At 37.0% G+C, this 144,179-nt stretch overlaps 4 protein-coding genes across 4 annotated transcripts in view; 2 read left to right on the forward strand and 2 right to left on the reverse strand.

Moving 5' to 3' along the window:
* The first annotated feature begins 5,291 nt into the window (after positions 1-5,291).
* Positions 5,292-96,293, forward strand: LOC121317358 (L-gulonolactone oxidase-like). The gene is made up of 13 exons (XM_041253206.1): positions 5,292-6,335; positions 28,902-28,983; positions 30,856-30,957; positions 32,314-32,439; positions 32,823-32,917; positions 39,248-39,338; positions 41,040-41,225; positions 64,873-64,980; positions 67,756-67,832; positions 92,005-92,154; positions 92,886-93,050; positions 94,301-94,391; positions 94,835-96,293. The coding sequence occupies exons 1-13, from the start codon at positions 6,286-6,288 to the stop codon at positions 94,961-94,963; spliced, it is 1,452 nt and encodes a 483-aa protein (XP_041109140.1). The 5' UTR covers positions 5,292-6,285; the 3' UTR covers positions 94,964-96,293.
* Positions 96,294-111,944: 15,651 nt separating this feature from the next.
* On the reverse strand, positions 111,945-124,224 carry nme6 (NME/NM23 nucleoside diphosphate kinase 6). Its single transcript, XM_041253207.1, has 6 exons — positions 124,110-124,224; positions 123,600-123,699; positions 120,955-121,057; positions 118,361-118,400; positions 113,823-113,983; positions 111,945-112,902 (listed from the first exon to the last, which is right to left on the reverse strand). Exons 2-6 carry the CDS (start codon positions 123,690-123,692, stop codon positions 112,751-112,753), a joined length of 549 nt encoding a protein of 182 aa, XP_041109141.1. The 5' UTR covers positions 123,693-123,699; positions 124,110-124,224; the 3' UTR covers positions 111,945-112,750.
* A 6,176-nt stretch (positions 124,225-130,400) lies between these two features.
* LOC121316573 (epididymal sperm-binding protein 1-like) lies at positions 130,401-136,629 on the reverse strand. Its single transcript, XM_041251614.1, has 7 exons — positions 136,521-136,629; positions 136,099-136,293; positions 135,100-135,264; positions 133,933-134,106; positions 133,165-133,341; positions 132,477-132,641; positions 130,401-131,934 (listed from the first exon to the last, which is right to left on the reverse strand). The coding sequence occupies exons 1-7, from the start codon at positions 136,567-136,569 to the stop codon at positions 131,921-131,923; spliced, it is 939 nt and encodes a 312-aa protein (XP_041107548.1). The 5' UTR covers positions 136,570-136,629; the 3' UTR covers positions 130,401-131,920.
* Positions 136,630-144,176: 7,547 nt separating this feature from the next.
* The window catches only part of gprc6a (G protein-coupled receptor, class C, group 6, member A), an 11,102-nt gene continuing 11,099 nt past the window's right edge, over positions 144,177-144,179 (forward strand). Inside the window, exon 1 of the mRNA XM_041253208.1 lies at positions 144,177-144,179. This exon is cut by the window's right edge and continues 198 nt beyond it. The gene's annotated coding sequence lies outside the window, so the exon portion shown is untranslated.

Here is a 144,179-nt window from a genome sequence, read left to right on the forward strand (position 1 = left end):
CCATAATAGTAGTAGAGTATTTCATGTTAGATTTTGAAATGTCACATTCTTAAATTTACAGAAGTGTCCTTAAAAAAAAAAAAAAAAAAAAAAAAATACGTAGGCGATACTTTTTAAAAAATGTTTTATCTCCTACGTAGGACTTTATATCTCCTGTGTATGGAAGCCCATTCCCGCCACAAAATGAAAAAAAAAAAAAACCTATCTCAGAATTCTGACTTACTATCTCAGAATTCTGACTTACTATCTCAGAATTCTGAGCTAGTGCGTCTTTGTTTTTTTTTGTTTTTTTTTTAAATTTTATTTTGTGGTGGGAATGGGCTTCCATACCTATGCAATAAAAAACAAACAAACAAAAAAAAAAACAGTTTTACATTGGAGTTAAAGTCCTACATACGAGATTTTTATTTTTTTTAAATTGGCACTAGGACGCTTCCGTAGTTCGTTAAGTACCGGTATATGGGAAATCTGCAAAGCGGTATATAATCCAATATGTCAGCGGGTTTCATTTGACTTTATTAAGCAAAATTAGTTAATTTTATAGGGTGATGCAAAACTGCTCATAGTTGTATATAATAGCTTTGACAACTTTTTAAAGTAGGTATTTTTGCTGTCTGAGTCCAAGGTGGGGCTGTAAGTCGAAATGTGTGATACCATTCTACCAAGGCTGATACTGATGCTTTGCACTATGGCTGGGTAATGGAAATAAGTTAGATTGGTATAGATCTAGTAAATCAATCTAATGGGCACTAAAAATCGGGTTGAGGTTGGGTGTGTTTGTGTGAAACATACTGTGTCTTGCAGGTCAGCAGTCAAGGATGAAAAGGCCATGGAGTGCTATATTTTACTTGCTTGGGACAAGGGCATCACCTCAACCAAATTCATTAAAATGATCCCCAGCAGGAGACCCGCATTGATGGCAGTGTAAATTACCGCTAGCCCATATGGAGTTTCTAAATTACCATCATTTTTCAATTACAAGTCAAAATTCAAATTTTGGGGTGAGTGACTTAGATTCATGGTGACTTGATTTCTGGGTTTTATTTCGTAAGTCCAGATCGGAGGGCTTTGCATGACCACAATATAGACAGGGCCTCGGTTACCTTTGTCATCCACAAGATGGAGCCAGCAACAGCACAAAGCTCTATTAACAGCATAGCGCTGCGGCTGAGGATCAGAGTCACCATCACAACTTCCCAGTATCCAAGTGTTGACCGGGTGTAGCTCTATTAATCTTCTGAGGAATCGCGTTCCAAAGTGGTTATGAATACAATTATTAGAAGCAGAACAGTAGACCTGCATTAGGAATTCCCAAGAAGTACACCTAAAGTATTGTCGATATACATCTTGACCTAACTAAGCATCTGCTTCATTTATTGAAAGATGCAATATTATTACACCAGTCCAAAGCTTATCTGACAAAGCTTAGATTGTGACTGTAGGGAATTTACTTGGGGGCAATTATCATTGCCAGCTGCAAGTACCCTCAATTTCCGAATGGAGAATAATGTCACACCTTTATCACCATTTATGGCAGCAGCTGTCCCCAGTTGATAAGTCTGCATTCAAGGACTCTCATGAGATTCATTCTGTTTATCATTTTCTTTTGATGCTGTTGAAAAGCAAGGTTGATGGAGAAGGCAGGGCTGCTGATAAATTCCATATGTATTAACAGATGTTTGCTATCAAAAGGAGGATTACAAGAGATAATGTGTAAGTGATGATTTCTTTTTTATGCATCAGTAAACTGTCTCAGTTATGGTAGAATTCAATCACCATAGCATTGTATTATTCACTTGTAAACTATAAGGCTTCAACACCTTGCTTTCATGATAGCTTTGTCTATGAAAGAGCCCTAGGGCCATGCGAGAGAAAACAAAAAAAACAATCAAAATTTCGTCTTTGGAAACTCTAAATTTCGACTTTGAAACTCGAAATTTCGCCATTTTATATAGGAGTCTGGACACTCCAGAGACAAAACGCTGAACTCCTGTTGACAGCACTGCTGTCTGAAGCCTCAAATTCACTACTGTTGGGTTTTAATGATGTCTGGTATAAATTCATTTCCCCACATATATTATTGAATCATATCTGTTTGAAAAAGCAGCTAAAGTTTCAAGTAAGCATGTTTTACATGGGATTGATTAATAATTAATCTACGTTTCTCTTTAGGCAATATACAGTTTTTAATTAAGGCTATTTTATCAATAAAGAGCATCTTATCCCATTGATCATTTTAATACTGCATAGACAAAAGTCTCTTTGAAAAAAATACATTAAAAAAAATGCATAAAAGCTTGGAGCAGTTTCAAAGTCAAACTTTAGACTTTTTAATGTTGAGTTTTTTTTGTTTTTTTTCCCCCCTCGCACGGCCCTAGAGCTCTTCCATATTTGTATCGTATCACAATGATAATATTTTGAAATACGACTCCACTGTGTTTAGAATGACCCTGCTATCTTGCAGTTGAGTACCAAATTCAGAAAACGAAACATCGAATCATGGGGTTATCATCCTAATGCCCCCATTGCATTGCAGAAATGTACTCTTTAACTATTCACCATTTACAGAATAGAAGTGGTAAGCAGCATTGTACAGCAGTATAATTCAGTATATTGCAATATTTATAAAATGCTGTAGTAAATCATAGTAACTAGTAAATACCGTTGAATACTATAACATCCATGCAGTATTTACAGCTATTTACTACTAAATATGGAATTGGTGAAATGGACCGTGGTAACTTATTTATAAACTATACACAAAAAAGAAATCCCATGAAAACTAACCATTAAAGAAATAATGAAACATATCTGTGAACATGATTATTAAGCTAATTATTAACAGTTGATAAACACAATAAAAAATACAATTAATTAGGTAGTACTAAGCATGGTAAAATTCCATGGAAACGATGTACAATGGGTATATAGCACTACGTAGTATTTCCTCCTCGCTGCTGTATTTTATTCTGTATTGCTTGATAATGTAAGATGAGTACCAACCATTCCAGCCCTTTACTGAAACAGAATTTCTACCCCTGGTTCCAAGAAGCACTGGATTTTACCTTGCAGAATAATAAGACAACTTTGACCCATAGACATTTACCTGAGTGGCGATTTATTTTTTCAAGTAACTATGCATTATTCATGATCAGCCATCAGAACATGTGTAAAATGATAGTACATCAGTGTAGTGTATGTACAATAAAGGTTAAGGGGCTGATTTGATCATATAACCCACTGGGATAAGCCACAGCTGAATTTCATTAAAGCATGTAAAGCTGTATTTTAATCAACCATCCATTTATAGGACATTGTCAGCAATCCAGTATTCCCCCTGTGATGTAAAATTTTCTAATATTGTCCAGGTGGGGTTTATACTGGCAGGAATATGTTGACTAAATCATTCCCTTTGTCTAATTAATAACCAGTGACAAACCTTACCAACTGCCTGTACCCATTAGGCAGCACTCCAGATAAGGTTTTGGGTCACTGAGTAATTTACTGTTTAATTTAAACACAGGGCCATATTCAGAAAAGAGGATTGTAATTTCCAGCCATTTAAAAAAAAAAAAAAATTACTGGGCAGTATTTAAGACACGTTTTAAAAATCTACTGCCTGGTTATTTCGCTGGCCAGTAATGGTTTTAGATGTGACTTTCCATCATGGATTGTTACTGAGAGATTTTATCTAATTAATTGTCAGAGGTATGAAAATGAGCTGTGTCCCCCACTTAAGACTATCACATTACGATTACAAAACATGTATGGATACAGGTTGTCTGAAATATCAAGACATCAGGTTAAAAAAAGTTAAAATAAATTGCACACAGACATATTTACAATGCTCTGTATATTTTAAATGTATAAATCATTGCTCTGAAATAGCATTACTGTATTCTCTGTACACATTACATTATGTACAAATATAAATCTACACATTAAGCATATACTGCTATGGCCAATAGTTTTGCATCACTCTGTAGAATTAACATTTCATAAAGTCGATTTAAACCTGCTGAGTAATGTTACGTTAACATATTGAATTACATTCTGCTTTGTTGTTTTCCCATATAATAATGAAAACCTGACAAATTAAACATGTTTAAATCTAACATGAAATCCTGCACTACTATTGTGGCTTATAGTAGACTTTTGCAATATCATTTTGTAATTTCTTTGGTTACATGATGTTAAAGAAAGATCTAAATTGGTCATATCTTTCTTTTTTTTAAAATTATATCTCAATCCTAAAATTCTATGTGATGCAAACCTTTTAGCCATAGCTGTACAGCACAGTAGCAAAAATTAAATGAATAACCTTTACCACATTATTTTAACTTTTCTCTACAGGCTACTGATAACACAAAACAAATCATGCTGCTGCATTACACATATTGTACAATGCTAAAAAAAAAAAAAAAAGTGTTAAATTGAAACTAAATGGTTTTAGCACATTTTCTTGTATTGTTACCCACTTAACAGTACCTATTAATAAATATTTTTGATTCAAGTCACTGTTTAATATATCTCTCAGAACCTTCAAGACTACACTCCCCGTGATCAATGAATGCTGTACGAAAATGAAGGGTGTAGCTAACTCCAGTCCTTCATGGTCCATTGGCTTCCACGTTATACTCAATCGTACACATCAAATCATATTGCAGCAGCGAGGAAACAATATGCTTCTACAATGTGACTGGATATGTCAATAAACTGAGATCTGGTCATGTGAACACAATCCCTGTCACGCAGTGCATGAGGGTCAACAGTTGCAAAAGAGAGAGAAAATAAAGTATGGCACGAGAGCGAACGCCCTAGACAGCTGTGAAGAATTTCAAAGGATCAAGATTGTGATTTTCTTCCTATGCATCGGGACATTTGCTCAGAAATCGTGACTGTCCCAGCCATATAGGGACTGTTGGCATGTATGTGTGGGTATGTTGGTAGGTTAGGTTGAGGCGGACTAAGATGGCAACCTAGAAATCTTAAGAATCCTGTCACTCCAGTCACAAACACACACTGCAAGCGAGTGTATTCAACTGGAGTTTAAAACAAAAACAATACATTGAAAACCTAAACTTACTGGTCATATGTTTCTGGCAATTTGCACGCAGTATATTCACAACTGACTACTGAGACACCGGAAAACAATGAATTACAAGAAGCTTGATAACGTGCAAACTCAAACTGGGCATCAAGATTGCTAGGCATATTTGTCAGGGGTTATCGTTAACACTGGGAAGTATAACAATTTATGAATACGCTTTTGTTCTCCCCTACAGGTAATTTCGGACTTCGAGATGACCACCAGGACGAATTTCACAGATAGACAAGGAAGGACTAAAAGTCCTAAAAACTAAAACTCTAAAAACTTAAAAAGCAAAGCCTCATCTCTCTGTCCCACTGTAGCATACTCTCTCCCCTTAGTCTCTCCTCTTCTTCAACAGGTATGTATGGAAAATATTATATAAAAATATCACCTGGGCCCTTGTGGGGCCTCGGGATCCAATCCTGTAAACAGTTTGCTGTACGCTCTGTCCTATTTATATCGCTAGTATAGAAATGGCAGTTAACATAATGGCCATGGCCTGCTTGATCTGTTTCAGGTTCTGTTGGAAACAGTCCCAAACACGACAAGATCTTCTGCCGCCTTCGCACCCTCACCAACATTGCGCTGTAGTTCTTATAAAAAAAGAGGACATGAACAGCACTTGTTCCTACTCCAAGCAGCACTCTATCTGGTTCCAAACACACCCCGATTTCAGCCTCCCTGCTCTAGAATTGTCTTCCATCACGGCCACTGGTACTTAACATAGAGTAGGGCCTCGCAGTTTGGGTGTGTGTTGTGCTGCTGGTATTCGATCTCCTGGATCGTGCTGCTTACTCCTCTAGCAGCGATGTCAACAGTGCGGGTGCCTTTGAAACAGAGATAAAAACACATAGGTCATTAATATTGTCACGCCCCTCACAAGTGGCAGTGTGTCAGTATCTGTGTCTTTTGGACTCACTGTGTACGACTGGAGGTCATGCAACCACACTTTTAGATGCAGTCCAACAATAATCCACATTCAATAGTCTCTACATGCAGTATTATACTGTTGACTTATCTCGTACTTAAAATATCCATAATACTTCCCTTTGTATTATACTTAAGCGGTCTTCCTGAAACCCTTTTCGCCAGGCTGTAACTCTCTGCAACTGTTTGTATGTGCTGTTGTCTTCCTGCTCCTGCTCCTGCTCCTGCTCCTGCTCCTGCTCCTGCTCCTGCTCCTGCTCCCCAAAATGGCTGACTTCCATTCTCCAGGCAACACCAGCAACCCAGTCTTCACCTGGTGAGTTTTGGCCCCCCTTTTATAGGGCTGTCAGTGGTTGTAATGGGCGTCTCAATTGAATGCACCTGTGGCTGATTGTGGGTCCTTGGAGCAATGGGGACTAATCCCAGTCCCTTCCTTGTGCTTAAAAGTAAATGACAACTAATACAAACATAGTTATAGTCACCTGTGACATATTCTTTACTCATTAAAGTTAAATACCATACATAATTCATATTGTTTTCAATGCGAAAAAAAAAAAACAGCTTATTTGCAGAACTGCAATTAAGTACATTAATTATAAAGGAACAGATACTATTGGATAAACCAATTTATTGTTTGTCTTCCCAAATGGGAATTGTGTTTCTACATGACCTGATCACCCCATTTCACCAATTTCTATACAGCAGCTCACAAAAGATTACTGTGCAAAAGATTGTATAGTAATACACTATCACTTCTGACCTTAATTTCTTTTAAGTTCTGGGCAGATTACCCAGGAAACTTTTGAGTTAGAAATAAACCAACCGGAAAATTCAATCAGGATTACTTTCCTGTTGTGACAATTAATTTTGTAATTGATTTAAGATAATATAAAAATGACATAATTACGTAGTGTACACATTCGGGTGTTCAGTTTACAAGTAGACTTTCACAAATATTGTTTATGAATGTGTGAAGGTAATGCTCATCTACATGTAACAGGAAGTTTTGTGTTATGCTCTGTGGTTACGGCTTCTGACTGCTGTTGGAGAGATGAGGTTAAAAGTCCTGTATCCACCCATAAAGACAAGCCTGGTTCTTTTGCATGATGCCTATAATCCACCATGCCCTAGCTTACTGGACTCAAAGAATTACCATTTAGCAGACCAATGGTAGACCATGTTGTTTATGAATGCCCTATATATAGAAAGGCGCTTCTCTATTCAGGGATGTCAAGGGATCTTAGTGGGTATAACAAATATCTGACCCCAGTCACTTGTTTATTGCACTTATTCATCTATCAAAGTATCAATACCTGCCATGTATTTGTAGTGTATAGACAGAAGTAATGTGCAATGCAGATGCTTGTCTTTTATCCATTATATTACAAATTAAAATGTTGTATACCTGTAAACTGTTTGAAAACATAAATAACCATTTTTTTTGGAGGTTATTAAAGTTTGTGTAGTCGTGTTGTGTAGATTGAATCGATTTGAATCTGCGTATTTGTTATGAATTTGTTTGTATAAGAATTTGTTTATGAAACACCTTCAAAAGCAGAAAACTTGTAGTTTCAAGAACAGTGTGTGCCGTATCCATGTCTTAAATCATTCAGTAATGGGTACAACAGTATATATCATCTCCATCTTCTTAATAGTTAATTTCTTACCTGTTTAATATCCATTTTAAGTGTATTCTTTGTGTTTATCTTATGCTGATTCAGCTTAGATCACTAGTTGCAATGCCTAGAAATATGCCAGAAATACTCAATAGTATTGACCTAGTCCTTCTTACAATATTATAGTATTTGAAATGTATTATTAGTTGCATTTACCACCCTGCTGCTATATGGTAAATCCAATGTACAGTATATTCCTTAGCCCTTTCAGATACTTTAGTTCGTGAAAAAGGACTATGTAAAAGTAATTGGTATTACAGAGGCCTTGTTTGACGTTAGAGATGAAGGTGTTGGTGGAGGCTGCCAGATACCGTACAAATTTGTCTTGGTAGACAGAAAGTCAATTCTCATCAAAACTAGACTGGATTTAGCTGTTTGAGGCTCATTCAAAATGGGCTTACTGGGCCTTTTTGGTAAAAATGCCTTCAGAGAAAGGCCTAGGTTCTGTCAAGGGGATGAAAAATAACTGCAGATAAGCAGGGGGGGCTTTGGTCCAAGGCTGTTAAATTAGCCGTGAGCTTCAGCATGGGCCCCAGCTGACAGAACAGGAGATAAAACTATAAATATAGGGCCGGGGCATTTTCAAGCAGGGCTGTAAATTGGAGACACTGCTGGCATCTTAACGTCCATCATGGTCTCCTTGGGGAAATCAAATAACCGCTAACCATTGATCTCAGAGCCTTCACACCATTTTTTTTTTTGGCTTTGTTTTATTTATTTCTTCAATATTGTGATATGTGTTATACTGGTACTGTAGCTTCTATTTGACATTGGGTTCAGGGTTTAAAAAATCCTAGAGAGAGGGTAGAGACAATTTTGCAAATCTCCATGTTCATAATATTATGTTAATTCATCTATTTTTCTGAAGCTTGCTGTAAATCTAGCCCCTTTGCTAATTCTAAATGGCAAACCTAAGGCTCATATTAACTTGGAGAGATGCAGAGATGTCAGTTCATGCCTTTATTACTTCTGAGATTCATTATTGTAATGCCTTGTTTATTGGTATTCCAAATTTTAAATAAGCTTCAGCTGGTTCAGAATACTGCTACTAGAATGCTCACTCACACTGTTATTTCAACATATCACTCTGCTACTTAAATCCTTGGACTGACTTCCTGTGAGTTTTAAAGTTGATTTTAAATGTATGCTTAATACCTACAGTACAATGCCCTTCATGGTCTTGGGCCTTCTTATCTTTCCCAAACAATCTCCAAGATCAAAGACTCTTGTCAACTGATGATTTTAAAAAACTGGTTAAAATCAGCCTGGGCAGGAGCTTTTACTTCCTGTGCTCCAATCTCAGGGCAAAATATCAATGAAGCCAGCATAATTGAATTTGGTCTAGAATGAAGACTTATTTGTTTGAGTGTGCTTTTTCAAACATGGAACGGATTATAATCACAATTTTTTTTTGATTGTGATGTTCAAACAGTAAGTTTGTATTATATTGTGACCAAGATCATAAGGACGGAGTCTACCTTTCAGTCATTCATTTTCAACTGTGTATCTCTTACAGGGATCAATTTTAGTCCACAGTCCAATGTCAGAGGTGGCACCTCAATGAAGATTCTTCTCCTCAGACCTGAGGGCTAAATCCTTGGACAAACAGTCAAATAATTCTATACTACATTAAACTATTACATATAACAAAGCTGGATTATTCTTTTCTTGCACTTTTTAATTACATTGGTTAAATAGAATTACCCAAGGTGAGATAAGTTAGAAGATGTCAAAAGAGATGTTCACAAACAGTCAGATCAGAAGAAATCAGGGTAACACATTTTATAATATAAACTGTCCACAAATGCTCTATAATGAAGAGCGTGAAAACCTATTTGGTAATCGTTATAGGAAGTAATGTCAAATTTTGGGTGCTTTATAGCACTGATAACTGCAGTTCATCTTCTGTTTGACAACTTCCTAATGCACCCCACTCCCCAACGTACATGCTAAATAATAAAGCACAAAGTATAATAAAACAGCTTTCACAGCACGTCGGATTGTATTACTCACACACTTGCCAGTAGCTTGGCCCACTAATCCTATATCACCTGTGAACACTTTAACTGCAGAGATTCTTTGAAACATTTTCAAGCTGCTCTACTTGCTAAAGCGCTAACCCCACTCCTGGAGAAGATTTCTCTCTTATTCACAGTAGAGGTTCAGGATTGAGCAAATCGGGGACTACAGCCTTCTATCAAAGTGTGTTAAAGCACAGTTAAGTGAGGTAGGTCACATGGTAAAGCATTGTAAAAAAAAATAAATAAAAAAACATGACTGAAAGAGCATGCAAGCATTACATCATCAAGTTTTGGTCAACTTTGAAGTATAAAAGCAAGACAACCTGACTCCTTTCAATGGCCCTACTGCCACCCAGACAATAGGTGTGACATCATTGCTTAAATGTTTGGGTTGTAAAATATATGAAATATCAACCTCTACTACAGCAATCTTGTAATCCTAATGTATAGGAAATATAAGATCCGTGGAGGTCATTTAAATGGATTGATGGTACTGCATGCATGTTTGCAAAACTGTCCCGAGGTTGTTCAGTCAGATACTGGTGCACTATTCACAAAGCTCTAACTCATGAGTTATTTAAAGAAACTCTGTTTCTATGAATAAAATAACGTTTTGCTGTGGCATCGATAGGGTTAAAACCTCTCTATGAGGGACAATGGAAAGCTATTTGTGGAATGTGGTCAGGCTAAATTGGTTAATTGATTGCCAATTTAACCTGGCCCCATGTATAAAAGCACCTGAATAAGTGTTCAGGGAGGAACACGGTAAAGAACAGCAGCTTGGGTTATTGTAACAAGTGACTAATTTAGAGTGTGGGGTGGTATGTCATTTATAATTTTTGTGTGTAGTTATGTGTTCTTTTGTACAAATTATTATTATCATTTAAGATATTGGTTGGATTTTGCGGTGTGATTTATTTAGATTAATGTACTGTTTTGAATATGTGTGCATATTGTTTATTTTTTGTTTGTTTCACTAATTAGTAATTGAGCACAATCACATACCTTTCCTAGGATCGAGACTATAATTGCCACAGGTGCGTGCCATTCTGCATCAATTGACAGACTGCTATAAAACCAGAACCAAAACTACAGAGAGGAGTTGAGAATGAGAATGTGGACATGGAGAAAGTTGGACATGGTTTTTGGTTTTTAAACTTTAATGGTGCAGCGTACATTTTGTGGACCCAAATACATTGGGATATTTGCATGGCAGGAGACAGACATGTTAAGTAACAACAAGTGTTTTCAGTCTTGCATTAGGCCTTTTACCATCTCAATATGCTCAATTCTACCAACTTTCTCATCCATTAGCTGCAGAAGGCTACTTGCTTAATTTTTAGTTAGTAAGCTACTAAAAGCTGTTGGTAAAATCCTATGGCGACACAAATATATTTATTGTGGATAAACTAAAATATATCCTTTCTTCTCTTACTATACCCAGTTAGTGGGAAAACATACCCCCCTTTTTTTCTAATACACTTGACTTTCTCTGCCCAGTTAATTGGAATACCAATCCCTGCTTTACTTTGCTCAGCCAAATTCAAACAGAATTGTAATGGAAAGTATAACTTTAGTACTCTGTATATTGCTGAAGGCTCACATTTTACATCAGGCATGAAAGATGGCTAAATGAATAGGCCTTTGATCACTTAATTTTTTCTGTCTGGAGCGCCCTACACTGACTGTGGAACCATGACACTCCTGAGGCACGATGACACATCTTGAGATGACTCATACCGCACCGCAGTGAGATAATACTGGTGCAGTATTCCCTGTTGAGGACCAGCACACTCCGTGAATAACAATTGTATTTCACTGCTAAGGAAGGATAACTCCAACTCGCTAATGTGAACGGCCACAACCAGCCTGATTTTTTTTTTTTTTTTATCTGAGAAGGGGCTATTCTGTTTGGGAATTCAACAGTTGTGACATGACCTGGGTTCTGATATACCAGGTCAACTACAGTTTCACGGTCACTTACTCTTTGTTACAACTGTTCCCTGCGCTGGCATTGAATTTTCTGAGAGACTTAAATGACCTGACCACTTAACCTTCAATGCCTGTGAGGGATATTGAGAGCCATATCAGATAAAGATGAGCTTCCCCAGTTCCCCAGATCTCAAAAGAAAATCTAATTGGATAAGGAGTATTGGTTGCTACAGGTGTTACTTTGATAACCCTGTCACCCTCCTGTGCCCATGGGTCTGTGCTTTACATTTGGTGTTATTGGCATCCCACACAATAACTTGCATATGTGTTTTGACTCCAGTTTGGTTAACCAGTTGAGACCTTTTCCAAATAAGCAGCCAGGTTTGGTTCTTAACTTCTGTAGGGTGTCTTGTTTCACTATTTCCAGATCACATTTTGCAAACCTTAACACACTGCAATAATGTCATCTTAAAGACTGATCATGATTCATTGTAAGAATGGGCTGCATTCTCTAAGCTCTAAGGAAAAATTATATAACCCTAAGCTTATAGCTGAACGATTTGGGGGTATTGTGGAATGAGAGCCTTGAAAATGGACTGTCAATAAAGTCAGAGGAAGTAAGGCAGCTTCTAAATGCCATTGTCAGTCAGGACACCTGTGAAAAAATACAAGTGGAACAAATTGAAAATAAAAGCTTGTTAAAATATGAAAGAACAATGGAATATTCTGCTCTTTGGTTGGCGCCAAATAGACATGGACGTGGAGGCTTGTGTGACTGCCTGTAATGTCAGTGTCTTTCCCTTGCTAGAGGGCATGGTGCTAACATTTAATTACCAAATAAAACATCACACATAAAGTAAATCATTTTTATAACTACTGCACATCCTGTCACGTGTTATTGCTTACAGATTCCTAATGACAGCAAACAAACTCTGTTTGCTCACAATGAATTAGTGGAATGTCTGTTTTATTATTTTTCATTGGGATTCCAAACTCTGTTGCCCTGCAATAATAAGACACGGTACAGTTTGGATTAAGAAAGGCTCCCATTAACAGCATTCCACAGGATGACGAATTCCTTTTAAACTAGGGTGGAAGCACAACATAACTGATGTTTAATGTTAGTACATTTTAGTTTTTAAACAACTTTAGGGAATGTGTAATTGATATAAATAGATATAATAACAAGCCATATGTTAAATCAGGGCTATCCAGCAGATGGCTGTTGAGCCACATGTGATCCTTGAGGTCCACAATATGGCTCTTCTGATTTAGAGGTGAAACCTAGATAATCTGTAGTTTTTGGTAGAAGCATCGGAATTCAAAAATATAAAAAATAAAAATGCTACTGTGAGGTGTATACAATTGAAGCAGTGTGTTAATGAGCACATCGATTGAAGCAGTGTGTTAATGAGCACATCGATTGAAGCAGTGTGTTAATGAGCACATCGATTGAAGCAGTGTGTCAATGAGCACATCGATTGAAGAGCAGTGGTTTATGAGCACAACAATTGAAGCAGTGTGTTAATGAGCACAACAATTAAAGAGCAGTGTGTTAGTGAGCACAACTATTGAAACAGTTTGTTATTGAGCACAATGATTGAAACAGTGTTATCTGAATCAGTGAGAAGTCAGCCTTTTTTGTCATTTATGATTTTTAAAATGTATTTATTTTTTAACTTCCTGATCATTGGTGTGGCTCTTTTAGCCTAGAGCAGTGATTTTCAACCTTTTTAAAAACTGTACATCTTCTGTCTGAAGGTTTCAGCTCAAGTACCCCTTTACAATTTTCGCTCTAATGAATGGTACCACAGTTACAATAAAAGGTAGAATTTTTTTTCCCGTTTATTTAATATATTTTATGTCACAACAGTTTTGGACTGACAAACTGCAGGTTTAGGACAGAATAGCAAACAGTAATTCTTAAAACTTGTACAAGTATTTTGATGCACAGAATCAAAATAACACATGTATTCACTTTCTATTCTGAAAAGTTATTATTAATAGGCTGTATACTAAATGATTCAAAGGGACTTTTATCGCTTTGCACTTTCTGTGGCTCTTTTATTTTCTTCCTTCGTTTTTTGAATGCAAGTAAGAATCGTATCACCTTTGACAATACACAGAGACTGAGTAGCTGAACTCATTGCACCCAGCCACTATTGCTGTTACTGAAATGCAACAAACCCCAATAATATCAGAGCGGAATCATGCTTGAGTGAAATCACTCATGCTACAGGTGGATGATCATTTTGAAACTATAGTCAGACTGTAAACTTTGAGCTGCTAAACAAAAATGTAATATGTATGCACAGTGGTTTAGAGAGAATATAAAATACTGTTAAAATGGATTCAAGATCATTATTTTCTTTTACTTTCATTGTTATTCTTGCATTTCTGAGTTTCCCTGCATGACTCTTATAATATCCCCAGGGGTGCACTTTCCACTGTTTGAAAATGTTTGATTTTCATAACATAGATACACAAAGATGATTTATTATCTATCCCTTGGCAGTAATAAGATCTGCTTCAGTTTAGACTCACAATAGAACAGACAAGTGTGTCTTCTTACCTCCCTGGGAAATAAATACATACATAAATAAATAGAACACATTGCCTTTGGCTAAAGTGTAAGTACTACGTCAGAGTTACAATTTCCAAGACAGTTGTCCTGTGCGATAATAAGAATGGACATGGATCGCTGAATAATACATGCCCTTATGAAATGAAATATATTTTATAAAATATTAACCTCAATATATTATCATGTATTTCATAATGTATGTGTTGTAATATATTTCATAATATACAGATTATTGCTGTTTTCATATATTTTAGTTTGGAAAAATATGTTGTGAAATATAAGGTAATATACCTATGAGACAATATATTTTTACATATGTTTATATATGTGCTTTATATACAGAAAAACATTGTTTACATTAAAATTAAAAGTTTAATTTTTGTTGTGCTTAATTGGCTTGAGTAGTTTCATTCTGTGTGAGAGTTTAATGAAAAGCCGAAGGCACATTACATTTTAATGTCAAAAATATCCTTATTGTATAAAGTAAATGCCAACCTTTTATATTACCATTGTATTAAAAAAAAAAATACTGTATTTGTAGTCCTTAAAATATCTATCCACCCCCTCCCTTAAAACACCACAGTATCCTGTTACATAATATACATGTATACTTTAAGAGGTTTTTTTCTTTGGATCAAAGAAACAGGATTTATACTTAGACTACCTGACGATTAACATTATAGGAAACATTGACCTTGAAAGAATTTGAACAACTCTACTTCCTTTATGCGTAAGGTATTTTTTGGATGTAGCGTGACCAAGTAACTGATCTTTTTGTCTCCCTAATGCATAGTGCAATAGTAAGGTTTGTGTTCTAAATTAAGGGCTCTGGCATTTATTAACTGGACTATAAAAGACTTTATGTTGCTCAAGACAGCTTTAAAAAGATAATTAAATGAAAGGTTTTTTTTCTGAAAGCTAAAGAAGTGGAGGTTAGCAAACTTACAAGAATCCCTTTTGAAACTGACTGTTTCAGAGGATCGATATGGGTCATTTGAAATATAAACGATGACTAGACCTCACTGTTAATTACAATGAGAAGCTTTGCATACCCACAGGACAGGATAACTAAAATTGCCAAGAGTGTGCCTATCAGATAGCATTGTGACCCCTAAAGCAAACAGCAGTCATCATTCTTTCAGAAATAGGATATCCACACACCATTGATTTATTTGAATTTGTAAATGAATGATTTATTAAATGCTGCTGCCACATTATTACTATGCATGAATAAATTGGCCGCCAGCCAGATATATCAAATACTGCTTCTAATTAGCATGTTGGACTGAATGTCCCATACAGTAGCTTAGTTCTACAGAGAACACTGCACTGTGGATCTTAATGCAGACAAAGAGATTGACTTCTTGGGCACACAGCACAAAACTGCCAGGCTCATTAGGATAAGCAGTATATAAAATAAAGATTGATTCATATCATGTGATATATGTTACCTGATATATTCCCTTCATTATAAATCTCTTTCTCAAGGGTAAACTGGTCAAAAGACAACCTTACTGACAGCCAAAAGAAAAAAAAAATCATGCATAACACTTTCAAATAAATGATGAAACAGTGTGGTTTGAGTGGGCCCTTTGATTGGCTAGGGACATGCTAGAAGGTGTATGTTAATATCTGGGCGACCACCATAAATCGCCTCTTGACACAAACTTAACACATCACCCCGAATTAAAGTGTGATGAACCGGTAAAATGTAAAAACGATGTGGTTACTGTACCTATACAGATGTCCCATTGATGTGTATGTTTTAACCTTTTATTCCATGCACACCAGTGTTTCCTATTTTTCCAAACTGCTTAAAAGTAAAATAATATTGAAGTTAACATCCCCTTTCAATCAGGCCAAATTAAACATAGCGATGCTAGTGAAATTGACCCAGGACAGTAGTGTTTGTCATCTGGAAGGATGTTGTGTGTCGCTGTGACTCAGACCACCATTTAACATACAATGTTATAATATAACATTTCTATATATCGTGGAGGACTCGCATATTGTATAAAAACATATTTTGATTGAAGTTTTGTATATGGCAGCCAAGATTTGAAAGAGAATGGAACTTCAAAATGATCAATCGCTCATGAATGGCAACGGCTGTAGTGGGACAGTAACCAGAATTTATGTAGATCTAGAAAGTACAGGGAAGGCTACTGCTAGTTATACTAGATTAAGAAATCGCTCTTTAAGAAATGTACTTATTGTTTTAGTATAGCTGTGTATTATTTATTTTTATGTTCAGACATTATTTTTATTTTTCCTGGATGATGTGGATGATGCACAAGAAAGATAAAAAGTAAATAGTAAATGTCATGTTTTCAGAAGCAGCCTGAGTTTCTCCAACAGAGCACTAGCAACGGAAGTGTATTAAGCACACTACTTTCTCCATAGCATTAAGGCACATTCCGACATTGAAAAAATAAAACAAAACAATAAAAACATATTTTAAAAATACATTGTTTTTATTTAAAATGTATACAGTGTTCATTATGTTTAATCTATCTTCTTTTTTGCAGCCTGCAGGACCTTTTGTATTCTTTCTTTCTGTGTCATGTGATCGATAGCTCAGTGTATTTAATAGTTCTGCATTGTTTATTTACTTATCTCTTGAGCGGGAGCACATGTCAAACAAGATGGCTAGCCTCCAGGATAACAGCTACATTCTGTTGTAATTCTAAATCATCGTCCCCCTCATGTAAATTGTCATATTAGACAGTACAGTGTTCAGAGGCCCCAGTGACTTCAGGGAGTTTGTAGTGGGAATCCAACAAATATATAACAAGAATGTCAATCCTGACTCTCAGTTAACACAACAGTGAGCCAATCAGAATAATTTTAAAGAGTCGTTGAAGTAACCAAACCAATTCAAGGCCAGACAAGGGAGAACAAACACCGCATGGACACTTTATTAGGACCTCTACCTCATATAGGTTGTCCACCTTTTCCCTGATCACAGCGTTGGCACGATGTGGTATAGATTCTACAAGGTGCAGGAAGGTGTCTCGAGTGATGTAATCCATTTAGTCATTAATATTTCAGACTTGACAGGCCCCTCTAACTGTCTTTTCCCTTTGTCTCTCACATACTGTTTGCAGCCACAGCTGTCTCTCATGGCAACAACTTTTCCTTCACATTGCAATTGTTAATACCCTCTGATGACTGTACCTGTTATTGTGGTACATGCACTATCATGTGAATGCTGCTAAATCTTTGCCTTTTTCAACATGTGGTAGAATTTTTGCAAAAAAGGATGGTCCAGAGAGAGATTGTGGAATTATATACTTGGATTTCCCAAAGTCCTTTGACAAAGTGCCACACGAAGTAATAATATTCAAGGTAGTAGATGGAAGTGCCGACAGAAGCAGAAGCTGCTAAGGTGATAAACTTCTTATTGGACTTATGCAACAGTGATCAGCTTGTAAAATGTGTAGATGCCAAAAAGATGGGGAGAGTGGTCAACATGGTTTCAGGGATCCAGGAAAACCAAAAGGGTCCCATACCAAACTGGTCTGAAATGGAGCAATTGAAATTGTATGTTAATAAATTAAAAGTATTGCACGTCGGTTAGCAAAAAGTAGGGGTCAAATGCCAAATGGGTGGCGTAGAACTAGATCAGGCCCGCAATGAGAAACACAATGAACAGCCAGTGTGGGGAAGCAAATAAAAGACAAACACAATGGTAGATAGCCAAAGGTTGGTGTTAGAAGATAGCCAAATGTTGGTGTGGGAAGATAGCCGGGCCTTATTGCTGTTAACCACAAATAATGCAAGTATTAACAAAATACTGGCAGTGTTTTTTAGATTGGGAAGACACAACCTTCCATGGTATCTATACATTGTTGCTGTTTCTCCAGTCTTCCCCTGACTCGCCTTCTTGAAACCTTTTATTACCTTCATTTGGATCATTTAAGCAAATGAAACAATTGATTAATTGATTGTCCCACTGTTTCCTCCATTTGATTCTCATTCTCACATTGCTGGAATGGAGGGGACTACGAATTTGCATGCAGGAATAAGGAACTAAGTTACCAGATTCATTTGGTATTAATTTGTTATGATACAGCTTCAGTCTTAAGACCACACCCCACATTTTGTTGGTTTTTTGACTGTCCTTAATAGCAAGGTTTCACTCTTCCTGTGCTGTAACCATCAGTTTGTTCAAATTAGATCTGTCTGGGTTAAATCAAGATTAATAATTCTTTGCAGGAGCCACAACGTAGAGTTGCTGAAAATTGTCAAAGGTGGAAACTTTTAGAGAGATTTTGAAAGACCTTGAGAATTTGTTAGATCTAAACAGGCTTAACGATCACCCCCGAGCAAGACTTTCAAAGTTCATTAATTAAAGAGCAGAAAACAAGTAATTAGATTGCAATGACAGAGCACTATAATAAGCTAAGTGCTGCTGATACTTAAGTCCGGTGTTAACTCTCTGGAAAGCTAACTGCAAATTGAAACTGGGGAGAAATTAATAAAAATGCTAAATATATTTGTGCTGGAACACAATAGCCTCAGTGTTTGGTATTTAGATCCCACTTGCATAAAACCAAAGTGTAAAGCTTCATTATTCACATCCATCACTGCTACCTTGTATTATGCCTCACTGCCTCTAGTTAAAACACACAATTAAGAACAGGGTTTTGCATTAAAGCCTCATAACACTGAAGCCCCAACATCCTCCAAAAGCACAAACATTTCAGCCAAGTTGTGAGAAGGGTGTGAACATTCATTATAGTAAAGTGATAGCAGCTAACAAAATAACTGCATGTATCGGACCTGCTTTGCTCTTCAACTAGCGTATCAAATAGGTCTACAGTAACACATATCAGCCATTACACTGGGTTAAAGACCGCTCTCAGTTGCCATGACTCAGGTGTTGTTACATTTGTACTTTTTTGGTCATGTCACCTCAGTAGTGCCTTCTGGATCAAAACATGTAAGTAAATAGAGGAAGCAGATGGTGGGTTAATGACAGGAAAGAAGCCACTGAAAGGTTGCGGGTACCAGATATCTTCAAAACTGCACATTTGAGACCTATATAATGAACTAGCTGAAGCACCTGGCGTTGCCCGGGGAAATTCAATATTTCAAGCATGACAAATTGTTGAACACTAGCCTTATGGTTTCCTATAAGTTACCGATCTTGGGTGTCGCACAATGCAATCGGACCTCTTTCCCTATATATAACATTGTTTCTTTTTTTGTTTGTTTTAGTTTTTTGCCATTTTTTTAATTTTAAAAAATGTTGTTCTTTTTATTTATTTTTTGGTTTTGTGGGTTTCTTTAATTTGAGATACACTGCCACTGTAGTGATCCAGCAATGGGGTTACTAAATAAAGTACCCCCGTGGTCAAAATCTTGGATCCAAACATAGCCCTCGACCTTCCTCTGGATGAAAGAGGAGGCCATGCAAAATTTGGTTGCACTGGCTCCCTCAGGGTCCGAATGCATAAAGGAACAAACAGACAGACATACTTTCTTCTTTATATATTAAGATGGAAGTGCACAACAGATAAGATTTATGGAATTCTTTTGTCCTTCACTTTGAGTGCTTTGCTACATGATGTGGTTCTGTGCCAAATTTTATATGCAAACAATGGCTACCCTCATTACATCCTGGCATGCACTCGAGGGGGGTAAAATGGTGCAGCAGTAAATTAATTAGGGTATGCAAAGAGGGACAAGACAGAATTAATAAAGGGTACTGTACTGATATAACCTAGTAGTCAAAGTTGTGTTTTTTTTAAATAATTACCGGTGCCACTGTGACTTGCTTCTGGCTGCTTGAGTTTTACATTCTCACTCAAGGATCAAAGCACGGGGTGTAAGGTAGTCAATTTAAACATATGGCAAAGCCCTGTTTAAGCAAAACCCTGATACAATTACAAGGACTCATTGGGGTTAGTTTATGTAACTTTGGATAATTAAGCAAGCACCGTTCAAGTGGGTTTAAAGTAGCTGACAAGTGGGTTTATGGTTTACCTCACAGAAAGACAGACAGTCAGGCAAATATATAGACATTAATCATCACTATAAAACCAGCTGTATCAGTAACACTGTCAATGACATGCTGTTAAGAAGAGGTAATTGGATCTGTCAGTCTCAATTATGCTCATGCTGTTAAACTAGTTAATGAACATGCCACACTGTGGGGCTGACAAGACATTTTATATTTTCATCTGAGTTGAGCTGCAGTCTTGTGACCTGAAACGCAGTACAAGCAGTTTTCTGAAAACTAGAGGTCATATAACTCGTAGTGGTGCTGGTATTCAAAGTAGGCAGGGCTAAAACCTTTTGTGACGTGCCATGCTTTTTAGTTACAGTGGGATAGTGACATATGTCTGCCCTACTTAAAATACATGCAACATCAACATAAATGTATCTTTTGATTTTACCTTTTGTTTTCTCTAAGCAGCACAGAGAAGCCTCACTCTGTACCTTCTGATGCGATGGGTTCTAATGCAATTGTGCAGAACACATTTTCAATTCTGGACAAAACTAAGGTTCAGGCTATTAGATTAGATGTGCCTTTTAAACATACCTCACCAATCAGCAATGTTAATTATAGATCCCCAACTGAATGCTTAGTGTAGTATCTCAACACTCTAACTCAGTTTCTCTTTTTTTTCAAACTAAAATCAGACTACTGTACTACAAATGCAGAAGGATTTGCTTTTACACCAATCACATTAAATAACTGCATTTGTTCTCACCTTTTTTACTTTATTTTAAACTATTGTTCTAAATTCTGCTTCACAGCTTTCAATCCAGTACTTCATCTCTCTTCCAGTGCTTGCACAGTGCTGTTCTCCCCAGCATTTACTGAGACTCGAAACACCAAATTACGTTGGACCAGCAGAGGTGATACACTTCTTGATGTGACTGGTGTAAACATCGATCTTTTCAGTGCATGGCAAGCTGAGATTTGTGCTAACACTTCTAGGCTGCTTAATGAAGGGGAAACTAGCAGTGCACAAGAGATATGATAAATTCCTAAGGAAAATATTGGTGTTTTGTTTCATTGTATTGTAGACAATTGGACTGTTGGGAATAGGGAATTCTAACCTAACCCTGCCAAACCCTGCCTAACACAAACTTAATTAACAAATTTGTATTTATTTATTTCAAAACCAAACATAAAAAACACTCTTTACAGGTGCTGGGCCCCAGCCCTGGCACAGTGCTTTGTAAGGTTCGATTTTTTCTTAAAAATAGTAAGTCAGGGCTCCTGAGTGGCGCATCCGTTAAAGGCACTCCACACGTGCTCTGTAGCCTGGAGGTCACCAATTCAATTCCAGGATATTCCACTGAAGTGAAAAGAAGTGGACAGCTGACAGGACAGGTTTCAGAGGATGCATGTATCCATCTTTGTCTCTCCCAAGTCAGCATGGTGGTGGCAGCAACAAGCCAGGTTGAAATAAACAATTGGGCTGACCAAATTGGGGAGAAAAATAATTGCCAATTCCAAATTTAAAAATAAATAAATAATAAGTAAGTCATCTTCCATTAAGTTTTAATGAAAACAGTTTTATTTCAGGAATCAAAACACAAACCAGAGCAAATCAAATCAAATGTGATGCATCAGTGATGCAATATGTAGGCAAGAGTTTAAACAGCCTTACAGCTAAATATATTTTTATGAATCTATACCGTCATTACTATTCGCTACATGAAATACACTCTGTAGCACTTCAGTGTCTCAACATCCTTATTTTCAGATAATTAGGACTCGACCATCACTCAAAGAATACAACTTCTCATGCCATATAAAAGAGCGCCTTAGAAAGGTTGGATAAAATGATGCTGTCTAATCAATATTTTAATTTGACCTTTAATTTCCAATGCTGTTGTACACTTGTTGTACCATAGTTATTAATTTCATCCTCCTAGACTGTGCACACCTAGGTCAAGGAGTATAGATTGGGTGATTAATCCTTTACCTCAGATGGCAGAGCAAGTTTTAACTGAAGATTAATAAAACACTCCTGATCCAGTTTGTGTAACATCATAACAGGATACTTAAAGTAATTGTAAGAAAATAATTTGAAGACGCGCATGTTGTCACTTTGAAACCGGACACCTGGGGTTACACTAGGTTTGTCCTTCCAAGAAGTCTATTGTTCATTTCACCCCAGCAGTGTCTTCTGGTTCAAAGCAGGTTACTGGTTGAAAGTACAGTCAATTCTTGATACTACAAATTTATGACATGGTCCCGGCCAAATTTAGCAGTCAGTTATTGTAAATTACTTCTTATAATACGAATTTACTTTACACAAATTTCCTGTTATTTTGGAGCGCCCCTCCCAGAGAAGAACAGATCCTATGCCTAAGCCTTTTATACTCTCTAAGAATGTTCACCTACACTCCAGCATTTTGTAGACTTTTCTAGAATTAGGTTCTTGTAAACAATACTTTCATAGCATCAAAGGGCATGAATACTTTTGAATTGGCATTTTTTGAGTTTTGCAATAAAAATTGCTGTAATAAATAATTGTAGACATTTGTTTCTTTTTTTCCTCATCCACAAAAGCAAAACTTTTGCACAAAAGATTTTTCCTAAAAAACTCTTTGTTTTCGAGAATTTTCTAGAAATTATACATTTCCTTTGGGGTGTCTAAACTTTTGACTCAACCTTGGTTAACTCGACTGGTGGATAACTCGACACCTTTGCTTAATACTTTGACAGACAGTCTTGGTCCTGAATTTTGTACATATAAAAATGTGCATCCTGCCTCTTAAAATTTTAATTCAACATCACACTTAACTCTTAACACGACACTTATTACCAGAGTGGTGTAAGAAAGAGGTACATCATCAGAATGTGGTACACGTACTAAAATTTGACCAGCAGAATGTCAGAAAGTGATACGTTGTCACATTAAAAGTGGTATGCTGTCAGATTTTGGTACATGTGCAATCAGTTGCGATCTGATGGGTGTTTTCCTACTTTCAAACAGAGGTACATTTACCATTAATTATACATTATTTTTTTGCAAGCTTACCCCAGAAACAATTTCTCTAAAAAGAAAAAATAACAATTCATGACAAACAAAATAAAATGAGTCCACCGCAAAGGTGCACAAATAAAAAAATAAACAACACCCAATGTATTGCAGGTGATAAATATTCACATACTATTTTCTTAATGGTGGAAAAATATGATAAATTACATTAACAATGATATAAAATACTAGAAAATATGATACATTTAATTTAAAAGGATATAAAAGACCATACTATATTCTTAATGGGGGAAAAATATGATAAATTACATTAACAAAGATTAAAATGGGCACTTTCCTGCTTTCTTAGTGGAAGTTGTTTAGGTGTTGTTTTTTTAGGCATGCGCAAGCAAGCGCAGTGTTTATCGTGCACCTGAAAATAACACAGTGCTTACAAAGGTACCACGGAATGTTCCTGTCAGGACACTGCACTCTGATTGACTATCAGATTTTGTTAATAAAGCAATGAATAATCCTCTCCCTACACTGAAACCATAACTTAATGTCAGTATCTTATATTGCAGTCATTACACATCTAAAGTAGTTCATGTTTGGCAGTGAATAAACTAACAGTGAACAAATTAACTTGCTAAATTGATCAACAACTGGCATTCTTCGGAAATTGATGATTAAGGGTTGCCTATAAAAGTTGCTGAATCATGGCTCTCCAGGACCAGGGTTGGCCACCCCTGGACTAGTGGATAACTCGACACTGTCGTTTCACATGACTGACCTCTGACTGGAAATGGATCATTCATTCATTCATTTGCAACTCCCAGTATCATTTCATAATGAGTGAGAAGCGAAACTTTCAAAACAATGTACAGTGTTTGATTTCTGTGTGAAGCTGTAATTTGTTTATTATTGTTTTTGTCCACCGAGTTAATTTTGTATAATGTACATTTGTTAAGTTTTGCTTGTTTTTAAGCCACCAAATTAATATATATATATATATATATATATATATATATATATATATATATATATATATATATACACATATACACACACACACACACACACACACACACTGTATGTAATATATTATAATAATTAAAAACAGGCTAAAAAGATTTTCAACAGAAGCAAAGAGATTAGTGAATTTTAAAACCTGAAATACCATAATGTATTACTGAACACTTTGTTTTTTAGATAATATACACTGCACGTATCTTATGTAGCTGTTACATGAGAGATAAGTGGTGTATGTATAAATATATAACCAGTAGACAGGTTCAGGGCCACTAGAAGAAAGTGCAGATTAATTTATCACGAGCCACTTAAAGCTGCAAATGATGCACTTGTAACAGGCAGTGTTGCAGATTCTGACCCCTGAGAGGAAATGAGGTTAAAAGCTCTACAACCACGAATGCAAATAAGCCTGGCTGTTTTGCATAGTGGTTAAGACACTTGCAGGTGATGTAAGTGCCCAAAGCAGGATAAGCTGTAAGTAGAGTAGTGTGAAACAGTATGTGTCTGACTAAAAATAAATAAATAAATAAAAAACATTTTATTTGGTATACATGAGTGCTATGTGATTCTTGGTACTAGGTCTCGGTCTAATTTTAAATAACCTGTGTGCTGCTGTGGTGGGAAAGCAGACTGTAAATTAATATTTTGTGGTGCAATTCCTATTAATCTATAATCATGTAAAAGCCCTCAAGTCATCTTTTTGTAAACCTGCCTGTCTAAGGTGTTACACTTTGTTAAAATATTTTGAAAAACAAACTCAAATCAAGCAATATTATCTGCTAACGGGTAACATAATATTATATTTTTATGTAGTGCATTGATAAGGAGGCTTATGACAGGTTGAGTGATTATTATTTTTTGTCTCACAGTGGCCAACAAAATATAATCACCTTGCAGGCTGATAAAGTAATAGAAAATAAATCAGAATATCAATCAGTTGAATAAATAAACAATAGCTCCTGCTCCTTAAAAATGAATCTGTGACTCTGGCTGGTCTATTTACATTTCTTATCATCAGATAAACAACGAAGGCCCAGTTATTTATCCTGCTCTGAATGGAAGAAAGCTTAATCATACTGAGCAGCCTGCTTAGAATGTTTGAGATTTGTGAGGTTGGTTAATGATAATTTATGAACTGCCCAGCCAAGTGGGTAGAGGCAGGGTTATCTGGCTGCTTTGCAGGGAGATCATAGCAGCTGACAAGCTTAATTAATTGTCATTGTTTATTTGCATGTGTTAAATTAAATGTATGAAAACAATATCTTGGCTTTTTGTTTTCTGGAAGATTGGTATTTCTGTTATTTATACTTGATGAGACGCTAGGTATGTTTTGTCTGTCAACTCAAGCTGCAATTTGTTTTTGTTTTAAGCAGCATCTCTCCTCCTTTTAAAAATGACAGTTGATTTTTTGATTATGTCCTCAGTGTAAATTAAACTGGGAACGGCCAAATAAAATATTTTACTTTGGCTGCGGAGAACAGAATGAAACAGAACACCTGTGCATACAGTATCTACTATGCATTGTTAACATGAGGATTGTGTGACATGTAAACTGTATATTGCCATTATTAATATAGGTTCTTGAGACTGCTTTTGTTATAATTACATAACGACCGTCCAAGTGGATCATTCAGATTTTCATTAGTAAATGGCTAACTAGTTATCCATAGTCTATTTGCCTTTCAAATCGCAAACTGCCCACTAGCTATTACTTGGCCTTTCAAGGTAACCAATTGCCTTCTATAGGCAACCACCCCCATTTTGCTTTTTGATTACCAACAGGTTACTGTTTGTTCAAATGGACAGATTTTATGAAAGCAACTGTACCCATACAGAATGCAGTGTTTGAGAAAATAGGAAATCAAAACTAACAAAGCAAAAGTTTTTTTCAAATATGACCAAAAACATTTGGCTTCCCAGAAACTGTTTAATGCAGGGCTGAGCACTGCACCTGCCTTTCTGCTTGTGATGCCCTCAGTATTATACATATGTTATAGATCACAACACTTCAGCTTTTTTTCTCAGTAAGTCTAGTTTCATTTCAGAAGTTTTATTTTAACCAATAGGTTGTCAGAGGGGGTTCTTTATGATTGCTATTTCATACCTCTGAGAGGTGGAGGTTGTTTGTCTTTATTACCTTTCCAGTCTGCACATTCTTTTTTCTGATTGGATGAATATCCTTCAGGGCTAACTTTGAGCAGACTTGGGTGCCAGAATCGCCACAATAAATCTTGAACTGTTCGTATGAAAGCAAATGATGAGAGAAAACAATATTTTATTCTACTAAACTCCCATACGAATAAATGTTCTCAGCAAAAATATTGTAAATTGATTGTATTTTATGAATAGCTTTTTTTTTTCTCTAAAATTTGCTAACAAAAATTGATGAGACACCTATACAACATTACATTTGTTCAGGGAAATTCATTTTGGCAAGCATTGCTTTATGTTTAAATTTTGATTGGTCCAAAGAGTCGGAGCCTTGAAGATAAACTAGTGTTCTCCAAGTTTGGTGCACTTTTGCTTGGGGATAACAAGCAGACCAGAGTCGGAGGACCTCAGCTTGCGGGCAGGGACATAGCGTGTCAACAAGTTGAGGAGGTACTTGGGACCTGTGTGATGAAGGGCATTGTAGGTGAGCAGGATAGTTTTGAAAATAATTATTTTACAGGTAGCCAGTACAGCTGGGCAAGACAGGAGGTGATGTGTTCACAGTTTTTTACATCTGGTAAGGATTCTGGCAGGGGCATTCTGAACAAGCTGCAGTAGGTTTATGGTGCGTGCCGGGAGACCACCATAAAGAGAGTTATTGTAGTCAAGTCGAGAGGAGACAAATGCATGTCAAAATATCTCCCCATCCATGAGGGAAAGGTAGGGACGGACTTTGGGTATGCTTGGAAGAGAGGAGATGTGAGCATCAAAGGACAGGTTGCTGTCAAGAAGTACACCAAGGCTTCGTACTGTGGGGGAAGGCAGCAGCAGACAGTTTCCGAGGTTCAAGGAAGCTATATTGAGATTCTTAAGTTGAGTTTTAGATCCTGCTAGAAGGAGTTCAGATTTGCTAGTGTTCAGCTGAAAAAAATTGGAAGACCTTGATGTCTTGAATGTAAGCTGAGAGCCGGACCATGGCAGAGGGGATTCCAGGGTCGAGTTTGAAGTAGAGCTGGGTGTCGTCAGCATAGGAGTGAAACATGAGGCTGTGTAGGCGGATGATAAGAGATACACAAATTATTAACTCATTAAAAATCACAAAAACAAATATTGTACTCATAAAATAGTATAAAATACTATTTTTCAATTAAAACCTAGGACCATGAAAAATGAAAGAGCTCTTATCACAAAGTAAATCTATCTACCTCTCTCCCCTGCTCACTGCTATAAAAACCTTGACTCTGTCAGAGATTTCATCCACTCTGAATACTGTCATCTCCATGTACAGTACTTAGATAGAACTATTACCTGTTTTATAATTCAATTATATTTAGATCCCTTAATCAGGGGGCATTGGATTAATGTATGGAACCCAATATGGTTATATTTAGAATTCTATAGAGAATATTAAACTCTCACACACCTTCATGTTTACCATGGTACAATGATTATGTATGCTTTGTTATCATTTTACTTTGCTTTATTGCACTTTGCTATGCTTTTACTAAAGGGATGCAATTTACAATCTAGTTTGTAATTTTTGGTACTAAGCGTGTATTGGACTTCTTCCTTTGCGTTTGGCTCAGCTTTTTGTGAACACAGGTACAAATTAAAGTCCATCTCATTAAAATCAGGTTGATGCAACCAGAGTAAAGTGAACAGCTAAGGAATTATTACTTACTTGAAGCCAGCTTGCAAATTGTTTAGTTAATAATTAGGAAGTTGATGAAGTAAAAAAATAAATAAATACAATTCAGTAGCGTGCATATTCTCTTATGTGTTTTATGCAACGTTTACAACCATAAAAATTAAACCATACAAAAGGAAACTCTAAAGCTCTTTACTTTGTTGTTAGCAAAAAAAAACAAACAAACAAACATAGTAATGATGATTTGGAGTAAAGATCTGATAATGTAGCCCTTTTAGTCTTAACACTGTCCCATCACTTGCTGTTGGTAGTGATTGGAGCAACCATAAAAGTTTGGGTTACCGATCACTTAGTAGGACAACAGTAATGTATGACAGCATACAGTTAAACGATGTAAAAAATACACTGTATTAGGACCTGTATACCTGATTGGTACTACCCTAGTGTGGCTTATTTATGAATCATTGCTGCAGTTGTACCTTGATGCCGATGGATACTTTCAAGATGATATTACACCCATCCACCATACTAGAATTGTGTACAAATTGTTTGACTAGTGTAAAGGCTGTGATCAGGGAAAATGGCAGCTCAACTTGATATTAGGCACGAGTCCTAATAAAGTGGCCAGGCAGTTTATATTCGAGGGATCATTACACTATGTCAAGAAACAACTTATTTCACTGCTTTCTGCCATGCTTGGGTAGACAGCCTCACTGACCTTTAATACAGTTTCATTTTAATGATTAGAAAAACCCTAGAACCTGGTCTTCCATTAACTTAGATTCCATGCAGAAAGCAGCAGAGTCATCCTTTTACATCCTTCCAGAAAGTTTCATTACTTTCAGTTCAAGAATACCTTTCCGTCATTTTCTTCTTCTCTCTCTTAGCCTCCTCACACCCAAGTGCTTTGACTGCAGCGCTTTCCTTCAGACGCAAAAGGAGCCCCCAGCTTCAAAACAGCTCAAGATGGTAAGTGATTGATTTATAATGTATACACTTAGTGTGGATGAGCAACCAAATAGTGCTAAAAAAATACCTTTTTTAAAATATTTAAGTATTGTATGCATAGGATAGTATCCTGTGCAATACAAGCAGGTTTAGCATCACAGAAAGACAAAGGCTGCCCTCTTATAATAATTTTGAGGATCAATAAATGTAGTGGCAGTTGGATCTCAAGTTTGTTGATCAAATGAGAATGAGCTGTAACTCTGATAAATTAATCACCCAGCACACAAATTGCCCAGTCTTTCAATTTACAACACTAACTCAATTTGCTGAATAAAGTACCCTAATACTATTTGATTATAGGGCATAGGAGTTTTTTCCATATTATTATCACCAGCAGTATTGTCACTGGACCTGCTGAAGATCTTTCAATTCTTTGCTTGTATTTTCCTATTCAATTCGAAGTATGCAGATGAAGTATGCAGAGTTGAGAGCATTTTAAATCACACTTGGAATTTTTTTTGCTGCCATTGTCATGACTGTGAGAGGTGACTCTCTGTTGCATTCATTGGTGTTGTCGTTTGTCTCAAGAGGGTATACTCGATAGATTCCAACTATCTTAAGTACAGGACAGGTTTATGCTCATTTAACATGGTTTATCTCTTTAAACATATAACAGATAGCCAATTCAAGGGCTAGATTTTTGACCGAATAGGAGGTACAATCAAACATATTGATCTTTAATTCTGTAGCTGAAGAACGTTAGTGGAAGTGCACATCTGCTTTTTAGTTTAAGGTTGTCAATGGAATTTGACCTGCTGACAGGATCTGGGGGCTGCTGCTCTAACAGAGTCTCATGGGGAGTCTCATCCAGCTAAGCTCCTTAACACATGTACAAGTCAATAAGAACCAACAGGACTGAAATTTCATGGGGAACAGCTATTGAATTACTGCATGTGTGTGTTTTACTTTTCTTTGTATATGTACAGTTTTAAATTGAAGTTTGCTTGTTTTTTTTTAAACCTGTTTTTTAATTATATAATACACTTATGCTAGTAGATGAAAGTCAGATACATACACCTTCACTTAAAGTCATCTTTGATTTTTGTTGCTCTCCGTAGCTGCTTGTTCTGGCAAGCCTGTCTCTTTCATGCAATGGTTAAGATCTGCTGACTGGAATGAGCAGGGTGCATTCTTGCTTAGTTTCTCTGTGCATTGGGTTGCCTCACCCTGTCGATCCCACTGGAATTCTTCACAAGAACCTTAACCACTGTATTGCATGGGCATATATACACAAACATTTTTTTTTTTGGGGTGGGGGGACGGGGGTGGGGGGGGGGGGGGGGGGGGGGGGGGGGGATTTGGTGTTCACAAAAGGTTTAAATGATTAAAGAATCATTTATTTCATGACATTTCATACAAAAACTCTTCAACTGTATAGAAAGTAAAGTAAACACTGTACTGTATACAGTGTGTGTATATCATGTGATGTAGTAAGGTATGTAGTAGAATGGCAGCTCACTACCCACATTCAACAATTCACACATGCTCTCCACATGGCTGTCACTCTCCAATGAATGTCTTTTCCAGGTTTATATAGCCGTTCAATTGATCAGTGGCTTACATCTTTTTTCTATTGGTAGCCATTTTGGCTTTAGACCATTACCCATTATATCAGAGCCAAGATGGCAACAGGCCTCCCCAGTACTCAGGGGTCATAATGTTTCTGCATTCCTATAATGAACATACACCCAATCAGAAAAAAAAAAAAATATATATATATATATATATATATATATATATATATATATATATATATATATATATATATATATATATATAGATCCGTTGGTAACTGCACTATAACAGATGTGATTAACATTTTTACTCTTTCAGGTACAGGGAATGGAAGGCTACCATTTCCAAAACTGGGCTCTAACATACAGCTCCAACCCGGAGCTTTACTTCCAACCCACCTCCATAGAAGAGGTCAGGCAGGTAGGTCTGAGTGTTATTAGAGCAAAATGGGAAACTAATGATTTTGGTCTCTCTCAGCTCCTTTTACAGTTTTGGAGATGCAGGATGTCTTTCACCAGTCAGAAGTCTTTCACAGTTGATTAGTTGTCCAGTGCAGAGCAACATACTGTAGTCAAGTGCCTCAGGAGCAAGGCAAATAAAACAAATAGATCTGTTATACAACTTCAAACTCTGGATCACTGGGGATTCCAAAAGGCTTGTCACAAACAAGCAACCGCACAATCATAAAGCAAGAGTTTCAGAACTGTACTAGCCTTGTCTCACCTACCAGGGTTTATAAACTGTTCTGGGATAGAATGGAGGACAAAGAAGATACAGAGAAGAAGGTGTGACATGACCACAATTCTTCAGTCCTGCTGTGATTTGTATAGTTTTTGCAATACGAACAATAGTCAGTCATGCAACATTGATCTGAATGCATCCTGTCAATATCATCCAAAGGCATGGATGATAATGTCTGGTGGCCGCCTCATTTAAAAAACCCTGATTTTACCAATGTTCCACATATGCAATTTGGCATTGAGGCAAATGGCATTTATATGTATTTCTGTAGACATGTTGAGCACTGGTGATGACTCCCTGCAGATTGTGAGACACACTTGCACTCATTCCATCAAAACATTTCCAATGGTGATACATTGGGTCATCTATGCTTTGATTCATCTGCTAATGTGACGTTATTATAATCCATGTTTAACAATCATTTATCTTCGCTATGCTGGCAGAAGTAATTGTATTCACTCATTTATCCATGTGACAGATGCCTTGTCCCATGTTTCCAACTATTGAAGGCTTGAATGCTGATAATAGCTGTCTGTCATCAGTAATAATAGAATTTGTAATATTCCTATTTGTTGAGCATTTTCAATGGAAATGAGCAGAATGACGAATGTGGGAATGCTTATAAAAACCCTGAGATATGCACAAAATACAAAATGATAGATAGACTATATACTCAGACAGTAGTAATATAAGTGCAAAATAACACAAGAACAATTAAACACATTGATTCAGTTCCTCATAGATCACTAATTCCAGAACCAGACAGCCCTTGAAAAATACCAATGTCCCACACATCCACCACGCTCCCATTCCCTTCGTCATGTATCTGTCTCTGCCCAATGGCTTCGGAGCTAAGTTTGAAATGATGACTGCTGATGAAACTGTTGATCCCTTTAGGATTCAAATATGATCACACCATACAGCCTGGTTAAAACAGTACATGTATTCCTATATTCAAGTATAGGACAGTATAAGGATGCAGCAAGCTAAAGTTACTCATCATTGATCTCTTTACTGTTTTTTTTCTGTTTGCAGATCCTGGAACTAGCCAGGCAGCGCAGTAAAAAGGTGAAGGTGGTGGGGGGTGGTCACTCCCCCTCAGACATTGCCTGTACAGAGGACTTCATGATTCGGATGGACAAGATGAATAAGGTTCTCGAGGTAGGAATGTAGTGAAACAAATCTATGAGCTCTGGAAAAAAAAAAAAAAAACAGTGACCTTATAAAGTAGAATTAATTCAGATTTTTACAGATAAATTTTTACTGCAGTACAGTTTTCTATCTTGCTTCTGAGATGCCTTTTCCTTTGTTTTCAAAATCTTTAAAGAAATGTTTGAGAATTTCTGGAGCTATGTTATCCTTAGTGGGACTACCATAATGTACTAGCTGAGCACACCTAGTTCTATCTAAAAGCTTTAGTTGACAAATTTTCCAAAAATCGTCCAGAGAAATCACAAAAAGAAAATAGCTGGTTAGCTGGACAAGTCTTTATGATCATCTCAAAAGCACACTGCTGTTTATGAAAATAATGAACTTGTTTTCAGGTGGACAAAGAGAAGAGGCAGGCTACAGTGGAAGCTGGGATTTTTCTGTGTGACCTGAATGAGGAATTGGCCAGACATGGTTTGGCTATGTCAAAGTAAGCAATGGATATTGGAAGTTGTTCCAAGAACATTTTTCACAGAATGTAATATGTTAATAAAAAAGCATGTTATACAAGGGTGAAATTCTGTTGGTACTCACCAGTACTCAAGCAGCACAGTTCGTGCTGCTTGCATTCTGTTTCCTCATACTGCTTCTCTGTCTCTTAGCTGCTATTGGCCACCATTAAAGTCAGTATAATCACTGTATGTTGATTGGCCAAGCTTTCATTTTGACTAGATTTCATCTTGGTATGCGTCACAAATCTCTGCCCATTTCGCTTTGTGTCAGTGCTGACTGGTTGATCAACGAGAGAAGACTTGAGCAGTGAGATATGAAAACAGCGGCATGGAGTAATTATAATTTTCTTAAAAGGTATATAAGGACCTTTTTATTTTATTATGTTACATGTTCCCATGTGTTGCTACAACCATTTAAGTAAGGTGGGTATATTCTTTGAATTATTATTTATTTATTTTTTACATCTTGACCCCTTTTTTTCACTTTTAAATTGTAGTGTTCTCTGGCTGTTTCTATTATAGCTCGAAGATGGCCTCTCATGTATTTCTGAGAACTACATTTCCCATCATCCTCCTGCTCACTGGTAAATCCATCCCAGTTACATATTTGAGCAGGAGCATGATGGGGAATGTAGTTTGAGTGGTCCATGTGAAGCCATCTTGGAAGCAGTGGAATGCAATTTAAAAGTTTTAAAAAGTGGTCAAAATGTAAAAAAAAATAAAATTAAATTAAAACAACACACACTCACCTTACTTAAACAGTTGTAACAACACATGGGAACATTTAACATAATAAAATAAAAAGGTCCTTATATACCCTTTAAGTTTGGAGAAAGTTTGGAGAGTTTCATACATGGTTACATGACTGGAATGTAATGAAGAAGGTTGTTCAGCTCCAGTACGTAGGTTTCGCCAGAAAAGCTCAATGCAAGTTCAGAACCCAGAGCTACCCGAATGCTTATGTGAACACCATAGTAAAGGAAAGCAATTAAAATGATATTTGGAGATGTGATTGTGAAAAAAAAGTATATTATTATTATTATTATTATTATTATTTAATATAATTATTTCACTGCCTGAATATTTCAATGGAAGTTATATCATATATATATATATATATATATATATATATATATATATATATTATATTATATCAGACTTGTAGGACTCGAGTATGTGTCTTAACATCCTGAGCTCAGACACTTAATATGTTTTATTACCACTTAATTACCATTTACATGGAAAAAACTGTTGTCCTTTAGCACCTATACGGTGGAATCTTTTAACCCACTTGCAACGTTACACTGTACGCATTTTAAACAGTACACTGTTACCAATGTCACCGACTACGAGCTGATTCTGATATTATAGTGTGTGTGTGTGTGGTATATATATATATATATATATATATATATATATATATATATATATATATATATATATATATATATATATATACATACACACACACACACAGTATATATTAGGGCTGTCATTCCATTACAATTTTTGATTGTTTCATTGATGGTCATTATTTGATTAATCCGTAATTGATTGCTGGCCTCCTTATGCTTGTACTAGATTATCAGGCCCAAAGGCTGGGGCCACAATATAACACCTCTTTGTGGCCTACAACTGGCTTATAAAATGCTACTTCTAGAAAACAAAATATTTTTTGTCACAGAACAGTTGCAATAAGCCTTTCATAAGAAATTATAGTTATCTGCTCATCTTCAGTTCTTTCCTGAAATAGTTTTGTAAACTGACTTGTTATTTTGGGCGTGTGGACGAGGGCTCTTCCCCTTACTTCCTTCCTAGCATTAACATCTGCTAATCCTCTTTACACCCCAACCCCCCGTTCTCTCCTCTAGATTCCCCTTGGGGGAAGTATCAGTTGCTTCTGCCAAGGCGGCTTGCCGTGAGCCAAGGGGAATCTCCTCACTCTTCTCTGTTACAAGCGCTTATCTTGCATTATCACTTCCCGAGGTCTCTTCCTCAAGCAGCCCTCAATCATGTCCAGTGAATTCAATGGGGGAAAAAATAATCTTCAGCTAAAATTGATACAGATTTCCCAATGGAACTAATGTTAATGTCCAGCCAAGTTCTAAGTACAGTACAATGATACAGAAAAGAACGGCCAATGAAAATCAAATGAATCTTTTCTATTAAAAGCTGCCTATATCTTGAGTTCTGTTTTGATGAAACCCGTTTGTTTTAAGATGCTGCTATATATGCTGGGGGTGTAGACGATGGTTACTTAATTGTTCCTGGTACTGATACATGTGCTGGTAGGGACTACAGTATGCTCCTGGAATAGGGTAGCTAAGGAAATACAATAGAATAGGTGGAATTGTTTCTAAAAATATCTTGGTTTAGTGTTTTATCCATTATACAGTTACTGTAGACATTGACCTTTATTTCACCCAGTGTCTGTTCAGAACATTCTGTTCCATGCAAGTTTTAAAACAATCCTACTGCTCTTCATTAATCAAATTAAAAAATGAAATTAAAACACAAGCACACAACAGTGATTCAGTTCAAATCGTTCTATAAAATATGGAGCACTTCATGTTTGCAAACAACAATCTATCTCAGGATTAATCTTTTCAATTAACCTTGTGGGAATGCTGGCTGTGTTTCTCTGGAATGATTTTGTTGACTTTCAGGAGATTAGTTACAGTGGTTTGTAGTTAGCATCTTCTTAACAACGTGTGGGAAACTGAAAGCCGGTTTTAAGGATACTGTGTTTGGATCAGACAATGGACTGTATGTCATATTTTATCTTCCTTCTTGAATTTTAAACTACTTATCAGCAGCAACTAAAACAATATAATAATAATAATAATAATAATAATAAATAATAATAATAATATATGTCTATAATAATATAATAATTATTTTATACAGATATGTCATATATGTATTATTATTATTATTATTATTATACAACAGAGAACAAGAAAATGATATACAAAAATGAGAATGCAATATTTGAATGGTAGAATAGATATCTGAATTGGCCAAAGTGTCACTGAAAGTTTTTACTCAGTAAAACTAATTAAATTCTGCATGATGAATGATTGTGCACTATGGTCAGAGAATACCATTTTTACCTGGGCAGGAGCAAAACTACTGGTATTTAAACCTCTGCAAAACTCTCTGGAAATCTTTCTTTGAAATTCATCCTTTTTTATGTTCCATTAGAATCCATCACTCAGTACTGAAATACCTCCAGTGTTTTATAGATGTGGTCAGGAAATTTATAGAAATCATTCAATACTCTGCAAAGTTCCTCCTTCAGAGTGTCCTTCAATAAAAAAGAGCATGTCTGTAAATTCTCAGGTCTTTATGACTTTTTTGCCGCAGCATACAATCTGTTGGTTCCTGGCGACGGCAACGGTTCAGACTGGTGTTTTAGATCTGAAGGATGTAAAGCGCCGATCTCTATTTAAAGCAATACTCCAATTAAAAAATAATCAGGACAGAAAGTAAAATAGTCTTCCTTTTTTAAAATGGAACACATTAAACAATGTGCCTTTATTTCCACAATAAACTGCAGAGGAAAGACCTTCTGATTGGGAGTTGAGCCTTTCTGGTTTTGATTCTTAGTCAAGTCATTATATTACCATTTGTAGCTCTGTCTCCATTTCCAGTGAAAACAGTTGATTGTTAATATGCCTAGGTTATTCTTAACAGTTTTAATTCATTATTGACACTTGTTTTAATTTAAGGTATTATAAAACATTTGTAACTTGAATTTGGTGCTAGAGGAAGGAAATGGGTTATAGCAATAGAGTTTGGGAGCTGCTGGTATAACTACTACAGTGCTATATTTGCCTATTTTAAAGTGGCACAGAAATATTGTTTTTACCTTATGCCTTTAAACCCACTCCAAAATCAATATTTAATTTTACCGTCCCATGTGATCAATCCTCTCTGCTTAAATGGGATACAACTCTGGGGGACGGTTCTTCCCAATGCTATTCATTATGTTTAATTGGGACGTCACTTATTTTAATCAGGATACAATATTTTCAAATGTTGAATGGAGATTTTCAGAGCAAGACAGGTTAACGTAGCACAGTGCAGTGAGTATATGATTATGCTTTGACTTGCATAAATTGCATAAAACAGGAGTCTTGTGGTGCCTCGCCTTTCATTTTGTGTATTAATAAAAAACTGTGATTCATTTTGTTTAGAAATAAAAAATAAAAAAAATGGACTTGTATTTTAAAGTATGTATTTAACATTTAACATTTAATCATAATGGGATGTGATTTAATTATTTTCCTTATGTATAAACAAAAAAGTGTGGCTAAGGTCGTCTCAAATGCTTCTCGTTTGAGACAGCCATAATTCAGAATATTTTTACTTCTCTCGAGGCATCCCAATAAAGTGGTGCCAACTGTAATAACTGTGTAATGGTGTCTACTGTGAAAAAATGGAAAATGGCCAAGTGAACATCTTGTTTTGTGATTACATGGTAACACTGTTGCAGCTGCTATTTCCAAGTACACACTTATTCCATCTATAGTTACTATGTAGGATCATGAAGCATTCCAAGTTTTAACATGATTAATTATGGTTATTACAGTGCTTTACCATGTTCACATGTTCTTTACCATGTTTTCACTGTGTGTTTACTCAGTCGATTGCTTTCTAACTCGAAAGCTTTGTATAGTGTATATAGTGTAGAGAACAGCCAGAGCTGAACCATCTTCAAGATCCTTCCTCTTTTTCAGCTAAGGAAGTCGGTTGTTGCCTTTTTAATAGAAGGCAATCTTCTGATCTTCGGATTTGACAAATGTCAAAATACTGTATGTAATCAACAGACTTACATGGGCCATTAAAATGAAGGCTGACTCATTAACTTTTCTTTACATTGGCATCTCTATATTCCATTATTTCTCAATGGGGGGGGCAGCCAATCCTCACTTCTCTTGAAAAACAAGGGGCTTTGGTTTGCCTTTTGTGATTTAGCTGTCAGAAGATACCATGGGTTCTTTCTTTACATTCCCAAGGATTTTGTTTCTGATTACTTCAGGGAAGAATAAATGTTCCCCTATCACTTTGGGTTCACTGCTCATGTCAGCTTAAACATTCTATAACACCGTGTTTTTTGTTCCTGGGTAGTAAGTGTTATTTCCTAATTGCTTATGCCTCAAAAGTATAGAAAATGGCTATTATTCCCCACAAACTTTGCTTTTGTGACCAGGACAGTGATATTTCAAAATATCACTATTTCCAATGGGAAAACGGGCAAATGTGTGTCTTTTCGTTAATATAAAGTCAGAAAAAAACAACATATGAATCCAAATTAACATGTATTTATACTAAAGTAATACAAAAATGACTACAAAAGATTTAGAAGTGAGTAGTTTTTCGAGATTTACGATTATACTGTAAATTTAAGATAAGCCATTTTCTATACTTTTGAGGCATAAGCAATTAGGAAATAACACTTACTACCCAGGAACAAAAATTGTGTTACGTAGTGTAATCAGTCTTCTCCAATATAGAGCAGCAGTTAGACAAACATACCAAAAAATACCAGGGACTACCAAAAGATCTGGGAGTGACAAGCTAAGACTTCAAACAGGGACATACGGAGTAAGATGGTCACTCAAAACAGAAGGGCCGAGGTTACAAATAGCCTTATAAACTGAAAGCAAAAACTTTAAAACCAATACAAACTTAACCGGGAGCCAATACAGAAACCTATGAACTGGAATAATCTGATAACTAGCTTTCCTGAAATTCACTATTCCAGCTGCAGAGTTCTCTATCAAGCTAATACTGAGGCATTTGATAGAACAGCAAACAATGAGTCACAGTGGAAGATAGGTTGAGCGAACTAGTTGAGGGAACTAACTTACTTTAGCCTAGAGCAAAGAAGAATTAGGGGGGACTTTATTAAAGTTTCAAAGCTTAAAAGGATTTGACAAAGCACAGAAACCAGATCCACAGTACACAGTTGTAAATGAAGTGGAGACAGACTTCACAGCAGAGGGTAGGAGACTTTACCTTATACAGAAAGTGGTGAGAGTATGGAATGGGTTATCTAGTCATGGTGTAGATGCTGAATAACTAGGATCCTTTAACGATCCGATTTGACAAGGTTTTGAGATCTGCCAGCTTCTATGAGCACACAAGTGGCATTCTCTCATTCCTTAATTTTCTTATGTTCTTATGTTAAGTTATGAGAGACCAATAAGCAGGATCTCAGTTTTAGCTGTATTAGATTTGCGGTAGCTCAGCAGAATCAGTAATGCAATTTTCTAACTTTGCTCCTCTCTCTGATTTTCCAGTTTAGGTGCAGTAGCAGAGGTGGCTGCTGCTGGGGTTATTGGGACTGGCACTCACAACACAGGGATAGAACATGGAATTCTGCCCACACAGGTTTGTGTGACTATCCTAGGACCTCAGGGCCTACCCCTCTGCAAAGCAGCAGCTGGCAATATATCTACTTATCTTGTACATCTGTATATAAGACAAGCTGTGCATTTCACAAACTCTTTCTGACAACTGTATTTTACATGGTTAACTCTGGATTCCTCCCAGATGTACTGAATATACAAAGTCCTGGTTTTATCTAACCAGGCTTCATGCCAAGGAAAACAGAACAGGTGCCTACTCAGCAGAGAATTCACCAATACGTTCCATTATTTTAGGACAGGTGGTGGTGCGTAAACTCTGTGCTGGGTTTGCTAGATAGAAGCCAATGGGAATTTATAGTCTTGCAAATTGCAGAGATAAACAGCATCCATCTTGTATCAAGTAATTGATTTAAGCATGTGACTAGGCACACTAGTTGATAAACATGTGCAAACATGAGGGTACCATCTGGGCAAAGGAAATTAACCTTAATAACTTCTGCAGAAAATGATACATTTAGGTTTGTTGAGCATCCTTAACGCCACCCTTAGGAACTGCCACAACAAGACATCCTGAATATAAAGCAGTTTACATCAGCATAGATTAGAATAATTTTTAGATTCTGTTTAAAACTTGTGGTTGCCTTCAAAACTGCTCTTCAGTTCCTGGTTGGACAAAAACAGCATATACTGTATGGTCCTTGCAATACGCCATACAGCCGTATCAAGAACCACAAAATAGTTAAAGTACAGTATAATCCCTTAGAAAAGTTCATGGTATTTTTCCAGTTTTACTAGGCTTTTCCCATGGCTATACTATGCATTACCATAGTTTACCCTGGTTTGCCATGTTTATCAATATGTTTTACCATACCTTGCTATTATATACAATGCTTACCTGTGCCTTTACTATTCTTTATTACACTACTATGCTTTTATTATAAGTAAAGTTAAGAAAATAAGAAAGTTACAAACAAGAGGATGTCATTAGGCCCATCTTGCTCATTTGGTTGTTAGTAGCTTATTGATCCCAGAATCTCATCAAGCAGCTTCTTGAAGGATCCCGGGGTGTCAGCTTCAACAACATTATTGGAGAGTTGGTTCCAGATTCCCATGATTCTCTGTGTAATAAAGTGCCTCCTATTTTCTGTTCTGAATGCCCCTTTATCTAATCTCCATTGGTGACCCCTGGTCCTTGTTTCTTTTTTCACACTGAAAAAGTCCCTTGAGTCGACATTGTCAATGCCTTTTAGAATTTTGAATGCTTGAATCAGATCACTGCGTAGTCTTCTTTGTTCAAGACTGAATAGATTCAATTCTTTTAGTCTGTCTGCATATGACATGCCTTTTAAACCCGGAATAATTTTGGTCACTCTTCTTTGTATTCTTTCTAGAGCAGCAATATCCTTTTTGTAGAAAGGTGACTAGAACTGAACACAATATTCTAGATGAGGTCTTACTAATGCATTGTAAAGTTTCAACATTACTTCCCTTGATTTAAATTCAACAGTTTTCACTATATATCCAAGCATCTTGTTAGCCTTTTTTACAGCTTCCCCACATTGTTTAGATGAAGACATTTCTGAGTCAACAAACTCCTAGGTCTTTTTTATAGATTTAACAAGTTTGCTTACTATACCAGAATCCTGACTGCAATACAGTATACCCACTCTGTACAATAATAACTCAACAACTGCAGATCAAAGCTCTTGTGTCTGTTCACCAGGTGGTGGCTCTGACTCTGATGACAGCAGGTGGAGAGATCCTGAAGTGCTCCGACTCTCTGAATGAGGAGATCTTTCAAGCAGCCAGACTCCACCTGGGCTCCCTCGGAGTCATCCTGAGCCTCACTATCCAGTGCGTGCCAGCCTTCCGACTGCACGAGCTGCAGTTCCCATCCACACTCACAGAGGTAATCTTCTGTCAGTCAATGCAATGCATGACATGATTTAGACTGCTCAGAGGCGAAGGCATTGATATACCGGAAGCAATTTATTTGCATGCATTCTTTTTTATCCCTTTTTTGTAGCTGGTATTTTGAGATGTGTAGATAAAAGCCGAGTTCATGGATTTGTTTTTTTGGTGTTTTTTTTTTATTTTTATTTATGTACTTATGGAGAACCAGTGAGCCCCCCTGTGGTTGGTGAGAGTGTTGTTTGTAGCCAGCCTCATTATGAAGTGAACTCAGCTCTCAATGTGAAGTATTCTGTTTATATAACTAATGCAAGATATGGAATTAAAGTAAACTATGGCAGTCTGTAGCAGTACCATCTTCCTGTATAGGGACACTTATGTTTTATTTGTTCTAAATGCAATGTTTGCTGGTTTTGCGAGGGCATTGGAAACAAAGTTTTCAATTAGATCAATCAGCTACTAGCAACCAGAAGAGCACTGATAAGCTCACCTTGGTCTATCTTCTAATAAGGTCCTGTATTTCCATAAAGAAGTCAGTTTAATGTATGACATGGCGTAGACTTGACTTGTACTATTTATAATATTAACATTAGGCATGGTCTGACCTATTTCATTGTTTTTCTATACTATTGCACAGGTGATGGCATTGATAAGCCACTAACTATATATGTGCATCCATTTTTGTTTTGTAACTGGTATTTTGAGATTAAAGCTGGGTTTATGATTTTGTTTTGATATTTTTAAAAATAATTTAAAGCCTTTAAGTCTTTCAATGAGATATTAGAGCTGTTTGCATGTATCTAGCCAGTGGCTTTTCTTTGTTGAAGTTTTAATGCATAGATTCATTACGCAGGTAGTTGCAAGTAGAAAGTGAAGGGCTGGTGCCAAGGTAAGCATGGCAATAACTCCTGCAGTGTAAATAGAAACCTAAGGGCTTGTGCCAAGGCAAGCTTGGCTCTAAGTCCTGCAATGTTCCACACCCACCGTTGGAGATTGCTTCTGAGCCCACCTTTTCCTATGCCTTCATGCTATGCAGGTCTATGTCTCAGAACTTAAACAATAAGCAGCTTCAAATTACTTTTTATTCATTTGTCACTTTTCCTTTTTTTTTTCTTTTTTTTGTAATTAGAGTGGTGTGATCTGTTAATCCAGTATCCAGATCCAAAGCAAGTCCATATAAAGACAGTTACAGAAAAATGGAAAATTACTCAATACTGGAGCAACAACCCCCCCCCCCCCCCCCAAAAAAAAAAAAAAAAAAAAAAAACCATTCATTCAGAATATTTTCTATTAGATCAGAGCTTCTCAAACCCTGTCCTCAGGACACCCAGTGTCTTCTGGTTTTCATTCCAATTGAGCTCTCAATTACTTAATGGAACTAATACATAAACAAAATACATATTCTTAGCGTTTAAAAATAAATCTGCAACTTTAAAAGCTGAGGACATTTAAAAAGGTCTAATTAAGTAAGTTATTAGTTCAAATAAGGGGTCAGTTAAGTAATTGAGAACTCAGTTGGAAGGAAACCCAGAAGACACTGGGGGTCCCCAGGACTGGGTTTGAGAAGCCCTGTATTAGATGAACAAATATATACAATCTCATGTGAAGCTGTTTGCTCTTTAAAGAATAGCTTGGTCTGAAATACCACAGTTATCCATCGCAAATGTTTGAGTTAGAATTACCTTTTTATATCATACCATACCAATTTAATTTATACAGCGTTTTGAATTTAGATTTTAAAATACAGACAGACTCAACATTCTGGATACAATTTGAAGGAGCTCAAAAAATAAAAGCCCTTGCACGATAGGTTTTTAATTGAGTTTGTGGAATTATAAATGTTGGTATTACGATTTATACCGTAAGTTACTCCAGGCATAATACATTGTGAATATTTTATACATAATCTGTGAAGTATTATGATCCGGATGGCTGCAGGGGTGGCGTCAGACCGGGGAAATTAAACCACAACAAGGAATGGCGGGGCAAAACCGAGACACTACGGCACTCAGTGATTTTATTAAACAACAAAACAAAAGATTTAAACAAAACAAAAGTAACAAACTGAAGGGCACGTGGGCCAAAACAAATAGATATACAAATAATAACTATAGCAAGTATCGTGCTGGGTTTTGAGCCATCACACCATGCAATTTATTGTTTTCTTTGTAATTATTATTTTACCTCCTTTCTCTAGGACTTGTTCTCCACTCCTTGAACTGTGCAGCCAAACTGCAGGTGTTTTTATTATGGCTGAGGGGTTAACTAGCTATTAATTATGTTATTACCCCTCGGACCATAGTCTGCATGAGTTTAATAAGGATGCATGACTGTCAGCTAATTAAATACTCAGTAGCTGATCAGTCACGCGTCTTCACGATGTATTCTAAAACAAATAAGAGTGGATGGCACCTGGCTCATCCTGCCAAGCAATACATAATACAGGCTTTATAAACACATAAATCATAATACAATAAATTATAATAAAATAGCACACAAATATACATAGGGGCAAGGCTTCCCATCACAAGTATATATCAGTTGTTAATAGGGTATTCACCACTGTGCAATGATTCCCTTTTCCAAAACAGCAGTCAGTCTTTTTATTACCCTGTAGATATGTACTAGATAGCACTTAGCATATTGGTAGACATATAAACACATCAATAGAAAGATAAATAAGGTGTAATTTGAATGGAATGTGTTTCAGTTTTATTATAATCCAATAGTCAGAAATTATCTCTAGATCTTGTACCTTTAATATTCTGCCGACAGCATCATTCGTCCCATGGGAAGACCAAGGTCACAGATAGGCACGTTTGCGGCACGTAGCTCAAACTCAGTGACTGTGATCAGGAATGTATCACTCTGTTGAAATCATGCTCCTGTTGGCCGACTATGTTCTGACTGAGATGGAAACCACCCCCATGTCACAACTTATGTTCTTCATCAAACAGTACATAAATAGATCCTTTATAAGCTTTTAAAAGGTGGACTCAGACCCTGGAAGGCAGAAAGAAAGGGATGGGGCAGTTTCACCAAGCCAAGTGAAGCAGGACACATTTTGATTATTTTGACAGTTTGCACAGTAGTGATTTGGCATCTCAGTTTATTTAATTGGATGGTAAGGCCAGAGCTTGACAGGAACCGCAAACCATACGGTTCAAAGACGAACATCTTACCATTCAATTAACGAGCATGCTTTTGGTTCCTGCAGCGTGACTCTTTATGAAAGTTAACTTTAATTTGACTTTCTCACCAGTGCCAGTTTCTAGATTGTAGCAAAGATACAAAATGTAATGATAGCTGCACATTCTCATCTATAAAGTTATATTAAAGTTGTTCTTTCAAGTGCAATTTAACGTGCCGCTATGAAAAGCGTTTTTGGAAACAAGCCTGTAGGCTTATAGTGTTGCACATAGTGTCTCACTAGTCAACAGGTCTTGCTCCAGCATGCAACTGATTTTGCAGGAAGCTGCAGACAGATGACCTCTGAAACTCTTAAAGTGGGGAACTGTGTGGTATCCTTTAGATGGTCTGTATTTGTCAGCAGGGTTCAGGTGCAGGCTCTATTAGGCCAAAGAAGACACAGTCATGTGCAGTTCCAGGAAGATAAACATATTGGCTTCATAATGATTTCCAAGTACATGTTACTTGGTTCCCAAAAAAGACTGACTGCACTCACAAGTAGGGGGTGCTGTCTCCCTAGTCCCTATTAGGTCTGCTTACATAATGTACAACCTCTCTAACTCTCAACTGGTTCTGGTCCAAACCCTTAGCTGGGGCAGGTTTAAAGATTGTATGCTTCTAAAAGGTACAGTGCAAACATATGGAAAATAAATCTACACAGGACACTGAAAATTCGTTGTCATATCAAACATCACCTAGCAAGGTATTTAAACTAGAAACTGGGGAGGATAGAGAGTCTAAAGAGCCACGTAATATTCAGGTTAAGTATCCTGCCATTCCCGCTACCCACTGAGTAAACACAGAGGTGTGTGCTACAGTAACCTTCGTCAAATTCCTATTACCCCTGCTCAGTCACATGCTCTGGAGTGAACCAATTCACGCCTAGGTTTACTTAATGTCAGGTCTAATAAGGCTTCGTTAATTAGTGATTTTATTCAGGATTACAGGATTAATATTCTCTCTTTAATTGAAATTTGGCTTGAACCGTTTCCCGGATTGAGACTTCTCCACCTAACTATTCCTTTTTTCCAGAAAGATCGCACTGTGGACTTGCTACTGTTTTCTGTAGTGAACTTAGAATCAAACAAGAAACTGCTGAAGGCTATTCATCTTTTGAAGTTTTAACCTTGACATTAAAAACAGTCCATCACCTGTTCATATTGTAATTATTTATCAACCACATAAGTCAAACCCACTATTTCTGACTGAATTTGGGGATCTGCTGTCTATATTGACAGTCAAATATGATAGGATTCTTTTATTCTGCGATTTTAATGTTCATGTTGACATTGATTCTGATTCTAACCCCTTTTTTGAGGCTACTGGATTTCTTAGATTATATCGTGCATGTCAAAGGTCCTATGTATAATTGTGGTCATACTTTAGATCCAGTAATTTCTCATGGTTTAGCTGTTAAGAACGTCATAACCCTATATCTTACTATTTCTGATCATCTTGCCATTCTTTTTGAGGTGAATCTGGTAGTATCTACAAAGGGGATTGTGGATCGTACATTTAAAACCTGGGTAATTAATTCATTAAGTGCTGTTAAGATTTCTGATGTCTTGAGCTCATTACCACTCTGAGTCCTTTTCATTAGATGAGTTGGTTAATACCTACACAACCACCACCTTGACTGGTATCTTAGATATTGTAGCGCCAATCAAAACTCGTAGAGTTAGAGTTAAAACAGCTCACCGTGTTTTAACAATACAACTCTTAAGATTAAACATGAGGGTCTAGAACTAGAACAAAGACGGCTGGAATCTAAACTGCACATTCATTACATCGCACGGAAGGGCCAGCTGGTTAATTATAGGAAGGCTCTGGCATTGGCTAGAACATCATATTATTCTAATGTAATTAAAACAAATAAAAATAATTCTAGATTTCTTTTTGCTACCCTAGATAGATTCATTAACCCTTCATCTAATAGTCCTACCCTTGACATTGGCTCCTCTCACAGCTGCAATGAGTTCTTACATTTCTTTAAAAATAAAATACTAGACATCAGAAATGAGATTCCAGAAACCTTCTATTAAGGAGGACTCCAGCACAATTTTACTAATTACACCAATTAAAGCTACTATGGGGGCATTTTCTTTGATTACCTTGCAGGAACTGACAGAGCTAGTTCTACATGAAAGTTACTACATGCTCTCTTGATCCTATTCCTACAAAACTATTAAAATATGTTATTGGTGTTAATACCCACATTTTAAAAGTTATAAATGGTTCCCTTTCCTCCGGTATAGTTCCCTCAGCTCTTAAGGTCGCTGTGGTAAAGCCTGTGCTTAAGAAACACAATTTGGACCCTAAAGTCCTCAATAACAATAAGCCTATATCTCCAACCTACTATTTTTAGATAAGGTTCTAGAGAGAGTTGTTGCAATTCAATTACAAAAATTTCTAACTCTTAATGGTATGTTTGAGAAGTTTCAATCTGATTTTCGTGCTGCACACAGCGACAAGAAGCCCTTGTCAGAGTTGTGAATGATCTGCTGATAAGCTCTGACTCTGGCTTTCCATCAGTAATAATTCTTCTAGATCAAAGTGCTGTCTTTGATACTGTAGACAATTCCATCTGACTGAATCGTCTTGAAAACACAGTGGGACTGTCTAGCCTTGTCCTACCCTGGTGAAAATCTTATCTTTCTGATAGGTTTCAGTTTGTCTCTACTGGGGAGGTAAAATCGGCATCATTGGAAGTTGTCTGTGGTGTTCCACAGGGCTCCATACTAGGTCCATTGTTGTTTTCATTATATATGCTACCGTTAGGTGACATTATCAGCAGACACAACGTGAACTTCTCATGTCTATGCTGATGATACCCAGCTGTATTTGTCCCTAAAGCCAGGAATGTCTTCTGCCTGGGTGTTGTTAGCTACTTGCCTTAAAAGTATCAAGCATTTGATGTCACAGAATTGTCTAATGTTGAATTCAGATAAAAGAGAGGTTATGCTAGTGGGATCACAGAACCAACTAAAAGGAAATGTGGGATTACATGAGCTCTGAGCTCACAGGATGCAGGGCTGCAGGTTATTCCTAGGGTCAGCAAAAGCAATACAGGAGGTAGGGCTTTTTCTTGTAGAGATCCTAAATTATGGAATGCTCTGCCTTTGTTTGTCAGGGAAGCTGGTGACATTACAGTTTTCAAGTCAAGACAAAAACTGCACTTTTATAAAATGGATTTCTTATCTTAGTGGGTTTTAATGTAACTGTAACTAATTATGTATTACCATATGTGTATACTGTTATTTAAATATGTTACTTCAATGGTGTAATTGTGGCAGTTGTATGTGTGACCTGTTATACAAATATATTGTGGTTTGTTCTTTTTTTTCTGCTATGTACTGTATAGTGCTTTGTGCTTTTTTTTTTTTTTTTTTTTTTAATAAAAAGCACTATATGAATGCAATCAATCAATAAATAAATATGATATACTGGGTGGCATCTTTAAGCTGTTGGTATAGCTGTTTCTTTCATAAGTGACAGTACAGGCTTTTTCTCCCAGTAAAATGTACACAATAGTTTTGTTGCTTACTGTTCTTTCCCCCATACTAATAGCAAACATTCCATTCATCATAGTTTATCATGGTTTTCGACATGCTGTACCATACCTTGTTGTCCTTTACCATATCTCTGTGCTTTACTGCTCTATCCTTTGCTTTAACCATCACAGTAATGGAGTGATTACATTACCTACTTAGGTAAAATATAGAACCAGCACCTTTACTCAAAGTGTGCTGTACAGTAAAGTGGAGACATGCAGGTCTGCAGTGAAGCAAATGGAGCTGGTGTTCTTTAATTGCACAATGAAACTGATTCACTATCTCGCTATCTGCTTAGTTAGCTCAGATTTCCATTGGTTGATTTAATGAGAAATTACACCTTCCATTTGGCACAGCACAATCACAAGTGATTCTGATCAGGCCATTTATCCCATTCAAAACTAATCAAACAGATTTTAGCATATGCTTATCCTTAAGTTCAGTGGAGTCATATAACCGTGTCCGCGGTGTTAAAAGCAGCATTATACAGCTGCACCAGGTTATTAATCTCCCTCAATACAAGTGCGATTCAGTTGTTCTGGGTGCATTCTTATGTTCACTTTCAGCAGAAATGGAGCAGTGAATTTAGTTAGGAGTCAGTGAAAGAGGGTGCCTCTATTTTCTTATTCACTGAAGTATCACTTTTACAAAAGGGCATTTAAATGCCATTCCAGTTTAAAAAGCTGTTTCAGGCTCATCAAGACCTTGTACAGCATTCTAGGTCAAGACAAGATGTTGCATAAAGTAGGCCTTTGGTATACATGTGTAATGTTGTCTGCATTTCATTTTACAGATTTGTCCATGCAATATTTATTATTAATCCAGTTATCTTTTGATAGCTTGTGATTTTGTATGCTACCCAGGTTTTTAGTAAACCATTGATGACCATGATTGTCTCAAGGACTGGTTGTCATCAGAGCAATCAAGTACCAAAGGTTGACTTGCACTCCAGCGTAATGCTGATACATTTATTCATAAGGACATGGATATCTAGCGTGTCCATAATGTAACAAATTTGTAAGATGGCGGAGACTAGAAAACGATTGCTGTAACCCTGCAACTGTCGCTGGTAAACACAGACAAAGTTAAATTACGTTTTCAACTTCTTTAAAAAGTACCGTTCTACTGTATACACTCGCGTCAAAGATATTTCATAAATTATCTTTGCTGACATCTAATGCATTCCAACTACTAACCGACTCTCATGCAATGTCTACAATGTCCCGCCTGTGTTGTGATAGTCATCGCTGATTGGTCTATTATGGTTTGCATTCCAAAGCGTAAAAAGGTGCAGTTTACTGCATACACTGCTCATAAGATTCACAAAAACTAGCAAGATTTACCCTTGCACCTGTAGGTAAACAGCACCCCTAGCTCCCAAGCCCTAGGTGACCATGTTAATTGTTCATGGTTATACTGTGATTTAAACATTGTTTGTTTGTTTTTCTTAAGCTTTCTTAAGACTTGATCAAGAAAGTTTTGCAACACATTTTGATATGGTATGAAAATGTAGGCGTTAAATGGAGGTAGATTTACTGGCTGAGTGTCATGCTTTTTGATGAGATTGCTGATTCTACTCATAGATGTGCGATTACGCAGTACAGGAGGTAGAGTACATATATCCCTAGGTCTGAAGGACATCTTTACTTTTAGATTGCATTAAGATGTTTGTGCAGTAAAACTACTGTGAACCCCTTGATATCAGCGATTTGAGCAAACTTTAAGAACATCAAAATATATTAGTAATATTGTACAACTGCTTTATTGCATAGTATATATGCAATTAACAGCCATTTAGGTGATTGGTTTTCCACTTCCCCTTTTTAAGCTGTGTTAAAAAAAAAAAATCGAACTGTTAAATTACATAAGTAATACCGATTCATAAAAGCACTGTGAAAAGCAGGTCACCTGAAAGCCAACAGCCCTCCCACTTTACAGCAGCATTAATAAATGGTTTAATAGCTTTTGCTATTAGGATGGCCAGGTTCAATTTGAACTAGGGTTGTTTTAAGTTTTAATACAACTAAAGATGATGGTTATCAAAGCAGCCTGGTCATTAATCTATGGAGAGTTAATGATCATAGACTGCCAGGTCATTACTACATGCCACTTATCATTCAGTCAGATTTTTTAAGTAAAGTACAGTACACTTCCTTAGAGACACTTGATTTAGTGCAGCGTCAGAGATGAAATTTAACTCGCCATTTCTTAATGTATCTCCTCAGGGAATGTTATCTTGTTGGGGTCATTGATTCACCCCGCTTCCACCCACCAGGTTAATTACAGCTGTCTCTGAGATCACTGAGGTCTGGTGAGCCTTGATCTATGCAGATACATCCAGTTATGGTAGAGCTTTGGTCCAGAGATACACCAGGTATTAAGTCAATAGGCTTCCAGTAATTGAATCAGGATTGTAAGGAAATTAACCGCTTTCACCATAAAGTCCATTTCCCAATGTGTATTTAGATAGATACCCATGAGATACGATAGTTTTAGCCAAGTTTGCAAGCAGCAGGACGATTCTGAATTGTATGTACTCCATGTATAACGTGCATGATGATTTCCATTACATGAGAGTAGATGTTAAAACTTCATGCTGATTTCAACTCGGCTCTCGCCAAGATAAGCACCAACTAAGACATAGCTTTACAGTAAACTAATGTGATCCATCTGCATCTCCATCCATTTGTGTTTCTTTCCATCTGATGATGTTGATATCCTTCTGCCTGGTGTTGATGGCTGAAGTGTAATGCTGGGTCCAGGGATCAGCCTATTTTGCCTCCCCAGTGCATCAGCACACACAGCGGCTGGGATGCTGTCTCTGGGGATCAACCATAGTGCGGTCTCCCCAGCGTATCAGCATGACAACTGTCTGGACTGAGCCCAGCAAGATACATCTCAGGGTTCTTCAAGTGGGCACCTTCCATCCTCGGTGTTTTGTTGACTAGCCCACGATACTTCAAGAGGGCTTAACAGTGATTCTGGTTTCCCAGCATCACCCCCTCCGTCACCCACTCAACTCAGCCCTGCTTACTTATCAGTACATCAGCGTTACTTTCTTTCTATTGTGCTTGAGATGCCCAGCCAGAATCTTTCCTTCTCAACCACAGCCAGTTGCTGCTCCTTTCTGCTGCTTCAGATTAGTTCTTCACTGTGCGATGCAACTCTTGGCCACTGAACTCAATATCTCTGAGAAACCAGGTTGTAGAGTGTGCCACAAATCCTCGACAACCCACCTCCACTGGGTAAACCTGGACTCTCCATCCTCGTTCTTCCACTTCAGCAGCTAGTTGAGCATACCGAAACACATACTCCAGGTATGTAACACACACTCCATGTGTAATGTGAATGAACGAGGAACTTTATACTACACCTTTGTATAATGGCCATCTCTGTTTTAAAGTTATTGATGGTACAATGAACTTGACCTCAGTCTCATTCATTAGTTGATATTTGATTAGATCTCAAACAACTCAGTCTTGAAGACAAACATTTAGTTTTACTCAGATTTAAGATTGAGACATATGGATTATGTATTTGCAGTTTGCTTGGCAAGCAATGGAAGAAGATAAAAAAAATACCACACTATATTCACAAGCCTCAGTAGACTAAATGGTCTTTTCTCATTCCCATTTCAAATGTTCTTATGTAAATTCGACATTTTCTAACAATGGCAAGGATTACAGTACCCGCTCTTTGTCTGCAAATCTTTTGTGTTTGTCCAAATTAAGGATATATCTGTTCTTGCGGAACACTTTCCATTATCACTATGATCCACCTTATGTTGACATTCAAATGTGTGTGACTCCTCAATCTAAAATAAACAAAGCATATGCTGGTTTATGGTAGTATATGCCAGTGATTTTAAATGTCTTGGTATTGCTGAATTAAATATTGTTCCTCTACAACAATATTAAAATATTTTTGCCTATGAAACACATCCCACAAGTGCAGCGGCACCCCACGTTACCCATTTACTGCCAAAGCAGAATGACTGGTGAGGTGTTTGTTCTGCATTTTAGTCTCTGCAATGGCTGACTACCGTAGGGATCAGTATTAGGTCCTCTGCTGTTTTAATCTACATGGATGATTTAGATTCTGGTATAGTAAGCAAACTTGTTAAATTTGCAAATGACACAAAAATAGGAGGAGTGGCAAACACTGTTGCAGCAGCAAAGGTAACATAAAATGATTGACAACATTCAGAACTGGGCAGACACATGGGAAATTACATTTAATAGAGAAAAGTGTAAGGTATTGCATGCAGGAAATAAAAATGTGCATTATAAATATCATATGAGAGATACTGAAATTGAAGAAGGGATCTATGAAAAAGACCTTGGAATTCTTGTTGACTCAAATGTCTTCATCTAGACAGTGTGGGGAAGCTATAAAAAGGCCAACAAGATGCTCGGATACATTGTGAAAAGTGTTGAATTTAAATCAAGGGAAGTAATGTTAAAACTGTACAATGCATTAGCAAGACCTCATCTTGAATATTGTTTTCAGTTCTGGTCACCCCGCTACAAAAAGGATTTTGCTGCTCTAGAAAGAGTGCAAAGAAGAGCGACCAGAATTATTCTGGGCTTAAAAGGCATGTCAAATGCAGACAGACTAAAAGAATTGAATCTATTCAGTCTTGAACAAAGAAGACTATGCAGCGACCTAATTCAAGCATTAACAATTCTAAAAGGTATTGACAATGTCAACTCAAGGGACTTTTTTGACCTGAAAAAAGAAACAAGGACCAGGGGTCACAAATGGAGATTAGACAAAGGGGCATTCAGAACAGAAAATAGGAGACACTTTTTTACACAGAGAATTGTGAGGGTCTGGAACCAACTCCCCCCAGTAATGTTGTTGAAGCTGACACCCTGGGATCCTTCAAGAAGCTGCTTGATGAGATTCTTGGATCAATAAGCTGCTAACAACCAAACGAGCAAGATGGGCCGAACGGCCTCCTCTCGTTTGTAAACTTTATGTTCAAGACCTGCCAATGCTTCTGTACCTTGCCGACTATGATGGCATCCTCCTAAAGTCGAGTTTGTTTATTATTAATTCCTATATTGTTTTTCTTGCCGAAGGTGATAAAGCTTTTGATCCAAATACAGAGAAACATTGTTTAACCACCTCCTTTATTAAGATTGATCTGAACTTTATCAGATTTTTATTTTTGTATCACTATCTGAAGAATTGTTTTCATCCAGCTGGAATGTGACTGATGAAAGCACAAATTCATATTTATATAAGGTGTGCATGAGCAATAAAATGATCTGAATCCAATGTTAAATTTGAACAATAATATCAATGGGGGGGGGGGGGGGATATACAATTGATTAAAAAACATTATTGATAAACAAATACTCTCAAAAGCATTAAATTGCCAATTTCATCTAATGAGTGCATAGTAAAAGTATGTGTGATGTGGTATTGCAAAACCACTTAGACAAAGACAACGAGCCCTACTCTATGTCTCAAACCATTTTGCCCTCAAGTTCCAGCCTCTTATGCATCACAATTAATTAGTGGGGGGGATGTGTGGAGTGGTTTGTTATTGTTTCTCTCTCTCTCTCTCTCAAAACAAAAAAAGAAATACATTTAAAAAAAATAAAGCCCTGGCGTTTATTTACAATATTTGCCAGTAGATATAGTTGTAATAAACTTGCATAGAAAACATTCACAAAGATCTACAACCGCCTTGAATTTCTTTTTTAAATAAAAAAGGGAAGTTCTTGGCCAACAGGTGGAGCAACCACTGGTGTCACAACAGTAGATACTGCGCTCAACAGTTTTAAATTAAAGGAAAGCAAATCACATATGTACTCAAGAAACAAAGCTTGTGGACAGATCAGCATGTGCATTTTACATGAGAACTTACAAGCTATATGCAGTAACTATAGTAAATGTAATTTCTCATACATGTCTTCCAGCTTTAGAGCTATGGATTAATCTGGCTGAGCTGTGGTTAGGCTAGTTAGATGGGTTGGGAGCCTTCCTACCCGATTGAATTAGCTCCCATATGGATGAATTTTCCTGTTAAATTGGCACTAGCAAGCTAATATATAAGGAGGGGGTTTACTGCCTGAATTTTCTGAACTTTGGACTGAATGAATAAAGAAAGGCACATTTTTTTTGTGTTACCGAGTGCTGTGTTGTTCATCAGTATATGCTCTGTAATTCCAGCCCTGTAGCTAACAACATTCTTATCCATTTGTTATGCAAGTCTTAACTAGACTATTACTGTTTTTTAGACTACTAGTAATATTTAATTGGGTGATGCATAAATGCCCTTTACCATTGAAAAACATTACACCAATTTTCTCATTAACATATTCGTTTGATTCATAAATCTATATTGTGCCATTAGTTGACCCTTATCATAATTAGCATGTGCTTCAGACCAGGTGGAGAATGAACTGTGTCTTAAAGGTATCATTTCCTAACATAATTTCAGCATTTAGGAACATGTATTTAAGCTAGGAACTTATACCATTAAGATACATTTCATGTTTAATTATCCAATAATTAGTTAATTCAAGTATTTTGTTATTTGTAACACATACATTAAATTGCATTGTTAACTCGTCTGAAAAGGATAGGCTACTTTCTGGTTGGAAACATAAAAATCAGGTTTGTAGTCTATTCATTGTTTAAAGTGGAGAAAATGTCAGGCTTCAGTGTGCTTGTGTGGGCTGTACATCAATATATACTGGAAAACGATCCTGCCAGAAAGACTTGAGCTATGACTTGATTACTGTGGATTACTCAGAGGATGCGACCAAGTATCAGCTTAACGGGAGCACAATGACTTACCTGTGGGGAGAACATTGCCTGAAGAGTTGACCTGCTAGAAAATCAGGCTGTTCCAGTATAATGAAAGAAAAAAAAAAAAACACACCCAATTTGTTGTTCCTACATTGATCACTGTCCATGCACAGAAAGCTAGTATAGCACTTCACATATTTTTCATAGGATTCCATCTACTGATAGAGGTGGCTCAAGTCATTTTAAAAGTAAATATTTTAGAAGCCTCCCAAACACGTACTGGTGTTTACTATTTACAGCTATGTCAAAAAGTGTTGCATCACCAAGGCTGTAGCCAGCTATGAGGCACCTGAGGCATGGGCCTTGGTTAAAATTATACTAGGAACTATTTATTTACTCACTTTTATACGTTGCTTTGCCACAAATAAAAATGCATTTTATCCTTTGTTGTGCGCATATAGTGCTCAGAAATAAAACCAGAAGCCCTTAATATCCATTCTAGTGTTTTTAGAAGCATTCGACTTTGCATTTGAAGTGCTTTACCACACTTCGTGATCCAGTGTGTGGTACCTGTGTTTTTCCTTCACAATCTTTTACTGCATTTTGCTCTGCTTTTACCATGTTACACTGCAGTAAAGTTTTAAAGAGGTTTAAGAGTGGTGAACAGCCTCCATCTGATAAATATAGGAGCCAATTGATTTTAGCTGGTAATTGTAGTTAATTAAGCTTCTCTTATGTATCGCAATGATGTGTCTTGAAATTACTCTTGCGGCCTGATTATGTGACATGTCTAATTTGTGTAGACGTATATTACTGGCTTTGAAATATATCAAGTCTGAGCGGGTTAATGAGAAATTACAACAGGAGTTACCAATTTAGAATAAGCAGTCATACTTTTAGGATTTGTGCTGGGGTTAACCTGTTAAGGGCCAGTTTCCCACTACTCCAGGGAAACTTTTTAAATTATTATTATGCAAGTATCAATGAGGACTCAGATGTCCTTAACCGGCAGATAATGACCTGCAGTGGTGTTTTTCACTGTGCCAGAGTATGTTTCTCTCCCTGAAGGCCTGTTTTAAGGGGTTATCTTTTGATTAATTAGAAGCAGACCAACAAGCAAAGTATCCAATCAGAATTAACCCAAGCCAAAGCTTTCTGGTTGTTTCCTTTTTGCTATTCCATCTCCCTCCCATCGCATTCCATTCCTCATTTTATAAACACTAGGGGGCAGCAATAAGTTGTTTGGAGTTGAGGTCTTACTGTATGCCAAATGACTTTAGTGATGTAACTGTATTTATATTCTCTGACTTATGTCTTCAACAAATCTTTAAAGCTTTAGGCCTTTCTTTGTCTGAAATGTAAACCCTTTTGTAAAAATGCTCACCATTGAATTTGGCAGGTAAATTTGAAGTTGGCAGCATTCAAAGCAAGACAAGACACAACCCAAAGAATGCAAGAAGAACACTCATAGTAATTCTTATAATGAATCAGGAGAAATTTCTGAGATTCTAGGTAAAGTGTAAAAAAGAAGTAAAATTGGACTACAAAGTGTAATTGGATGACATTTTCATACACGTGAAGGTATTTCTTTTCAACAAGTCTAACCAACTGATAAATTACTTTTCACCATCCAGGTCCGGTCTGAAGTTTCCATTAAAACTAATATTGTCTCCGATACACCTCATTAGCAGGTTTGATTGCCACAGTGAAAGGTGTGGATAGTCAACTGTAACCAATTTGGACTGCTTTGTCCCATTTAGTTACACATCTCGTACAGTTCAATTTTTGATTAAGTTGCTATTTTCTTTGTTTTATATTTCCTCTTTGTTGTTTTATACATGGATACAAATGCTTTTACGAATGGGTAATCAAACTCAGGCCTTGTAAACACTAAAAGGACAGACAGTAGCACAAATTGTATTACTGTACCTTTTCAAAAACAATGATGTTTGAGTAATAAGAAAGAAAGAAAGAAAGAAAGAAAGAAAGCTAACATTTTAGGGAGGATAGAGCAAAATAGCATCTGGAGTGTATGGCAAATGCAGAAGCATCATTTCATAACAGTCAAGTAGCATAAACTCTATCCCTGAGGACTGTACTTATCAGCAAAAGAGAGAGCTGCATAGCATCTGTTTTTTCAATAGACAGCATGAGGAAACCCAGCTGGACCTAATCAATGACCCTCTTGTGTTGTCATTTAGACAGCAAGAGGAGAGAGACCTGAATATTGGGTGAATTGACCTTATTGAATGGTTAAGATGAGTTCAGTATATCAGGTCTAGCTGTTTTACTCTTCTCTCAGTTGATAAGACAGGGATTCAGCAACAAAAGGTCTCTGGGTTAAATCTAGACCCCAGCATACAGTATTTGAGTGTAATTGCTATATATCGTAATAAATAAACCTTTTAAGTTGTACCCAGTGGTTTAGCTACCATCCACAGATGGCAATGTGTTGCCTTACTGTTAATATATGAATTTATTATTGAACAACACTCAGTACTTCAGCTTCAGTACTCTTGATCCAGCCTCCTCTTGTATGGTGAAACAAGAACATGAACAGGATTTAATCATGTAACAGTTTGATCATGGCTGACTCACAGTAGAGGGAATCAAGCTTTTTTTTTTTTTGCCTGGGATGAAAAGTTCCCATGGGCAGTTCTAGTGTTTGTCAAATTGACAAATGTCAGCTTGTGCCTTCATCAGTGTAAACAAATCACACCTTACCTCTTACACCCTTTGCTTTCCATGCTCCCATGTTCATGCAGCCGTTGCCTCGCCTAGTGAACTGCGTTAAATTCACATATGGTTGGTAATTAAAAATAAATAAATAAAAAAAATAGATACTTTGAACATACGTGAAGAAACTGGAATTTACTAATACTACAAACTTGTGTTACACCTTAGTAACCTATTGGAGCAATATACACAGTACAATGAATTAAGACATTCATCTTGACACCTGCAGCAGCAGCATAGATGGAGCTTTGTTTGAATACTATAAACCATGTTATCTGGCTTGATTTGCATCTCTGCAAAGTAAAGAAGCACAATCTGTTTAATTACTGTACACTCCATGGCTGAATAATACAGAATGGGAATTATAAATATCAAAGCAATCCCGACTGTACTGGTGTTCAAGTTTATATTTTAGTGAGCCATTTCTGACCAGTCACTATAGATGACATTCCTATATTGACCTGCCCAGGATCCTCAAGACAATTATCTTTTAGATGGGATTCGCTGAAAAGCATGTTCCTTTGGACGTTATAAAGGATGGAAGGTGGGAGTAAAGCAGAAGCAGCAAGCACACAATCGGAACGGAAAAGGACTTTGTTGTACCTCCCACGGTTGCAGGCACACATGCTTATATGGATTCCAAAAAAGTTCAGTAATTAGCCTTCAAAAAAATGACAGTAAGGATCAGATGGTTTAAGGGTATTTATGCCTTGTGTTTGGCGGATTTCAAAAGCACACGATGTCGTGCTGGGAAGTAACCATGTAAAGAAAAGTGGACAGTCCTGAGGCTGAACTCTGTGTACACAAGGGTAAAAGCGAATAACTGTAGTGATTTAGGCAGGATGCTATTCAAAAGCTGGGGGTGGGAGGCTAAGCAATCTAGGGTAATCAAAGTGTTAGAATAAGGTAGTCTTATGGATTCAGAGTTTTATTCTGCTTTGGAGAGAATCAAATACATAGGGTCGGCCGTGATTGAAACTAAATATATAAACTGTTTCTTTATTTTAAAAAGTGCCTCCCCAATAGTATTCAATAAGAACCCAGCAACCATACTTTGCTACAATATGTTAGCTCATGCTTGTTTTTTTAATTTGTCATTTACCAGTAAATCGGATCTGTCATTTATATGCTCCAGCCAGCCATGTTAACTCAACACTAGCATCGCTCCCAGCAATCCAGGGCTGGGATGTGACAGAGAGTTCATTCAGGTTACCTTGTGTGCAGTCTCTCATCACTTAAACTCCACAAGCCCACTTTCCAATAAATAAATAAATAAATGTCAGGGGGCTTTCAGTACATTTTCTTTCTTTCTTTCTTTCTTTCTTTTTTTTTTAAATAGTATTTATAGATTGTAAAGTTTCTGAAGTGTGCAGCTGTATTATGCGACACATTTAGGCCTCCATCATGTTCCTGAAATGAAATAGCCTAGTAATTTCTGGTTAAAGTTTAATTTGTAGTATTCCCATACCTTGAACTGCAAACAATATTTCAAAATGCCAACGTATATTATGAAACGTACACATCTATGTTATAACTAGGGCTTCTGATTTTCTGTGTTTTAGCCTAACTTTAATACTCTCCTTTTAAGAATTCAATTGATACTTGTTAAGCCATTCATGTATGTCAATCAAACTGAGAAACACATTATTAGTAAAACGATCTGTGAAACAACTAAATGGGCTTTTAAATCGTAAGTCTTACTTTCTCATGTAAAATCAGCAGTGACTTATATTTATTAATGCAAATATAATTATACATATTTATTGTAATAGTGGGTCCAGCATAAAATACTTTTACATTTTTCATTATAGCTTTATAAAGATTAGTCATTTATTAAGGTTACAATCTCATTTGTATATTCTGCTTGGAAATTAAATATTTAGGCTTGGCCAATTGAAAAGCCCATTTAGTTGTTTAACAGAAAGACACGTAAACTAATTCAATTTATACTATTAACAAGTTCCTCAGTTGTGATTGAGATACATAAATGGCTTAACAGGTATCAATTTAATTATTAAAAGGAGAGTATAAAAGCAGTGGCAAAACACCAAAAATCAGAAGCCCTAATTATAAATGAGCCTCTGTTTGTGTGCAATTCACAATTATAAACTACTGCAACTATGACCCACAAGCTAGCCGTCTGCCATCTAGTATTAAGCTAGCCATTTGCCAACTAGTGGTATTTTTAAAAAAACAAAAATACTTGTGTAGATCTCATATTTTGTCAAACATGTCATGGTTTGCCAATAAATAACTTGCTCATTCTTAAACAGGCATTTAACTCAAGAAAACGGAGCTCTTAAAGCAATTTGAGTACCATCAGCAGTGCGTTCCATTCTAAAGAGAATGCACGCAGTGGCATAAAATTCATCTAACGTGAGCTTATTAGAAATAGTTTAATACATTTTAGTAATATGGAATTTCTTACCTGTTTATGTATGTTTTGTATCATTTTCTATTGTTTCATTTATATATATATAAAAAAAAAGTCCCTTTAGTAAAAACATGTGTAAGCAGTAAATCCCAGAGAGGTACGGTAAAGCAAACACAAAAACATGGTGAACCTTGGAAAACCACAGTAAATGCTTAGTATACCTACAGAAATTAGCATGGGAAAACTGCAAAATTACTGTGCAAATTTACCATGGTAAACTTTTATAAGGGTTCTGCTTAGAATATATTTCATATTTAAAAAATGACAACTGGAGGGAACAGAAATTTTAGCTGCTGGTCATTTTTTAATCCATCTCTTTAAATATTCACACTTGGTCCCATCACCACATCATGACTGTGGAACACTGCAGCTTTAAGAATTTTGCACTCTCAAATCAGAGACTGAGGGTTGTTGTCCATGGTGCTGAAAACAGCTGTTTCTGACTGATCTAACTGAATCAGACAGGCATCACAGCAATGCTTCTGTATATCAAGTATCAAGGCTGTGAGATAACTTAAACCACTATGTAATCCCAGTCAGCCTGGAAACTGGAACTACCGAACCCTGTGATGACCCCTGAACTATCCATTCTGTGAGGTAAGCAACTGTAAAACAGGAAAATGGTGTGCTTATCGAAACTTCTTGCCCAATGACATGGGTCAGCACCATTCTCCCTCAGTCTGCATTCATATTCATATGGACTTTGAACTGCAAAGTAACACATATCTCAGCTTTGAAAAAAACAAATGAAACATGCCATTAACAAAAAAAAACAAAAAAAAAACAGGGCAGGCAGTGTGGTCCAGTGGTTAAAGTCCAGGGCTTGTATCACATCACACTTCTGCCACTGACTGACTCACTGTGTGACCCTGAGCAAGTCACTTAACCACCTTGTGCTCCATCCTGCAGTTCACAGCCTACCTCTGTAAAGCGTTTTGTGATTGTGGTCCACTATGAAAGGTGCTATATAAAAATATTATCTTTCAGGTTTTACTGTAAATATTTAAACTGAGGGTTTACAGTATTCTTTACCATAGACAATGGACTAGATTCTCAAAGCTATTTATTCCAAAAACAGGGCAAAAACACAAGCTCATAAATTACAGTTATGTTTGTAATGTTAAAGTGTTTTTGTTGTGTTAGTTTCTTTAGAATAAACAGCTTTGAGAATATAACTTGTTGTCTTTGCTAATAACCCTTGATAGGAAATGATTGCATTATAATTAAGCAAATAAAAAAAATTAAATAAAAACATATATTAAATACACAATCTGTTAAATGAATACATTTAAATGCAATGGCTAATGGAATAGGTAGAACAGACAGCAGTGTATTGATAAAATATGTGACCTCTTTCCTGCTGGACAATGTAAGATGATTGTGTGATATATGAACATTTCAGAAAAAATAAACTAAAACTTGGTACAGTCAAATAGAACCAAGGCCCACAATCCAGTTTCTATATGCACCACATTTACTGTCAAAACACATCAGCTAACTGTTTTTATTTTATTATAACAGTATACTGTACATACATGTATGTATTAATATATACAGTACCACATCTAAAATGGATGGTCTGTTTTAGATTTATGTTATGCAAATCATTGTAAATCCTTCTTAGTAGTTTGGGTGGAAAAAAGGTCAACTACTCTCAGCACACTGCTTATAAACTAGCAAGGGAGCATATCCATTTAACTGAGAGAATCTCATATGATCACTAGACATTGCAGCAACACAGGGGTTCTCATACTGTACCACATTTCTAAAAATAATAATTTTATTTTTCTAGAAGTCACCTGGGCATTTGATTACATCCAGAGAATAGACTGAAACAAAAAAAAAAATCCACCGAGATACAACTTTAATGCAAATGGCTTAATTATAGTTTTGTGTGCACTGATGATATGATTCATGCATTTGTCTAAGCTTTGTAAACATTGGTTTCACAGGACTTGCAGCAACAAAGTGCTAAACACATAGGACCAAGCAGTATTTATGAAACAATGACTAAAAAGATTATGGTACTTTATGAACCAATCCCATGCTCTTTATGTCACTGCGTTTCAGTTATGTTTACTTTATTAAAAAAAAAAAAAAAAAAAAAAAAAAAACACACAACACCAGGAGCCTGTTCAATTGACTTTACAGCCTTTGCTTAAACCAATGGTTTTAAACCCTGGTGCCCAAGTAACCCCCAACAGTCCAGGTTTGATTCAACTAGTTATTTTTTTAATTGAATCTCATCCAAAACTAGAATACACAATAGTACTAAAAGAAACATAATAAATTCAAAAGACAGTGATATTTGTCATTGAATGTAATGGGTTTATTTGAGCATTTCTTAATTTACTTTATTTTGTAGTCTTTATGGAACTGAAAAGCCAAATTGCTTGTCTTTTTTATAAAAAAAATAAATAAAAAAAAAAAAAATAATCGCTCTTCCTGCAGTGATTTAGAGGACAGATCTCGAACCCCAGTGCACTAGAGCGGCCATTTTAAAAAGAGCTTTGAAACAGACTTTAAAGTTATAAGTGTAAATAGTTGTCAGCATGTTCGCCATGAAAAGAATTACAGGTACATTATTTAAACAATTGTAACAAGCAACACATGGGGATGTATAACACTTTGTTGGAACCCTGCTACTTACTCTTTAAGGACCAGGGTTGAAAGCAATTCCTTATAACTATATAAATAAGAGTCTTCCTGGAATTTTACAAAATGTTAGAGACGGACACTCACTAAAGGCACCCCCCTGCTTAGAGATGTCGACCTATGCATAGAGTATATGGCATAATTCTAAAGTAAAAAACTAAACAAAAAAAACACTTGAACCTGTATTATCAGTTCCATAGTGCAATCGTTGCTTTGCTGATTTATTAATATGTAGGGTGTCACCTATTGATATTCTGAACAGTTGAAGCAGCCAGAATGGCCTCTCCCAAAAGGCACAAGATGATATTTCTTACACAATAAGAAATGCCATGCACAACATATTCAACTTGTATTATTACTGTATGGCTGGTTGGAATGACAAACAAACTGTCACTACACAATATGTGATGGCTTGCTAGTCATATTATTGCAGCAAGGCTTGAGAAATGAGAGAATGTCTTTTGTGATTGTGTGATAATCACACACTGAAGCCAAACCAAGACTTGGTCAGAAAGCTTGCTTAGATTAGAAATGCATGGCAGACTGCAGAAAGGAGAATGTGTGATTGGTGATCATGCACCTCTTTCAAGCTCCCCTGTCTTCTTGTGGTTTGGACTTCGACAGAATGTTAAGCGACTCATTTTAAACAGGTTCATTAGTATGGAGTTCATGTCTTGGTTGGCTTGTTGCATTAATGTAGTGCTTTATCTCACAACTTATTGGGAATGCATTGAAAAGGCACACGAAATAGGATGGCTATATTAGACATGTAACAGAGGAAAAGTAAAAAGGAAAAGACAGCAGAGGCAATTTGTTTAGTGGGAGGAATGATGAATTCTACAATTGTATGCGGCTGGCCATTCCAATACTAAAATAGCATTGCAACAAAAGAAAGTAGGATAAATCAAGAAACAAATTGAAAATATATGTTATGAAATTATAGGAACTTGGGGCAGGTTGGAAGCATGTTGCAGTGTTGGGGGGCAACAAGCAGATTTACTACTTGGCTTGAATCTGCCACAGGCGACAGCTAAAATGATGAACAGATTGGTCCACGTTGAATTCAGTAAGGCAAGCTCCTTCTGCTATATTCCGTTCAAAATCACTCATTGGAACTAGTCTAACTCTATCCTGGATGGAGTGTTTTTAATTTAATTTTTTTTTTAAAAACAACTCATATGAGTCGTTTTGCTGCATCGTTTTATAGACTTTGCAAAATTGGCTTATTATTCTCTTTGGGCACTTCATCCTCCCACATTCCAGATTAGTCATACTTTAGTTCTTTATATATCGATCTAATGCAGATCTTCACCTCCTCCACTCCTGACACACTTTTCTTTCACTGTTTTACTGAAAAAGCTTTTTGAATTATGTATAGCTGTAGGTTTGGACGCACAGTGGATTTAATGTTCTTGTTAAGGGAAGGCCTTTCATCTGCCTGTCCTCCAAACACAGCTGCTGTCTTAGAGACGCCTACCAAAACCCCCCAGGAGTCATTTATTGCTAGCAAAGCCCCCAGGCTGTTTTAATCAAAAGGTCTGTTTGATTTTTTTTTTATTTTAATTTTTTTACTCAAGAACATGCGGTCACTAGCCTGCTTTCAGATGGGTAGACATGGATATGTTATAATGTATAAACCGGAACTGGGGAGTTGGGCTGATCAAAGCCTTCCCTTCGGTGCTATGAAGGTCTTACACTGCCACAGGCAGCCTAGTAACAATCACTCTGTGTATATGAGGCTCAGGGTAATACAGTTAAGTGCAAGTAATTAAATTGACTTCTATGCTGTCTACATGGCATAAGCGTGTATGACGAACGCCCCATGGAAACAAAAAGGGATTACTGCTGCAATCGCATGATCAGCTACTGGTTATGTAGGCCCTAAATTTATACATAACCTCAAACACTGAAGCCTGGATTAAACTGGGTATAGCAAACATTTTGTCATGTGTACTGTAGTGATAAAATGCAGCATGAGGTTCTTAGTGCAGGCCAAATCACTTCAGCCTCATTTTTATATTGTTTTTATACTGCTGCATAAATTTGTAATGTTCTAAATCACAATATGGTACTTCAAGGTGTGTGTTATTGTTAAATTACAGCATAGTGAGGTGGCTCTGATGGCATAGTTAACCTATTAACTGCCTTCTAAAGCTTTGTTAAATCAGGCACACACTTTTTTTTACCCTCAAAATAGTTTGATCACTTAATGAGAGTAATAATGTTTGTTTTCCATGAATTCTGTTACTTCCAGGAATTTAAGTTTTACAGTAACACATGCTGAGATCAAACTTTTTTTAATATTCACCCTTCAGGTTTTGGACAATTTGGATTTTCACATGAAGAAGTCAGAGTATTTTCGATTCCTTTGGTTCCCACATACAGAAAATGTCCGGGTCATCTACCAGGATCGTACAGACAAGGTAAAGTTCATGGTAAAGGATTGCCATAGTTAGCAGATGGGAAACCTCCTATTCTATTTCACTGTGTAAATGTGTTGTATACGTATTGAATGATTGGAGACCAGTCATGTCAAGTTCAGAGTAATAACCAGTTTTACAGAATGTTCAGGATAACTGTCAGATCCTGGAGTGCTGTGGGAAAGTGGTTAATAGTGTTCAGATGCAGGTGATTAAAGAACAGACAGACAATAGTAATCCAGGTGCAAAGGTTTGTTTAATTTGTTTTGTCCAGTGCCTGATGGTAAATAATAATGATGTTAACTAATACAGCAGCCTGTATTACTTTAATTATAATCCCCAGGTTTGCCCTGCAAATAATAGTCCTGTTTTTATTATGCACCCCCAGAAAACACAAAACACAAGTCTGTTAGTGTGTGAATTAGTGCTAGCGGTGCAAATACAGTGTATTGCGATACAGTGCAGTGGTGTTCCAGGTTTGTGCTGGCCTCTGGCAGCAGCTCCGGAATCGTGTTTAGCTGTCTAGTAATATACAACACAAGACAATTACAGACAAACAAAACTCAAACGTTTTTATTCCTAATGGGGTCTCTCAAAGTCCTTACAGTTCAAAATGCTTTTAAACCAAAACAAAAAGAACAGATACACCACTTCAACCCCTATTTATACTGTCACTCACGACTCCTTGGTAAAGATCGCAGCCACACATGTAATCCGCAGCTCTGCCACATTATTTACCTTTCGGGTCAGTAAGTTGGGGTACTGAAGCTCTCTTTTCTATATGACCGACTTCCTTTTAACCCTCATAACGAAGTGTCAGGCCAAGCAGTCCAGAGTATCCGGTTCCCGTTACTTAGTGCCCTCACAAGTCGGCAGGGAGATTTATCACCAAGAATCATCGTCTTTCTGGCACAGGTGCAAATACTCCCAGTGTTTACTTAAACCAGTTTGGTTTTGATTTAAAAATAAAAAAGGTGTTTCTCCAATTTTTTCTCCAGGCCTGGTGCAGCACCTGAACCACACACTAAATTTGTCAATGGACCTGCTTGGGAACCTGTGCATTTCTAGAATACTAGGATCTTATATGAACAACAGGGTTGAGGCTGGGCACGAACCGGCAACCCTGCACACTGCAAGCGAGCGTTTTAATCAGTTTGCAAAAGACAGGCATGTCAGCATTTGTGATTATACAGCTTTTACCAGGGGACAGAAACAGTAACGTCGGTGCATCACACACAGCCCCGTTACACATGGTAGCTGCAGAACAAAATATACAGAACGTAAACTTAAAGCTGTTTTCTCTTTTCCGTTGCACTCCCATACCAAATACCAAGTCTTCTTTTAATAACAGTCTAATTTAGACTAGTTTGCTCCTAACAGCTATTTGATTAGGTGGAGCTCCTAAACATGGAATAAAACTAATAAAATTGGTAATTGAGAGAATTTGCAAGAGTCTTGAACACTACAGTCACTCTTCCTCCTGGCGGTCTCCCCAGATATTTCAGTTCAATTTAGGTCACTTCAGGTCAGTCCTTCAACTAAATGTTGTTCTTGCTGGGTAATGGAAAACAAGGATAAATGTGCAGGACTATTCACTTTTGGAAAGCAAGAAGAGAGGAAATAGTGAAGAGGCAATAGGCTTTACCTGGCTCTGCATGGATGGTTAATAGAGGCCACAGAGAGGCTGTTAGTTTTGGTTCTGCCTGAGACACTGCAATTTATCAGGTTGTGGAGGCCTGTGCACAATATGGCTGCGCATTTTCACTGCCAGGTCCCTATCAAAACCGATGGTTACTCTTTTACAGGGCTAATACTTGGCCTATTTGACTGTAATGCTCATAAAAGGGGAAGGATGGCTACAGCCAAGCATGATAGAAAGTCAGCAGGCATCAAGGGTTCTCCACACTAGTGCAGTTTGATGTGTAGTTAATCAGATACAAACAATGACTCACCATGCGGTACAGGGTACTACAAATTTGTGGTGTGTCGTCGTTTTTTCTTACTGTTCTATTCTTGCAACCATGGTTTCTTTTCATGGGTTTACACAGTCACTATTGTACGTCTATAGTGCTTTCTATTTGTGATTGTAACTCAAAAAGGAAAAGAATAGACTTAAAATGTATATGCAACATTGATAGAGGAATGCTACCAAATGGTATCAAACTACATGGCTACCAAAATTCAAGTACATCTTATCGTGTGTATAGACATCATCCTATGCACTGAACTTTCAGCTAATTTAAAACACTAAGTTTAATAGTAGTCTCTGGCTACAATATCAGTTTATTTGATTCACAATAAGTTAATGTATCATGTTTAAAGTCCCCTCTTACACAACAGTATTAACTTAATGTTAAAACTCTACAAAAATGGCAATATGGTCCTTACCCTGTCATCGTTTAGCTCATACGGAAATGTAATACAACCAGAAGGGTTTTTGCTTGCATAACAAATCAGTTGATCTTACAATCAGGTGGGCTTATATGGAAGTAATGAGAGAAAAAAAAAAAAAACCAAAACAAAAACAAACAAACAAACAAACAAACACACACCCACACATTAACCTGGTAATTTTAAGGTTTTGGTGTTTAATGAGATTTTGCACGGGATGCATCTGCTAGCTCTGAATACATCCCCCAAGAAGTGCTTACAGCCTTGATATCAACTGTAACCTTTTATTTGTACATCCCTTGCTTGTGGTTTACTATTATTTATTTTGAAAGATCTTTTAAGTACAGCATGCTTTGCCTGACTTATGATCCGACTTGTGTGTTACAGCCTGTGCAGAGCACGTCCAGCTGGTTTTGGGGTTATGCTGTTGGCTATCATCTGTTAGAGTTCCTCCTTTGGGTCAGGTAAGGGTTAAACTGCAGAAGCTTCTACTGTACAGCCATGCCTACCGTACCCCAAAATCCAATTGTCCTTCTGTGTGCCTTGTTATATCTCCTGTATATTTCACTTCTGGTATTACATTCAAATGTACCAGAAAATAATGATGTGTAAGAGAAAGTATATCACCCACAACTGTATTCTGAACCAATAAGGAATGAAGGCAGCAAGCAGTCCTTTCTCAGCATGTTACTGAATATTTTAGGACAGTAGATTCGATTCACAAAACCTTCAGAACTGTTTTAAGGAGTGTTTTTTTTTTTTTTTTAAGGACTGTTTTTAAAACTCATTTTGATTAATTAAAGCTGGCTTGGAGTTTGTAATGATCCAGCGGTAGAAGGATGCAGACCCTTTAAGAGTATTTATGTATTTCAGCTCTGCCCTTTTGGATGACAATATGTAGTTTGGCAGTGATCATGCTTAGAAGGAGAGAGTGAGAACAGATGTACAGTAGTCTCCGGCTAAGAGAACGACCCTCGGGAAGCAAGCGATGTGTTCTTATAGCCAAAGTGTTCTCTAAAGACGGAGTTAGCCACGAGATAAGATATGAATCAGTAAAGTAAATACATACAGTGCCTATAGAAAGTCTCCACCCCCACAAACTTTTTTCACATCACGTGAAAAAAGTTTGAGAAAAATGATATAGTAAATACAAAACTGAAAGATCATAAATCGCATAAGTCTCCACCCCCGAGTTACTACTTGGTGGAAGCATCCTTGGCAGCAATTCCAGCTGCGAGTCTGTTGGGATAGGACTCTACCAACTTTGCACACCTAGATTTGGCAATATTTGACCATTCTTTACAAAACTGTTCAAGCTCTGTCAAGTTCCTTAGGAAGCGCTGATGGACAGCAATCTTCAAGTCATGACACAAATTTTCGATTAGATTTAGGTCGAGGCTCTGACTGGGCCACTCAAGGACATTTAGCTTTTTGTTCCTTAGCCACTCCAGTGTAGCTTTGGCTGTGTGCTTTGGGCCATTGTCATGCTGAAAGGTGAACTTCCGTCCCAGTTTCAGCTTTCTTGCAGAGGGCAGCAAGTTTTCCTCAAGGACATCTCTGCACTTTGCTACATTCATTTTCCCTTCTATCCTGACAAGTGCCCCAGTCCCTGCTGATGAGAAACATCCCCATAATGCGCGTTGTTGGGTTTGCGCCAAACATTAAGCTTTGTATTTAAGCCAAAAAGTTCCATTTTAGTTTCGTCAGACCACAAAACTTTTTGCCACATGGCTATAGAATCTCCCAAGTTTTTGCGTACTTCAAAATGGGATTCAAGGTGGGCTTTCTTGAGGAATGGTTTCCTTCTTGCCATCCTACCATACAAGCCAGATTTGTGGAGTGCTTGGGATATTGTCGTCACACTTGGCCATAAAAGCCTGTAGCTCCTGCAAAGTTGCCATTGGCCTCTTGGTAGCCTCTCTGATTAGTCTCCTTCTTGCTTGGTCATCCAGTTTGGAGGGACAGTCTGATCTAGGCAGGGTCTTGGCTGTGCCATACACCTTCCACTTCTTAATCATTTTGACCGTGCTCCATGGGATAATCAAGGTCTTTCATGTTTTTTTTATACCCATCCCCTGATCTGGGCCTTTCAACAACTTTGTTCCAGAGTTCTTTTGAAAGCGCCTTGGTGCTCATGGCTGAGTCTTTGTTTTGAAATGCACTACCCAGCAGAGGGAACTGGAACAGGAACTGCTGAATTTATCCTGAAATCATGTGAATCACTACAATTTAACACAGGTGAGACAACTTAACTTGGTGTGCGATTCTGAAGGGGATTGGTTACACCTGAGCTAATTTAGGATTGCTATTGCAAGGGGTGTGACACTTATCCAACCAACTTTATAGGCACTGTGTGTGTGTAATATATATTATATATAAATTTAGCATGCAAGAATGGAGTTAAACTATCTGCAGCATATACTGCATGAGTGTTTCACTAAACATCCTATTCCTTCTGATCGAACAGAAAATTAACAAGTTAGAGAAACCAAATGCGACCCTAACACTGACCGAACCCCAGAACTGCAACTCCATAACAGCTAATGATCTCTTTTAAAAAAGAAGCTTACACATGCATACAAACAGACTCATTAGTGCATTTCCTGTCAATTAGTAATAATCCTGTTCACAGAAATCCTTTGAAATGATAAACTGTTTTTTTTTTTGTTTTTTGTTTTACATGCAGTCCTCACCCTTAATCCTTCTCTGTAAAAATAAACACCAGAGACAGAGCTGTGTAACCTCAATGCTGTTATGTTGCATGATCAGAAGGAATTTAAAAATAATTTATGCTACAAGAACATGGCCTGCTATAAAAATGGATAGGCTGCAATCACATGCACTATAGAGAAGGGAGAGTATGTGTGTGTGTCTAAATATTAAAAAGGTAATATATAATATATATTTTATAATTGTTATGTAATATATAATATACATATACCTCAGCCATATATATATATATTTATATATATATATACCATATACTATTAATACGTATATATATATTATACACACACACACGTCCATTTCGTATTTTACACTGGTGATGGCAGACCACTGACAAGCTACGGTTGTGTTTTCTTTAGCTGTAACTAAGGATACGATTTTAGCATACATTTCACGGGTGAGTTGCGGACTTCACGAAAAGGCCACCAAATAATGTAGATTTAGCTAAATCTACATACACATGATCTTTTAAATAGTACACCAAAATAAATAAATAAAACTTGCTTTTGACTGCTGTCAATTTTTAATGTTAGTGTGCAAAACGTAAAGGGTCCTTTCACACCAACGTAACTAAACGTATATACAAAAACAGCATATCGATTGTTTTTATAACCGTGCTCCAAATTAAACTGTGTGTGTATATTTATTTTCTTCAATAAGCACGAGATATTTGAATTGATCGAGTAGCCTACAGTGCATTGCCCCATAAACATAAAAACAAACAAAAAGTTGAAGTCAAATCAGACACAGGCACCGTATCCAAGAAGCGTGACATCACATATGACTACAGAACAGATGAACCTCGTTTTATCTATAGTTTGCAGGGGAACAAAATAGTTCAATGGCAGTCAAATATTTTATTTAGAAATGTTTCGTTTTACAGAAAGGTAGTATTTATTTTCAACACTTGGGTACACTACATTTGTATGAAAAAAAGTTTCAAGAAACAAAATGTAAGTTTATATTTTTTTTGAAGATGCATGGCCACTTTTTGGTTTAAAAAAATAAACTGAGTGCTGTATGTATGTATGTGAAGATCACAACCAAGACTTTACAGTAACATGCGATCCTAGATTTACATGCTCGCTCAGCTAAAAAAAATTACAAATCTAATTCTCTGACCTACATAGCTACATGTTAATGCTGCGTTCATACACAACCAAACTATTTACAGATATTCGCAAATGTGTATTTCCAGTGCATGACATACTGCATTTTTAAAAGGAAATAAAGGAAGCGGCTAGTCAAATGTGTTTTTACATCCGTTTCCAAGATTGCACGGACTTCTGCTAAAATTCTCAATTTCTGTGACAAAAAGGCGATCTTTAGCCATGATGTAAATGATGTGGCAAAAAGAAGAAATCCGCAACAGAACTGTCTGGACAAGGGAGTAAGTCCTAAATCATGACGGGTACGGAGCATACAACAACCTGATGGCGGAACCTCAGTGCTCCACTCACCGTCAGCTGCTAGACGTTATCGCGTGACTTCACCATGCTCAGTGATTGGATACTTATCCAGTAAAGATTGTACGATTTTTGATTTTACGATTGTAAAAAAAAAAAAAAAAAAAAAAAAAAAAAAAAAAAAAAAGTCCTGCTCGATAGTTTGCCATTGAATACAATCCTGTTCAGCCCGATTGCAGGGTGCAATATTAGTGATACGATTGATTTTGTATCGTGGCCTTAAGGTTCAAAGAGGCCTGTATTAGGTTTTTTTATTTTTATTTTTTTATTATTAAACTGCATGTTCGGGGCTTTTTTATAGCTATGTTCGAGTTGTATGTAATTTTTTTCTTTTTTCGGGGCTTTCATTTTTTATATACCTGTGTAAAATATTTTTTTTCGGTTACTTTCCAAAATTCGTGTGCGTTTTTTTTGTCACAATATCTAGGAGGTTGACAGTACTTGCATACCTTTAAATTGTACCCTCTTTCCTTTGCGCTCTTCCACAGCGACACCCTTCTGATGTTTCTGTGTGTTTAGGCATAACAAAAAATGTCGACACATTTTGTTTTAAATTCCAGTGTAAATACCCCCTATGATGGACTGTAATATAGCTTTAAATCTCGGGGGCAAGAACACTCCTCCGGTTCTAGTAATTGTAATCTCGTTTTAAACATCGCACCCGTACTTTTATATAACTAAAGTAGAGATAGTTTAGCATAAGGACCCATAAAAAAGAAGAGAAAGGTGTAACAGGAATAAAATGGCATAGCATTTTATGCTTTACAAGTTCAAATCTTGAGCCCTATGGTTACAGTATGGGTGCTCAAACTTGGACAATGATATGGCTTTTTAAAACATCATGAATCTTTGTGACAAGGTACAGAAGCCTGTCTCCTAAGTGGCTTGTGTTTATTTTCATTTATTTTTAATCTAGCTGTGAGCTTGTACATAGTGTTTGGATGTATTTGTGTTTTATTATTCTGTGAATCATATCTTGCTGCAGGCTTTTGCTGGAAATGAGCTTTGTTCTGGGGCAGACCATTGTCACATTTGAAAAATGTTCATACAGTATTACTAAAAACACAGATTTTTAATACACAACCTCAACAGGAAAATAGGCCCAGAAAATAACATTAATGTATTCCCTCATTTTCTTCAAATGTCAGAGAGCTTGGCAATCCTTGCAGTTTTGTTGTTAGACTCGTTAATTTGAAGGCTTGCAAACAGCTATTGGTTTGCTGGAGATGTATGTTAGGCTTGCAGCAATCGTAGGCTTTGGCACACAACCACACGGACTGACAAACATTAAAAAGAAAACAAGTTTGAGCTGCACGTTTGTACATTTGCTTGCTATAGTTCTATCTGGTAGAGTTGTCACATTGCCAGCCAACATCACAAAGAGACTCCAACAGATGGAAGACATCAGAATGCCTCATTGTATCCCAGCAACAACAGCTGTAGCGTTTTTATAAATCAAATGCACAGTTAAGGCCAAAAGTATTGCATCATCTAGAAAAAAATAAAAATTATCGTGTAAATCAAGGAAACTGCAAAATATTGCTAAAGTAGCAGAATCCATTACAGTAGTACTATATTTGAAATGTCACTTTTTTCAATGTGCCAGTTTTCCGTTATGTATATGGAAAAATAATGTATGTAATTCAATATGTAAATGTAACATTATTCAGCCAGTTTGATTCAGCTATGTAGCAGTTTGTAAATTCTATAAAAGGGACACGCAACCCTGGCCCGTTTATTTCTCAGGGACACATACAGTAATGCATGTGTCATTTACATAACAGAAGATGCATTGTATTTTCAAATTTAGCCAACTGGCTAATTTCCATTGATAGTCCCTGGGCAGACATTGGTGACAACTATAAAACAATACCCCTACTGCTCCTATTTCAACTCCTAAAATTACTTAATTAATGCTAGTTAAAAATCATAAATAACCAATATAGTACATTCTATAAATGTCACACACACTACAACAGTCCTAATTAAAGTTTATTACCAATTTTACATACATAATAAATCAGCAGTTTACAAAAATAATCCTAATGCATCATTAACCAGTGATAGCTACTAAAATACGTTCATGATTAGACAATTGAGTAGGTTTAAGACACATCTTAACTTTGTTGCAAAAGATGTGTCACTTAGACCTTAATTTCAGAAGGAACAGAGTTCCAGAACAGAATGCCTTTTATTGAAAAAGCTGTCTGAGCAAATGTTCTACATCTTTGCACTCTACAATTCCCACACACAGCCTCTCTTGTGAGCCTTTGAGTCTTCAGAGATCTTTTTCATGAATTCCTCCAAAGTCGGAACATTTGAGCCTTGTAAAGTTTTAAATACCAGTTTTGCATAGTTAGAGTTTACATAATTGTCAAAACTCTAACTTATTTCCTCAGAATGTTCCAAAATTTCTATGCCTTTCTTATGAGAACATATTGGTTTGATTACTGATTCACTAGCTTGAGACCAATAGGTAATGCAGTAAGCTATATTGAGGAAAATCATAGTATGCAAAAACAGTTTAACAGCATTGGTAGTTAGATTAGGTCTAATGTCTAAAATTTGCTATACTACTAACCTTTATGTGACTATCACATTTCAAAACGTCAGTCAATGCTAATTCCTAAAAATCTGACTTCTGAAACTTCCTCAATGGCTTGCTGCGACAGAAAAACAAGGATTCTTGGTGGTAAATCTCCCTCTCCATCTGACAGGGTGCTAAGTAACGGGAACAGAAGACTGACTATGTAAACTGACACTTCATTCAGAGGGTTAAAAGGAAGTTCGGTACACTAACGCATTGACATCATTTACCAAGGAGTCATGAGTGATGGTATAAATGAGGGGAGAAGCAATGTTATCTGTTCCTTCAAGTTTTGGTTATTAATAAGTGACTTGGAAGGACCTGTATTTGTGTGGTGAATAATCGTGAGTTTGTTTTGTTCTGTCTATTGTATGTAATAACACTTTGAGTTGTCAACAGAGGCCAGTACAAACCCAGGACAGCACTTCACTTGTACCACTGTATACTGTACTGTACCACAATCACCAATTCATGCACTAAAAAACAAACTATCAATTCCACTTCTCTCAATATATCATATCAATCATATCTATGTCTATATCTACATAAAGTATAATGTTTCACTTAAAAAAAAGACCACCATTTTAATTCATACTGTAGTGGGCAATTGCTTTTCATCAACTTGAGTCCACAACTAATTTCACAAGTCTTCCTCTCCTTTCTCAAATGCACCAACAGCATTCCAGTTCCAAAAACACAGCGTTCCAGTGCATTTGTCATTCCAACATAAGAGGTTATGCTCATGCAGCTACACCACTTATGTATTACTAAACTCCACCCCATGATAAGCCTGATAGCCCCCTTTATCCAATCGCAGCGCAGCTGATCACAATGGACCGGTTTAGCAACGTTGCAGCTCGCGCAGTCTCCAAGATGACCGACTTCCGGTTCCGCCCTACCATCGAGTTCGGCCACCTCTTAAACAATGCACCACCCACCTTACCAAGCGCTCTTCCTGGTTGGGAGGTAGAATTGCAGCATAGATTCCTTCTCAAAAAGCCTTGACCGAAGCCGTCATTAAGAAATTTCCATTAAACATTTCACATCATGCTACAATGCCCCTGCCTGCTGTCCTCCTGGTAAATTACAAAAGCCACCCTCACTTAGTGAATGGGACAGGCTAGGTGTGAGAAATATAGCCCTGGAAACAGAAATCATTTAATTCTCCTGATCTGTGTTGATAAATCAACAGACTGTTCTCCTGAGATGTGACAAGCCAGTGTCACAGCTATCTGAAATATGTCCCTTGGGAACAGGTACTGTCTGGTTCAGTCAGAGGAATCTGGAAACTTCCAACCCACTTACTGTATTCAAAACAGCAGTATGACAAATGTGTGTTCCCCTCCCAGTATACAATGTGATGAGTACAGACCTCAGGGCAAGCTAGCCAGTGTTCTGGTTGGTGGGAAGATGCTATCAAGGACAGCAGGAATCTTTAATGGGTTTACCATTTATATTTAGCTTTTCATCTTGTGGTACAGGTTAATTACACAATGTATAGCGAATAACTTCACTGGACAGCCATAGTGAACTCAGAAACAGTTCCAATACAAACACTTTGTTGTAACTATTTCAACTCCAGTTATAGTGGTTTTGTGATGTGGAATAACGTCCCCTCAGACCAATATGGTCAAAGACATCTAAAGCAGGACTTCTCAAAACTCCCCCTGTGTCTGCTGGTTGTCATTCCAACTGAGCTCTCATTTACTTAACTATACCTTTAATTGAACTAATGTGCTTAATTAAACATTTGTACTTGTCTTCAGCTCTTAAAACAGTTGCAGATTTCAAGTTAGCTATTTAATTTTGCAAGTAACTTGAACTCTGGAACTGTTTAAGAGCTGAAGACAAGTACAAATGTTTAATTAAGCAAATTAGTTCAATTAAGGATTTAGTTAAGTATTTGATAGCTCATTTGGAATGAAAACCAGAAGACACAGGTGGTCCTTCACCTCTGCATATGCCCACATTCAAATCGTGCTCAGGTCACAAGTCAGTGTGGAAATTAGTCCACAACAAAAAACTAAAAGTACAGTTTTGTACAGGCACAGGAAATAAAAGCAGGCAATCATAAATCTGATAGTACAGTACAGTTGTGTGGAAGTACTACAAATGATCTCTTTAGCTTTAACATGGATTTTAATGTTGTAGCCTTTTATCACAGTCCTAATAAGTGTAGCGGTCAGCACTTTCAAGCTGCTTATTTTTCACTTTTAAATTTACTGTAATAAAAGACTGAAGCCTGTTTCTGCGAAATCTGCGGGACAGTAATAGGTTCTATCGATTCCTTTATTCCCCAATTAAAACACTTTTACAGTGAGGCAGGACGTTGAGAGCTGTAGTCTGTGCAAATAGGAAAGTTGTTTGCAGGTCATCTCAGGGTTTTTCTTATCTTTGTCGTTTTCAAAAAGTACATTGCGCTTATTTTTAAACAGAGGTAGAGCGAAGCCATAATGTGTGGAAAGCAATCTCTCCCTCTCTGTCTCATTCCAATAAATAAAATGTCTAAAGAAATTGTATTCTTTTTTACTGCCCAGAAAATGGACTAAATTCATGCAATAATTTTTGAATATTTAATGGATTAGTGATGTACAGCAGTCATTCAAGAATTATATCATCGATAGCACTGCTTTTTTTGCCTTTTAGTTACCATGGAGAATAATTCAAACCAATTCAATGGGTATAGCAGATCAAAACAAAAACATGATAGATAACCATTTTCTTTTTTAAAATCGTGCATGTTATTTGATAGTTTTTAAAAGCTGTTATACGGATAGCAGTGTGACATTCAAATGTTATTCCTGGGCAAGCCGCAGTTAGATTGCGTGGATACTTTGTCACTGTTAGGTGCAACAACAAAATGATCTTTACTTTTAACACTACACTTTGCTGTGCTTTCACCATGGTAAATGTGCATTAGGAATGCGGTTCCAATTGCCCCAGTTAAATTATGTAGCATTTATTTTACCGTTGCAGCCTCCTGACTTCATATTTTATGTCTCAGGTCGTTAACCTGCTGGGGGGGGGGGGGGTCTGCTCTCAAAACAATTCCACTGCCTGACTGTCTTGGGATAAAATCTCTAGCTTCCTTGCTGAACTTTATAGCAGCAATATCTGGTAAAGTCCTTCTCAAATCATAAACAGCCAGGTTGGGGCTTTTATTCAGACAGAACCTTGTAGCAATACAAGGTTCTCTGAAGAATTACAGAACATTTATAAAGACAATTCAGCTCAACCATGCTCATATACGGTGTTAGTGTTCAGAACGGTGTTAAGTGGTCCCTTAGTAAAACTGACTATGTATTATCAGTCAAACGGCATAGGAAAAACAGTGCAACCTTATTCAAACAATTTCATAATTATTGTATGAGAAAAGACACCGAAGTTATTTTTGGAGTAAGTCGACATGTGATTAATGACTCCTGGAACTGTGTGGGTTAGTATAAATGTTTGTATGTCCTAACTGAATCTATCAAATCAGGGTTTTATTTTGTTGCATATCCTGTATATAGTATTAGGAGAGTGTGTTGGTGGGCAGTGTATAAAAAAAAGTTGCTGTATTGACTGTGAAGTTATTTGGGTTGGAAACTAGCCAAGGTAAGACTGAGCTTTAATTAGCCTCATCCTAAAGCTACATTTTTTCATCAGCCTGAATGTCCCACCCTTTTCTGTTCTGCAAAATTCAACTTAATGAATTACAATAAATGTATTGTAGCAAACCTCAGTTCCTGTAGGCAGGCGCATCACACAAGGACCCATAGCAGACAAACAGCTGGTTGGACTGTCTCAAGGACACCGTCCTATCCAGGTAACAGTGCAGAGCCTGGACTGGGCAAAGCGTGGCTGTCTACGGTCCTCCTCCGACTCATATGGGGGAGGTCTGAAAGTTTCCAAAACCACTGGTTGGTTAATATGGAATGATGAGACCACCTTTGACAAAAATGCTGGATTTGTTCGTAATGTTACCCGCGAGTCATCTCCAGTGAAAACCATACATGTGCAAAATGAGCTTCATGCTCTGTCCATCGATGACACATCTGGCAGACGTAATTGCTATTAAAAACGCCACCTTCAAGGAAACAGGGCGCAGCTCTGCTGATGCCATGGGCTGAAAAGGGGGACCCTGAAAGACCCACAATACCAGTTCCAAATCACACTTTGGGACTACGCTTTTCATGAGAGGATGAAGCCGCCAAGCCCCTTTAAGAAATTGCACTGCCAGGAAGTGTGCCCCAGGGGACACATAGTCAGTTTTGTCATGGCACACCGATATTGCTGCCAGGTATACCTTCAGAGTGGAAGCAGATTTTCCCTGCATCAAACAGGTGTTGTAAGAAGGTTAATATTGTCTCAATAGGGCATGTCACCAGATCGTGACCTTCAGCAATGCATCAATTTTGGAAAACTTTCCATTTATATGAATATTGGGCTCTAGTGGTCGGCGCCCTAGCAGACTGTAGTGTCTCTACCACTGCATCTGGCAAATCAGTGGTCACTTATCACCTGCTTGTTTGTTCTGGGGTGGGGAGCGGCGTTCAGGCCCAGTTGCCCCTGCAGGCTGTGAAAGCCACCTTGGGCGCTGACAGTAGGCAAGGCGGCACGAGAATTTCAAAGCAACCTCCGTGTCCTTGTGGGACCTCTCAAGGCTCACATCAAAAATGGTCACTCTGAATGTCTGCCCTGGTGTAATGGGGGCATCTAATAGTGCTACCTTCTTGGTCTTGACAACCTTGGCCCGAGTTAGCCAGAGGTGCCTGCGAGCGGCTACCGGCGCCGCTAGAGACCTGCCCGATGCCTGACGTAACTCCCCCATTAGGTTGGTCATCGCTCCTGTTATCGCTAGTAGCTCCCCTGTGTCCACCTCTGTTGCCCGTTCCTGTAGCCTCTGTCAGCTATATCTGGTACAGGACCAGTATAGCCACTGCATTGGCCGCCCTGACTGATAGTGCAGCTGACGCATAAGCCTTCTTTAGCATGGTTTCCGTAGTTCTGCACGGCTTGGATGGGCAGGTCAGGTCAGGGGAACGTACCTAGGCCCGCTTCTTGGGATCCTGCAGTGTGTAGCAGAGACTCCGTTATTCTGTAAGCCGAGGGGGCGGACGCTGGATTGCTCCAGGATGAGCGAACCAGCTCAAAAAAGTCTTGGCACAAGGGGAGGGCAAGTTGTGGGTGCCCTTTTTGTTTTAAGAAGCAGTTCCCCTTTCCATCCTGCCGACGGCCAGGGAATGTCCGTGGCAGCAGCTGCACGCTGGATCAGGGCCCGGAACTCCTCCCTCTGCAATATTTACGGAAGGGGCGGTATGGATCCCCCTGCTGTGCCTGCCCAACTGACGTGGCGGGGTCAGACACGTCCAACCTTGAGGCTGTAAAAAAAAGACACCTCGTCTGGACTTGGAGGTCTATGTGCCGGGGATGGAGAGTGGACTGGTGGGGCTGGTGCTGCCTGGTGGTAGGGGGCAGTCTACCTTGAGACTTAAGTAGGGTCTCCAGCATGGTCTGCTGGGCCCTCACCATCTCTGCCAACTCTTGAAAGCTACAGGACCTTTGTGAAGGACCCTGGACCACAGATCTTGATCTCCCCTGTCCCGATGAGAGAGACTCCGCTGGGGAGAGAGCTGCTCTCCTGTGTTTTGTTCTTCAAGAACTTTCTGCATGGAGAGCAGTCCAACTCGCCCGCCAGCGCCCTGGCCGCGTGGGAGCTTTGCCGTGCACTGGTGGAAGCCAGCGTAGGATCCAGTAGAGCGCACTGACATGGCGTGGGATGTCGGTGGCAAACGACACGTTGGTGCCAAGTGTGTTAACTGGTGCCAATTAACGTCTGTGTTAGCGTCGAAGGTGCACTGATTGATGTCAGTGCCCAGAAAGCACGGAAGAAGCCGGGCTGATAATAGGCGCAGAGCATAATGGGCTTCGAGAACATGCGGTTAGTGCAGAGTCAATCGGTGCCGTGGTTGGTGCTGAGACTATCAATGCAGAGTCTGTTGGCGTCGACAAGGATGGCGCTGTTGGTACCGAGTAGTCGATACAGAGTCAATTGCGGCAGAGGTTGGTGCCGAGCTCTAGTTGGCGCCGAAGATGTTCCCACCGGTGCAGAGTCAATGGGTGCTGGGGTCGGCGTCGAAGTATGTTTTCAAGCCAGTGCCGAGTAATTGCCGTCAGAGTTGGCGCCGAGGACAAGCGTGATCGATGCTGGGCTGGTGTAGCAGAGTTCGATCGGTGTTGGCGCCGAGGGCAAGCACAGCCGCACTAGTAGAGCCAGAGGCTTGAGAGCGGCGCGTAGGCCCAAGGTGGAAGGTCGCTGAGGCAGAGTAAATCGGCGTAGAGGACGGCACCGCAAGCCCACCCTACAGTACCACAACAGCTTAAACAATGGCAATTACTACACTCTGTAGTGAAAGAGAGAGTAATGGCTGCTTGCTTGACTAAGGCAAGAGTAAACTTAAACGCTCAAAAGCGTAATTTTTCCCTATATTGATGGAATTTGAAGTTTTAAAACCAACAAATCAGCCAAATTCGGACAAAGAAAGCACAAGGAAATCTGTGACCTGTCTCAGTGAAGTGAGAGAAAATGGCCATATGCTACTGTGAGGACAACCCTCTTCAGCAGGAGGTAGGAGGGACTTCCTCTTCACAGAAGGGCCCTGATAGGGCAGCTTTTTTATATATGCTCAGTGGTTGATGGTCAGAGAGGGTTCATCCCATTCAGTAATGGTTATCATTCCATTGAAAGGGAACCTCAGTTCTCTTCCTTGTCGACATTGTCACCCTGAGGAGCAGGCTCCATGGATCGGGGTGACAGTGCTATGAGAGTATAATCAATAGCACCCATCACATTGGGGAAGCCAGCAACTTAGTAGAAGCCCACTCTCATGTCGTGTAAACCTGACCTCTGTGTTAAATGTAATAACTCCCAATGAGCTTTAGCAGGGTATGCAGTTCTATTATACATATGAATAGCTACAGCTTTTAATGGCACAGAAGATATGAATACAAGGTAGTTAGAAATGTATCAGAACCCTGAAAGTCTTGCTTGCTCCCACTACAGATACAAAAAAAATGGATCTTTACGTACTTAATTGCAACCGGCAGAATAAATAACCCATATTACTGCTATATGTGCAATCCTCTGTGTATATATGTTTTTTTAAATTCCAGGTTATTAAAAAGGTTACAGTTAAAAAAGAAAGAAATGCAGAAGTACTCATTTTCTTAAACTGCATTCTGCATCAACAGGCATTGTGGAAAAGCTGCAGAATTAGAACATGCAAGGGTAGATGTAAAGATATGCGCAAACCCCCCCCCCCCCCCCCGACCGTAAATCGTATTTAGCAGCCATAGTCTGATTTTAGCAGCCGCTAAAAATGCAGCGTATGCAAAAAATGGTGTTCATCTGGTGTGCTGCACCCACTATCAAATTTGCACTTTGCCATCATTAATCCATTACAGTGATATTGAAAGAGCATGTAATTGGGCAGGATCTGGATACTAAACAGTCACAATCATTATAATGTGATGTAAGGATTTTGCCTTGCAAAATCCCCCCCCCCCCCCCAAGAAGACCTGTCATTGGCTTCAGGATGGCAGCTGGGATACACTTCGTGATGCAGAGAGACTTGGCTCTTGTTGAGGAGACAGAAACACTTTTGGAGGAGAAGGGCAAGATGAAGACCCTGCATAATGATTCCCAGGGTCACTTTGGGATGCGGTGCTAAAATATTATCGTCTCACTCCACAGGTCATCCTAGACTTAATAGCTGATATGAGGGATAAGTTGGACCCCAAGGTCCACCTAGGAACTGTTGTCCCTGCACATGTGATAGTGCTGTGTTCTTTGCACTTAGCCTCTAGTTCCTTTCAGACCACAGTTGGAATGTCTGGAGAGATATCCCAATCTACCTTTTCCAAAGTGTTTCTGAATGTCATGCTCAAAAGGGCAGGCCAATACACAGACTTGCCCAAGGATACTAGCATAACTGATGTTGGCTGACGCTCTTCCCAAACAACTCAGTTTCATGCCGAGTGATCTCAGCCATGAGGACTCTTTGTTTCTCAGAAAACTTCTATTCCGTGCACCAAAAGGACTTTGCGACCCTTCCTGTGACTTTTTTTTGGTCTGTATTTTCATGCTCCACAAATGTCATATAATGCCTACTGCTCTCTGTACTACTATCTCTGTACCCTCTGGGCTACAAGTGCAGCCTCTAAATAGACCAATGCGCTTATTGAGACCTTAGTTATCATAATTGCAGATCATTATTTGTGCATCGAGTAATTTGCATTGCTCTTAAGCTTACATAGGACACAGTGAAAAATAATTGCCTGGCTGCACTGCAATTAGAAATTTTCATCCACAATTATTTACACTGCGTCTATACTTACATCTACCCCGTAATGAGCATTGTTATCAAGTGTGCAAGAAAAGGAGTGCCAAGTGTCTGGAAACTAAGTAACATCCACATCTTGCCTGTATCTTTTTCAGTGCTGTTAAAAACGTTATTTTGGAGTAAGTTAAATAGAGATTTAGCATTATGTACTTTTTTTTTTTTTTTTTTTTTTTTTTTTTTTTTTAAATGTGTGGCCCACCAAGAGAACAGTCTTAACTTATATGGCCCTTGCTGCCAGAGGAGTTTGACATCCCTGACCTAGACAATCAGTCATAATTTCTGGACTTTTTCAATTCAACCAAGTACTTCAGCAATCTGTATTTCTTGCATTAGTGAATCACACGTAATCTGTTTAATTGGATTGCACTAAACTGAATGAATCAAGTCAGTAAAAATAATTGATCTGCACATCACTAGTTTTCAGCCCAGAAAAAAAAAAAAAGTTAAAATAGCACATCTGTTAGTTGTTAAAGCCTGGTTCCCAAACAAACTAATTATTTAATAGCTCACTTTAAGGTGCACAATACAACGATTGCCCTTTAGTAAATACAATGTGAATGAAGCTTATCTCAGAGTGGGTTGCCTCATTTAAATACATCATGCATTACCATACAACTCACATTCATTCCGATTACCATACTGTGGCACAATAAAATGAGTGTGCGCCGTACAATTGTGATGGAAAATACAGCATTCATGAACAGGCACAGTAATTTCAATTATCTCCCACCATAAAGTTTAGCACCCTTTCGTAAATGAGGCCCAATGTTTTTAGAAGATCTGCCCTTTTAAAAGGACTTTAGGGGTGTTTACTTTAGCTCAGGGCTCTGGAATAGTCCATATATTACATGTGCCAATTTGTTCAAAGAAAATGTATTCCCTGCTTTGAGAACGCTAAAGGACAGATACAGTATCCTGACTAAAGACAGACAAGTTGACCAGCATATCAAAAAAGCTTCATCTAATCAAATTCTTCAACTTTACTGCCCTAAACCAACTAAATTGGAGGAATTTGTTAAATCCCTTGAATTCACAATATTAAAAGTTAAACGAACCATGTAAAGATAGCTTGTCATACAGTAGTCTTAAAGTCCAAATGGGAGATTAAAATGTCCAATAGCTGCATCATCATGGAATCAGATAAAAAAATATGAAAATGTCCTCACTCACTGCAAATTAAGATCCATCCAATATAAAACAATAAACAGAGTTCATTACACCCCTGACAGGTTAGTGAAATATACATTGAAACAGGTACTGGAGTTGTGAATCTGATAAAGGGCATAGTTCACACATGTTATGGAGTTGTAGGAACGGTTACTGGACCAAAATATTTAGTCATATGTCCAATATTTTACAAATACATATTCCCTTTTAGTCCTTGTTATTAAACCACGGTCCAAATGATTACTCACGTTATTTATTACAGCTAAATAATAATAATATTATACTTCCAGGAAAGACACTGAACTCCCAGTATTAGCACTCTGAAAAATCAGTTTTAGAAATGATTAATTTGGAAATAGTTATGATTATTTAAGAAAATATAAGAAAGTATGGAACAGAACCTCCTCATATTTTAGGGATAGGGCCTGTGATTAGCATATTATACATGAGCTACCTAAATGCATTTGTTTCATGTATTTATTGAAATTTTAATTGACCTTTTCATTTTAACAAAATAATGGTACCACAGCTCATCTATGAATCTATTGACTGGTATTTGGGATTTGCTTATTGTACACTAGTAGGAGAACTGATAATGTACTGATGTTTTGTAAAAACTAAAATAAAGGGAAATGAGCAAGACCAGCTGCAGCATCAGAGACTGGCACAGGGCTGCTAAAGCTGGGCATCAGAAATACTTTAGGAGTTCATCTTGATCAGCAGGACTGAGGCACCCTAGAGCCTAGCAGCTGCAAGCACCACTGTGAGGAAAGGCCTGTGCTGTGCAGAGAATCAGTGGCATAACAAAATGGACAGAAGGAAAGACAAAGAAAAAAACTGTTTATAATTAACACGCAGTTGTCAACCATAAAGATTAGTAAAATGTACCGTAATTTACACAAAAAGGTTCCAAATTCCCTAGCCTGCAACGCCCTCTTGTGGTGATTCAGAGTTTACAATAACCAAGGTTATATATACTGTACCTGTATATATTGTCACAGAGTGCCCACGTGTAGGTTTGTTGCAGCAGGTAAGTGGTACTGGAGACTTGATATTTGTTTCCAAAACAAAGCCATGTTTATTGTTTCATAATGTCCTTATGAAAATAAAACAAAATAAACAAACAAAAACCTACCTCCTCTAGGGAGTGCTAACTACACACAGCTTTCCCTAACTAACAGTTGTAGCGGCTAATCAATTTATCCAACCCAAACAGCCGAACGTAACCACACTTATAGTAGATAGTCACAAACTGTAACTCCGCATAGGATTCAGCCTCTCATACAATCGGCTCGTGAACAAGAATGTGGATTTTCTTGCTTTAACTCTTTCATTCGCTGCAGCGGTATCACACACGCGTCTGCTTCCTAAACTCCTCCAACAAGGCAACCTGCTCCATAGAGGCTAGCCTGTTAAACGTGGCGTCTAAATTAGATCATTTGTTTTAAATTAACACCATTGACCACTCCTGATTTAACCTTGTTACGCAATTACCTCTTGTAAGCCTGTACAACAATGACATCTAGTGGCCCAATTAAACATAGCATGCTTTCTGCCTGTGATTTTCTTTTCACATACAGTACGTTATTTATTAAAGTGTCACACTTATCTTCCAATTAATTATTTCTACGAGTCATATCACATTTCGGCGCCATCTTGTTGTTTACAGTACAGCTGTTTAAACGTTTTAAACCGTACTTGCTAATGTTTTTATAAGGTGTTTGTTGTTTTCATTTTACAATCAGGGTCATGGTTTTGCAACTGACGCCATTATGTTTAGCTCAGGGTGCTGTTTTCCAGGCATACAGTATAACCGTATACAAGTTCACCATAGTAACAGCATTGAAAGTGAAATAAAATGTAGTGAAAACATGCTAAATCAAACATAACGTAGCACTCAAACACTCAATAGTGACACCTTTGTAAAAATAAAATAGATTATTAAGTCTCTTACTTTAATAAAACTTTTATTTAAAACATAGTTAATGACTAAAGTCTAGCGTAGTACATAAGAACATAAGACATAAGTACATAAGAACATAAGAAAGTTTACAAACGAGAGGAGGCCATGATAAAGCAAATTTAAATAAAACAGTACAAACTACGACTAACTATGGTAAATACATAGTTTAACCATGGGGAAAACAAAACAAAAAAATCACTGTTGGCAAGTTGCAAAATTATGTTCCTGAAATAATCACATATATGCATATATACATACAGTACAATATGTCTAAAATGAATCACACAGACACACAATGTTTCAGAATTAGCGTGTAATGCTGTATATAACACTGAATTTCTGTTTAATAAACACTAGCTCAAGGATGTGTCTGGTCTGATTACTTGTATAACAAGTTTAAAATATTAATAAAAGATCTTTGTTACCACAGCATGCAGACTTATAAAACCCATTTACTATCAATACAGAATGACTGAGTGGGACATCTTCATTTAACCCCTTAACAAGCAGGGTAAGGCTGTAAATTCAGAACCAGAGCTATCAGGAGCATGATAAAAACAAGCTACATTGTATCCACTGTACACACCTGGAATTGTTTAAGTTTGGCATGAGGACAGATATGCAGAATCCTTCAAACATCCCAAAAATGTAATGCGCTCAGTAACTGTATTGTCTGTACTGCAGTATAGTATACTTTAATTTGGAACAAGCTAACTTTTAAATATGCCTATATTCCAAGTTTTCATACAGCACCTGTATAGAGGTGTCATTTTAGCTTTAATGCTGGTATTTTATCTGTCCTGTGGATGTTGTAGATGCATTGATTTCGCCTGTATTGATTTTGTTGTAGCTGTTATGAAAATTAATTTCATTACAATGATTTACGGTTTGGCAAGGACATCAATCTTAAGTGCTCTTGCTGGTTCCTTAGACAAAGTGAAGAATTCCTGTTGCTGCTTTCTTCTTATTGTTTTCGGTCCAAGTTAGAGATGACAAAGCAGCTGGTACCCTTGGCAATGCAGCATGCCTTTGTGTGCAGGATTCTGTTGTTAGTTCAGGTCCAGATAGCTGGACTACTATAGAGAACTATTGTAAAGCATTAACAATGGTAAAACTGGGTAATACACATACTGTCTAAGCCTAAGAAAAGCATGCTAGTTGCAAAATTATTGTGGTAAACCTCCATGAGAACTTGGTCATAGTCTTGGTCTACCTTTCCTAAGGTAACAAAGGTATTCAGACTACAAGACAAATGTATCACCTTTATCAGGTACACAAGTTGTGCATACCGATAGTATGTGGTCTGATGCAGCATCTATTATATCCAAATTATTATCACAGATTTGAAGGCTATTGTCCTGTGTGAGGATATTCCTATTCCTCTGTCACCCAGTCCACAACTTTCTAAGTATGAAACAAATAGCATATTCGTTGGAGGTGCCAGCCCCCTTCCTAATAATGAAGATGCTCGTCATGTATCCTCTACTCCTAATGTTTATTAAAGAGCTGCTTTTTACACATTAAAAGTCTTCCCTCTCCAGCTATAATCCCTTCACACGTCGCCTCCTCCTTTCTTTTTGCCCGCAGAAACCCCTGAACTCAAATATTTGGAAATCACACAAATCAAATCCCAATCTTGCATCCTGTGACAGGGCAGTAAATAAACATTGGGATTCATTAGATCTTCCTGGAAATGAACTGCAGGATTTAATTCCTGTCTCTCTGTCTCTCCGCACCTTTATTGCTGTCAAATAGAACTAGCTGGCTATATGCAGCATATCACTCCCCTAGACCAGACTTATTAATTTCATGAAGTAGTAAATTCATAGATATGGCCACCAGAGAGTCTATTGAATAATCATGAGCTAATCAAAATGTTGGATCTATTTCTAGGATCTGTATTGTAAGAACTGCACTGGGATATCATGTCATCTTGAATTTACTTTGCAATGTGTACTTGGCTTTATAGCATTACCAGAGCTTTGCTGTAAGTGTAAGGTAATCTGATGAATTATTGTTTTTATAGAAAACTACAGAAAAGTATTCTGGTGTCTGGCACTATTGCTTAGACAGGCGTAATATGTGCCTTCTGAATGTGATTGTCATCTACTTCTGTGTGGTCCTTGAAAATGAAAAGGAACTAAAGAGAGGAATTAAAAATTGGTTCATCAACTTCTATAGGTAAAAACATAATATGAGCTGTGATAGAATATGGGACTAGAAGGATTAAGAAATTTGTTAAGCTTAAAATAAGGATATATATTGTATGTATGCATGGTCAAAATGCTGTGGGAAATTTGCCTTGTCCATCCTGTGAGTGAATCTAGTTGTCAAGGTAACAAGGAAACCATTTAAAACTGATTGTATGGTTAGTGCACTGGAGCCTGCTAGAGCTGGAAGCTGATTGGCCGACGCTACTGATTTATTTTCTAATTATTACTCCTCTCCCATTGCTTTCTATGGAAATCAGCTGTTCCGTTATTACTCAAATGTTTTGAAATCTTGGGATTTATATGGAATGTATTCTTCTCTGTTGATTGTAACATTGTTTCTTTTCTGTAGGGGTTGTTTAAAATTGAATTAGTGCTCCAGAGCTTTTTGGTTTTTGGTTTGTTTGTCTTGTTTTGTTATTTGTATGGCTAACCTTCTGCGAAGAAACACAGGTAAAAATAAACATACAGGTACCATCTTGTTTAAACCCTACAAAAGGCAGTGTATCCACAAAAGGTAGTATAAAATATCCCGGCAAAAGTGATCAAAGTCATAGTGAGAAAATACACTTTGTGATGGCTGTCATGACCTGCTTTCCAGTCATGGGTTTACTTCATAAGCAATAGGAAATGTGTACTTACCTATAGCTGTACAAAACATTATCCATATTGGATCATCTGCGCTACTCCTATCACGAGAGAGTGACCAGCAGGTGAAAGAGGTCCAGTGGAACCTGGAGACCAGGGTTCGACTCTCAGTCACTACAGTGTGTCAAGGATGCTGTTATACATTCCTATGACTTCCTTACAGCAGGTATACTGCACACGATTCAGTACCAGCCACATTCACTCTTTCTATATACAAACCACACTATAATAAATACTATATTGCTGTTTCAAATCTAGCTGTGCAAGTACATGAGTTAAATATACCTGAGGGAGTGTTTAGTTTTGCATGTGCAAACACTTCCCTATTTTAATGAGATGACCTCTGCTTAGTAACAATACTCTCAATTATTTAAATCAGTAATACCAAAATGGGTGCCTCTGTCTGATGGTAATCCAAGCTTTTGAATCCCAATTACTGATGTACATATAGTACAGAGATTGATCTGATTTTTTTCTATTTAAGTATGTTAAGCTGTCTTCTGCAATTACACTGTAATATCTTAAGGGGGTGCTGGTAAAAACTCAGCTGTGCTGCTCAGCACTTTGAAATAATGTATTACTTCAAATTAGCGCCGCCCTTGAATTAATGCCTCACTCAGATATTAATAGCCGCTGCCCTTGAATAAACGCTGCTCTCAATAAATAAACGTAAAGGGTTTTTTTTCTACCCCTGCTCAAAAAATAAAGAATGAAACTCGCAACTCTGGCTATGTGCATGTGATGCCCCAAAGAGACTGCAGCCTCAGTCCACCATATAATACAAAGTAATGTACGCACACCTTAGTTAGCAAATAAAATTTTATGGTACAGTCCCGACAGACAACCCAAGATGAACTACTTACAGCACAGCAGTCCAGTCTGTTTTTGTTTTGTTTTGTTTTTTTCCAGCACAGCTGGGGGATAAAACAAGGGCTGTCTGTTTACCTCGTCCTCAGCTTGGATGGTGAAAACTTAAACTCAGAGGAACTTAGAGCTTTGCCAGTCACCATCTAAGTGCTATTCGAAAGCTGTCTGAAGATATTATCTTGTAGGGGGTTTAGTTGTTTTGTTTTTTATTCAACTGGAATTTTACTCAGTACTGTAGAATTATATACACACACATATATATATATATATATATATATATATATATATATATAATATATAGATATAATATATATATTATATATATATATATACTTACTATCTGTGAGAAGATTAGTTTCATTTTCTCTTACAGAGAAATTACAAATAAGCAAGTAAATTACAGTGAGAAAAAAAATAGATGAGTAGTATATATTTTAGTTTTAACAGAAATCAAACCGATATTCAGAGATAATATTTTTCATTAAGAAAAACAACAGCATCACACTACAACTACCGTTCTCTCCACTCTTCTTGTCCTGACCCATAGCATCCAACACACACTGTTGATTCGCTGATATAGTACTCCCTGATCTCCTAACTCCCACCTAATAGGCTCTCATTAACACTGTATTCAAGCCCCCAAAACACACAAGAGTATAGTGCTGGAGATCGTTTCCTCTCACGGCGCTGCTTCTAAAATGATTAAATCATATAATAAAATATTGCAGCGTTTGTAAAGCATAGTATTTTTAATAAAGGCTGCCTTCGTTTAATGACTGCACTCATTTTGATCAATTTAAAATTAATGCAGAGGCGCCAAATTGAAGTAATACGGTTTTCGTTTTATAGGACTAGGCTAACTGGTTTAGATGAAATCTGTTTTCTGTAAAAGAAAGTATAAGCAGCATCTCATGTCTTAAACAGATTCCTTGTGATTCACTACAATGTGTAACAAATCTGTTAGGATTTAGTCTGTCTGGAGAGCAGAGCTAGAAGGGAGTCTATAATAACAGTTAATAATCTGTTGGCGACTCGTCTATAGGTGGTGTGATGTTTACAGTGACTGTGGTTAAGAATGATTTGGTCCAACTGAGCCCTCATTATGAGAGGTGACTCGAGGACTGAGGCCTCCAGGGCGGGGAGGATGGACTATAAAGATCTTAAAGCAGCCAAGAAATTGAATAAGACATATAAAATATTAGACGAGAACCCTTAGAACCCTTAGACATAATCCCATTCCCATATAAAAGCTAAACACCTCTCCTACCCCTGAGGAGTGATGTCACTTTACAGAAATGACTTTGCATTGTGTTTAGATATGGGTAATTTGACATTATTGCATATGCACATATTATTATCTATTATTCTGTCGTGTATAAAATCAAGTTCAGCAGATTTTACAAAGCAAAGGGTCTATAGGAGGCTAGAAGTGTATGATAAAAGTTTAGCTTAGGTTTGTGAAAATTCAAGACAGTCAGCATTAGCCCAACAGACAGACAGACAGACAGACAATATTTTATAATATTCTTCGTGGGGTGCACTGCCATCCAGTGGTTACAACGTGTACTTTTTCAATCTTTTATGTATTGTGTTACTTTCCCTTCCTTTTTTTCTTCCTACTTTTTTTCCTACTATTTCTCTCAGATACAATAACTACAGTATATATGTTAAGGATCAGAAAGCCCTTCACCAGGAAGATGAGTCTACAATGATCGATCTAATGGCATATACACACTTACTGAATGTGTTAATAATATTGTATTTTAGACCTTCGGCTATAAAGGGAAGGAATTTAATATTTGTTGAGTGATTAGCCTGAACCATTATTTTAACACAAGACAACAAAAGAAAGCCTTTTCCCAAACCATAGCCCCCCAGCATGAAAACTCACATCCCTGTATCGCTGAATGAGTCATTAATATATGATAATTACAATAGGTTTTACATCGTTATGAATTGGACATTAAGTATTACCAAAAAAAATATTCTATTGGTTGATTATCGTGCAATTAGTGAAGGCAAACCCAATGTTGATGTTACCTCTTACAGACTCATTGCCAAGGTTCAGACATTATCGTCAAAGCGCCCAGAATAGATGGCCTCTGTTTCTTTGTGTCTTTAAATATATCTCTTCATTTAAAATAGGGGTAAGATTGACAGAGTTTATTGTGCTTACAGTCTGAGGCAACAAACTGCAGCAATTCTGGGTTACCAAGGCTACTGTCAAAAACGGTGGTGAAAGGCTGTAGATGACCCAGTAATGGATTTTTATGATTATAAATAGTCAAAACACTTTACACAGAGTTATCAAAGGACTGAAAAACGCAGTACTTGAGTCATTTCAATCCAAACCACTGAGAATGATTTAAAATATAAAAACAGTGAACAGTAAAAATACTAATAAGCAATGTAATTTGAAGCTATTTACTGTTTAAATAAATGTGTAATAAGTAAAATAAGTTTCCCAGTCTTTGAGTACTTCCATTGTGCGGTCCTCCTATTGTTTAGAACAGTACTAAAGAACAGCCCCTTACCTGTTGGTCTGCAGGTATTGGAGACCCCTCTGTACTGGGCTCTTAGCATTACTACTGACCTTTGACTCCTTCTCTCTTCACAGCACCTTCCTGCCCCGGATGGTTCCCTGGATCAATCAGATTTTCTTCAGCCTTCTCTCAAGTGGTAGGAATGAGCGTGTCGACTGCAGCCACCGAATCTTCACCTACGAGTGTCTCTTCAAGCAGCACGTCCAGGACTGGGCCATCCCCATGTAAAGAAGCACTGCACCCCATCCTTAAGTGATCATAGCTGACAAAATAATTAAGCTCATCTTACGCATCATTCACCTCCATTAGCTATTCAGCTGTATGGGTCTGTTTTGAAAAAAATGTGCAGTTTTGAAAGAAGCACATGTCATGTTGTGTTATTTCCTATTAAAAATAATATTTTGGTTTAAGGGAGTTCTCATTTCCATTGCTTTAATCTTTTACACTTGCACTTTCTATGTCATTTCATGTCAGCAGAGTCTTCAAATCAAAGCAATTTACTGGCTGAAAGTTTGTCAGTTTGAATTGCTTGCACTCCTGCTCTGCCTTGGTCAACTGTATAAACTGATTTTTAGCACAGGAAGTGAGGACGAAAGAAGCATAAATGTTCTGAAGCTACAGAGAATCTAAGTCCTTTATCAAAAGAGGGAACCTTTAAACTTCAGGATTAAACTTGTTTTAAATGTTAACATTTTAACTGGTAATTTTTGTACCAATAAAGAAAACGTTATTACTACAATAGTATTGTGGGTGTACGGAACCTCTATGTGTCTATGGTAAAGAAATTGAATGAATATTGAATACATAACTTTACACTGTACAGATCCTACTGTATAAACAATGGACACTGCAGTTTAATACGTTGAAATATTTAAACTCTAAACTAGTGTATTAACATCCCTAATACTTATCTGTCAGGATAAAATATCTCACCAAAATCTCTTTTCTCCTGCAGAGGCAAGACAAAAGAAGCCCTGCTGCAGCTGAAGGCCTGGCTGGAAAATACCCAAGCTGTAGTAGCTCACTTCCCAGTGGAGGTGCGTTTCGCTCGGGGAGACAACATTCTCCTCAGCCCCTGCTTCCAGAGAGACAGCTGCTACATGAACATCATAATGTACAGGTGTGTTTGACGTGGCTTTTCATGTTTTCTACCATGGCACATAAATTTTAGGCAGTCTAACCCTAAAACCTGATTTTAAAAATGTCTTCAAACACAACCCAAAAAAAAAATAATTGTCCGGTTTGTAACGGCAGTAATATCCTCTGCAGGGATCATTGGATCATTATCTGTACACAATTGCCTTTTTGTTCGTTAAGTGTCCTTACTTTTGACTTTGAATTGTCACCGTGGTCAGTTATCTATCTGGTAATGACAGCTTGTCACAGATTGGCTTGGTGGGTGATGTCAGACCAGGGAGGAAACAGACACAGACAGCACTGATGTATGAATGAATGCGCTGGTGCGCAGATTTATTAAAAAATAAAAGGCTTAAACAAAACAGCAACACTTATACAAAACAAAATGGCACAGTGGCCAAAACAGACACGAAACAAAACCAAGTATAATACTGGTTTAGCAATTGCTTTCTACTATTGTTGCTTGTCTTGCGACTCACGTCTCGTTCTGCCTCCGAACACACTAACCTAGTTCAGCTAAAGCTGCTTGTTTTTATATTGTGGCCGATGGATTAACTGGCTGTCAATTACCTAGTTTACCCCTCAACCACATTTGGCACAGGGTTTCTCATATGCATGCTCAACAACCAGTTTGTCAATAATCACTTGCTGTTGACCATGCATTCTCGCGTTTTATCTGCATGGGGCATTTTAACCCCATCCAGGCTGTAAACAATAATAACAAAACATTGTGTTTTTACATACAAAACAATACACTTGAAATATTAATTCAACAAATAATAAAATACACACAGGGTGGGGTGTACCCCGTCACACAACTGTAATGAACAATAATTTCTGAAATCAAATATCAGCCCAGAAGACCAGTCAGTAATACTGTTAGAAAAATATAGAGTGTAGTACCTATAGTATACAGTGGTGCCTGTACAGTAATTATTTGCACCCTCATGGTTACAAAAAAATGAACGTTAGTGTTTTTCCTTAAGATGTAAAATGTTTCTGTGTTATGTATTCAAAGGATTTTATGAAGTAGCACGTTGCATCCAAAAAGGGCTGGACAAATGCTTGTGTCAACTCAGAAAAATCCAATAAAAACACAGATTACTGCATAACCAGCATCTCTACAAAGCAGTGCTACAAGGGCCTCTTTTGAGAGCTTGTTACAATCTCTCTTTCTGGAGAGCACTTTAGCAGTGCCTATAAGAGATCAATTCAATTGTTCTGATCCGATAGGCCCTATGGAAAGGAGGTGCCACGGGATCAGTACTGGGCTGCCTATGAAAAGATCATGCAGAAAGTAGGAGGCAGACCACACTGGGCAAAGGTAAAGAAATGTCATCAAAGCATGTCAGTGAATTTCACATACACTTAAAGGTGCACTCTATTATAAGTATGAGGGACCCCATTCCTCTCTAGTGAAGTTGCTGGTGAATCGGTATCTATGGGACCAGAAGGTTGAAGATTTTTAAGCATTAGAACTAACATATATGTAACAGTATTATCACAATAAGTCGTGGATATATGTTCACTTCAACTCTCAAGGAAATGTGGTCATTTTATTTTTTATAATGTTCAAAATGTGTTCTATAAAATGTAATATAAAATCATTGTGGTTCAATGATTTTTTGGATGCAGCCTAGAAAGGCAAGTGCCTGAGCCAATCAGAAAGCTTATTCTTCTATATTATTAGGAATGTTTGCACTCCAAAGGGCATGATGGGGGTTAATCTCTTATTTAGTAATGTCGTTGTATTGTGTTTTTCATCAGGCTCACAGCTGTACTCACAAGAATTTCCAGAGAATGTATCCCGGCTTCCAGAAATTCTGTTCCATCCGGGAGCAGCTGGATCCAACAGCAATGTTCCTCAACTCCTACCTGGAGAAAGTGTTCTTCTGAAGAAAAAAGAAATAATATTCTGACTGGTTAATATTCAAAAACTCCAATCGCTTTTATTTGAATGAAACCCAATCTCAAACCTAACCTCCAATCACATTTATTTGAATGAAACCCAATCTCAAACTTAGCCTCCAATCACTTTTATTTCAATGAAACCCAATCTCAAACCTGGCCTCCAATCACTCTTATTTTTATGAAACCCAGTCTCAAACCCTGAAGTGAATTTAAGACGAGTTCTGATGTCTTTAAGAAAATCTTTAAGTCCTTTTCTTCAATCAATAATAGGTTTATTGTAATACATGCTGGGAATCAGGTCCCAGGTACAGAACAAGCAGATTCAAAGTTTTACAGCTTACATGATTATTAATAACCTGTTGCACAAGTGGTTCTCCACCCCTGTCCCTGGCTTTTAACCAATGGTCAAGGGACAACGCCTTGTGGTTACACCTCTTTCTTGGTACTGTGTGCAGTGTTTTTGTGTTGTGCGTAAAAGATGTGACTGTGTGTCAGGTGCTGAAATAGCCTTGATAATTGCTTGTCAGTAGAAAAGGACTGTTTCTAACTTGTTATATTTTGGATGTTAGCTAGCTGCTGTTGTGTTATCTTGGGTGTTTCAGTTTTCCCCAGCTATCAGCCATTGTTCATCAGAGAAGTTACTGTTTGCTCGACACCCAGACTTGTGGCCTTGCCGATCACCCTGTTTCTCTCAAGAATATGCAGCTTTAGATAGCTTTCCCCACTCGCTCCCACCTCCACTGCTAGGAAATTGTGAGTTTAGCCACTCCAAGTGCATAGCATTTGCTCTGTAAAACAGAGTGCAAAAATCAAACCAGACTTTTTTTCTTTCTTTTCCATGTTACAACAAACCTAACCTCCAATCACTTTATTTGAATGAAACCCAATCTCAAACCTAACCTCCAATCATTTTTATTTGAATGAAACCCAATCTCAAACCTGACCTCCAATCACATCTACTACATGAAACCAAATGACTTAGCACTATAAAAACATACCCTTCAAATAGAATTGATTATCCTTATTTCTCCTTATACTCATGTAACAAGTAGAGGCTGTTTGTGAACTGGCAAAGACAATGATGGAATGGATAAATTAAGTGTTATTCATCATTTTAAGAAAATCCATCATTCATTTTAAAACTGAGTTTAGCAGGAATGATTTTACATGAACACATGTTTAGACTTATCATTTATTATTGATTAGATGCTCTATTTGAGTTCATGCATAATTTATACATGTCTAGAGCACTTGTTGGTAGTTCATTAACCAATAGGCTCATTGTATGTTCAAATCTGTACAAAACTGCTTTTCAATAAACCTCCTTTTTAAGTGTAATACTGTTTGCATTTATTATAGTGTAACCACTGGTTACACACATAACACAATGTATTAACACATGCTTTCTCTGTGACTATTTACTGCTATCTGTTTATTTCTGTTTATTAAACCAGTATTATCCAGCATGTACTTGTATCACCTGGAGGTTATGAATATCATTTGCAAGCTAGAGTGCAGTGCAGGGTGTGCACTGGATCTGGTAAAATTGGTGAGAAGATGTTATAATTGGATAGTATATGGCAACTCCCTTTAGCCTTTTGTAGGTCAAAGTGTCTGCAAACTTGATTTATTACTGAAAATGGTCCTTAAGGTCTTGTGAATGTAACCTAGTTATCTTGCTGAAGTGCTGCTGGATACTGTAATGATACTTGCAGTATATTTCAATCAGAATTGCATAATTCATTACAGTTAAATACGGCACCTAAATGCTAAATACTACATTTAAAGATATAATACTGCAGTATACTTTTCAAAATAAACCAATTACACTTTGTATACTGTCCTTTTTTTTTTTTTTTACTTCATTTTAATTAATGTGTACAACAAAATTATATATATATATATATATATATATATATATATATATATATATATATATATATATATATATATATATATATTAAAGCTTGTTGCTAATGTATGGAGTTCCAGCCTCACAATAACAGAATTGTACACTGTTTGAATTGTATTGATATTTGTGCATGGTAATTACTGTTTTAACGTATTTTGAAGTGTATTCATGTTTTGCTAATGACAGTAACAACGTGCAAGTACCTTATCTGATAAGCTTGGCAGTATAATATACAGTATTTTTTTTTTTTTTTTTGCATGTGGAAATTATTACTTTCAAAAGCCAGCTACATGATCCTCACATTTAATGGCTGCTTTTGTTGAATGCGATGGTTAGAAATATAAGCAGGAGCAGCAGCAATAGGCTCTTATCACACAAGGCTGCTGGAAACGAAGCGTTGCTCAATTTACCTCCCCAAAATAAAGCGCAAGTTTAAGTGTCCGTCAGCTTCTCAGACTGGGGACAATACCGTTTGTTGTCAGTATTCTCTGGATAACCAATTTAGGATCAAAAGACGTATTTGGGTAACTTTGCAGAAAACAAAAACTGGATGGCGATAACCGCTGTTAAACGAATGACTGTAAGTAACCCGTTTGCGTCCAATTTTGTAATTGGCAAGTGTCTGCCTTCTGTATTTACAATGCTGTTATCGTCGCGACTCGTGAGGGGTAGTGAACGGTGTTTGATGGATAATGAAAGATAATAAAAAAGCAGGAAACAGTATATTCAGCCATTTCACAGAGGTAGGGCATAACTGTCTAATGAAAGTAGATTCCTGTTGAAGATGGTACCAAAACACATATACAGCCAAACCGAGCATCATCGCATGGCGAGAAATGATTATGCTTACGCACCTAATAATTATGTGCTCGCTTTAAATTGCACTGTGAGTTGTCTAATTGAACGAGTTAAATATAAGACATATTTATGATTGAATTGCTTGATCTATTAATTAATTAAACAATTAATTACAACATATACATGCGTTGCAAATACTGCATGTGAAGTAATTTGTTTTGGGAATGTATTTACCGTTTCTAAATGTGAATAAAATTTGCGCTATATTGTGTGTGGGTCAGTAACTGTTTTTTTGCAGTGGAGTAAGCTATGACTGACAGGTTGCACGGTTTTATTTCGGTTTATTATAGTAAGACCGGGCGTAAACAATGCAGCGCAGCAATAATGTATTATGAACATTCATAAATCAGCGGTGTTTTTGGTGCAGCATATGTTAATACTGACTTCAAGGCACCACTAAATCCCATGCTGTGTAGGTCTAGGTGCAATGACGTGTAATTTGTAGTATTGCATTAGCTGCTGCAAACCAGACTCACATGTATTTATATCACTCATCTCAGTCGTGCACTGGGGTTCAATATGGTTTCATTCTTACATAATGAAGGTAACATTTTCTTCCCAGCACAATATTTTAATACATCTGCTTTTATCTTGTTCTTCTGCTAATATTATATTTAAGCATAACAGTGTTATTATCTGCTGTTATTGATATGAAAGTGAGTTTAAGAATAAACACTGATAGTGTTTGGAAAGACAGCTTCAAAACAGATGGTCCTGCATGTTGTGGGTGGTTAAATAAATTCCTAGACATTCTGAAGGACTTGTAGTGTTTCCCAATGGAAATGCTGCATTCAGTCAAAATAACTTCTCTTGGAGACAAACTGTGTCCATGCATAATAATAAGCAGTTAGTGTTATTGTGGTTGTAGGTATCAGGACCACTTCTAAGTCATGATGGTGATCCTAAACGCTTTTTTCCTTCATTTTGGACCTCCGAATGCCAAGTGTCTTGATTTTGTTTTCCACAGCAGCATTACACACTGACTTCGGCATCCTTTAAAAAAAATAAGAGAAAAGGTAAGAGAAAGCAGTAACTAGTAACTACAATTATGGGTAATCGGCATATTCAAATTTATTCATTACAAGAGCCAATCAAATTGTGTGACAGTCACCAAAAGGCTTCTACATTAGCAGCATTTTAAAAGTCAGAGTACAGTGACTGCATACAAGTTTCACCCTGTCTGGGGCTCATCGGTGCAGTGCAAGTGTACTCTGACTGGTGAAAAGCTCAGAAGAGTAAGTAAATACAAGTAGCTTTTGAGTTAACATGAGAAGCATACCATAGTGACCAGACACACTGCAAACAAGTATTTTAAGCACTGTATGCAAGAGCCAGGCTCCTCTACAAGTGCGGTTATAGAGCTTTTACAAGCATACAGAGAATCTGTAGGTCTGCCTGTTACACCTGCCATTCTAGTTTCAAAGAAAGTGTACCAGGCAATTTGAAAATGTTTTGTGATTATGTGTGTGTTTTATATATATATATATATATATATATATATATATATATATATATATATATATATATATATATATATATATATATGCTTGGATGCCATGTTAATGTAAAAATACACATTTAGGTTTTGTTTTGGACTATTGTGTTTGCCAAAGAGAGAGACGGTGAACAATACGGTTAGAACGAACCAGATGTGGCAAAAAGGGACACACAGGAAGAGAGAGAGAGCGAGGAGGAGGAGCAGCTGTAAGATCTACTCCTCGCCTACAGTTTTGTTTTGTGTAAACTACACTGTGTTCTGTTTGAGAAAATAAATAAAACCTCCGTTATTGGAACCCTTACATTGCCATACATGTCAAAGGATCCAGCAGCATGAAGCACATTTAACATAACTGTACTGAGATGTTGTTATTATTATTATTATTATTATTATTATTATTATTATTATTATTATTATTATTTCGATGTTTCCAGTACTGAGGAAGATTACACAAGTATACAGATCTGAAGGGACTAAATGTATGTGCACTATACAGTATTTAAATATGTGTCATGCACTTCAAACATTAATATATGTGTGTGTGTGTGTGTTTGGCTTTTTTGTTATGTTAGGTATTTTTCACGGCGGCCGGTTTCGTATTTTCTACCCGGGCCAACTTCGAATATATAGAATGCTGACTGCTGTGAACACTTTGTCTTCAGTGTTGTTCAGCTGCCTGCATTCTCCACCACGTGTGATAAAGTGTTACTTTCAGGGCCTGCTTTTGTCATGTTTCAGCAGATACAACACTCCGGAGGTTCTTTCTTTAAACAGGATAGTGCATGTATGTTTATTTACAAATGTTCTCCTCTTAGCAAGAGAGGTACAAACAGAGTCCGGGTCCAGAGTCCAACACAGAACAGGGCACTCATACAGATATAATCCAAAAGCAGTTCTTCAAAGTCTGACAGAAAATAGGTCATACAGAATACACACTCTTTAGTTTTCTCTGTCACAAACCCCAAATTTCTCCAAAACATGCCACACCCTTTTCCAGCTAATCAGTGCTGCTTATAAAGGAAGTTCTGTTAGCGACGAGTAGCAGGTGTGTCTCAATTGAGCCCTCTATTCAGTACCTGGAGAGTATACTGTGCTGTGCATCTTTTGTATGCCTGAAACATATCCTCACAATGTCCCATTTTTCATTAGGGTAAAGGCTCCGACCCGTAATACCACCCGTCCACCACTTTACCTCATATTTTGCCTCTATATATATATATATATATATATATATATATATATATATATATATATATATATATATATATATGTGCAGTGTTTCTGATCAGCCTGTTTTCATTTAATACTGATATCTGATGCAGGAAAATGACAGAGAAGCCTCAGGTATTGCCATGTTCTGAACACGGGAGGCAGTGAAGCAGCAGGATTCAAATTCTCTTATTAAGATTTCCAATTACAACAGGAAAGCTTACAAGCAGAACATCAAAACTTGCAAGGAATGGAGAGTGTGGGTAATTAAACAAGCAAAACAAAAATTCTGCAGGACCCAGGTTGTTAAGAAACTATCACTGATATACTGACCTCCCAGGAACAGTAGATGCCAACTGTGCAAATTGATTAATTGACAATGCAATTCCTTAAATACTGTCTTTGGTAAAGAGTTGGGAAGTCACATTAAGGAAAACCTTTGGCGTTCAACTGATTATAGAATGTTGTGATTTAACACATTGATAGTTTCACATTTCTTTGTCTGTGTCTTGCAAGCTCTCATACACTTGACTTTGACCCTCTGTTGCTCTACAATGCAGAGCCAGCATGGGCTGTGGAGGGAGCCGGACAAACGCTATTGAACCCAGATACCTAGAGAGCTGGACCAAGCAGACCGAGTCCACCTGGCTAACCAGCACCAACACAGACATCCCACTGTCCTCCATTGAGAACATCCCCTCTGAAAACTCCGAGTCAGAGAAGAACGCCATGAACTCAGGTAAGCACTTATTTTCTGTAGTAGTATATTGACTCGGGTAGAGTCAATTATTCTTGTTTCATTGCTTACTTGTGGGGTCACTATCAAAAGCGTTCAATGGTGGTGTATGTAGTAATACTAAAAGTAGGACAGGGGAGCAGAGTGTCATCAGCTTCCTCCCCTATGAGGACAGTGTGTGCGTATTGTCAATTCAGCAGTTTTGAAATCGATGTAAGATTATCCCCATAGTGATCAATCACAAAACATATATTTTAATGTAACTTTGTGTCTGCAACACGTCTGTCCTAAAATATTTAAGTATGTCTGTGTGGTTTGTATGTTAACAGAACTCTAAAGTTGATACAAATCGTACAAGACAACGAAACCCGTTATATCAATAGTATAATCATTTCTCAAACTATAATATGAATCTCACAAAATGTCATTCTTTTGGATGTGTTGTTCACCTAGAGTACATTCATAACAAAACAAAACAAAACATTCTAAGTGTTTTTTATTATATAACAGTTTGTTTTTAGACAAGCGTCACAGTCAATTTTGTGACTTAGCTGCAGTGCCGTGTCGGTGGCCGTGTCATTTTGGTTGCAGTTTCCCTATTTCGACCTGGTCTATGCGGTCCAGATCATATCACACATACAAATCGTTTTAAAACAAATGTAATGCCCCTTAAGCTTTCTGCAGACCCAATAGGTAGAACATCTTGGTTAGAACAGGTTTCAGAGTTGTAGGGGTGGGAATGAGTGATGCGCTTTCACGTTTCGTTGGCCTGTCTGAACAGCGGATGTTGTTGAACTCAAAAAGAGGGTTCTTGCATATAGTAGCAGATATCATGTTTTAAAATAAAAATGCATGTTTATAATAACTGGATATTTGAGACATATATAGCGAAGTAGACAAAATGTTATGGGCTCATTTCATTAGCTACAAATAATAATACTATTATACTATTATACTAATAATAATAATAATACATTTACACATACATCCATCTAAATATGAATTTTACAAAAGTTCAGAATTATGAAGAAAGTTACTTGGAAATTGGCCATAACATTAAAAAGCTGTTGATAAGGAATAATCTGTGAACATTTTTTCTAAAGAGTTTATGATAAATACTCCCAAATTCTGTTAGTTTAGCCTTTCACTGCACTTGCACTGGACAATGCAAATTACCATCTTCGAGCGATATTACAAATAATTACACAAATAATTGTACAGTGAATGTCAGATTTGCATTTTAAGACCTTCAGTTAGTTTTTTGGATTGACGTTACCAAAACAGGTCTGTTTTCATCATACAGCGCAAACTGAAATATAAAAAAGGGACTGGGTTTGGTTGCAGACCTCCCATGAACTGGTTTTCAGATGCATTGGACAGGGTTGGTACAGGATCATTCTGGAGGCCCATCAAAGAACATTGCTGGAAGTTTGCTCATGATCTCTCTTCCCTCCATAGAACACCATGTTCATTTTATAATAACCTTTTCCGGGAAATAACTAAAAAAAACTAAATAACTAATAATAACTAAAAATAAAATAACTGACAGGTCCATTAAGAATCTATTATTAAGAGTCAGTACTGTAAAGCTTCTCTTTATTCAATGTGCCCAAAAAGGTCACACGAGTTTGTGTGCACATACAGTGACAAATGCATGGATCAAAATCCACAGTAATACAGGTCAATGTGTACTAGACAAGGGAACCATTTAGCAGCTGTAGAAAGATGACCTAATACTTAATCAGCAGAAGGGATGTACCTGTAACTGTTTTCCTGTTTACTGACATCAGATTTGGTTTTCATTTTGTTAACCGAATATCAAATGACAGTGATTATGGAGTAATTATTATAATTAGTTTTTTTTTTTCTTTTCTCTTACCTAGTGCTGAGCTATGGTCAAGAACTTTTACAATATCACTTGTTATTCCTTTACAATATATGTAACTGTATTTAATATACAAATATTGACTATAAAATGTGTCTGACTTCATATTCAAGCAATTTGAATTTGTATTCTGTTTTTACAGTATGCTTGAAGCAAGCAAGTATACACATGTTTAAGAGTAGTTGTCTCTCTGTCAGAGCTGTTCTTTATCGTTTTTAAAGCTGTTTCCACATCCCTGATACCCACTCCATGTGGTCAGAGCAGCTCCACACAAGTGGCTTTTCAGACCTTGAGTGAGTGAAAATTAGCAGCGATGTATATATATATATATAATATGATATATATATAATATATATATATATATATATATATATATAATCTTTATAAGTTCGCATTAGTTCAATAAGAATAATGAAACAGTATGGCTAATCATAGTGTGATGTGATTTCCTTCAATTAAAACATGCATGTGAGTATTATCATACACTGTAATGTAATCTATGCATTGGGAAAGGCAAGAAACAAAACAATGTCTGCTCTTCACAAAAAGCCTTGAAAATTACAACTGTAGAAACGGCTCCGAGTAGGTCACCTGCAGTCAATTAGTTGAAATATAAAAGTCGTGCCGATCAGTAATCGATTAATTGTTGAATCTCTGAGGAGCTGCAGGAGCTAATGGCCAGGTTTGGTCTCCATCCATCACTGCTCTTGTTTGGGGACCAGAGAGTTGTATTATTGACAGCACTGACACTCATTTTTCCATCTAATGGGAATGACTTTCTATTACACCACTGCTGCCCTAGAGGAAATCTCCCTGCCCCCAGCTTTCTGTCTGTCAAATCACACTGCACATCAGTGTGACTGAAATAAAACACAAATGATGCCTTTCAATTGGACACACTTATATATACATTTTCCTGTTGACCATTTAAGAGCTGATAATTTGAAACGATATTGTCAGGAGTCTTATTGTGCATGTATATCAAATCCTAGATTAGGTTTACTGCAAATAGATTCATTTGAGGTTAGACAACAAACAGTTAACTGTAGTTCTTTACAGCAAAGTGGTTTCAATGGACCTATTTTTTCTTGGACCAGCTCAACCGTCTCACAGTCTCCTGAACCAGCCCGACCAGCTGAAAACCAGTAAACCACTAGCTGTGAACAGCACAGACTAGTGGATTTTCCCTCAGGCGGACAATGTGGAATCCTACGTATGTGCATTTCAGCAAACCTGATGTAACTACATGAAGCGAAGTGGATTTCAGGGAACCTTATTAAGCGAAGATAAAATTACATGTACATTAATTAATATGGTGCACTTGGAATCCTGTGCTCAATCATGGTTCTATTTCTAATTATTTCTCAATAATCTGAATACAGAACAAATCTCTAATGAATCAATCACTGTTCAAATTGAACCTCACACACTGTTTTTTTCCACCAAAAAGAAAAGGATGTTACAATTTGAAAGGCTTTATTTTTATGAGCTTAATAGGCTTATTTGCATGTACATGTTTTGGTAGTGGTCCAAAATAATTAAACAAGCTGGTAAAAGTGTAAACTAGTGCTCCCTCTTTACGTTGCTATCTAACTTACACAAGTATTGAAAACAGTGAATATGTAGAATGCTACTTACCTTACCACTATTATAAAATGATTGCAAGGGAATGTTGAGTATGTGTAGGAACTTGTCTGCTGCCCTCTTAAATGTGAACTGAATTTCTCATTCAATTCTATATCCTTGTTAAATACATGAGATTGATCTCAGTTTGTTTCTGACAAATCCAATGGTGTATACCTCTTTTGTAGCAGTGGAATTGATTGGTAAACAGCTCCTGAACAACACAAAGAAATCCACATGACTTTAGTCACCCAGTGAGAAAACGCTTGGGTACTTTATCTCTAAACATTTGTAATTTAGGGTTAGAAATTGGAACATCTTTGAAGAGGAGAAAATAAAAGGTGTACTGGCTGCACACGCTATTTGCTGCCGTCCCCAGCTGGTCCCGAAACTTGGCAGATAGGAAAAGTAAGAAATCGGGGGAAAAAGGCATAAGTGACATTCCTGTGGATTTGCAAATATATATTATCATGTTATCCCAAGCCATTTAGCATTTACTAACAATACCTACATCTTGAATTAAGAGTTCAATGACATACTTGTAAAAATAAAAGCGTATTACAATGTAATGGTTCACATCTGAAAACCAAAATGTCTGAAAGAAAAAAAAAAAAGAAATGTTAATTATGGCATGCCACATAAAAGTTACAGACACATAGAGGGCAAGCAAGCAATATTATCACTGGTTCTGTTTCTGCTGAAGCTTGTATGTTATAATTCTTTATACCGCAACTGGACACTTCTCCACCATTGTTTTCTGTGGAGATCAGCCGTTCCATTATAACTCAATAATGGAAAAAATGACACTAATTAACGACAGCTGTTCTAAAACCACAGCTCATTGATGAAACGTTTCGCAGGGTTGCTTGAGCCCAGCTCTCAGAAAGTTCACTCTTTCAGTGGACTACAATTTCAGACAAACAGAGGTAGATACATACATAACTTTACAGGTGTAGTATGACAGAAACGATGGCATTACTGGGACACGTTCCGCAGTAAAAATTAAACAGTCAAATAATGCCCTCAAACCCCAGTCTTGGGCTTTATTGGCCTGGAAGTTATTTTTATCTTGTAATAAGCCACGACAATGCCATTATTCCTGAAGTATAGAATACACAGATTTATAAAGGTAACACTCTACTATACAGTGGCTGATGCTTCCTGGTACTTAATCACTTAGTGTGTTGTAGTTGAAACTCACTCTAGTGAGGTAGCAGGGTGCAGCAATGTACCCATTCAGTTTGAAATAGTTGCATATATAACCATAAGTTTCTCAGCACAGTCACAAGAGGACCAGTAATAAAGTGTATTTTAAAGAATAAGGCATTGTAACGGGGAAGTATTACGGGTGTGGATCGTCACTGAACTGGTTGACACGCCGCACAGGTGCTGTCACTAGGGTACCAGTAATGGGTTTGTAGTGACCAAAATAATTCCATAAGTCTTACCTGTTTTGCACTTCTATTTCCTCATAGGTCTCAGATGTGCAGTTGTGAAAGAAACACGTTCTAACAAATATGGTCAAAAAATGTTACTTACTGAAAGCATAGGGGAACCACCTCATGATTGGTTCCTGGCAGGAATGAAGCTGCTGAAGTGTTTGTGGTGCATTAAGATATTAGAATAGGCTTCTCTAAAATAAACACCATGTGGTAGGTTGTGTTAGGTCTGTGTGCATTCGGGTCCAATCGTTTTTCCTTTTTGAAATGGAACTTGTACAAGGGGAAAACTACTCTTTTTTTCCTTTTAGCTTTTTGGGAAGAGAAATAAAAATAATTAAAAAAACAAACAACAATCAAGTCTTTTTCCATTTTCCAATTTTAAAGAATCAATACAAAAAAGTAATAGACCATTTAAAAAAAAAAAAAAAAAAAACTTTATTTGATTTGGTGCTCTCTGCTCAGATTAGGATGGCTTGGGAGTGATTTGTTGTAACACTGTTCTTCAACACCATGGCAACATTAGAAATTTATGGTGGCATTAGGAAAAAAACGGAACAGGGGAAGTAGTAAAAAAAATATATATATATTATATATATATATTTTTAAACTGTTTTTTTTATTTGTTCGCGTATTCAACATTTTACAAGAGTTATGTAGCAACTATGTTCTGTTGTTGCTTCAGCTCTTAAAAACATAAACCACTAACATTTTCAAAAATTTACTTTATACTCTTAATATTTTTTACTTTTGCATGGAACAAATGTTGTATTGAAATGTGCGCTTGGAAGATTAATTTGTCAGACATCCATTTTCTTAATCACTTTAACATGGAATAAATCCTGTAATGTCATGCAATAAATATATGTTGTGTTATGTATTGACATGTATTAACATAAATATTAAAGAGTAAATAGCTTCAGATATCATTGCAAATGCTTATTTCCATTACAGTTGTAGTATGGTAGAGATGATGCCTTTGCTGAGACGCATTCCTCAGTAAAAATGAAAGTGTCAAATACTGAACTTTGAGCTTCTGTGAGCTTGTCGGTAGAATTATTCAGACTGAACTGCCTTCCTCATTCCAGTCAGGTCATGTGACAGTGTGACCTTTCAGCTCTTCCAGCCTGTCACGATTGGAATGCAACGACAAAGGTCGTTTTGTCCTAGAACCGAGGACTCTCCAGACAAGCTTAAATTCATAATGCAGATTAAGAGCAGCAAGAAAAAAAGGTTATTAAAGTGATGTTTGAAGCTATGTTCTGTGACTATAAAATGACAAAGCAAAAAACCAAAAAAGTAGAGTTGTGTGTTTAATAACAAATGTGAACAACAGCTGGCAGAGATCCTCATAGTGGTAGGCAGAACACACAGGCTGGTACCCAAACTGCCTGACTTAATGATTGAAAATAAATAAGACATTTGTGAATATTACATGTAAAATGCTACATTGTGACCTCCAAAATAGAAATGACAATAAAGAAATCCCTAGTTAAAATATTCACATTGTAACAGGTATTGCCTCACTAGATTGGAACGGTGTGATTAAACCACCCCCTACACAGAATGTAAGTGTCATGTAATTTTTTGTAAATGATTAAAGGCGAGTGTACTTATCAAACACACATTACTGTAAAAACAGAACATTAGCTCTCCCTTGCAGCATTTGAAGATGTCTTTGATGCTTCATTCAATAAATACAGTGCACAGTAGAATATGTGTGATTCAGCATTCATAAGATGAATAGATCTGTTGTGTAGTTTTAAATAATGTAAAGACTTCATGCTAAGCAGACATGTATATTGTTCTGCTGTTCACAAAAAACCTCATGAAACCAGTTTCAGAGGTTTATTAGTTTATTCTTGTTTTCATAACACTGTTTAATCTAAGAGAATAATAACAAGAAGAAGAGTCCTTAAAAAAGCATTACTTAAAGTTTTGTGAATAGGGTGGAATATTACCAAGTATTGTTTAATTCAATTTTATCAGGATTACTAATTTTTACTGATGAATGATAACTATGGGGATCAATATGAAACTACAAGTACCCTTTTCTTTTTGTTTTTTTTTACTAGTTACTGATTTCTTTGATGACGGACTCCCAGCTCCGACCCATGCCTATTTGAATATGTGCTCTGTCATCTCTGACCCGGTGTTAAAAGAGATCAAACCAACCAGCGGGAGCACAGAATCTCAGAACAGCCAACAGGTGGTGCTGCAGTCCTTGGGCACCACAGCGGAAAACAGGAGTGTGCTCAGAATTGAGGAGGTACATGGATCCCTTCATGTCACACGTCGCCCCCCAATCCAAAGTCTTTGATTTGCAGAAATTCATCACCTTTTAAGATTTAGCGTGCGTGTAGCTTCAAGTGACATTTTCTTAGTTCTTTTTTTTATGTCCTTACATTTTGATGATGTTCTAGTTGCCTGCCATAGACATGTGTAACGTAGGCTAGCTCTGCCAAAGTGTCTTTATATTAGTAAGCATCTAGAGCTCTGCAGTGTATTGCCTAAAAAATGAAAGGAAATTTGAGCCAAAGTTGCACATCATTAGGTGGTACGGACTCTTTCTTCTATAAAGACACTTGGCTGATCTAAAACTGACACGAACAACATACAAGGAGAAGCACCTTAAGACTTATTGGCAAAAAAAAAAAAAAAAAAAAAAAAAGAAAGTCCCACAGAATTTCAGTCGTGTAATTGCAGTAAGAGCCAAACAGAGTGATTGAAAAAACCATATAGAGACATTAAAAAACAAACAAACAAAGGAAATGTGAAGTATAATTTAGCCCACTTACTGCCATATTGTTGGACAGTCAAAATATCACACTTTGTAATGTGATAATGTAGTGTTTTTGATATTAATATTTAACAAAACAGAATACTACAATGACAAACAGAATACTACAATGTTTTAAAAAAAGCCACGTTTATATTCTCAGAGCCATTTTACAAAACGGCTTCATCCGGTAAACACATTTAATTGACTGTGGTTCTTAAAGTGATCATGGTTTCTTTTATTACCAGCAGACAGGGAGTCCACTTGTTCATTTACCCAGTGACCTTTATTTGTATTACTCCCACAGACTCTAATGGCAAGCCAACAGAATGTCAACCAAGCAGGTGACAATCACAGTCACACCGTATCCGGCAGATAGACAAGACAGGGAACATCACAGAGAAATCTCACAGCACCATCGAATTGATTAAACCTGGAGAGAGGGTGAAAGAGGAGGCAGGCAGCAACGTGCTGAAGTGAAATACTGAACCTATGCCACATTGAAACACAATCGCACTACTTGTCAGAGGCTTGGATGAAGTGTATTAGAAAGAGATTCTTATTTTAAAACATGGACTTTGTTCCAACGTTTTAGATTCTGCACTGCCTGGGGTAAAGATGTTCTAGAAGTGACAAGCTGGGCAGAAGGGGCTTTTTTGTATTGCTTTTGAAGTGGGGAAACAGGAATTATAAAACAAACTGCAATGTAAAAATAATGTGCAAACAATAGTGTTTAATTTAAATCAGTCTGCTAAAATCAATGTGTACTGAATATGAAAATGCTACATATTCCAACCTTTGAACTATAGTGTGATAAGATTGCAATTGTATTTATTTATTCAATAGGAAAAACAAACACTAACTTACAGTCCAGATTCATCTTCCTAAGAAGGTATTTGTGATGTTCACAGCCACATCCCTTAGTCTCAGAAGTTTAGTAATATTACCATTCTTAAGATTATTGTGAGATTAATAAATAGGAGTGAGTCAATACCATGAAAATAACTTTGGCCCAAACATTGGCTTTTGACATTCAAAAACTGTTACTATACAGAACAAGTATAGCAAACATTTGAACACGGTCCCTTATTAGGCTTCTAGTGCAGTACACCACACAGCCATCTGCTGTAAGTATAAGAAATGTATTTGGGTCCTCCATTGCCTGAGGTTAACTGTTTTAACCAAGCTAGCAATGCAGGCTTATTCAGGTCTCAGCAAGAATTGATATTTCAGCAGGTCAGGATGAGCGAGCACACAGCATGGCTCAAAACAAGAAAAGATGTCACAGTAATGGAGTAGACGAGAACCAATACTGTGTTCATTTTTAACCTACAAGAGAAAAAGATTTGTTCTTATTACCATGTGATTTTTTAAAGTCTGTTACTGATTTGTTATGTGTTTAAATAAACCTGACATTCTCTGCACAGGTTTCTAACACATTAACAAGTTTGAGCCTTACTGTTGGCGGAAGCGATTACTAGCCTCAGCAGCTCAATGTTCAACAACAGCGCATCTCAAAATGCTTCTCAGAGTGGCAACATTGGGCAGTGGAAGCAGAGGTTTAGACAGCTTCTGAGGCAAACTAATATAACTTAACCCTGTACTGCCCTGGGTAGGTTCCTATACCTATTTCATCTCTAGTTTCTCAATGTCAGGTATATTGGACACTGGGCAGCCATGGGTTAATACTGGAGCAATATAATGATTGTAAACATCAGGAGGTTAGGAAGACGGAATAATGGAATGCATGTTATTCTTTAAGCAAATTAACCCATTGTAAAGCTGCTAAGACATGGTGGTTGGTTGTGTCTGGAAGGTGATTTTGTGATTTATCAGAAGTTAGTGTTTTGTGCGAAGTGTCTCTTATTGTATAAGAGAAGTCAGCTCGCAGTTTCAGAGGCCAGAACCACACAAGCTGCAAGATATAATGGGACATATTTTCAAAGCATTACCTCCAGTCTTTAACTCCTATTTTTAGACACAAGTACACGTTTAAAACTAAGGCCCAACATCTCTTATTTTTTACTGTAAGAGAAACCCTACACACTGTACTAACTTGTCCTTGTAGTTGTTGTATACCCAGCTTGCAATATAATGCAACAGCAATGGTACATTCATATAGTAGGGATTGTTATGGTACAAGTCTGGAAAACTGAAACCAGGATTGTATTTACCCGTATTGAGAATGCCAATACGAATGCCACAGTTGTTGTGGTCACTGTGGAGCTGTGATGTTTTTTTTTTTTTTTTAAATAAATAAATCTAGGTCATTGGATCAGTTTAAAAGAAGAAAAAAACTACTAGGGATTAAATAACCAATAGTAAAATGAAATCCTGCATGTATTCACTAGTTGATTTTATTAAGTTATTTGTACAGAGAAATTCAATGGCGTTTTAATTGGTGTAATTCAAGTTGCAATTTGTTGTTATTTGTAAAGAATAAATGGAAAACTATACTTACGAGGCTCTAATTTTGCCTGAGGGTTGCACTGACACTGTTTGTGTCAGGAGAATCAGATATGAACTTTAACACTACTGGCACTTCAAAAGTCAAAATACTAAAACGCATGCATTGTGCAGCAAATACCTCGATGGCTCCTTCACGTTACTGTGTAATGTACAGTGATGCAAAACTGTTGGCTCAGCCAAGTTTACTTTCATTTAAATCGCTCAATTATATAGCAGTTCACCATATAAAAGGCTATCAGCAAAACTAAACAGCACCATGTCTCTAATGTGGACTACATTACGATGAGCAGGTCAAGTGCACTGCAGTGTGTATCTCTTGTTTAGTCTAATGAAGGTAAAGAAAGAATGCGAGTTAAACCTTTATACAATGCTAATATTATTCCCTCTAATTGAATGAAGAAATCAGTGATATGATACATAAACACACATTATATATATATATATATATATATATATATATATATATATATATATATATATATATATATATATATATATATATATCGTTTTTGATCAGTCTTGTGAAAATGAAATTAACCAAAGACACACGGTTACCTTCATCTCTTTATTTGGGAGAGTTTGTAAACATCAAATTGTATGCCACATCTGGTTGTACAGACTAGGAGACTACAGACTGGATTTTTTTAGTACTGATGAATGTTGCAACAGCAAAACCAATGACATCTTACAGTAAGTGACTGATATCCAATGCTTTACAACTGCAGTTACAGCACTTGGAGTAAATCTGCCTAAGAAAACAAGAAGGAATATGGTACCATGAAGTAACTTATAATGTCCTGAATTAAGGCAAAAGAAACAAGCAAAAAACCAAGAGCAGGGGTGATATTGGCCCATATGTTCCACTGTGCTGCAACTTTAATTTACTAAGGTAAACAATACTATAGTCATATTACACCCGTTTCAGATTTTCCTTTTACTGTTTAATCACATATTTACCTGTAGGGTTCCCCTCAAACTGGGACACTTCAATTAAATGACATTTTCAACACAACATAATAAGGGAAGCACATGGATTTTAAAGCACTGGTTAGCAATGCTTTAACATTGTGCCTGTACTGGCAAATCCGCCTGAATGACCATTTTCTTTACTACAAATGAGTTTCAGTCACCTGTAGATGAGATTTTAATCACAGCAATAACCCTTGTTCACACAGGACAAGTTAATGAACAAACACATCACTTATAAATCACACTTGATTGTCTTTAACCTTCTTGCCTCCAGCAGTCTTATCCCTGCTGCCTGGATACAGCAGATTATCTCAGGTTCCTTCCCCACTTCATATCCAGCTGTACCGACTACATGAAACCTGGGATAGCTAGCGGAAGGAGAAACACAGCTCTCGTCAAAGACCCTCTTTAGCAGTGTGAACCTGTTTTTGCTCATCATAGACAATGTCCCCTGCCCTGAATAGGGGCTCTTCCTTCTCAATCCATAGCTTCATGCTGAAGTCTGGGAAGAAGTGGGAGATTTCTCTGGTGGCAGATTCTGCAGAGTCTGAAAATAAATAAACAAATAATTATGAAGGTATGTCAATTAATGTATGATAGCACAGGATAATACATGAATTAGACACCCTGCTTATCTTCCAAAAAGAAAAAAAAGGGGCATCCTATTCACTCAAGTAGGGCATTACATTCTTGTCTCTTCTTATGCAGCTTCTGCATATAATGAAAGTGTACAGCATTTGGTTTAAAGTGTGCTACAACACATTACTACATGGAGAACATTTCACTTCTAAACTGGATTTTTACTTTTACTTTCCAGTGAAGACCTCAGTAAAAAGCACTTGAATGAGGGTTAAGCTTTCAATTATTTGCTGTTCTCTTCACACAAAATCCTTCATACTGACAGTCTAATGAAGTGCTTTTCACTTCTGTAACAGACAGGAATGAAGTGCTTCACCATGGGAAGGTTAATTTGATGTACTTCCTAACCCATTATTCGAAGCCAATTTTTTATTAATATATATATATATATATATAATATATATATATATATATAATATATATATATATCTTTTTTTATATATTTTACTTGGTTCTCAGACATAAAAGTAATTAAAAAGAAAAAGCTGACCTAATGTTTCAATAAACTGTCTTCATCAGCGGTCAAAAAATAAATAAAAATTATGTGTTCATCCAATTTTAATACCAAATTAAGACTGTCCAAATATGTTCTCCCACCAAAGCAATCCCTGCAACAGCTAGTCGTCCTCTGATCCCAAGACAAAGCCAAACGCCTCTACACTCAGTGGATGATGGCGAGCTACCGGCCTCTGGAGGAAAAAGGCTAGCCCTGCCAGTGTTCGGTTTGATTTGCCACGTCCAGTAGGGTCCATTGTAAAGTCCCTGATGATTCTGCTTCCCTTACCCTCGATTGTATGAGACGGGGACCTCTCCCAAAGAAAGCATTACCTGAGCCATGTGCTGTGTTCCTGGTGTCTGTCAGTCCGTAGACACCCCGTATGGACTCAGGAGCTGTGTAACGAGCTCGAAACACTTTCGTGGGCCCCATCAGTTCCCTCCAGTGACCAATCGCATTCTCTCGGGCCAAAATATAGGCCCTCATTGGCCCACTGTTAATAAGCAGAAACAACTCAAAAGCAGTAATGTAATACAGAATAACTTCCAATCATCTTTTCACATCATTAAGCAAAACATGACGCACCGTTTTCAGTACTGGAACTGCACTTGTGTAATATATAAATGGAAAAGCAATTCTATAGACAGTGCAACACTCCACTATTTGTGAGTGTTACTCTCTATTCCCAACAATAAGCATCTAGAAGCTATCCTGTTCATGATTTATCTGAATGCAAGCCTTAGATCAGAGTTAGGCTTTCTCTTTGCATCTCTTTACAATTTGTTAAAATGACATCACAAAACAAGATACATTTGCAAATAAAAAAATCATGATAAACAAACACACACAATTTGTATGTGTGTGTATATTTTATATATATATATATATATATATATATATATATATATATATATATATATATATATATATATATATATATAGACACACACACACACACACAGCACTCACATATCCGACCCGATACAATCTTGACTTCAGTGACGGTTAAGCATGTGTGACACATAGCTGATTATTTCATTTTTAGCCCTTTGCAAACACTTTTTTCAGGGAAAACAAAACAGATACAATGTCAAAAATACACTGCTGAAAGGACTGTTTTAAAATAAGTAGACTTCCATTTAGATGTACTGTAGTTGGTTTTGTTGGTACAGTACTATATTTAACAGAAATAGCATTTAATTCAGAATGATAGGATTTCAAAATATCACTAGCCAAAAGAGACGACACGTGGACTGTAATACAGTACATCCTTTTAAATCTGGTACGTATTGTAGCAGTATGTAAAATTCCCCATTAAACGACCCAACAGCAAAATTAAATCAAAATGTTACAGAGAACGTAAACAGTAATGCAACTTAGCAAAAGATGAAAAAAAATATATAAAAACCAACAATGCAGTTTCTAGGATTAAGAGCATCCAAAATCAATATTTCATCACTTGCAAATGAAAATGAACAAAAGCAACTGAAGATCACAGATTTAAAATACTGACTTGTTTCTTAATACATGGACGGTAAAACGTGACTGACGGGTATCTGAGTGTCGTATATCCGTGTGCTGACTGTAATCTATATCTATATCTATGTTATGGACAGATGCTGAAATCGGTCAGTTACCAAAATGCCCGGGCAGTTGGCGGATGCTGAATTAGCATAAAATTTTATTTTACCATCTGCCCAAGCAGTTAGTCAACAGCCCACAGCCACCTGGGCTGATGGTGAAGAAAGATTTTTAACAGATACAGTATAATGTGGCAAAAGCACACCGCTTAAAAACTTTGACAACGCAGTTTAGAGCAACTAACTCAACAAAATATCAATCCACAGGTTATACCATGGATTAGATATTGTATTCTTACTGCAGTATTGCATACAGATATCAGTGCAGGGTTGCTTTGTTTGAATGAGTGAACATAAAATAGGCAAAGATACGGAAGCTCAGTTATGTAAAAAGGAGCTCATCTCTACCACATCATGCTTTTAAACTTTCATTTCCATGATGCCGCGTCCTGGTCAAACTTCACTGGCGACATCTTTCATTCATTCATTCATGTACTCTCTATTCCAGTTGTATTCCCAAAATACGATAGATGAGTTGTTTGGCACTGCGTTCTTCCTGAGTTTCAGGTAACTATATTTAACTGGGTGGCTTTTACATGGAAATTAAAGTTAAAAATCTTTCTTCGCCATCAGCCCGGGTGGCTGTGGGCAGTTGATGAACTTCCAGGGCAGATCTCGAAATGACAAAACGTGAAGCTAATTTGGCAGCTGGGCACTTCATGAACTGCCCGGGCATCGGTCCATAACATACACACACTACACACACACACACACACTACACACACACACACACACACACTCTCAAAAGTATTCACCCCCCCTTGGACTTTTCCACATTTTATTGTGTTACAACAGGGAATCAAAATGGATTTAAATAGTTTTTGCCACTGATCAACACAAAAACAGTCCATAATGTCAAAGTGAAAAATAAAATATACAAATTGATCTAAATTAATTAAAAATACAAAACAGAAAATAACTGATTGCACAAGTATTCACCCCCTTCAGTCAATATTTGGCAGAGGCACCTTTGGCAGCAATTAAAGCCATGAGTCTATTTGGATAAGTCTCTACCAGCTTTGCACATCTGGACACTGCAATTACGCAAAAAAAAAAAAAATATATATTATAATAAAAATATATATATATATATATATATATATATATATATACACAGTGCCTACAGAAAGTCTACACCCCCTTTTCAAAATGTTCACCTTTTGTTGAACACACAAAAAAAAAAAAACACAAAGTGCTTTTTTTTCCATTTCTCTACACATCCTATCCCACAACCTCCGAGCGAAAACAATATTCTAGAAATTTTGTAGAAAATTAATTAAAAATAAAAACTGAAATATCTTGGTTGGATAAGTGTAACTGGATGACTGAGCAAGAAGGAGACTGATCAGAGGCTACCAAGAGGCCAATGGCAACTTTGCAAGAGCTACAGGCTTTTATAGCCAAGACTGGTCAAAGTGTGCATGTGACAACAATATACCAAGCACTCCACAAATCTGGCCTGTATGGTAGGGTGGCAAGATGGAAGCCATTACTCAAGAAAGCCCAACTTGAATCCTGTTTGAAATATGCAAAAAAAAAAAAAAAAAAGAAAAACACTAGTGAGATTCTGTAGCCATGTGGTAAAAAGTTTTGTGGTCTGACGAAACTAAAATGGAACTTTTTGGCCTAAATGCAAAGCGTTACGTTTGGCGCAAACCCAGCATAGCACATCATCCAAAGAACACCATCCCTACTGTGAAGCATGGTGGTGGCAGCATCATGTTGTGAGGATGTTTCTCATTGGCAGGGACTGGGGCACTTATCAGGGTAGAAGGGAAAATGAATGGAGCAATGTACAGAGAGGTCCTTGAGGAAAACCTGCTGCCCATTACAAGAAAACCGAAACTGGGACGGAAGTTCACCTTTCAGCATAACAACAACCCAAAGCACACAGCCAAAGCTACACTGGAGTGGCTAAGGAACAAAAAGGTAATGTCCTTGAGTGGCCCAGTCAGAGCCCTGACATATATCCAATCGAAAATTTGTGGCATGACTTGGAAGATTTCTATCGATCAGCGCTCCCCAAGGAACTTGACATAGCTTGAACAGTTTTGTAAAGAAGAATGGTCAAATATTGCCAAATCTAGGTGTTCAAAGTTGGTAGAGACCTATCCCAACAGACTCACAGCTGGAATTGCTGCTAAAGGTACTTCCACCAAGTATTAACTCAGGGGGGTGGAGACTTATCCAATTATGATCTTTTAGTTTTGTATTTTTAATATATATATTTTTTTCCCCTTAACAGTGTGGAGTATGGTGTGTAGATAAGTGGGGAAAAAATCCTCATTTAAATGTATGAAACTCTGAGGCACTGACACAACAAAATGTGAAAAAAGTTCAAGGGGGTGTAGACTTTCTATAGGCACTGTCTGTGTGTGTGTGTGTATATATATATATATATATATATATATATATATATATATATATATATATACACACACACACACATACATATACACACACATATATCTGTCTATATCTATCTATATTATACAAACACACACAATGCTCTAACTTTAGTGTACAAATAAGAATTTCAGTCAGGCCCTGACTAAAACCTGTTGCCTTGACAACAGACCCAGATGTTTAAAACAAGAGATTCTGGTTTAATAAACACATCTCAAGTGAAACTCTCAACTTCAGGAAACATTATTATTATTTCATGCACTACAGATAACAAAAATATAAGTGTTATTTTGAATTCAGCACAATACAATTATTATACCAGGTGGAATCTCTCTGCTTCATTATAAAACAACCTACCACCCCTATACCCATACTTAAAAACCCTCAAGATACTTCAATCGGAGGCTGCCTGAGCCCTTCTTAACATTTCTACTCGGTGCTTTAAATCAAATACTACTTGATATTCAGGATATTCACAAACTTCCAGCATGCTTATAGTACAATATTCGTATATTTTTTGTCTAAAATCTTCAAAATCGAGGATAAGCCACAGTGATGGAAATAAAACTGCTACGAGCTTGATTAGCCACAGTGCATCGGTAACAATTTCAGGTGTGTCTTAATAAACTCGTATTAAAACCAGGAACGGATGAAAACTTATTTCCATCCCTGAATTATAATAAAGCAGGTCATAGCAATTTGAATTCTAGGACAGCCACTCGGAGGCACTACATAATCACATGCATTGTATTTTTTGTTTTGTTTTTTGTTTTAAATGCATACAATAAGCTACTAGTACATTTATAAAGAGATTTTTTTTTTACCTGGACATGAATTCAACTAGTCTCTGGTAGAAGAATCTTCCTTCAATTAAAGAAAAAGAAAATAAAACAGGAATAGGTTAGTATATATATATATGAAAAACATGTTTAATCACAAGCAGTGGGATGGGTAAAATCTGACTTCAGTTCATCACTCAAAGCATCTAAAGCCCCTTTCACACTGGCATGACACCCAAACAAAATCTCAACAGGCCTTAAACAGTAAGCAGCAGGGTTCTGAATAATATAGCGTGACAAGTCCTCACATGTTACTACAACTGTTTAAATAATGTACTTGTTGTTGCAAAAATCTACTCCTTTCCTGCAGCTGAATAAGATCATTCCACTGTGTCTGGACCACAATTACAATCTCTTCATAACATTTGAAGAGTAAGACATTAAAACTGCCTTTACAGCTTCTGCACCTGCAAATTTACAGTATGTAACATCCACAATCACTGTATTAACTTAGTTGCACAACTGAATTTATTGTAACTCCATTTAAATGGATACAGTACGAAAACCAGAGCCACCACCACTGGGTAAGTTTACAGGCAATTTGTTGCATGCAATTTCATGCTTTTTTGGAGTGCTTTCCATTTGCCCACTCTTCTTATATAGATTTCTTTAATTTAGATCTGATTATAGCATGACAAGTAAGCCTTACCTTTATTATGCTATGCAGCGATTAAGTTATCTTGTCACGCACACATTATTTACGTATTTGTTTTACTCTCATTTTAATTAAAAATGCAAATAGAACAGTTGTGGGTCCTTAATTTACTGGAAGTAATAAAAGAACAATATGATTTCCAAAAACAGTTTAATTGTGTGTAACCAATCAAACGCTGAAAGAAAATTCCAAAGGTTTTGAGTAAATTTGATTAAGAAACCACTTGATTTACTTGATGACTGCCATAATCATTATGTTTTCAACATTATTCATTGCTTTTGTCACAATGCCTATCTTCTTTAATCCTTTCAGGGTTTCTTTTTATTTTTGCATTTTTGTTAGTGCTGTAGAAGTGCTCTGCTGGGAGGACTCTGAATGCTTTGCCACAGAAAGCAATGGTTATAGCTCTGATTAGCAGGCTGTGCGTCAAATCACAAAGCACAAGCTTGGAGCCAGTGAATTGGTGTTATGCAACTTGCTGGTGATGTTATATTAATGTTTTAAATCTTAAGAAAAGAGTTTAAAAAGAAGACATTTCCCTCTGCATAAGTCAAACAGGTATTAACAGAGGTCATGATACAAGACAGGGTGGAAATGAGACAATTGAATTTTAACAATCCCAGTCTTATTCTACACATTTTCCCATACTCGCTTTACTAAATCAACATGTTACACTTAAACTCCTGTGAGCAAGTAGCTTCAAATATAATTTGTTTGCTTTATTGTTTTACGTCTCACACTGTATTGTTTTATGGCATTCGGGGCTCTATTGCGTCAATATTAAATTGTAATTTTTCTTTACATCTGACTTTCCCTGGCTTTAAGCCAAAGATCCCAAGTGCTATGACTAAATAGCCTCCCTCGTTCGATTCAAATCATGTGACAATTTGACTTTTCAACTCTGCCAGCTCCACCCACTCTGTCAGTATCAATGTAGAGTCAGTGATGGTGTCAGTTGAAATGACTGTTCAATGCCAACAGAATACCACAACAAGGATTACAAACACTGTAAAATAGTAAGTGAGAAATTAAAGAAAGAAATTAAGTTAACATTAGATGGCTATTGTCTTTTGGCATACTGTCAACTAAGCAGGTTTCACGGGGGAACAAAAGTAGAAACTGACATTAAATGTATTGAAGTGTATTCGCAAAAACAGCCGAGTAGCCCAGCGGTAGTCTCTTCATTAGACCAGAGAATAAGATGGCAGTCTTACAAAGCAGAGGTGAAGTGGTGGGTGTAAGTAAAGATTAATGGAAATTGAGAAAATGATTATTGGGCTGTTGGGGATTTGAAAATGTAGTCTTAAGGCAAGAGCCATTTTTAAAGCTCCCATGTCCAACAATCATCTTTGGCTTTCAACTAAACTATATATTTTGGTGTCCCTTTACCTTATTCTTGTGGAGTCTGTACTGTGCACTACTCAGCTGTGTTAAGTATCAGATATCCTGTTTGTTTAAATTCCTCAAAGGAAGACGTGTTTCTTATACTGTAGCAATAGCCATCTAAATTCTATAACATCTTATATTGTGTACATATGTTTTCTGCACACTGAATGTAAAACGGCAACACATTTTTATAATAATAATAATAATAATAATAATAATAATGACACCCTACCCCAACTTATTAACTTACAGAAGGCTTAACAGAGCTGTTGCTGTTGTTATACTAGTAATATTCAAGAAATACGTATAGAACTGATATCTACAACGAGGGAATCTCCCAGGATTGATTCGAGCACCTATTTTATACAGGGTTATTAATGGGTTAAACACAAATAGACGTTTGTTTGCACTGTAAAGATGTGTTTTCACAGTTGGATACAAGCTGGTCCAATTTACTGGAATCACTGTTTTCATATTCAAATAACTTGGATCAAAGTTGGCGACTAATGCATTGGATATACTACTTTTAGTTTTGTACCTGCATGCTCTGCGTAAAATCTCTCAGAGTCCTCTCTTCTCCAAATTAAATCTTTATTCCTCACAATAAAAAACTGGTTCTCCAGAATTTTCTGATGGATAGCCTGGAAAGAAACAGAAAAAAAGAAAAATGAGACACAAACAGCTTTGCATTGCACCATCAGACCAGGGAGATAAAGAGAACCACAGAACTCTGTCTGTTATAGGAGGTCTCGATTGCAGTAAACAAAATGGATTTCACACTTCATGTCTTTAGTCATTTTAATAAGTGAGTACAGCTGTGGCCAAAAGTTTTGCATCACCAACAATTTTAGGATTGAGACCATTTAATTTAATTTCCACATAAAATCTGCTCTGAACTGATCACAATAGGACAGCATGAATAGGTATCCCTTGGGAGTCTGTGGGATACACCTAGGAGTTGTTTGTACAGATATAGGGACAAACAATTTAACAGAGGCATCAAATTTCTGGTACCTTATCCTTTAAACACAAATCAATCTGAAATTTAGGACTGAGTGCAGGGCCAGCTAAAGTTCCTAACTGAATATATACAAATATTTTTTTAATTGGACCAAGACCAATTTTGGAAAGAGGTTCAATCTTTCCATACTTTCGGATTTCATTATTCACCTGGGCTGTTTAAAAAGGGTACGATTCTTACTACATCTTTGTTCCCATGTTGTTTTTTTTATTTGTTTTTTTTATTTTTTATATAAATTACAAAAAGGGAAAATAAAACTGCTAGCATTTCAAAACTAAAAACAGTGCAAACTGTGTACAGTAGCAAAGCTGTGATTTCATAAATCAAATCAATTTATTTATTGAGTGCCTTTGATGGAAAGCCATCTCAAGGCGCTTAACAAAGAAGTACAATAAAACATTAAGTACAACAAAAACAGTAAAACAAGAGAATAACAGAGAACGAAAGATCAGGTTTAAATTGTGAAAGACAAAAGTGTTTTGTATTAAATCTCCTTTTAAAAATTGTCAAAGTAGGTGTGTCTCTCACCAAGCAGGGGAGAGCATTCCAGAGTTCAGGGGCACTATAACTGAATGCTCAACCACCGGTCTTTTGCTTTTAAATCCTTGGGACAGTTAGCAGCCCTGCATCTTGGGATCAGAGAGGCTGCCCAGGAAAAAAGGGGACTAAAATATATTTCAAATAGACTGGAGCCAAACCATTTAGGGCTTTATAGGTAATGAGAAGGGCTTTAAAGTCGATCCTGGACCGCACTGGGAGCCAGTAGAGGGGTGCTAACACAGGGGTAATGTGCGCATATTTTTTTTTTTCTAGTTAGAACCATGGCTGCAGCATTTTGTACAAGCTGCAATCATGATAGAACATCATTTGGAATTCCGGAAAACATGGTGTTACAGTAATCAATCCTAGAAGACATAAAGGCATGTACCAATCTCTTAGCATCTTGCTGTGAAAGAAAACGGCTCACCTTGGCAATATTGATGATATTCAGGTGAAAAAAAGATACTTTGGTTATTTTCTGAATATGTGGCTCAAAGAGAGGCCAGGGTCAATAATGATACTAGAATGTGGGAAACTATTCTCTGTAAACGCAGATCTAACTGTAATTTTTTGTTGATTTTTTGACTCGAGAATCATTACTTCTGTTTTATTTGAATTTAACATTAGAAAGTTGTCTGATATCCATAGCATAATGTCAGCAAGAGTGCTTGTCAGAATATTTATAGATGAGATGCCACCCTGTTTTAGAGACAGATATAATTGGGTGTCGTCAGCATAACAATGAAAGTTGACCTTATGTCTACGGACAATATCGTCCAGGGGAAGCATCTATAAAGAAAAATTGGTCCGAGAACAGAACCATGTGGGATACCACATGCAACAAATAGAAAGGAAGTAATTATAACATGTTGTAACCTATTTAAAAGATATGATTTAAACCAAGACAACGCAGTGCCTAACAGTCCCACAAGATGCTTGAGATTTTCAATCAGGTTAGGATGGTCAACAGCGTCAAATGCTGCACTTAGCTCTTAGAGAATAGTAACAGAGGGCGAGCCTGTATCTGTAGATAGAAGCACATTATTTACCACTCTTATGACAGCAGTTTCAGTACTATGTCCAAGGAGGAATTTAGTTGTTTAGCTACCACTCTCTAAGTCTTTAGATAGAAAGGGGAGATTAGAAATAGGCCTAAAATTGTTCAGGGTTTGCGGATCAAGGGTATATTTTTTAAGCAGTGGTCATACTGTAGCAACCTTGAAGGAATTAGGCACAGTGCCAGACAAAAGCAAGCTATTAATAAATATTTGAATATTAATAAAGGCGGTATTATTAATTTTAGAAAAAAAACAACATTTGAGCAATTTAGTAGGAATGGGGTCTAAAGCACATGTAGTTGATTTTGTCTCATTAACCAAGTCAATCAAATCTAGCTGATTGATTAAAAACGAAAGAGTCAAAAGTGTGGACTGGTATAGCAGGACCCAGACAAACAAATGACTACCAACCAAACTGGGGGTGTAACTGTCTTAATTCTTGAGATCTAAAATTGTAACCAATGCATTCTAACAAGTTGCTTTTTAAATGATTTCCCAGACTTTAATTCAAATTGACATGTGTGATTTAAAAATTAACATAAATATACATGTATATTGGGTTACCTCAAGTATGACAGGATTTGCCACAGCATCCGGTTTAACTACTGCCAGTGTAATCTGCAGCGCTTTGGCAGATCTGAATGTTGAGAACACCATAGTCAGTCTATGGGGAAACAAACATTTCAATAAAATAAAAATGTAGATCGCATATCGAGACTGTGAGAAAAGACCGGATTTTTGCCCCATTTATATTTTCCAATAAAATGTGTCAGAACGTAATGATTACTTGAAAATCACACACAATATCCACTATATAGAAAATGACAGTACATAGTGCCATGATATAAATAAATATACAGTCGTGGTTAAAATATTAAATAATCTATTTCTTAATTTACTAAAATGTTGTGATAAACTTAACAAGAAGGTTCTGGTGTTAACCCAGCAAATCGGGTCTCAAGTAGAAAACAATACTAAATTAAAGTATATATATATAATGTTTATTTTAGATTGTTTACAGTATTAGCACAGCGCAGTTAATATGAACCAAAATAATATGCAATGCCCACTTACCCGTAAACGTTCAATTAAGAATTTAGAATTAGGATTAGATTTCTAACATTTTTCTTTTTTTGCTCAGAGCCGCCATATTGGAAGTAGCTCCGTCTTAGAAACAAACCCGCATTAATTGTTCGTTTCAAACATTTTAAATATAAAAATTATATATATATATATATATATATATATATATATATATATATAGTTTTTATATATATATATATATATATATATATATATATATATATTATGATAATATACCAAAAAATATTACTGGGTTATATCAAATATAATGATAGTAATGAAAAACACTATTCAGGGTGTTGATAATAGTAATTAAACTATTAGTTACTTGATAGTAACTGTGGTACGCCTACTTAAACACCCTGCTAATTATATTCCTATGCACTTTTAGTTCCGTTATTGTCGAGCACTGAGTATAACAATGTTTTCTGGTCAAAAAATCATTCTTTTTTTTTTTTTTTTTTGTGTTGTTGTTGTTGATTTGTGTATACAATATCATTTTATTCTACACAATAATGTTGCAGAAAAATTTGTTTTAAACTTATTGTTTTATTAACAATAAAGAAAAAAAACAAATACATTTATATATAGAAAAAACAAACAAACAAACAAACAAACATATGAAAAAAAAAAAAAAAACAGAGTACACAATGGATGAAATCCAAGATGGAATCAAGGTTTTTTTTTTTTTTTTTTTTTTTTATCTAGCAAGGGAAACAATTGGGGTTATTGATAGTCTGGAACAACTTAGTACAACAACAGATCTAAGAAACGTTGATAGCAAATATTGTTTAAATTACAATGAGGATTGATGACTACAGGCCATTCTGGAGAACAGACTTCAGTGCTAAACATTGTGCAGATTTGTCATGTAAAATCAGAATCAAATGTCACGATTTAAATGCAAACTTTCCTTCCCTTCTATAAAAGTTTATTCTCAAAGAGTTCTTTCCAAGTAAGGTATATCTTTTTGTAGATATTTTCAATCTGAAAAGAAAAATTATATATATATATATATAGAGAGAGAGAGAGAGAGAGAGAGAGAGAGAGAGAGAGAGAGAGAGAGAGAGAGAATTTTACCCTTTTTAAATGCTCTCTTAATTGACTTCATCTTTGGCTCATAGTTGACCAAAACGTGTTCTTAATCTTAATTAATTTAGGAAATTGGTGGCTAATTGTACTTATGATCAAGGGAGAGGTTTGTTAAATAATATCTCTCCACTAACTGAATAAGTCTATCAATTTGAAATATTTTTTGTTGTATTTGGTAGGAATAGGTTTGAAACCTAACAATCCCTGACCAAAAACAGATGAGAATCCTGGCCATGTGTACTTTAAAAAGGAGTTAAAAGCAAAACACAAGGCTGTACTGGGAACCATTTCACTGCTGTGTGTGATTGTGTTATTAACAACACAGGATTTAAAAAAAAAAAAAAAGCTTAGGTAAATGTGTTAAATCTGAGGAATCCACCCCCACCTAGACTGATTTTTTTGAATCCGTAGCAGAACAGTGTTGCTTGGTGCAGTTATGAAAGAGGATGTCGTAGATGATGCATTTCCCCACGGCCTCATCAATCTCAGGTTTAACATAAGTGTGGAAATCCTGGTACGGGTGCTTGTTGTCCAGGTAATTACTGATTTTGTATTTGTTACCCACAACATCAACAGGGTATATTTTCACTGTGGATTCCAGTGCCCTGCCAAAGAGAAGGATATTGGAATCCAAATCTATATATAAAAAAAGATATTGAAGGTTTTAATATAAAACTGTGCTACTAGATTCGTGGCCTTGTCAGATCTGGGAAGCTAACCAGCATGCTAGTGTGTCTTAACTGTGCTCCACTTAACCTAGATATGATTTTTTTTAAATCATAAATGACAGGCAACACTAAGGAAAATGCAGAAAATGAGCGGCATATTTTTAATACTGAAAACATAAACATTGTTCCTGCTATCGAAAATAAAGCGTGGAAATGTAACACTGGAATGGCCAGTTGTGCTAACGGTGATATAAGAACATAAGAACACAAGAAAGTTTACAAACGAGAGGAGGCCATTCGGCCCTTCTTGCTCGTTTGGTTGTTAGTAGCTTATTGATCCCAGAATCTCATCAAGCAGATTCTTGAAGGATCCCAGGGTGTCAGCTTCAACAACATTACTGGGGAGTTGGTTCCAGACCCTCACGATTCTCTGTGTAAAAAAGTGCCTCCTAGTTTCTGTTCTGAATGCCCCTTTCTCTAATCTCCATTTGTGACCCCTGGTCCTTGTTTCTTTTTTCAGGTCGAAAAAGTCCCTTGGGTCAACATTGTCAATACCTTTTAGAATTTTGAATTCTCGAATTAGGTCGCCGCGTAGTCTTCTTTGTTCAAGACTGAATATATTAAATTATTTTAGCCTGTCTGCATATGACATGCCTTTTAAACCCAGAATAATTCTGGTTGCTCTTCTCTGCACTTTTTCTAGAGCAGCAATATCCTTTTTGGAGTGAACTGAACGCAATATTCAAGAAGAGGTCTTACTAATGCATTGTACAGTTTGAACATTACTTCCCTTGATTTAAATTCAACACTTTTCATTCTAGTGCAGCAATTACAGACTTGGCGTGCAGATAATGTACGCGTTTTTGTACAATAATTTTGAAATCTAGGTGCAGGATTCTGTGTGCAGTGTGCAGAAAGAGAAATACTGATACCTAGTCCTAAGATTAAATTATAGTTTTGGTGCTCCTATCCTTATGGCAGTTTTTAAAAAGCACAAAATTACAAAAGAATATGATAACTGCATTCAATTATTTTAAATGATGTATAAAATACACCCAAACTATCAGTTATCTTTTTTTAAGTTGCCATAATCAAGCAGTAACCCTACTGAAAAAGGACATACTGTGGAGCTCACCCCGCTGTTGAGTTGAATCCGCCGGCTTGTTTCAGCTCACCTACTCGGCACGCTTGGTTAAAAATAAATGAATAAATAAATAAATAAATCATACTCTGGTACGGGAGAGAACAAGACGCTGCCGTTCTCATCCCCACTGCCCCGCGTGATGACCTGAGGCACTGCCTTCAGGCTTCCGCGACAGCTAACAACCGGGCTTACCCGCAATGATGGGAGGGAACTGGACGTGGGATTTCAACCCAGGCAGCCCCCATAACGGGCCCAGCCTCAGCAACCCCAGCAGGGTCCCTGAAGGCTTGGGGCTCAGGCGCTCTTGCACCTCAAACACTTGGGTGCTCACCACCGTACACACCGGTTGTGCACACCGTCACATTCTCCATTCTCTCCAGCTGGGTGACTGGTTTACTACTGTGAACTTATAGGATGTGTATTCACGTTCATATTCATCCTGTGCACAGGAAATATCTCCACTTTGCTTTTAAAGGAAGCATCTTCCTTCCGTTTTCTGTGCTGCCATTCGGCCTCTCTTTAGCCCCCTGCACATTTTCAAAGTGCGTAGATGCCATCCTAGATCAGGGTGTTGAATTACCTGGGCGATTGCTTGAGCTGTGTCCAGTCGGAAGAAGGGGCAGTGGCACATATGGCAATAGTGATGGAGAATCTGTTGAGGCTGGGTCTCACCCTCAAAGATGTCAAAAGCCATTTAGCCATAGGTGTTGTGTCAGAAGTTGCTGGGTCGGATAGTTAAGGCTTCATCAGCCCTCCAGCTGGGGTTACTCCATATGCGCTCGCTTCAGACGTGTCTCAATTCCTTCCAATACATCCCAAACGTGACACACACTGTTGGCTGACCGTGTTTCACGTATGCTGGGAAGCCCTGTGCTAGTGGAGGCGAGCCTCTCACATGTGCAAAAGTGTAAGGATGGGGGTAATCCACTGCTGTCAGGTGGTGACGACAGACGCATCCAACTCAGGTTGGGGTGCAGTCTGGGCCGGCAGAGGAGTCTGCAGGTCCTGGTCAGGCCATTGGACATCCCTGCACATAAATGCACTGGAGTTGTTAACGGTTCATGGCTCCTTTACCCATTCCCATAAATACTGCTGCTTCCAACCTTCCTAGAGAAGATCCAACGAAAGTTCTCCTAGTGGCCCAGGTGAATCTGATTTTCGACCCTGTGCCAGCTCCTATGAGGCCATCCCACTTCAACTGGATCTCCTCAGTCAGAGGGCAGACACTCTTTGGTACCCGGAACCAGGCAGGTGCCAATTATGGGTCTGGCCCCTGAACGGGACTGCTGGTCAGCACTAGGGCTATCTGATGCTGTCGTGGGCACGTTGCAGAATGCTTGGGCAGGCTACATTAGGTTGTTATATGCCTATAAGTGGAGATACTTTCAGAACTGGTGTCTGACTACAGGTCATGACCCCGTATCTTGCCCTTTGCCAGTTATCTTGCAGTTTCTGCAAGAACTGCTGGATGCCAGTAGGTCACCTTCTACTTTGAAAGTGTATCTGGTGGCCATTCTGCATACCATGCCCCCGTTGATTCTATATGTCCGGGTGCACATTTCTTGGTGACCTGTTTTCTCAAGGGTGCGCGGCGATTACGAAAGCCCAGTTTGAACCCATACACTCCATAGAGCTGAAGTATCTGTCTATGAAGACAGCCTTCCTCTTGGCTATCACCTCTGCAAAGCAGGTCAGTGAGCTACAGGCGCTGTTGGGGCACAGCTCCTGTATGCGCATTTGGGATGATAATTGAATAGGGTGTCACTATGTACAAACCCTGCTTTCCTCCGTAAGGTTATTACATCTTTCCACATGAACCAGTCTGTGGAACTGGAGTCTTTCCATCCACCTCTGTTTTCTTCAAAAAAGGATAGGAGATTGAACTCCTTCTTCTGCCTGGTGCGGGCATTGAGGGGGTACATGGATAGGACAAGAGCACTGCGTCATTCTGACCAGCTCTTTATAATGATAAACTTGTGAAGTAGGGTTGTGACAGAAATATAATTAACCTTGGTTGTAAATCTCCCTCCCGACCTGTGAGGGTGCTAAGCAAAAGCAGAGTTCTTTGGACGGTCTGGCTTGACAGTTCTATCCCCGGGTTGGTCAGTCTGGAAAAAAGCGAGACTTTTTTTTTTTTTTTTTAATATTGTCATGTAAATGGTTCTGTTTTCATCTTAGATAAACTTTTGTTTCCCAATGCGTTACACCATTTGATGGCACAGATTAATGTTAAATTGTGATCCATAATGTGTGCTGTGCAAGTTAAAAAGCTATTATCTTTTTGGTGTGTTTAGCTTCAACATTAGTATCTGCCTGTGATGAGTCAAAGGGGTTTCGGTCTGTGATTCAGCCTCCCGACAGTAGGTGGCATCAAACCAACTCGGGACTTCTCTTACCAAGATCTCGTGACCATGGCAAAAGTCATCTTTTGAGGGGCGGCACCTTGGTGAGGGGCGGAAGTACGAGTATGTAACTTCCAGCCACTGGAGTCAAGTGAAGGATAAGGACACGTGTCGGTTGGGGATTGGTGTTCCACTGACTACAGAGGCGGGACATTACATACTAAAGGGAACGTACTACTGTGTTCGGGGTTGGTCCGAAAGTAAAAGTAGGAGGAGTCACGGGTGAAGGGAGATACTGGTTTTGTGCAGCGGGTTTTTTTTGAAATACTAACATTTCTTTTGTCTTTTTTTTGTTTATGATCACCACGAAGACAAATTAAAGACGAGTCATCAGTTTGTTTTGGATTTCACCCCTGCACTCCTTCCCTCACACCATTTTGTTTTTCGTTTGTTATTTAATCCTTTTTGTTGTGTATAGAAAATAAAAATAAATTATTTTATTTCTGTACACATAAATTACTGTCTGGACATTCCATTTAATACACTCTCGCCTCACACTGCCCCATAACCTATCCTTTTTAAAATGGTTAGATATTTCCCTATAGTGTTGTGTTCTTCTGTAGAATAGTTGTTAAGCAAGAAAAATCTGCAATATCAGAGGAATGTTAATGCTTTAACCAAAGGATTTACAGTAGTCCATTGCGTATCCGACTGCAGTGGGACCAGAGTAAGGGCGGATATGTAAAAGGTTGGCTTGCTTAGGGTACGTGACATTCATGTTGCTGTTTAAAGCACGTCTCAAGATTCTGTTAGCTTTTAGAGGAAATCTACATGTGGATAATGAATGCTCTACTCCAATTGGCTGAGATGATTGGTGAGTTTTACATTCTGTCTTTTGGTTCAAACCTGGCACTTTTTTTAGAACAACAAACAAGATTTTATAGAATGCCATAATGACAATAAAAAAAAGGTCTAAAGTTTATTAAAAAATATATGCAAAGCTGACTTTTAACATATTCATGTATTTATTTTCCAGAGGGCATAGCAACAGAAGAATATATCTATGCATAAGACAAGATCCCATTATTTGTCATTTTAACTTAGACACAGCATTTTATGTACGATACTGTGCATTTTTGACCCACTGAGATAAGCTACAGTACAGGCCCTCAGTGGGTTGTTTTTTTAAGCCACAAGATGGTGCCAGAAATACCTATTTCTAAAATGATAGAAAATATGTGTTTTTTTATTATCATTTCTTAACTGCTGCCTTTATATATTGACTCATCTACCCAGTGTTTAACTACATAAACCATCTTTGCAAACCTTCAAAACATATCAAATTGGCCAGTAACAGTATTTACCACAAAAACAAACATTGCCAGTACAAAGAGCCTACTGCAGTAGATTACTTTTTCATTGCATGCTTTGGCTATTGGCTTGTTGCTGTGTGATCTGTGCCAGCATGTTTATCTGTTTGTATAATTTCCCAGCAGTCTACAGACCGAAGCTGAGGATAGCCCTCATTACAGAAGTTATTCCTGTTAGTAGAAAATCAGCAGCAGGCAGAAATGATGACATGATGGCTTCTGGAGCAAAAACAAGGAGAGAAGGAGCCCAAACAAGTCACGATACAACCAATCTGTTCTATATGTTTCTGCTAGTGATTCTGCCTTACTAATGAGAACTGTACTGCACCTATTCATATACTGTACGTGTGTGTACAGCTCATAAGAAAATTACATTTTTCATAAGAAAGGTTAGCAAAATAATACAAAAGACTCACAAATCCAGACCCCATAGTCTAAATTGACCTATAATTCAAACCAGGCTCCGATTCAACGTGAAATGCATGCTGATTATGTGGGTGAATTTAATAGAACTGCAAACGCCAAGCCAAATGTTTTCTTTGTTCCTGCTCATGTATAGTACATTTTATTGATTTTGATTAAATACAAGTTAGGATAGTCTCAAAGACATAAACAAAGACCAGAAAAGGCATTTAAGTATGGTATAGAATGTATCAGATCATCAACAAATCTATTAAAGGGTTGGTCCCAGCTGCTTTGGATTAGTGACCTTCTGCTTTACCAATACATTTTTGGAGTCACTGTCTCATAAGTTATGTTAGATTATGTTATGACAGGAATGCAGACACACTTTTCCAGCATTTTTTTTTTTAAATTATGACACAGACATAGAATTCTTAATGTAAATAGTTTGCTGTATTAAAGAAATGACAAAGCAATGGCAAATGTCTTATTATTGGCGTTCTGCTATAACGTTACATTTAGGAATTAGTCACAAGCATGCCATAAATGTATTATGGATATGCATTACAAAAACATAACTATCAAATCATAGCATTTAGGGTTCAGTGTTTATTCACTTCCCCTGTGCATTAAGACGTGATTACAATATGGTTTTTTGACTTTAATTAAGCAGAAAAAAACCAAAAACATTTAAGCAGTTTGCATTTTGTAGTCAGAGCCAATCCCTTCATTAAGATGATGATTCCGCATTTTGTTTAACACCAGAGGTGCTGTGAACCCATCTTCATTCAGGAGTGTCTGTCATCAATAAAGAATTGTTAATAGCCATGGCAATACAGTTCTCATTAGACAACAAAGAGAGCTCTCAGTGGCGGCTGAGGTTTTGAAACAGGGAAAATGAGCCTTCAGTTAGGAGTAAGAAAACTCTTCAGATATCTATAAAAGATAGTCCAAGACTAGTGATTATCAGGCTCTGCAAAACCAGGCACTGGTGTGCAATAACTATTTTGTATTCAACGCTGCTAAGTGAATATTCCCTTTACCAGATCTTAAACGACACTGTGCTGCTAAGCAGATGCAGAGCGTAACCTAAAGGGAGTAATTCTCTGCTGTTGATTTTTAAACTTTATTTTCCAAACATTGTACTTGTTATAAAAACAGAATACCTAATGGACAGTCATTGAGTGCTGTGCTTATTGCACTCATGAGGATGCCAGTAAACATTCCCCTCATCCATGAGACCCATTGTCTTTTGTGGAATTACAGAAGTATTCCATGAGCGTGCAGGGTGTAACTTTAACACAACTATAATGCTGTGTAACAAAAAAGAAAATACCTACCATAACCATCACAGTAGCCCCACTGTTTGTCCACATCATAGTCACTGGTTACAGAACACCAGTACTTGCTTTTATCACCTTTAATACATGAGGAGTATTGTTCTCCTTTGTAGATAAATGGAAAGAAACAATCCACCTCAGCATTTCCTCCAAATGTTCGAATTCCTGCATGCAATAAAAATGATCTAATATATTAGTTACAAGTTTTTTGCTGACTTTATTGAATAGATCTTGTGATCTAAATACTGCTGATGTGTAAAGAAAGCTTGTTACAAGTTTTTTGGTGGCTTTATTGAATAGATTTTGTGATCTAAATACTGCTGATGTGTAAAGAAAGCTTTACTTTTAAAGACAACGGTACACTAAAAGAGACTTATGCTCTGTTAAGGATGTTCACAACCTTTGCATGCACATTCATTTAAGGCACATGTAACTCAAAAAATCTGCGAGATAGTTAAAACAATCATAAGATTTTTATAAAGGTTTTTGTGTTAAGTAAACCTATTTATATTATACAGCAAAGAAAAAAAAATCAAGACTTTTCTCAGCTTGTCAGATACTCAATTTGCAGAAATACTTTTTCCAGATTTTGTTTTGCATGTTTCATTGTATCTGTATAAAAGTCACTGCTTTGTTGTGACAATTTTTACATACTTCCACACAAATGTACATCAAGTACTGAACTTACCTGATGTAGAGCAGTATCCCCACTTGGGGTTTATATCGTAATTGCTCACTGTAGCACACCAGGGGTATTCTCTCCATGGCCACCATTTGTCAGTGGTGCAGTGATAATATGTCGTTCCATGGTATATGAAAGGAAAGACACATGGTGCACCGTCTGAATGCTCTTCAGTGGTAGCAACTACAGAACAGAGGGTTTGTTAATTTTCTGTCATTAAACTGTCTATTTACAGCTAATAAATCAATCCTGTTTTGCATTTCCATTCGCTATGCAGATATCATATGTGCAGTTTTGAAAGATGCACGCGTATAGCAAACATGTATTTTTATTTAAATTGAATTCACTCAGAAAATACGTAAGTCTGTTATGAACACCAAACGATCGCTAATTATTAAGTGATCAATACTTTTTAAACACTAGTTCCCCGTTGGAACAGATCACTGAGGAATGGCGGTTTTCTACACTGGATTTGTTTGCAGAAATAAACTCAAAGGCTGGATGGTTAAGTACTATTAAAACTCATTTCTGACATTCCAAAAGTGATCAGACTGTACTTTTGTGTTCTTTGGTCAGATCTAAAACTATAAGTGAAAACGAGTCTATTACCATTCTTGCGAAGGATACTCGTTTATACCCATTGCTTGGCACATCCTTAGTCAGTTATGTTATGTCTGATAAGCTTTCATTTCCTCAGACTTCAAGACTGTATTCATTCACAAAGCGTACGTATATGGGACTGTAGGGCATTGAGAAAATGGTGTGTCGTGTTACCTGGTGAAGAAGGACATGTGCTCCATTTTTTGTCCTCATCATAATTTGAGGTTGTTGCACACCAAGACCCCCCTTCTTTCCAGTCAGCTACACATTTGTTATAACTCTTCCCATGGTAGATAAAAGGAAATACACAAGGATCACCGTCGGCATTTCCACCAATCTCGGGGATGTCTGTAAAGGTTGGAAGAAAATTAAGGACAAATGAGCAAACCTTCAGTATCAGCTGCCAAACTACGCATTATAAGTACAAAATTGAATGACTTGTATTTCCATAAAATTGATTATTTTATTGTTAAATCAACCTTTTTAAAATCATGTTATGATATTATACAGCTAAGGCCAAAATTTTTGCATCACCTAGAATTTTAGGATTGAGATATAATTTAAACTAAAAAATAATATAATTAACATCTTTAATTAACATCATGTAATTCAAGAAACTACACAACGATTTCGCAAAAGTCTACCGGAAGCTATGATAGAAATATTTCATGTTAGATTTCGAAATGTCACATTTTTCAATTTTTGCAGTTTTTCATTAAGTGTATGGTAAACTACAATGTGGTATGTAATTCAATATGTTAACGTAACATTATTCAGCAGGTTTCAGTCCAATTTATGAAGCAAAATAAGTTAATTCTATAGCATGAGACAAAACATTTGGCCATGGGTGTATTTTATTTTTTTACAACTAGAATATAAATTATTAGGAAAATACTGTTTTAGCTACCAATGCGTTGAATCGGTCTGTAAGGACAGTCAAGAGTAGGACAGCTTCATAATTCCTTTCAGACTGAAACTTATAGTGAAGAAAGTAAAATAATCAGCTTGCTGAACCTAAAATGCTACTTTACTAGCAGGCATTTACAGTAGAATCGGTAGAATCATATACAGTCCAGAATAACCCAACAGGCTAGAATGCAGACAGGCATTATATGCAGCCTTATATACAGCAATCAAAAAGAGAGAACACGCTGGACATAACATATTTAATAATTGGCAAGGGAAATAACTTGTGCAGTGGGTAGAACAATGTTTTTTTGTATGTTTTTTAATTATGTCTCAATCCTAAAATTCTAGGTGATGCTAAACTTTTGGCCATAGCTGTAGGACAAACAGAAAACAGAATTATATTGGGTAACCTGCAGTTAAAAGATTACTTACCACCACTAGCACAGTAAGCCCACTTTTCATCCACATCATAATTATCAGTTAATGAACACCAGGGCCTGTCCCTATCTTTGTCTGTACATGAGAAATACGATTTTTCCTTGTAGACAAATGGGAAGACGCACTCAGATTCAAGATTTCCCCCAACTGCAACAATACCTATGATCAACACGAATTGAAAAAAATAAAGACTGTGCTTTAACACTTGCTGAGGTTTCCTTCCAGGAAATTATCTTTCAGGATAAAAAGAAACCAGCAACCATCCCAGAATTCAAAGAGAAATAACAGGGACTGAAAAAAACAAACAGGAAAAACGCAAGAACATTTTTTATCATGTGGCCTATTAATTCTAATTCATCCAAACAGTGTCGCATCGAAATACCATTGCTGTTTAATTAATTAGGAAAAGGGGACTTTGTGAAAACCAATATCTCTAATAGTGTTTGTGAGTGACCTAGGAGCATATTTGTCTTAAAATGTAAGTTAAATACCAGGTTTGTTACTATTTTTAATATGTAAATGATGGTCATGTTCATTTTCCATTAATTGAATAGATACAAGTAGTTTTGTTTTTTAAATGAAGTAATTCATAACACAGATTGTTTCCATTTTGCTAAAGCAGGCCCTTAAAGAATTACAAAAGTGTATTGTCAATAAAAGGTGTGTTTTCTAACTTCAGGGTAACAATTTATATTCAGTGTCTGTAACTGTGCTGTAATTACACTGTAGTAACACAGTAAACATATATAGTAACAGATTTTTAAAATTAAAAAATGACAAATTGTGGCAGTTGCTAGCGTCTTTTGTAATTACACTGCATTTACACATGTGTGCGTTTGCTATCTAATTACTATGTAACCACAGTGTACAGTAATTACAGTGCCATTTGAGATGTAAAGAGTTGCCTTTTGTAGTTATTGTTTAAATGTATAATTGCATAAACATACGTTTTAAAAGTTAATATAAAATTCTCCAAAACAGAAATGCACTAACCTGAAGTTGGGCAATATCCCCATTCGGGCTTTATATCATAATTGCTGACTGTAGCACACCAGGGGTGTCTTGGCCACCAGTTATCAGTGGTGCAGTACTCATAAGTCTTTCCACGGTACACAAAAGGAAAGACACACAGTGCACCGTTAGCATTCCCACCAGTGGTAGCAAGCGGTCCAGTGGAATAAAATTGCCCTGTGCCATAGAAAGTAGCGTAATAGATTGATACATTTCCTTATCCTTTTAAGGTCTAAAACTGAAGGAATGCAGCATATTTTTAAAAGGTTAAATAAAATGACATAATTTCCTGTTTATGTGCATATTTCAGGTATTTAAAAGAAAACATCAAGGTACAATATCTACGATTTGAACAAAAGGTTTCACTGAGAAATACCATATAAACAAATATCAACACTGCGTACCTTGAACAACACTGAAAAACAGGAGGATCCCAAATATTTGAAAAACCATTCTGGAAATCTAATCAGTGATGCTGAAACCAGAACAGGGATCTTGAGCAGGGAAGTAGGTTATAACTGTCTCTTTATAAACAGTATATTATATAGACACACCCTCCTTGTCTTGGGTAACTGGGTTTCAGTAGGTGATTTTGCTGATGAGTCTTGTACAAAATTTGTGCTGTTTGCAAAATAAATAAATAGGAAAGATATAACCCTGTTGCAAAATCTAGGTGAAGAGACAAAGCCCTAAACTGGTGAGTTTGCAGTTTCATACCAAGTCAGGGAGGAGAAAGAGGTCAAAATGGATGTGCCAATGATTCATTTCTGATTTGTAAATGAGGCTCAGCTTCGACAGGCTACATACTCCTCAAACCCCAGAGCTCAATGTTATTATTTTGTGAGAGATGCTGGCTGGCTGCAAAGTGACTTGACTAGAATTCTCCTATTTTCTTTGGTTCATTGTTTTTTCAAAAGCTTCTTGCCTACATACAGTATACTATGGTAGTACTTGGCTTCCAGTGTGTACCACAGACTACTATGGTATGCAATGTGTATGGTTTACACACTACAGATGTACTTTTTTTCTAAACAGATGTTGATACTCTTGATAAATTAAGCAAAATATGGTTCTTAGCAAGTTTCATAAAAAATGAACAAGTGGTTCTCTAAATACTGTATATGCAAATCTCGAAAGAAATTATATGCAAATCTTTAAAGAAAAAGACAGACAGCCACCATTTGACAGGTTGTGACGGACACCGAAGGGGTTGCAAGTTTTGCGATTCTAGACCGCAGTGCATGAAAAGCCCTCATTACATTTGGAATATATGCAACTACCTTTAAAACAAGGAGGAAAAGACAGCCAAAATATATACAGAGACTACCATTAATTCAGTTAACTTTAACTAATATTGTATGATTTCTGTTGCCAGTATTTCTCCAAGTCTGTCATTTGGCGATGTGTGTTTTTTATTCTTCTCTGCTGAGTGGGTTACTTAGTCCACACAGTGAATAGGTGCCTGGCTTATGGGTTGCCCTGTGCTCTAACCCCAAGACCAGACTGCAATCTATTTTTATAAGTGTGTGCTGCCCAGTCCTTGATCAGCTGAAATGCTGGGTTTACCAACAAAATGTTGCACAATCATGTTGCAACAATCACACTGTCATTAGTTTATTTGGTAGACGCCTTTATCCAAGGTGATTTGTAGATGTTGGACTGCAATAAAAGCTTACATTGCAAAAACAATATTTAAATACAGTATAGTTTACAATAAGGGCCAATACTACTAGAATACAATATAAGATAAGAAGAAACAAGCTGTATCTACAATGAAATAATAGTAGTGCAAAAGTGCAAGTATTGTGCATCAGATGAGAATCTAGTAACATAGTACAAGTCAGGCAAGTCCAGTGCATAGTGTCCCCACATGCAGTTCATTTTTTCCCCAGACAGATTTCTGTACTGTAGTTATTTAAAGAAAAAAGGTAAATTAACATATACAGTATACTAGTTTAAATAGTTGTGAAATGCTGTAGAAATGTAAATGTAAAAGCACTGTAGATGCATTTAAAAAGTGGTTTGTACACTCTATAAGGTTTCAGTGTTTCAAAAGTATTTGTTATTCTATCACTATTTTATTAACTATTGGTATTTGTTACCACCAGAACGCTCTGAAACTACTGACAGAACCAAACATCTTATATATATATATATATATATATATATATATATATATATATATATATATATATATATATATATATATTTTTTTTCTTATGTCTCATCATGAGCAGGTACTGTAATCTATTTCTAAATAAATACATTTGTCATCCACAGAGCTCTCGAGTATTTATTACACGCAGCAGTCATACCAAAAAAAACAATATTCGAGAGAATTAAAAAAAAAAAAGTTTAATACAATGCTAGTACTTAAAATATCTAGCTTAAACATTTCATGTTTTACAGTATAATAGTAAATCTCGAAAAACTACTCACTTCTAAATCTTTTGTAGTCATTTTTGTATAACTTTAGTATAAACACATGTTAATTTGGATTCATATGTTGTTTTTTTCTGACTTTATATTAACGAAAAGACACACATTTGCCCGTTTTCCCATTGGAAATAGTGATATTTTGAAATATCACTGTCCTGGTCACAAAAGCAAAGTTTGTGGGGAATAATAGCCATTTTCTATACTTTTGAGGCATAAGCAATTAGGAAATAACACTTACTACCCAGGAACAAAAATTGTGTTACATAGTGTAATAGGCTACATTTAGAGGTAGAGCTGACTTAGAGCAGCTCCTGAACTGAACGATGGCTAACATCATAAAACGGTAAGGGAACAAAATAGATTAGAAAAATAAGAAGAAAATTGAATTTGAAGTTAATAGCTCTGTAGCAGGGCGGTAAGAAAGCCCTGCTGTTTGAATGTATTGTTTTGTTTATTTTTGGAACGTGGTCTCCCTCTCCGCCCCTGTGTTTTTTTGTATTTTTGTATTATGATTTTTTTTTTTTTGTTTTTGTTTTTTTGTATTTGTTATTGTTTTGGCGGCAAAAGTCATGGTTATTGTTTTTGCATTTTAGTGGTTTTAAATATGACGGCGTAGCCGCGCTTTTTGTTATTGTTTTGTTTTTATTTTGTTCTTTGTTCAGAGACGAGGTTAGTAAACTTATGTGGCGAAGAAAAGTCATACGTATGTCAAGGAGTTTATCATTTTTTATTGGTAACGTTTACGGCTAAAAATTTAACAACACGTAAAGCCGCGCTTTTTGTTACTGTGTCGGGTTTTATTTAAGACGGTTCCTGACGTCAACTGGCGAGGCAACTAGACAGCCTTGCTCCTGACTTCGTCTCCATGGACTATCGCCCGATTTTGTTGTTTTGTTTTTATTTAGATGTGTTTGTGTTTTGTTTTTATTTAGATGTGTTCTGGCAGAGGCAGGATAGACAGCCCGTCCTCTGCCAGTCGCTAGTTTTAAAACTTGCAGAATGTGACCGAGGGGTAATGATAGAATTGATATTTTAACCCCTCGGCCATAGTAAATAAAAACCTGCAGCTTGGATGGGGTGTCCGAGAGGCGGAACGAGAGCAAGGAGCGAGAGAGAAATTTAAAATAATACTAAGGATCAGTGAAGGCAGTTGCCCAGCCTGACCTTAGTTTTAGTTATTATTTTGTGTTCGTGATTTGTTTTATTTAAAACCTTTATTTTCACTGTGTGGGCAGTGTTTCTTTTTGTTCAAATATTTTATTTATTTTTGTTATTGAAAATAAACGGCGCACCACGTGCCTTTGAACTGCAGTCACCTGTGTGACGTCATCGCAACGACATCTCCTGTCACAAGCTCTTTAAAGATTCATCTTCAAATATGTAAAAACTGTAGGTTTTGAAAAAATAAGTTGGTTTCAGTTAAACTTTTCATTTCTAATATGTGTGCTTACATTGAAACAACATAAGAGAAAAAAAAGCCTGTAATGCACCTGTCCCAAAGTTTATATTTAGACTTCAACTTCAACAGTACAGTGTTAATAGAGGCAGTGAAAATTGTTTGGGGGGGGAGCCCTCCTCACACTGGATGCGTAGCAAGCAAACCAAGATTGGAAGTGGTCTGTCAGAACCGATAGGGCAAGGGATAAACTGAACAGGGAATCTAAGAATGTACCAAGACAAGAGCACCACATTACCTAGTATGGCAACAGAGACCATAATACAAAATAGGATAAATCTAGCTTAGCCTAGTTTACATAGGGAGGGGTTAGCTCTTCCTTCTCATTACAGTGATACCACAACATACAGTCTGAATCATTATTCTATTGAAGGGACTTGCCAGAATGTTCTTATCTGATTGACTGTTTGATGATCTGGATGAGAAAAATAATAATGAAAAGGTTATGTGTTAGAAGTCTAGACAAACCCTCTATACAAACAGACACTTAACACAGAAAAATGTGCATTTGTTTCTTAAATCACAAGGCTACTGACACTATATTATTTAACTAGAATCTATTCTATTATTAGGGATCGGGTGAGATTAAGTTCTGTGTGAGTTCAGGTTCATGTTGCTTGAATCATTCACAAACAATTTTGCTACTGTCAACAGTTACATAGTGATCCTGAAACACACTTTGACTATCAGGGTAAAAAATGTACTGGCTGCTACTTTTTTGTGGTTCTTATGGTCAGTACTACTGCCAATTATCAAATAGATTACTGCCAGTAATATAACATTATGGCTGAAGAAAGAGCAGTGTTTGTATTTTATTGGCCTTAAGTTTAGAGAAAGTGGCTTTAGTGGCCTCAATAGTCTACTGATAGTCAGCATTTTAGATACGTTTTTAGGGCCCTTATTCCAGCAGTGCCACTCTGTGTGCCATTCTCAGTATTTCTTCGGGCATTGGCCAGTATTTCCACCTGGTGTTTTAGGAGTAAGATTGGCTGTTGGATGGATCAGTGACAGCCCGGAAGTCAGGCAGAAATTTAACAAGGGCTGCAAATGCATATTGACAATATGACAAAACTAATCCAAAACACTCCTCAAAACAACTACAAACAAAGCAGTGCGTTCAGGCACGATAAATTCACTAAAATAAAGAGTTTTCTTTTAGGCCCAAACCTGACCATAGCTCAGCACAGCTCAGCTCAGCTCATCTCTTCGTCTGGCATTTCAAAACTTTTTCTCTTTTATTGCTCAGCCAATCAACACTTAATTGAATAGCTGGCAACTGGATGCGAGCCACTCGACTCCCGTCTACAATACACGTTCTCATGCTTTTATTAATGTTAGGGAGTACTCTGGTCAGAGGGCCCCCCTGAAAGAGACTGGGAAGTTTCTTTTAATTTGGTAGGTGACTGTCCCCTTCACTTCCAAATTTACAACACATGTTATTTACATACATAATATTTACAATCAACTGTTCTGTCCTTCTTCTTTATTTATTTATATAAACGGTTGCTCTCCAGGATGTAACCCTTCAGATGCACCATTAACTACACACTGACAATATAACTATTCTTATTTCCTATACTTTCTGGTAGAATATTCCTTCTTAATTCTGCTACGTTATACTCTTGAGTCATGTGAAAGCCCAGGGAATAGTGTTGACCACTTATAATTGAGAGTTTAAATAAGTTAGAACTTTACTAGACACACAATTAAAGAGAAGCATGCACCAGTGAAAAAGTTTGTCTGGTACAAGCGCTCACCTTATCAAATGTACTGTACTATATATTATGTGTTACCTAACCAAGTTATTGATGCTGAATCATTGGGATCCTTTGAGATCAGACTTGAGAAACAGCAATTAACTACTGAGAGCCAGTCAAGCAGTGATGGGTCGAATGGCCTCATATAAATTTCCATATGTTCTTAAGTTCTAATTAAGAATTACATATACCTGTACAGCAGAGAAACATATCATCAATAATGTATCTAAACCATTAGTCATATCAAGCATCTTGTAGAAGCTTTTATAACATACATTTTATGTTATTTGTAATGAAACCAGTACATGGATAACATACTGGATCATCTTCATCAAGCTTTTACCAGCATGCTCAATTTACGAAGCTACGCGCACCTTAGTTGTATCTTTCCAGATATATAGTGTAACATTGCCAGTATGTTATTTATAAAACAAAATAAAGATGCAAACAGTGGTAAAGGCATTTTTGAATATAGCCCATTCATTTATGAATAAGGCTTGAATCCAACAGTATTTCATCATCTAAAGTTATGAACCCTTCTGTATAATTATATATAGTAAAATTAAAGCCTTTACGGCAATGCAAAAGTTAAAAATTCTTTCAGCCCAACTTTCAATTTAGATGGCTTACCAAAAGAGTTTCCGTAAGGACATATATGGTCGCACTTTTGTTATTTTACTTTAAATGGATCAATTACATAACTCCTGCTCGTTTATTTTCTTCAAAAAAATCTCTATTAGTTATAACATGACTAGAAAAACAAACAAACAAACAACGCATTTTGACACTACCGTGTCTTCCTCAGGCTTACATTAATTCTATATAATTGTTGTATAGTAAGTATTTAGATAATGACACTTCAAGAATATTTTCATTGCAACATTACATTGTTGTTAATTACCAACTTAATTTCAGTTTAAATAACATACCTCTAATTTTTTTTTCATTGTTAATATCCTGACAACTTTTTACACTTATAACTTTAAAGTCTGTTTCAAAGCTCTTTTTAAAATGGCCGCTCTAGTGCACTGGAGTTTGAGATCTCTCCTCTAAATCAGTGTTTCACAACCATGGTCTTGGGGGTCCATTGTGTCTGCTAGTTTTCATTCCAACCAAGCGGTCAGTTATTAAGTAGATCCATAATTGAACTGGTCATTTATTTAATTACACCTTTTTAACTGTTAGTTCTTAAACAGCTGCAGATTTCAAGTTAGCTACAGCATAATAATTAACTTGAACTGTGCAACTGCTTAACAGCTGAAAACAATTAAGACGGTCTAATTAAGTACATTATTAGTTCAGTTAAGGATCTAGTTAAGTAATTGAGAGCCTGGTTGGAATGAAAACCAGCAGACACAGTGGGTGCTCTGGCTTTTCTGTTCCGTACCACGTCATGGATCGTTATTGCTGCGTTACCCGTTTTGACAATGTGGGCAATAATCCTTCAGTGCACTAAAGCAGACATTTTGAAAAGAGCTTTGAAACAGACTTTAAACTTCTAAGTGTAAAAGGCTATCAGGATGTTAACAATGAAAAGAAAAATTACAATTGCGTTATTTAAACACTAACTATAGTTTTCAGAAATCCGCTACTTACTCTTTGAACCTCATGTTCTATCATACATATGCCTTACTTTCATTTATTAACAGCAACCTCAAAATAATACATACCTGGAAAACATGAGAATAAACCACAGGACTAAGTTGGCTTACATTCTTCCAGATTTTAGTTCTGTATTAAACTCAAACCTTGAAGGACTTGACTGCTTGCCAAATGGCTATAAACAAAAACAAAGGATACAGCAAGTGTGCCTGTAGAGATTATGAAAGAGCAACTTTACAAAAAATCTTTAAAGTGTGTGCAGGTCACAATAGCAAGGACTTCATTTTAGTTTTGGAAATGAAATCATAGCATTAGAAAGTTGTGTACATGTAAGTATGAAATGTTTTAATATAGCATAGAGAACTCTGGAATGTGTGTGTGTGTGTGTTTGTATCTTATGTTTTCTTATTAAAAATGAGTGTACATGTGCAGTAAACTCAACTAAAAAAAAGATTGTATTTCAATTGCATCCACTGCAATAACAAGTACTATATTTCTGGCTTACCAAGCAGGTGTATTGATTGTATGAACACTTATTCTGTCTTCGAGTGCTCATTTCGCCAGGTTATTGGGGAGTTAATTGTCACTCAGCCCCTTTGAAACAGATCAAAATTGTTATTTTAAGCATGGTGTGTGGCCAGACAAAGCAACTTTACTATCCTTTACACTCACTGACTTCAACAAGGAGTGTCTGTTTTCTAAGAATCCCAGAGATCCATATGCAAATGAAGCAGGAAACAGAGTGTGCTTTTTTAAAGGGGACTTAAGCAGGTTGTGGTATTGTCACACTGAAGTGCATGGAGTGAAGG

Source organism: Polyodon spathula, chromosome 6 (genome assembly GCF_017654505.1).
Source record: "Polyodon spathula isolate WHYD16114869_AA chromosome 6, ASM1765450v1, whole genome shotgun sequence".
NCBI classification, from domain to species: domain Eukaryota; kingdom Metazoa; phylum Chordata; class Actinopteri; order Acipenseriformes; family Polyodontidae; genus Polyodon; species Polyodon spathula.

Excerpts from the sequence above, each read along its gene's own strand:
- LOC121317358 (XM_041253206.1), top strand. The coding sequence starts at position 6,286 with ATGGCTGACTTCCATTCTCCAGGCAACACCAGCAACCCAGTCTTCACC. Across the intron at positions 28,984-30,855 it reads CTTCAAAACAGCTCAAGATG|GTACAGGGAATGGAAGGCTA; the intron begins GTAAGTGATTGA and ends TTACTCTTTCAG. Across the intron at positions 32,440-32,822 it reads AGATGAATAAGGTTCTCGAG|GTGGACAAAGAGAAGAGGCA; the intron begins GTAGGAATGTAG and ends ACTTGTTTTCAG.
- nme6 (XM_041253207.1), bottom strand. The coding sequence starts at position 123,692 with ATGGTGTTCTCAACATTCAGATCTGCCAAAGCGCTGCAGATTACACTG. Across the intron at positions 121,058-123,599 it reads CAAATCCTGTCATACTTGAG|GCTATCCATCAGAAAATTCT; the intron begins GTAACCCAATAT and ends GTTTCTTTCCAG. Across the intron at positions 112,903-113,822 it reads GAACACAGCACATGGCTCAG|ACTCTGCAGAATCTGCCACC; the intron begins GTAATGCTTTCT and ends ATTTATTTTCAG.
- LOC121316573 (XM_041251614.1), bottom strand. The coding sequence starts at position 136,569 with ATGGTTTTTCAAATATTTGGGATCCTCCTGTTTTTCAGTGTTGTTCAA. Across the intron at positions 136,294-136,520 it reads GTTTTTCAGTGTTGTTCAAG|GGCAATTTTATTCCACTGGA; the intron begins GTACGCAGTGTT and ends TCTATGGCACAG. Across the intron at positions 132,642-133,164 it reads GGGATACTGCTCTACATCAG|GAATTCGAACATTTGGAGGA; the intron begins GTAAGTTCAGTA and ends TATTGCATGCAG.